The following is a 130832-nucleotide window of genomic DNA, read 5'->3' as shown; positions in this document are numbered from 1 at the left end:
AACACATACTATGGTAGACCAGCAGGACAGATGCTTTAGGTTGATGATAATGATTATGATGATAATAATAATAAACAACATTTATTTCACTAGCTGTTATGTTCCAGGCTCTGTTATATACAGTCAGATGTATTCTCATTTCATCTTCACAACTACCTTATGGATTTAGTATTGTTTACTTCTTTTTATGGAAAAGGAAACTGAGGCACACCAGATTAAATAACTTGATCAGTGTCACACAAAGCTCATAAGCAATGAGCTGAGACTTTAGTGCTTTCACCACCTGCTTCCCTCAAGATAGAGTAGATGGCAAGACTCCATGTTGGGGTCACAGACTGGTGTCAATCTATGGATTGTTTGCTTATAGTCAAATGATGAAGTAAATGAATTACATCACCAAGCTAACTGTTTAGTGCAGCTAATATATATATATATATATATATATATATATATATGTGTGTGTGTGTATTATATTTGTATCCAGACTTTCTCAGTGAAGAAAGCATTGCATAGATTTATACCCTGATACAAATTCCTTATCTTTGTTTTTAAAATATATTTTATTGATTTTTTACAGAAAGAAAGGGAGAGAGATAGAGAGTTAGAAATGTCCATGAGAGAGAAACATGGATCAGCTGCCTCCTGTACACTCCGACTGGGGATGTGCCCACAACCAAGGTACATGCCCTTGTCTGGAATCAAACCTGGGACCTTTCAGTCTGCAGGCTGACGCTTTATCCACTGAGCCAAACTGGTTAGAGCCAAGTTCCTTATCTTGTTGCAGGCAAGCATATTGTTTCAAGCAGGCACAGAAATGAAAATGTCATCTACTGTTCTCATAGAACTTGAACATTAATGAGTTGTATGCCCTTCTGTAATTCTTACTTGCTTCTTATAGAGGTTCCTTTCCAGACCTTGTGAGGTTTATTGCAGAGACAACATAAGACAGTTGTCCCTTTCCATGTGAGGAGACCAAGGCTCAGACAGCTCAGAAATTTGTCCTTGCCATTAAGAAAATAATTTGGGAATCTGAAATCAAGTCCATGTTTCCTAACCCATAGTCCATGTTCTTTCTGAGTTAGTGTAAGGGCCTAAAAATAGATTACCTGCACTGCATGGGTACTTTTCTATTAGATATGACAGGATTATTGAAATAAACAATATCACATTTCTTTGGTCAATGTACTTTTCATTCAAAAAGTTCATTTGAATCTCTGGGGTTGTGGAAAGAGTCTGAGGTTTGGAATCAGTCTCAGCTTCTATATTTATAACTTAAGTGATCTGAGGCATGTTTGTAAGCTCCTCTGACCCTCAGTTCCCTCACACATCAGATGGGAGCAATCATATCTACCTTCGGGGTTGTTACAATGGTACAGTGCCCGGAAGGATGTCACCTGCATGGTGGGAGCAAAGTCAGTGTGACTTCTCTCTCCTTCCTATCTAGCATGCACTTTTTGATTCTCTTCCAGATCTCTCAAACTGTCTTCTAACATAGTAACTAATAACAGTGGAAACTAATCTTTATCACTAATGCACAATCCATCTGGGAGAATGTCATTCCTTCCTAAATCAGGACTAATCAACAGGGCCTCAAGACCCAGCCCCGTCCTACCCTGAGCTCGTAGGAACAGATGGAGAATAGGCTGGGCAGATGGAAAAACTCCATTTTCCAACAGGAATTATTTATTTGTGAAGTTGGAGCCACTTGGAATGAGTATTTTGAATTAGGGGGATAAAATATTGTAAGATTCACAACAGGGCCATGAAATTAACTAATGTACTGTGCCTACCAGCGTCACTGTGAGGCACGGAGTAGGAATAATAATGGGGTTTTTAAAAAATGGTCCAAACACATAAATTATTTACTCGTGTGTGTGCATCAGTGTCAGTGACTCCCTTGAAGCTGTTCTGCTGCTGGCATTATTCCTCATGCACTTCCTAACAAAGGCTGTTCTCATTGCAAGGTCCTTTGTCTTTGTGATGAGGTTCTTATAGGACCCGGACGTTATAAAATACCTAGCTGCCACCCTAGGAGACCTGTTTAGTGTTACACATTGTATGTAGTGTTTCCTACACCTTATCTGCAGCCCTTTTGATGATCCTGCAAAGAAGGTACTTTAAAGTTTATTTTGCAGATGAAGACCCTGAAATTCAATGACATTAAATAACTTACCCAAGTCATACAATAGTAAGAGTTTTTCCTGCCTCTATTCTTGCATCTCAGAGTTTTCCCCAAGGGCTCCCCAGCAATCAAAACATTCATCCAATCATATTACAGCCTGTTGACCTCTACATGGAGTCTTAGCAGGGTATCAAGAACCTTCCAGATCTGAGCCTACCTTATCCAGTTTCCTTCACCCTCACATCATGCTTCAGATGTATGTAACCAGAGTTGCCAGTACTCAGAACAAAGACTGGATTCATGGCTTAGGGGCTTTGGTCATCTTGCTCGATCTACCCAAAACACTCAGCCCTGCCATTCTAGGACCCCACTTCTTACCCTATTTTGACCAGTTGCTTCTCCTGTGCCAGGTGCACCTCAGTTATAAATATTCTAGAAAGCCTTTCCTGACAACAGGGGTGTTACTGTCACTGGGCTGAGTCGTGTGCCCCTTTGCTGGGGCCAAATACTCCTGGCTCTCCCCTCACATAACACCTACACTCTGTTGTACTCAACACCTTCAGTGTCTGCCTTCACTAATTGATTATAAGCCCTACTTTACTCATCTCTGGATGCCTGGTACTCAGCATAGCTCCAAGCACAGTGGAGAGTTTGTGTTTGTTAAATCGATGAGTGAGTAACTGAATGATTGGATGGATAAGAATGACAAGTGTTATCTGCTAAAGCATCCATGTGGTATTTCTGTGGTATTCATGATGGCCTCGTAAACAAAGAAGTCATCCATTTAGGAATAAGTCATGAATGTCTCATCTGGATCCCAGAGAAAGGGCTGGGGGAAAACATGGTATTAACTGAGTGGCCTTCTCAGAGTGAGTAGGCCTGAGCTGGGACAGAGGTAGATGGGAATGGATATGTGTTTTCTGACCAGTTACAGGAAAGGAAGCTACCAACGATTCAATTCCAGAGAGGGACCAGTATGGGAAGAAAGCCTGAGTTAGTCAGTAGTATTTGGACAAGACTATTATCTAGGCAGTTTGGAAAAACCTTAGGAAGTCCATTTAAATTGTTTACTGAGGTGTGGCTGTAGTAGGTGCTCAATAATACTTTTTAAATAAAAAAGAGAGAAATATACAGGGCAGAGCTCTTCTCTTCCCTCCCTGGACACAAGAGACCCATGGTAATTAAAAGCTCCAGAAAGAAGCAATTCAGGCCTTTACTGGCTTTTACAGGCAATCCAGGGTAGGTTGGAGCTGAGAAGGGCTGTGTTCAAATCATAACTATAACTACCACTCTTTTGCTGAGCCTCTGAGTCTCAGTTCTTCATTCATAGTTCCCACCTTTGAAGCCTGTCATGAGTGATGTGTAAGGTCACAAAATCTGGCCCAGAGTGTGTATTTAAAGGAGAATTCTCTTCCCCTTCCCTTGGGCCCAGTGAACCTTGGCATAAGACAGCAGGAAACAAATCCAAGCCACACTGGTGTGTGGTAATGCAGTTCCTTGAACCCTGCCAGTCAGGCTCTCAGAATGGGGCAGACCTGCTACTGGCAGGTGGATAATATGCCAGGATGGAGTAGGACTGGCAGGTTTGGCAAGAGATGGCCACTAAGAACTGTGCTGAGGGAATGCAGCTCTTCACTGCAATCTCCAACTCCTGCTGGACCTTTAGCAAAGTCACATCTTCATCTGCAAAATGGTCACCATGTGCCACCCTACCCTTGGCCTGCTCTTGTGTGTTGTTCTGAGGGTATTGGGCATGCATGGAAACATGCCCTAGGCCAATGGTTGGCAAACTGTGGCTCATGAGCCACATGCGGCTCTTTGGCCCCTTGAGTGTGGCTCTTCCACAAAAATACCATGGCCTGAGCGAGTCTATTTTGAAGAAGTGGCATTAGAAGAAGTTTGAGTTTAAAAAATTTGGCTCTCAAAAGAAATTTAAATCATTTTTCTGTTGATATTTGGCTCTGTTGACTAATGCATTTGCCGATCACTGCTCTGGGCAATGCATCAGAGTGGACCTGGAGAGAAGAGAAATTCCCTCTGGAGGTGGGGGATTATGCTCCTTTTAGAGGCAAGATTTACATTGGATCTCAGGCTCTGGAAGCTCCCACTGTACACAGGCCTTTGTTCTAGATCTGCCTGAGAAATAGCAAGGGTCTTATTAGACTGAGTCTGTGGTCCTCAAGTCAACTGAAGAAATTGATGTGATTATAACTGTGAGTTTTTTTCCCTTCTCTTCCCTTTATTTCTCTTCATTCCTTCCTTTCTTTCCTTCTTCATGTCTCCTCTCCTCTCCTCTCCTCTCCTCTCCTCTCCTCTCCTCTCCTCTCCTCTCCTCTTCTCTCCCTCCTCTCTTCTCCCCTCCCCTCCCCTCCCCTCTCTCCTCCTCCTCCTCCTCCTCCTCTTCCTCCTCCTCCTTCTTCTCCTCCTCCTCCTCCTCCTCCTCCTCCTCCTCCTCCTCCTCCTCCTCCTCCTCCTCCTCCTCCTCCTCCTCCTCCTCCTCCTCCTCCTCCTCCTCTTCCTCCTCCTCCTCCTCCTCCTCCTCCTCCTCCTCCTCCTCCTCCTCCTCCTCCTCCTCCTCTTCTTCTTCTTCTTCTTCTTCTTCTTCTTCTTCTTCTTCTTCTTCTTCTTCTTCTTCTTCCTCTCTCTCTCTCTCTCTCTCTCTCTCTCTCTCTCTCTCTCTCTCTCTCTCTCTCTCAGGTCCAGGTTTATAGAATCATTATTGCAATCATTGGTCAAACTTTACATTCTCTTTGGCCACAAGGAAGGGTAGGGAGTGGATTAAAAGAGAGACCAATTTTAGCAAAACAAATTAGAGCTGGAGCTGCTTAGAGAGGAAAATGATGACAAGTAATGAGGTCCACATCTCTGAATGTGTTCAAACCTAGGAAGGCTGAAGGAAACTCTGCTTAGGGTTGTTTCCATGAGAATGTTGAGAAATAGCTAGGAACTGGCCTACTAATCAGTGTTTTGTAATTCCTGTAAGACAGAATCTGGGTAGCCACCCACTCCTGGAGCTGTTGAAGATTGTGTGAGAGAGTGTTTTGAGCAAGGGCTCGGTACAAGGTGCCAATTTCTTTCCATCTGATGAGTCTTTGTCAGAGTTCAATCTGCTTGTGAATTATTCTGGAATCCATTCCCAGCAGAGCCATATGTTCACAACTGTTCTAACATCTGACCATTTACCCTCTAACAACACCTGTCCCCTGGGCACTCCCACTGACAGAGTCAACCCATTGTTCAACCTGGATAAACTGAGTCTGGGGAGAGACTGGAAAGGAGACAGGGGAGGAGGGAAGCCTTTCAACGAATTGGTATTCAGGGCCAAGATGTGTCTGGGGAGGCCCAACCAAGCCTTCACACAGAACGTAGGGAGAGAGCACATGGCCCTGCCAGAGCCATATTGTGCCCCACACAGTCTGATGCTGCCACAAAAAATATTGATGCCTTTTGTTTGGAAACTCTTTGTGGAGGCTTCCCATTTCCCAACAAGCCACGCTTAATGCTTGTCCTCCCCCAAGCCGCTTTGCCTTTTGCACAGTCCCTCGGCCAACTGTGCAGGCAAATGAGGGGCCCTGAATGCTAATGAGGGGAACGGCTGGCATTCCTGAGGCACCCCAGCTCTGGGAACCCCGCCTTTGTTGCTAAGGAGCCTTGGAACTGTAGCTGAAAGGCTCTAACAAGAGGGGGGAATGAGGAGAGGGAGAGAAGAAAGGCAAGCATTTGTGTTCAGAGCTTCACAGTTCTCTGACCATCTCCAAAGCTGTCCAATTTCTGATCCCAATTAGAATATCAAACCCTGTTATTGTTTCTCTTAATAATCTTGGGGAATTCCTTTGAAGAGTCAGTGAGCACTTAGCAAACATTTTGGACAGTGTGCTCCGTACTGTTGTAGTTCTGCTTGTGTGAACAGACCACACTGAGCATCCTGAAAACACCCTTTATTCCAGTCCCCAGAAGGTGGTCATGAGGTTGGGAGAACTAGAATAGGGTGAAAGCTGTTGAGTTTTCAAAATATTTATGTGAGAGCTCCATTCAATAGATGTTTTCCAGGTGCTCACTTACTGGTGAATCTGGGTTCTGTGCTGGGAACAAAAGTGAGCAAGATCTTGGTCCTGGCTTGGAGTAAGCTTGAGACTTGCCAGGGAGACAGACCTCACATACTAAAGAAAAATCTGTGGGTTATTTGCTCTTACTGTGATCCAGAGAGCACTGTTGAACTTGAAGTGCTCACTGAATTCTAACCATTGCTTAGTCCTTCACAAGCTGTAAGTTCTTGGGCAAGTACATTTATCACCTTAAACCTCAGTTTCTCATCTGTACAATGGGCATAGTAATACCAACCTCATTGAGTTATAGTGAAGACAAGTGCAGGTGAGAGAATCAGGAACAGAAATGTGGAGGATAGAGTTTCTCAGGATCCCACTATCAGTGAGCCAACTATTGGCCTGGAAGGTCACACAGTACCTGAAAAAGAACTAATGATTTGGCTTATTGAATAGGATAAATAAAAATACTGTCTAATAGTAAAATACTAAGCTAGTTTCCCTTTATGGAGCATATCTATGTGCCAGGAATAATGATGGGCTATTTGGAAACATGATTCTCTTACCACAAGAGCAAGCAGTGAATTGCTCAGCATCACACATCTGGGAAAGAGTCTGTCCAGCTAGGGAGACCCAGTGCCTGTCTTTAGGGCTCTTTCTGTCTTCAGAAGCTGAGGCTTTTGAACAGTTGAGACCATGAGATTCCAGAGCATATAGAAAGTTAACCAGTCCACTGCACACAGACACTCACTTGGAAAGGTTTGGCTAGAGAAAGTTAGTCAAGACCACAGACACCCTCTACTGTGTTCATTAGAACTTCACAATGACAGAGTCATGAGGAGTATCCAAAACACCACTAATCTGAAAAGAAAGAGAGAGAGAGAAATAAAAGGTTTTTTTCATAAGCAAGCCATGGAAACTTCTAGCATAGAGGTCACAACAATATTCTGAAGTATGATAACCTCATAGCATTTTCCTATTTGTGTCCAAGGGTTTAGTTTGTTGATTGAACCTCTACATTGTCAACTTGATGTCTAAACTTTTCTCTATGTCTAAAGTGGAATTTTGGTTCTTCTAGTGTTTACTTAGAGAAAAACTCATGAATATGTACTTCTGCAAAGAGCAAGTTTTATATGTCTGTGCACAGTTACATATACACCCACATACACAGAAACACATGCGACAGATCTTGGGTAAAGGAGTGAAGATTATCAGATAGGAGTTGATACAAGAGCAATGACCACTTGGCTCTAGAAGGCAGATATATCTCAAAATTTGTTTTTGCTGTAGCAGAAAACATCACCTCTATATGCCATCTCACACAGACTGTTAAAGCTTCCTGATGCTCAGCAGCTAAGGGAAGGGACATCAGAAAGCTCCATCTCTACCATGCCCAAGGAATTGTTCGAACAACATAGCCTTCAGGGTTTATAACACTCCTCTGCAGAGATAGGATTACTCCCATGTTACAGATGGAAAAACTGAAGCTTAGAGAGAGCCAACAACTTGCCAAGACTACTACTTCCTAATTGTTAGAGCTGAACTTTGGCTATTTTTAAAGCCTATTCTGTATTGAGTGTGGTTGATGGTCAGGGACAGTGACTGTGGATATAGATCTGGCCATGGCTATCCCATTTATAGAAGTATTCACCCAATCAACACTATAGAAGTACAGGGTATGCACCATCTGTAGTCATCTAGCTCTGGGGTCACCTTTCATGCTATGCCAATGGAGTTCCCTGCAGTTGTTTGACTTGGTGGGTGCTGAGGTTCTCATCTATTGGGAGCTATACTTAGATGCTGGACATAAAGAATTGAATCTATTCACTGAGCTAAACTGGTTTGGCTCAGTGAATAGAGCATCGGCCTACGGACTGAAAGGTCCCAGGTTCGATTCCGGTCAAGGGCATGAACCTTGGTTGCGGGCACATCCCCAGTGGGGGGTATGGAGGCAGCTGGTAGATGTTTCTCTCCATAGATGTTTCTAGCTCTCTATCTCCCTTCCTCTCTTTAAAAAATCAATAAAATATATTTTAAAAAAAGAATTGAGCCAGGTATAATCATTGCCCTTCAGGACCTTATTACTTAGTCTGATAATTCCAGCTTCACATTCAGGGCCTTCCTTTACCTCAATTCCTTTTCCAATCCATTTTCCCACAGAGAGGTATCTTGTGACCAGTACTTTCCAAAATGCCCTATACATCTGGCCCAACCCAGAAGCTTTCTTGTCACTTCCCTGAGGCTCTGTTTCCTCATCTGTGAAATTGAGCTGTAAAAACTGCCTTATTGTGTTGTTAGAGTTGAATTAAACAGAGTATGTCAAGTTCCTAGTGCATAGTAGTTGCCCGTGCATTGTTTGAATCTAATAATTGAATTATTTGATCTAACATTTTAATTTTCCTCATTTGATACTTTTAGCAAGAGAAAGTCACATCTGTTGACTTACTTCAATAACCTAAAAGACAGCTAGCAGCTACAAGAGTTCTAGAATGTTAGAGAGTTCAGTCTGCCTCTAGAAGCATTTCTCTGGGCAACTCAAGGATTATAAAAATGAAAGCAGGTTAGACCAGAGGGCCCTTAGAAGTCATTTATGTTAGTGGATCCAAATTATTTTGTTCATTAGGTTTTGTTCAAAAGACATTATGAAAAGACAATGGATAAAAGAGGGTACTCAGAGAGCTGTCTTCTTGCTTTTTCCCTTATACCCAACTCTTCCTGCTGTCTCCCATACAGAAAACCAGGATCCAGGTCACTCGGCATTAATGGTGGTCCTGGGAACACATTTGTATCTGAAGTCCTGGACCAGTGCTCATTAATGAGATCTCACTACCTATGTGGTGTGTGAGTGTCGTATTGGTGTGGGAGGTGCAGAGTTGAGGGTGTGGGGGATGTTAATGATAGAAGAACTGAAAATTGCTGGAAAGTTTTGTTTGATTTTTCTGCCAAAAGAAGAGTAGAAAATGCTACCTATTTCTAGAATTCTTTGTCCCAGGAGTCCCTCCTCAAAACTTCTATCCAGCATTCTGGGAAAACATCCCTGGAGACAGTGTAACATTATCTAGTTTTGTACTAGAGAAAATATTGGGCTTGTTTTGAAAACCTCAGTTGGAATTCTACTTCTTAGTATTAAGATAATATATATATATATTTTTTATGGAATATTATCATCTACCTTTTCTTTTTTTTTTTTTAATAATTACAAATGTTCCTTTCCCCCCCCCCCCACCATTGCTCTCCTCCACCAGGTTCCCACCCCACCCTCTGCCCTTTCCCCACTCCCCATTGTCCTCATCCATAGGTGCACAGTTTATGTTCAGTCTCTTCCCACGCCCCCCTCTCCCCTTTTCCCCAAGAATCGTCAGTTCACTCCCCTTCCATACCTCTGATTCTATTATATTCAACAGTTACTATTGTTCATCAGATTTTTTTTTAAATTTCCTTGGTTTTTAGATTCACTTGTTGATAGTTATGTATTTGTTGTTCATAATTTTTATCTTTGTTTACTTTCTCTTCTGAAAGAACCCCCTTCAGCAATTCATATAATTCTGGTTTGGTGGTGATGAACTCCTTTAGCTTTTTTTTTATTAGTGAAGCTCTTTATCTGACCTTCGATTCTGAGTGATAGCTTTGCTGGATAGATTATCTTTGGCTGTAGGTTCTTACTATTCATCACCTTGAATATTTCTTGCCATTCCCTTCTGGCCTGCATGGTTTCTGTTGAGAAGTCAGCTGACAATCGTATAGGTGCTCCTTTATAGGTAACTACCTTCTTTGCTCTTGCTTCTTTTAATATTCTCTCTTTGTCTTTTGCTCTTGGAATTTTAATTATGATGTGTCTTGGTGTGGTCCTCTTTGGATTCCTTTTGTTTGGAGTTCTCTGCGCTTCCTGGACTTGTAAGTCTAATTCTTTCACCAGGTGGGGGAAGTTTTCTGTCACTATTTCTTTCAGTATGTTTTCCATATCTTGCTCTCTCTCATCTTCTGGGACCCCCATAATTCTGATGTTGGTTCGCTTGAAGTTGTCCCAGAGGTTTCTTACATTATCTTCAATTTTCTGGATTCTCTTGCCTTCTAGCTTTTGTGGAGGAGTGTCTTCTGGCTCTTTATGTTCCAAATCTTTGACTTGATTCTTGCGATCTTCCCTTCTGTTTTTAGGACTCTGTAAAATATTTTTTGTTTCAGACAATGTATTCTTTATTTCTTGTTGATCCCTTATCATTTCTTGATGACTCCTTATTAATTCTAGTTGATCTCTTTTCATATCCTCATAGGTCTTATCCATCTTTTCTAGGAAATTCTTGAAAAACCTTATAAGCGTAGATTTGAACTCTATATCCAGACGCTTTTTGTCCTCCATTTCTTTCGTTTGTGATCTATTTTGTTGTCGCATTTGCATTTCGCAGTTACAGATGGGATGGGGTTTCAGGGTGGAGCCTGCAGCTTCTGCTTCCGTCAGCCCCGCCCTATGCGGGTCCTTCAGTGCTCGCTGAAGGCGCCTCTGAGAGAAAGGTGCCCTCGATTTTCGCCTGCTGCCAAACAGTCTATGCTCTCCCACAATGAGCCTGGTATTGGGGTTCAGTTCAGTTGGAAGTGGAGTCGGAGGTGGCGTTCAGAGCAGTCTGGAGCCCCAGTCTCCTTCCCGTCAGGGCAATCCTGCGGCACAGCTGACCGTCCCTTCTCTGCGCGCAGTGTGCGCACCTCCGGGACCTCCTTTTGCAGCTCCCCGGGGTTCCGCCTTACAGCCCTGCTCCCTATGGCTGAGCCTGAGTGCCCGGGGTCTGGCCTAGAACTGGGGTTCAGAGCAGTCGGGGGCCCAGCACAGTCGGAGTTTTATCTCCTTTCCGCTAGGGAACGCCGGCCAGCCACTCCGCCTCCCCCTCCTCTCTGGCTCCGTCCTCTCTGAGCGCCGAGTCTCCGTACCTTGGGCTTTTCCAGCTCCTCCGCGCCTCCTTCTGGTTTTCTCCTTGCTTCTCACTGTAGAATTTCCAGTCAGTCAACCTTCCTGTAGTTATGGGCAATGTCCGTTTTATATTTTAGTTGTATTTTATTGAAATTGTTGTGTGCGGCTGCGGCTAGGTGTTCACCTGGGCGCAGCCATCTTGGATCCCCCCAAGATAATATATTGTTAATAGTTTTATTTTTCCTATAATATGGAAATCGTTTCCAGAACAGTGACTAGAAGAAGGGCTGACTTACTTATCCAACAACGATGTATTTAGGACTATTATGTGACAGGCATTCTGGGGAATTGACAACATCTAGCCTGTTTTTTATAATATGAAAATGCAGGGTTTGCAAAAACACAGCTTGATCAGCAATGTAGAAAAAATATGTAATATTCATAATAAGCTTTATTAGAATAGAAGGGGATTTTAAGAAATTGGGTTCTTGCCACCTCAAAAGAGAAAACCTGATTTTTCTCAGATCACTTTGAGCTGCTTATGAGTGAGCATCACAGCCAGAAACCAAGGCCAAGTCCAAAGCATCTACATGAGCTGCATCGGCCTCTACCCTGACAGCGCCTGCCTCCACCACTACATTTGGGCTGGGGATCACCATGTGTGCGGGTAAAAAGGGAGATAAAGCAAACATCTGTTCTCACAATATGGGCTTGTTATCATAGCTCCTTTAAGTACTGGAGTGCTGGTTCCAATAGCATATTTTCTCCCGAACGGAATCTCCTCAAGGCCTGGTCGATTTTCCGAGGGCTCAGGGACAGGTTGTAAATGAGGTTGTAGTTGTGAATGAGGCGCCTGGCTCGTTCCTTCTCCAGGACTCCTGTGATTAGACGAGGTTGGAGGGACATTTTTGAAAGAGGACAGAGAAAATAAAAAGAATACAAAATGTATTAGCTTGAATGACTTTGGAGTAATCATGAAATACTAATATTTTTGAAACTTTAAGCTTCTTAAAAAATCAAGTGACACCTTAAAAAGATATTTCTAGTCCAGGTATGCATCATAGATGCCAGGAGGACTTTTAGGGTGACTTTGGGGAGAGTAGATGGGGGGTGGGCAGTAAAATTTGTAAATAGATTCTAAAGCAATTTAAGCTTGTTTTTTGTGGCCATAAAACTTAAAAAGCCAAGTTTTGAAATAGATGGGTGTCTGCTAAAAATAATTTTTAATTTTTCTGGTTTATTTTTATCTGTGAAGTGTCCAAACATATTCCTAAACATGCAGGATTCAAAAAGCATTCTCATGTCTTTCTGGAAATGTATTTACTGTGACTCCTTCCACCTTTCTGTGTAATCACAGGTAAACCACATAACTTCTTGTGGCTCAGAGTCTGAATCTGTCTATTAGAGATGGCAATGTTTATCATTATTGGATTTGCCCTGGTATCCACATGTTATATATACCAGTGCCAACGTGCTTTCCATGGTAAGGTTAGGTAGATTTCAAAGGTTGCAAAGAGTTTAAGTGTTGAACATACTAGCAGCTAAGATCAACGACTCATTCATATGCCCCTAATTGTGAAGTTACATATGTCAGACACTGTAGTTGGGAATCTAGAGGGGTTATAAAGCTGATCTATTACCTCAAGGAACTTCCAACCAGTTGGAGCTAAAAGCTATGCAAAAAATTAACTAAAGTGCAACAACAGTAACAATAATGACTGATACTTACATATAAATTCACCATGTTTCACTCCTACAAGCATTTTACCAATAACAATTCATTTACTCCCCATGAGAACCCATTTTAGGAGTGAGAAACAAACTTGGAGATGGCAAATCACTTGTCCAAGATTGCTCAAGTCCATGCATTAAAGGACTTTTCTAGATTATAGAATTTTAGTCAGGCTCATATTGTTTTCTGGATATGTTCCTTGATTGTGAAGCTCTATGCTAGCAGTATCAATGAGGAGATTTTAAATATCGGGATGAACAATATATTCCTTAAATGTTCCTTTACTACTTTCCTGTACTTGTGCAGACTGTAGTAAATGATTGTAAAATTTGTTCTCAAAGACCTCAAAGGCGGTCCCCTGGTCATTTATCGAAAGCCACTGCCAGTCCATAAGAGAGAGGTCTAGTGGATGTCTGCCTTCTCTGTGTAAGTTACCAAATACTGTTTCTATTGGAATGTGTAAGGACTGTTAAGCAAGATGTGCCCCTCTGAGCTGCCATCCAATGGGTGTTCTTATCAGTGGGCTACAGACAGGTGGTCCTAATGTGATTTATGCCTTCCACTTCTATTCTTTCTTGTCCAGTCCTGCCCATCCTATCCCAGTTTGTTTGTTTCTATATCCTGCCCATCCTATCCCAGTTTGTTTGTTTCTATCCTATTCAGATTTGTTTATTGTCTCTCTTCTATTAGAATGCTGGTCCTTTCATCTGCAGAAACCTTTTTCTTTGATGTTGGCTAAGGACATTGCTGCAGATCTCTGGCTTGGGTTGGCTAAGGACATTGCTGCAGATCTCTGAATTGATCCCTCAGGACACTTTCTCAGACCCTGTCTTTGGAGTAAGTGTCTGCCTTGGAAAAGTACTTTAACCTTTTGAGCCTTGGTTTCTTCAACTTTAAAATAGAGATAATAAAATTGTATTAAAAAAATCAGTAAAATAGCAAGTGCTTAGCAAAAGGCCCAGAACTAGGAAGCACTCATTAATGCAGTTAATACCAGAGAATAATTATAGCAATTATAACATCAACATTGTTTAAAATATATAAGAATGCATTTTAATAAAAAGAAATAATTAAAAACATATATCCATATATACTTCAGTGTATATTTTAATTAAAAATTTTAAATAGTGTTAAAAACACATTTAGGAATCACCACTAGTGTGTGTGTGTGTGTGTGTGTGTGGGGGGGGGCATTTTCTACTACTTTCTAAGCTTTATCATTGGTAGGGGTTCCCTACTGTCAAACAAAAGTCCATTGCCACTGAAACCGGTTTGGCTCAGTGGATAGAGCGTCGGCCTGTGGACTGAAAGGTCCCAGGTTCGATTCCGGTCAAGGGTATGTACCTTGGGTGTGCAAGAGGCAGCTGATCAATGATTCTCTCTATCCATCTCTCTTCCTCTCTGTAAAAAAAATCAATAAAATATATTTTAAAAAAAGTTCATTGCCCTGGTTGGGTGGTTAGTTGGAATGTGGTCCCATACCTCCAAATGTTTCAAGTTTTATTCCAGGTCAGGACACATACTTAGTTTGCAGGTTCGTTTTCTGGTGGAGGCAACTGTTCTTGTTTCTCTCTCTCATCAATATTTCTCTCTCTGTCTCTTTCTCTCTCTTCCGCTGTTACCAAAATCCAATAATAATAATAATGATAATAATAATAATAATAATAACAACCATATCCTCAGGTAAGGATTAAAAAAAGAAGCCCATTGACTGGAATTTGTATCTGTCTGATTTATAGTCATTAGGGGCAGCCCAGGACAGCTGCCTAAAATAACCCTTAAAATGCATCTTAGTGATAGAAAGGTGGCCCTTCTCCCACCAGAATAAAAATGAAAGAAATAATCAGAAGAACCTCTTTAGCATCCACTTCATTCTATAGTTCACAAAGCACATTCAGATATCATGTGACCCTTTTTCAGATCTGGGAGGTACATTTTATTATTATCCTTCCTCTTTTATAGAGGAGGGAAAAGGTCACAGAATATAAGTGATTGGCTTTCAAGACTCAGAAATTGATAACATCTGAACTTGAATTTAGGTCTTTTGGTAAAAGTCAACAAAGCAACAAAAGTAACTCATGTTCTTTCCGGTATATCATGGGAGTTTGGTGTAGTGGGAAGTCCAATAGATCTGGATTTGAATTATGGTTCACCTTCCTACTTTGAGCTTGGCTTTCTCCTCCAAAGTAAGGACACTAATTCCTTCAACATGTGGTTAATGTGAGGTGTTAGTGAGGCAGTACATGTAAAGTCTAGACCCACCCAGAGAATGTCCTTGAAGGCTCTCATTGCATTCTGTCACCTTGAACTCTAAAATACTTTTTATCCAGCCTTTAGTTCACTGGGAAAATTCCAAATCTACCATTCATCCCAACATTTATCTCAACTTCCCTTCCTTCTTTGAAAACATGATCAGTTATTCAGTCATTTCTTATTCCTTCTCTTCAAGGATATTTTCTTTTTCTTTTTAAAAAAAATATATTTTATTGATTTTTAACAGAGAGAAAGGGAGAGATAGAGAGCTAGAAGCGTCAATGAGAGAGAAACATCAACCAGCTGCCTCTTGCACACCCCCTACTGGGGATGTGCCCGCAACCAAGGTACATGCCCTTGACCGGAATCGAACCTGGGACCTTTCAGTCCGCAGACCGACGCTCTATCACTGAGCCAAACTGGTTTTGGCCAAGGATATTTTCTTGACAACCCCCATTAGAAAATAAGCACCAAGTAGGTTCCCAGAAATGCCAATTTAATGACGGATGGTCTGCCATCACCCTGGATGGAGGACACCCTGGCCTACATGTTTCCTTACACATAATAAAGAACAGTGATTCATCAGTGGGCAAAATAGGTATCATCTGCTCAGTGTCTAGAATGGGGCAGTGGTGGTCTGCTAAATACTGGGGTTAATAAGCCAACAAAATGACTTCAGTTAATCCTCTTTCCTAATTAAAGATAGTTATAGATGTTTCCAGATCTGCTTGACACATTCCTTGGCTGTTGAAGAACTACTGAATTTCATAGAAATAGAGAAAACAGACATAAATAGTAAAGAGGCCATGAGAAAGGCATTTCAGATCTGCTGAACTCTGCCTCCAAAGTCAACAAAATGCCGTTTTTCCTTAGAACAGTTTAGAAGCATGAGAAAGGTCCTGGTCTTTGGGGAGTCTCTTAGCAACTAAGTTTATGATCCACCATCCATCATTATAAGTCAGCATTTGTTTCTTTGAAAATGTCTTTTATTTCTACTCAGTTTTCTGTTTTTGTTTCATTTTTGTTTGTAACTCATCACCACTCTCACAGTACTGGTCTGAATACCTAGAATCATGATTATTTCAATAACCTTTTAATCTCCTTTTTTCCCCAGTATCGTCCCTAAATGATCAATCTCAGCTTTTCTTGTGTTGTCCTCTGGGTGAACCTTTGCTGAATACTGGGTAGAGAATGAAGCCCCACCCTAACTTTCAGGATTCATATTAGTGCCTCAACTTCACTACTCAACCAACATGAGTCTCAAGTTCTGACCTGTTCACACCCTTCACCAAACTTCATTCCAACCTCCAAACTTTGTAGAAGATGGTTTCAAACTTGGAATGCACTACCCACTTATCCAAAGTCTACTGCTCCTCAGGCTAATCTCAAGCTCTCTTTTTCATGGAGCCCTCTCTGAGTATCCCAGCTCCTATTAGACAATGAGCTTCTTTTCCTCTCTCTCACTGTCCTTTGGACTCTTTAACTCCTATGTGTGTCTTTAATTGTAATACTTTACTGTATGCTGTTTTTTTTTTTTTTTTTTAAAGATTGGTATCAAACTATTGTTAATTCCTGTGTCTTACCTTCTTACCTAAAAGCCCTTTGAGGTCGGAGACCATGTTTCATTCTTTCTTGTTTCCCTCCCAGTCTAGTCTCTAGTACAGTGCTGGTCTCATAAGAGATGCTTAATAAATTATTTTTTGATTCAGCTAAATAAATTTTCATTGGAAAATTTCCTTTCTTTGTTATAATTATTACAAGTCCTTGAGTGACAGAGGGTAGTTATACTTCATGTGGTCTATATTTAATTTCCTTGGGAAATTAAAAAAAAATGAAACAAAAAGAAAAACAGAGAGAATGAAAAAACAGGCATTTATATTGTTGTATAATTACTTCTAGGGAGTACTGATGTGTATGCTAACTTTTAAAAAATTAATTACTTTCAGTTTTATTGAAATATAACAGCGTGTGAATTTAGGGTGTACAATGTGATGATTTGATGATACATATATATATATATATATATATATATATATATATATATATATATATATATTGAGAAATGTTTACCACAATAAGTTTATTTAAAATAACTTTTACTTCATATAATCACCATTTTGTTGTTGTCAATACTGTTACGGTAAGAACATAAAAGCTGTACTCTCATATCAATTTTTAAGTATACAAAGAATATTATTTAATCACCACCCTACACATTAGATCCTCTGAACTTACTGCTCTTATAACTGAAAGTTTGCACCCTTTGATCAATGTCTCCCCATTTTCTTTAGCAACCACAATTCTAATCTCCATTTCTTTGAGTTCAATGTTTTTAGATTCCACATATCATAAACTAACTCTTCATTAACCACAATATGTGATTAAATACAACAGTTTCAGTCCATGTGCTTTTTTATAAGCTCTCTCCTTTCCATTCTCCAAGTCTCTGGGTTCTGTAATTAATTCTCTCACTTGGACATTGCAATGGCCTCCATTCCTTTTTCTCTTTCATCTTTATTCAAGCACAAAATCAAGGATCTTTATGAAGTACAACTTTATCACATATTCCCCTGCTTAGAAACTACTCACTATCTTTTCATTAAGTTCAAATTCCTTGGTCCAGCATCTAAGAGCTTTCTAGATCTGGTCCCATCTCATATATCCATCTCTATCATTTAATATTCTTCTTTAAAATTTTTATTATTTTATTTTAAAGTTATTTATTTTTTGTTTTAATTTACAGCTGACATTCAATTACTATTCTTCTTAATAGCACCTATATACTACCCAAACCAAACCAAACTCCTTGCTTTGAGCTTTACACATAATACTTTGCTTGGCCAACTTGCACCTTTGCCAGGGAGGACCCTGTATTTCATTCCTTTGTATATAAACTGCCTTTTACCTTAATGATCCATTTCACATTACGATCCAGTCCTGATCACCTCACTAGGAAGGAATTCTCCTTTCTCTGAATGCCCACGTGGCACATCCTAATGGCATTTAGCACCTTCCATCTTGGATTTAGTTATTTGTATACATTCATGCATTTATTTGCTGCCTCAAAATTATGTTAAACAGAATTGTGTAAGGTGCTTGAGTAAAAAGGTAATTTAGTCTACTGGTGAGATAGTACTAAGCCCTTAGACTAAAAAAAATACGCTAATATCAAATATAATAATGGATGTTAAAGAACCCTGAGAGATCAGATAAAGATTTGGCTGGGTCTGTCTGGGGAAATCAGGAAAGTCTCAGAGGAATAGTGCTTCAGTTCCAACATATAATATTTATAGGTATTAGTAGCCAGGTGGAAAAGATGGGAGGTGTCAGGCGGTGGGGTAGGTAGAAAAGAGGCAAACAGCTCAAATGGAGGGTGTAGGGTTAGAAAAGGCAAACTCCAGGAGAAAGCAAGGCAAGTCTGAGGAAGGCAAGTTATTCATTATGTCTGGGTAAGATATGCTGAAAAAATAACAATTGAAGGAGAAGAGACTGGTCAGTCAGATGAATAGGGCCCAGGTTTTGACTTGCTAAGAAGTTTAGAGTTAGCCTGTTAGCAGGCATGCTGAAGTATTTTATTTAGGAGAATGAGATTGGATTATAGGTTAGACTCAGGTAGTAGAGTGGACAGAGGATCAGAGACACAAGGAAACTGTAAGTAGCCTGGTGGGGGATTCATTCATATCTTGATTCATCTTTATATTTATTGATTGTTCTTAGCACAGTGCCAAGCACTAGGTTTATATGAAAATTGTATTTTTTAAGAAGTGAAAAAAGATGTGTCCCACTTTCAGACTGGAACATGAAAAGAAAGGTATATCAGCCTCACACACTCACCTGTATTACTCAGATCACATAGGTAGAGGGCATTTTCTAGCTTCCTGAACCTGTCAATCCACATCTCACATTCTTCAGATTTGTTCTCCATCACTGGACTCCCAAATGGCTGTGAGACTGGTCTGATCTTCAAAGAGCTCAGGGTATCTTTGGGGTCTGAAATCTCAGCAGGAAGGGTTTCTGGCTGCAGCTCTTCTTTGGGAGATTTCTATACACAAAAAAAGGCACAAGCATCTCACTGGCAGCACATTCAGCAGCCAGAGTGCCTCCACTCTTTTGGCCGAAGACGAGGCCACACAACTAGTATGATTTATTGCAAGGTCTGGCTTTATAAAGGTAGGAGGATGAGTTTCAAATCCTCAGTGCCATTGGACCATATCTGCCAAGTCTTGTTAGATGTAAACTACTATCTGAGTGTGCATGTGTGTGTTTTTAAAGAGAAGGGTGAAATCATGACTTTTATTCAGTTTCATTTCTGATTTACACAAAGCAAAATTTTTGTAACTGCTGAGACTTTTCAAGATAGTCTAATCTTCATATTAATGGCACCAACAGAGCATGGGCTTCAGGAAATGCTTACAATATATTGGTGGGAAAACCTCTGGATCATGAATGTAAGTTTCTTGACAAAGAGTGGTTGAAACAACAGTGATATTACCTTAGGCTAGTGGGCTAATTATAACAGACCATAAAGCATCTCTAGTTCTGCCCATTCCATTCATTTAACAAAGGAAACTGAGGTGAGTGGAAGTGATTGCTAAGATCATACACTGAATGGTAGACAAAACTAGAGTGTAGAGGATATGTCCAGTTCATTTTGGTATCATAACCCCATCTTCAGTATATAATAGATATATTTTTTAAGAATAAATGGAGAAACAAGTCCCAGCTGGGCCATCCTGTCACCTACCATTTAGAGAGAGCAGGTTATATTTTGCTCTACCCAACTCCACTTTTCCAGGAATTGCTGCTCTCTACACAGTTGTAGAGAGAACCAATATATATCTAAGTACTTAGTATAGGGCTGGGCATCTAATACAAAGTGGGTCACAATAAACACATTGCCTAATGATTTTGGAAATATTTGTGAGAGGTAAAGACAGGGAGACGGACAAACGGAGATCTTTGGGTGAGAGGTAGGTACTCTAGCAGGTTTTCCACTGTGTAGCTGGTCATTTGAGATATATCAATAGATGATAGATAGATAGATAGATAGATAGATAGATAGATAGATAGACAAGTAGGTAGACAGATAAGAGAGATGTAGAGTTGACAGAAGAGAGGAGAGAAAAGAGAGAGGAAGTTATGATAATGTTTAAGAGCCTGATTTTAATTCATTGTTACATTTCTAACTTTAGGTAGCAAAATATGCTTCTCTATTAACCCAATAAATTATGCTGGTAGAGTTGAGTCTCATAATTGCAATTCCAAAGAATGTTAACTAATTTGCGATAGAATTATGCCTCTAACTTGTGTATAACATCTGTGCTTCTCCCCAACTTTCAAATACCTGAGTTTTTCTAATATTTATACCTTTGTTTCAAACTTCTCACTTATAAGCTATGAAAAAAATCCAATAGTTCTAAACAATAGTAATTGTAATAAGAAGCCAAGTTTTGAGTTTGTTAACAAACGTGGATTTAGCTGCTACTAGGGATGTGAAGAATTGTTTCATTTGAAATAACAGAATGATATATGAAATTGTACCATATGGAGGATCAGCAACCAGTACATTTTAAGAGATTAATATTTAAAAAAATCCACTTTAATAAAATCAATTTTGGGAAAAGCTTCAGGCTACATAAAGAAAATTGAGTGGTGAAGGAGTCTTATACTTGTTAGAGCTTTGGGTCACTTTAGAAATCTGAAAGAAACTTTAGATTATCTACCTATGTAAAAGCACATTTGCATAGTTTTGTGGATATTTAGAGGGTCCAAAGAGATCCTTGGAGGTGTGAAACTGATTTTAAATAACTTTATATTTCTTTAGATAGTTCAACTTTCTGTTTGACCACTAAAGACAGGGAAAGGGTAAATTTGTATGGACCTGAATTAAGCTAACTTACTCACTCACTCACGCACTCACTCACTCACTCACTCACTCACACATCTTATACTGTTTTGGTCCCATTGCATCTAAATGAAGTCCAAATGCTTTGCTCGGCAAATAAGAACATTCAAGTTCTTGCTCTTGCTATCTTCTTTCAGTCCTACTTATACATCTTTTTCTCCAGCCACATAGAACCAGAGAAAAATGAGGTTGTTTTATGCCTTATACATGCTGTTCCCTCTTGCCACTTATGCACTGATTGGTTGAGCTCCTCCTACTCATCCTTCAAGACGGGAGTCTTACTTCACTTCTTGTGGGAAGCTTTCCTTGTCAGCTGGGTGAGGGGCAGTTCTCTGCAGCTTTTTTGCAGCCCCTTTCTCTACCATATCACTTACTGTGGGCTGTTATAATAGTTATTAGAGTAACTCTCTCTTCCATCAGAGAAATGGAGACTGGGCCTGTGGCATAGCCACTTATATGTCTTCAAGGTTTGGTTAGTGGCTGGAACATAGTTCTTAAGACATGCTTCCTGGGTGAATCAGTGAATGAGTGAGTGATTTTATTTGGGGCAATAAGAAAGTTGCTTTACCAAACCTACACTTCAATTTCCCTTTCTGAATTCTGTTGATACAGGATTGAGAAGCATCAATTATTGCAGAAATGCAGCAAAACCCTCCAAAAGAGGCAAAATAAAAGAGCAAAAGTCTATTTTTCATAATCGTATTCACAACAGACTTAACACTCAAGGAGAAAGCGTTTGCTGCTGTTTCCTGCATTGCAAGCGGCTTGCCAAAATGGATACTATTTTTCTAAAATATTTCAAAGTGTGAAGTGCATGAAGAGGCCTCCCGTCATTTTAAGATGAATTATGTTCTAATCCGGGCATTTCAAAAACAACAACAACAGAAAAACTCAGGCTGGTTTTCAATTCTGTCTGCATCTCCTCCTGGCTAAGTGCTGGGAATATTAAAACAGATTTTTATTGCTTGCCAGATTTTTTTTTTTTAAGCAAAGAAAGAACCCATTATATTTTAAAATGTGATGTCTGGTGAAAAGGTCACCCTCAGTTTCGGGAAGCTGGGCTGAAGATGTTAAAATAGGTCTCCTGACCATCCTTTATTTTGATAGCAGCTGGTGGATGGGTCACAGGCTTTGTAGGGACACCTGTACACGTGCTACAGGTCCAGTTTCTTGGGGCAGATGGCATGCCTATCACCAAGTGATGATGAGGTCTCTGCATGCATGTTGGCTAGGACAGGGACCAGCCCACAATCTAGGAGTCCTACTTCCCTTCTCTGCTGAAGGAGAGTCTTAAAGTCAAAGATAGTCTGACATCAAGGCACTGGGTGGAAATAAAAAACCCAGAAGGGAGGGCCCCACTCAGCATCAGAGGCAGAAGGGGCAGGACTGCTGAAGCCCTCCTCGAGCTTCATACAGCCAGGTGCGTACCATATGTTCGGTTTTGTCTTGAGACATCTCAGGGCCTTCAGCCTGCACTGTGGTGGCAGAGGCTTCCTTTCCTTCCTTTCCTGAACAAGAAATAAAAAGTGGAAGGGTTTAGTTTGGTCTCTTCATTTTAATACATAAACATATGCCTCCAGGCAAAGAAGATGTTGAGGCTCTGCTGTATGGCTGGCACTATGTTGGGTGGTGGGGATACACTGGTGGGCATGAAAGGCCAATTTCTGGCCTGATAGAGCGCTCAAAAGGGAGGCAGAATTATCATTTCATTACCAACTATCATAAACACAACACAGGAGAATGTGAAAATATTTAAACTTATTTTGGGGTATGTGTGAGTGTTAGAGCATCAAAGAAGGCTTCTTGAAGGAAGTGACACTTAAACTGGGGACCTGAAGCATGAGTAGGAGTTTCTAGGCAAAGGTGATGGTGGAGTGCACTTGGTACAGAGATTTCCAGAGAAGCACAGACAATAGCCTGAACTGCCCTGAATCAGGAGTGCTTTTACAGTCTGGGGAGTAGTCCTGTCTCTTAATACAGAAGCAGGCACTTCTGCTTCCCCCTCCACAAAGGTGTGTGCCTGAAGTTCAAGTAAAACCTTAGTCTTCTCCCTTCCTTGCTCCTTTGAGTGGTCAGAGGTCCTGTGCAGGCATATATTTGAACAGCCTCCTTAACCTAGGGCTTCTACAGTCCCAGTTTGGAGAAGGTGCAGGCTGGGCTGAGGCACTTCAACCCCCATCTCCATGCACGAATTTCATGCACCAGGCCACTAGTCCTATATAATAGTAGGCTAATATGCAAATTGACCTAATGGTAGAACCACCAGTTGCCATGATGTGCACTGACCACTAAGGTGCAGATGCTCAATGCAGGAGCTGCCCCCTGGTGGTCAGTGCACCAGGAACCGGGCTCACAGCTGGCAAGCACAGCTTCAGTGGCAGGAGCCTCTGCAGTCTCTGCAGCAGCCCTAAGGATGTCTGACTGATGGCTTAGCTTAGGCCCTCTCCTCCTGAGGGCTCCCAGACTGCAAAGAGGGCGCAGACCAGGCTGAGGGACCCTCCCCCCCCCCCGCTCCCCCTTCCCCCTGTGTTCACAAATGTCATGCTCTGGGCCTCTAGTTTTTTAGTAAGTTCTGACTCCTTTCTCTACTGGTTGCATGACCTTGGGCAAGTTACTTGACCTCTTTGTGTCTCAATTGCCCCTTCTGTAAAATGTGGAGAACGCCACCTAGAGGCTATTGTGAAAATTAAATGTACTAGAAAAGATAAAGCAAATACCTTGAGCTCAGCAAGTGTTCACTAAATGTTAATTAATAGAATTACCTATCGAAGCATGTTTATATAAGTATTCATCTATCAGATTAAAAGCCTTTTGTTAGGCTTTTAACACTGCACCTGCAAGTCATTAAGAATCTTCTCCCTCAGTTTTTTGATGGAGAAAACAATGCAATATCATAATCTCCTCTGAAGCCCCAGCACCCAGTGTTAGAATAAGGACTCAATGCATGCTTGTTGACTAAGTGAATAATCTTGTGCCTTAATTTGGAGTTTGGTAAATAAAATCACTACATATATAATTCTGTTTCCCCAATTCCTTTCAGGCCCTAGAAGAGAAGGAGTTTTCTCTGTATTTCTGTATCCTCCCATACTTAACCCAGCCATGATACAGAGTAAAATTTAATAGATGCTTAATAAGGATCTTGATGACAACCAGTTAGGGCTGCCTCTTCCAGGCAGGTCTAATTTCATCTGCTGAAAACTTAAGTTGTCATGGGAACTTAGTAGCAATGGTCCCTGCTTATTTCACCCAGAATGTAAAAGAAGCTTTATGTTTCCTGTAAATGAAAAAAGGTTCACATTATTCTGAAACACAGAGTCAGAGAGTTAAAGGGATTCTAGATACAGTATATAACATAAGGGCAGAAAGGTGGATTTCGGTAACAGACCCAAATGCTATTATGCTTCTTTCCTTTTGGATTTTAATTTTGTCATTTATGAAAAGGGAATGATATCAGTAATCTCCAGTACCATGGGGATTTTTAAAAACTGTCTTAACATGGGGAAGATGCTCAAAACAGGATTTATTATTTGTTGTTGTTTTATCTATAATAATAAAAGCGTAATATGCTAATTAGACTGGACAGCAGAAGGCTGGAAGGAAATGTGAGGGCCAAGCCGCTTGCATGAATTTTGTGCATTGGGCCTCTAGTTATAATTATATGACCATAAGCATGTCTAGAAGAGGATTTAACATTAACTAGATGTGTCAGGCATTCTTCTGGGCACTGTTCATATGCATTATTCCTTTTAGTATAAGGTCTAGAATCTAGTCTTTGTCCTAGTTCAGTTTCTCTTTATTGTCTGTACTTCTGAAACTTCTTTTAGGAGAAAATACAGGGGTGCCTTTTAAGTTTATCTGTCTTCCTCCTAATACCTATAAGCCTATAAAAAGCTAATGATTTGCACATGTAAAAATCGGTGGACAAACCCCAAGGCAGAACAATTTTTTTTCTTTCTAACACAGCAGGAAGGATAAATAATAACCATCTGTCTAGTCAACTTGCCAGCTGAAGATTTGTACTGGAGGAAATCAGCCAAGCTGGCTTCTAGAGATTTCCAGGTGTTGGAAGGGTCAGGTTTTACAGGGCTTCCTGTGGATTCTGATAGTTACACAGCCAGTGCTCCCATTCCTCCCTCCCCCCCACTCTCCCTGTCCTCCCCCATCTGCTGACTCCCCCCAAATAACTTGAATCAGTGGTCTTCAGTGCTGGCTGTTAACATGCTCATACCTGGGGAGCTTTGAACATTACCAATTCCCAGGCATCACACCAGGCCAATGAAATCAGAATCTCTAGGGGTGAGAACCCAGCTCAGGACTTGTAAAGAATTCCCTAGATAATTTTCTAGTGAGGCCAGGGTAGCTAAAAACAAATTTAAATACTGGCTTCTGGTCTCAATGGACCTACAGAATGAAGTTTTGTGAGAAGGAAAACAATATATGTCAAATATCTATATAGTCCAGGCACTTCCCTCATGTTTTCTTATCTTTTTTTAAAAAAATATATATTTTATTGATTTTTTACAGAGAGGAAGGGAGAGAGATAGAGAGCTAGAAATGTCGATGAGAGAGAAACATCGACCAGTTGCCTCTTGCACATCCCCTACTGGGGATGTGCCCGCAACCAAGATACATGCCCTTGACCGGAATCGAACCCGGGACCTTTCAATCCACAGACCGACTCTCTACCACTGAGCCAAACCAGTTTCGGCTATGTTTTCTTATTTTGAGAATAACCCTGTGAGGTAGAGATTATCTCCATTTGACAGATGAGGAAACAGAGGCAATGAAAGTTTCAGTTACCTGTTTATGACAACAGTGGTAGGGATAGGTTTGGGATTCTAATTCATTCATTTATTCAACAAGCATTTGTTAAGTGCTTACTCTATACTAGGCTCCATTCTAGGCACTATCATACAACTATGAACAACACATAATCTTTTAATGGAGTGTGCATTCCAGTGGTGGGGCAAACAAATAGATATGTAAAATAACGTCAAGTAGTGATAAATGTTAAGAATACATCTAAAGCCAATTATGGGCATAGAACATAGTGGTGTTTGCTATTTTAGATTGGGAATTTGCCAAAAACCCCTCTGAAGTGACATATAAATAGATCCATGAGTGAGGAAACAAGAGAGAAAGGCATAAAAATGTCTGGGGAAAGAGCATTCCAGAAGAGAACTATGGCAAGAGCAAAGATTTCAGAGAGCCTGCTTAGTGTGTCCCAGCAATAGCTGGGAAGAGAGCCTCTCAGACCCAGAATGTAAAGGGAAGATAAGTGGGTCAAGTATTCACACAACTAAAGGGCCTCATGAGCCATGCATGTGCCTGGAGTTGATTTTTTATTATTTTGGCTTCCCAGCATTCATCCCTTCTCTGATATTCTTCCCTTCATTACTCTCTTATAGTGATGGCAACTGTCTTTTGTTTTCTGTGCCCACTCCTCCCCACCCCAGTGTGTGGTGTGGAAGGAATAATTCAACTCCAGGTTTGGTGTCAAAGAGTTGAAGACTAGGGTGGGTCTTATGTCCAATGAAGAGTGGTGCCTTCATAAGAGAAAAGAGAGAAGAATTAGAAAGAGGGACACAGAAGAAGGAAAGCCATGAGAAGACAGAGATGGGGTTTATAGTTATGCAGACACAGCCAAGGAATGCTTTGGGCCCCCAAACCTGGAGGAAGCAAGGAAGGATTCTTTTTTAGAGCCTGAAGAGGGATATGATTGATTTCAGATTTCTGGAAGTATAGAGAATAAATTCCTATTATTTTAAGCCACCCAGTTTGTGGCATTTTGTTACTGCAGCACTAAGGAAATGAACACACTCACCATCCTCTTTTTGCTCTCTCAGTCTCTCAATATTCCTATAACCAATATCCCAATTTCTTGTTGTGAGTTCTCTCTGTTTGACATACCTTGTAAGGTTTTTGTTTTCAGTTAGAACAGAAACTTACATATTTCCCCACCCCCAAAATACCTTGCATTTTGATCTTAAGGTAATTAGTAAATGGTTGATGGATATAGAGAAATTGCAATAGCAGATTAATGCATATTTTTTCACCTGTCATATTTAAAACTTGCCACTTGCTAAATACTTTGTCCAATTCATCCTTATAATTTTGCTTAATAATATGTCTTGGAAATCTTCCTGTATTAGGCCAGCCAGGTTATTACAGTTGCATAGTTTTATCAGTTGGATATTTGTCATCTAAGGAAATGGTTCCTAAAGAATCTTTATGTTGTTTTCATTTATTAAAACATTAAAAAGTTCTGCCATAAATATACACACACACAAATACACACACATGGGTGTGGAGTGGTATTTTATGAGCTATCAGTCAGATAGGTCTGTACCCTTGATCTAAAGAGCTGCATGATTAAAGTTTCAATAAATAATACCAACTTCCGCCGAAACCAGTTTGGCTCAGTGGATAGAGCATCTGCCTTCGGACTGAACTGTCCCAGGTTCGATTCAGTCAAGGGCATGCACCTTGGTTGCGGGCACATCCCTTGTAGGGGATGTGCAGGAGGCAGCTGGTCAATGTTTCTCTCTCACTGATGTTTCTAACTTTCTATCCCTCTCTCTTCCTCTCTGTAAAAAATCAATAAAATATATAAAAAATAATAATAATACCAACTTCCATAAGTGTGCTGGATTCACTATAAAGGGCTAACACTAGAGAATACTTCATGATATCATACAAATTGGAGAGTTATGCATTTTATGATCCAACTGTCCTAAAAGAATAGTCATTAAGGTAATTCTCACTCTTATTCTTTCTGCACTGGTGAGCCATTTACATTTCTGGGAGCAATGAAATCAAACCCAACAAGCAAACAGTTGGAGCTAAGCATTAGAGTCAACAATAGCTCTGGGAAATAGGAGGTCCTCAGAGAAACAATATTACTAAACTCACCTGTAGGCAAATCATAAGACAAATCAGAGGAAGCTCTGTTCAACAACTCAACAAAATTCTGCCATCTGTGCAAAAATGGAGACAAAATATTGGTGGTCAATATTATTGCTCTGGAAGAATGTGCAATAAAGTTCAAAGTTTATATTGATAGTTTTGAAGGAGCTTATTTTTTTCATCCTCCCTGGAGGATATGCTTAGAAATGGGGGAGGGGGGGTTTGAGAGAGAGAGAGAGAGAGAGAGAGAGAGAGAGAGAGAGAGAGAGAGAGATTGGTTGCCTTCCACAATTTCCCAACTGGGGATCAAACTGGAAACCCAAGTATGTGCCCTGACATCAACCAGCAACCTTTCTGTGCAGGGAGGGCACTCAACCAGCTGAGCCACTCTTGCCGGGCCTGAAGGAGCTTTCTGACACCTGAATCATTCAGGGTGAAATGTAGGAAACAGAAGCTCCTTTATGTATCCCCACTAGAAAGAACTTTAATATAAGGAATAGTTGCCCACAAATGACTGCAAGGCCAGTAGAATGGAAGTTGATGTCTGCTGCTAGGCTCAGGGACCAATCTCCATCAGCAGATATAGTCTAGAAACCAGGACATTGCAGGAAATTCTGGCTCATGTCTCAGTTGACCCTGACCATGAGGTTGATGACGTGGCTGTCATCAACTGCATTTTGACCACTGGAAAACTGATGCCTGCCAGGGTCTGGGGTTCCTACTACTGCAGGGAAAGTAAATACTTAAAATACCTTTGTCCTACTTCTTTCTGTCTTTTAAATCTCTGATGGAACTTAAATCAATTTCAGAACTTTGGTGTCAAGAGAGTTTTAAAAAATGTTCTTTTCAGCCTTCCCAAGTATGGGATATATTGCAACACAGGAAAGAGAATAGAAGGGAATAGGAATGAGTGCTGAGTGCAAATAGACACTATTTAGCAAAGTCCCAAAGCAGAAATTGCATTGAGCAATACATCTGCATGTGACAATCAGAGTCATGTAAGCTTACAAGTACTTTAGGAATGCTTTGGTATTGGAAAATCACTTATATTTGCTTGTCCAGCATCCATCCACTTTCCATTTATATACAAATATGTTCGTATCTGGGGCAATGGACCACAATCAAGGTCCCATACCCTTCCCTGGATAGTGCTGTGATACACCTTGTCTAAATAATCACTATCTATCACTTTCTCCACTCCCACTTCCTCTTTCTCTCTTTCAGACTCTGTCTCTCTATCTTTCCTAATTTTTGGTTTGGTACTTCCTGAAGTTCTCCCCCACCCCCCTAATTTTGTGTAATATTTCACATCCTTTCAAACATTTATTTTCCTTATGTTAGCCAAGGGCAGTTTCTGTTGCTAGCAACCAAATTATATCTGATTAGAATTTTTATCTCCTTATTATCCGTAAGAAGTTAAGCAAAAAGAAAGAGCAAGTTGTGAGATATATGTCCTAGGTTTTCACGTGATTGTATTCTCTTCAAATAAAAATAATTTGTTAGCTATATAACTAGTTTTGCTTACATTGCATAAAACTTTTTCTGTACATGATATTACAAATTAGCAAAGTTCTTAGATTAGTATAGACAAATATGGCCTCCAGAGCTTCATTTATTTTGGGGCACATAAATACATCAAGCATAGGTATATAGAACCGGAAGCCAGATAAGCTGATGACTACATCAGCTGCTGAAGACTAGGCAAGGCAGGAGAAGGAGGATCTGATATTAGCACAGATCTGGAAATGAACTGCAGTAGAAGTAGTTTCTGTCTTTTACACTTGCTGCAATTTATTTCTAGGCCTTCTCAGGAGGGCCAAGCTTATATCTAGAGCATCTTTTAATCTGTTGAAAAACAACAGCCTGACAAACAAAACCCAGATACATTCATACTTTCACACTGCATAACATTTATTTTTTCAGAACTGATTGGAGTTATCAAATATGAGATGAAGCCTCTGGACAAAATGGCACCAGAAATGCTCTTGTCCCTTTTTTTTTTTTTTTTTTTTTTTTTTTTTTTAGATATATTTTATTGATTTTTTTACAGAGAGGAAGAGAGAGGGATAGAGATTTAGAAACATCGATGAGAGAGAATTATCAATCAGTTGCCTCCTGCACCCCCCATAATGGGGATGTGCCTGCAACTAAGGTACATGCCCTTGACCAGAATCGAACCTGGGACCTTTCAGTCTGCAGGCCAATGCTCTATCCACTGATCCAAACCCGTTTCAGCTTTCTTGCCCCTTCTTGATCATGTGGTGCTAGTAGGGGAAGGAGACTGTGGGAAAATTTTCTAAGTATTGAGTTTGAAAATTACCTTATTTATATGGTGCATAGGACTAATATGACCAATACATTTCTTAAGATTATTTGAATAAAATGTTATCATCTATATTTTTAATTAAACTTATTGGGGTGATACTGGTTAATAAAATTATATAGGTTTCAAGTGTACCATTCTATGATACTTCATCTGAATATTGCATTTTGTGCCAATCACCCAAGGTAAAATCTTGCATATTCTTTATTTGACCTTACCACCTTTAAAAAGCTATATGTGAGAATGGGCTCTGGGTGTCATAACAAGACTATAATTCTAATCACAGAAGCAGATGCCAAACTCCTAATATCAAGTCAAAGAAATCAGGACACGTCTGTGAGGCTGATCCTAGATTCAGACAGATCTGAGTTCAAATTCTAACTTTGATTTAATTTATTATGTTAAAATGGCCTTCAGTTAACTTTCTGAGGACTTTATGTGCATTTCTCATTTTACTGAAAAAATCACTTTTTGAGACATGTAGATAACTTGCCCCAGGACATGGATCAATGAGGCAGCCAGGATGTAAACCCTGGCTGTCTGACTCAAATCCTGTGCCCTTGACCATTGTACTATGTGATCTTACATTTCCATTTCCCTCTCTGGAATTCCATGAGCACAGCTCCACTGTCTTCTGACATTTATTATTGCAGAAGTTTGAGATTCGTCTGATTTTTTGTTCATTTGTAATTATTTTTCCTTTTATTTGCTCTGGTTTAGTTTTATTTTGTTTTTGGCCTATAGCCTTAAATACTTTTCTTTGTCTTTTTAATATATACATTTTGTCAGGATTGATATGGGTACATTTGTTCTTTCTTTCTTTTTAAAATATATTTTATTGATTTTTTACAGAGAAGAAGGGAGAAGTATAGAGAGTTAGAAACATCGATGAGAGAGAAACATCAATCAACTGCCTCCTGCACAGCCCACACTGGGTATGTGCCCGCAACCAAGGTATATGCCCTTGACCAGAATTGAACCTGAGACCCTTCAGTCTGCAGGCCAACACTCTATCCACTGAACCAAACCAGTTGGGGCTACATTTTTTTCTTAATTTAGTTTAGAGCAATGTGAATCCTTTTCATCTGTACACAGAGAACTTTTTTCTCTTTTCCCATCTTTGCAAAGTTTCTTCAGCTGCAATTTTTGTTTTTATATCATGAACAATTTTTCTTTTTCTTATTTTACAACAAGCAAAATCATGTGGCCCCTGCCACCCACATGTGCCCTGCCCACCCACCTGCCACGCGTCTTGACACCCTAACCTCACCACCCAGAGCTCAAGCGAGCCTGGCCGCATCCCCAACCCCTTCAGCCTTCTCTGGCTGCTTCAAGCACCGCCCTCAGTCCTATGAGTCTTCTCAGGCTGGTTCCTTCTTCTCCAGGTGCCTCCCCACTTCTGCTCCATCTCTAGAGCAATGTGGTGTCTCTGCCCTGTCATGGCACCGGAGGAGAGTGTGGAAGCTTCCCACCTGCTACAGAGTTTTGAGCACCGCTTCCTGGCAGCGTGCATGCTGCACTACTTCCTCTGGCAGGTGGGTGGTGTGTGTGCTGAGTGTGAGCAATGGGTAGTAAAGGACTGGTGAGGGGGGCACTATAAGCTCTCACACATGCTCTCCCCACCACAGTATGGTCCTGCCTCCATACTGCACCTCCCCGCTTCCACCCCACCTCCAGAGCAACGGGGAGGCTACGCCCTGCTGTGCACATGCACACAGCCTCCTGCTGATTCGTCACTATGGCATGAGGGTGTCATGGCCATTAGCATATTAGCACTTTATTATATAGGAATTATATAGGATACCAAGGCTTTGGGGGTTTGATTTAGTCTTATTCTTCTACATCTACCATTGTATCTTATTTTGTTCTCTGTTCTTCAGATTTTGTGGGAACTTCTCAAAATTGACATTATGAGATTATTTTTAGTGTTAATTTTGCTTTTTTATTGAGTACTGGTTACTCTTTTATTTGATAAATAATATTTTATTGTAACACATCTATTAGTTATGTGTTGCTTTTTTTTACTGCTTTCAGGCTATGATCATATAATTGAGTAGTTGCAACAGACTGCAGATCCACAAAACCTAAAACATTTACTCTCTTGCCCTTTATAGAAAAGGTTTGCTGATGTAAACATCTACACTAATAAAAGAGAAAGATGCCAATTGACCATCCCTTCATGACACCCATCAGCCAATCAGGAGTGAGTATGCAAATCAATACAAAGATAGTGGGCTAATTTGCATATGCAGGTGCTGGGGCAGGAAGGGACACAGGCATTCCACACTACCCCAGCAGCTCCAGGCCTCTGGGCAGTTTAGGAAGGTAAAAAGGTGGCTCCAGGCTGGAGCCTTTGCAGAAAGGCAGCTAGGGCCAGAGTGAAGTTGGTGCCAGCAGCCAGGGGAAGGAAGGCCCATTCTTGCCTCTAGTTTAACATAAATGCCATCATACCCTCAAATATCTAGTAGTATTCACATTTCCTTAATTGTTTCATAATTTTTATTGAGATATAATTTACACAACATTGTGTTGGTTTCAGATGTAGAACAAAATAATTCAATATACGTACATACTATAAAATGACAAACACAGAAAGTCCAGCTAAAATCCACTACCACACATAGTTATAATCTGGTTACCTCTTAATTCTAACTCTTAACTGTTTGCTTGAAACTATCCAGAATTCTCCAAGGTTTTACTAATTTCTTCTATTCACCTTTTGTGCTTTTAAAATTCATTTTTATAGCCTTTTAATCTCATTATGCTTATTATTTTCCAATTCCTTTCAACAGAGGACATACCTTCTTATATCCTGTGTAGAGAACACAGGTGGTTTTTTAGTTTCTAGAGTAAATCATTTTTTAAAAGTTTATTGTTTTGGAGTTTGCAAAATCACGATTCCCTCTTTATGTTTGCAGAATTTTAAAAAATTGGGCCTTCCATGCTTGGTTTTCTCTTTATTCAGGGTCAAAGAGGAACTGTTCCCATTCAACACAATACAGCAGGTGAGTTGTGTAGATTTCTCTTGGCCTACGGGCTGCTCATTTAATCCTGTAGTTAAAGGGCAGGTGGCAACTTCCACCAATGCCTGGATGCCTGATGCCCCGCAGTTGAGTCCACCTCAGAGGTGGGGTCTTTTTACCCCACCTATTGAATATCAGATACTAAATCAGTTCATTATGTCCTAATCGATATACCCCTCAGCATATACAATTACCAACCTACACAACAGTATTTTCAAGAATTTTGCTTCACCAGATGTAAACACCATAGCCAGCTTTTCCCTTTCCTGCTTCCTTTCCCCAGTTTACTGCTCTGTCAATCCTGGGAGTTGTAATCTCTACATAGGTAAAGGAAGTATGCAGTGTAGATCCTGAGGAGAAATAAGCTGTCAAGGACTCCTTGTGGTTAATTTAATTAAATAACCAGAATCTTGCAGCCATTGCTGACAGAGCCCTTGCACATACACTGCACTTCAAGGATAAAGCCACAGACTGAGCTGCCAGCCTCTTGCACTGTGTTCCTGCAGGCTGACCGGTCCCTTATAAGGGAGTTCCTGTAATCTTCTTTCAACCAATGGGTTGAGACCTGCCCTATCCAATCAGTAATATACAGCTATACTTCATTTGTATCTTTACTGACCAATCAGAGCAGCTCCATAATAGCAATCAGAACGTGTGAATCAGACCATTCAGGATGGTGCTATTTGGGCCAATCAGAGTATGTAAATCTGGAGTTCTCATTTGCATAAAAATGGACCTATCAGGGATAAAAGAGGGTGGAAACTTTATATAAGCAGGCCTTCCCTTTACCAGGTGGGGATCACTCTTTTCCATTCTATAGGACTCTCTGGTTTGCAAATTGTTTACCTGAATAGAGTTTGTCCTGTTTATGAACCCCAGACTCAGAAATCCAGTGGCACTAGACTGGTGACAGTGACCTTTTGTTGACAGCAGGTAAGTGTATGTTTGTGTGTCCTTGAGTGAGGGTTGGAGGAGGTAGAAACAGAGCTCAGGCAGCTACAAAGAGCACCTGTGTTACTTTCTGGTTGGTTAAAACACGGAGCCTTCAAATCAAAGGGAAGGCACAAAATGTTTTCTTTCTTCTGCATGTGTTTTAGGTAGGTAGGGTAAAACTTGGGGAATCAACTCATTATTTTTTCCAGATTCTGTTTATTTATAGTTGGTAGAGATTCCTTTTAGATTGTGGCGCTATTAGTTTTTGTTACTGGTGCATTGTTTGTTTCTATTTGTCTACTGGATTTTGGTCGGGGGTTGTGAAGCAGATGACATTTTATACGGAACATTTTATGAAGAGAAACAAGACAAAAAAAGACAAAACAAGACAAAACAGAAGCCAAACACACAAAACGTGAGCTTTTTCATGAAACACCTGTAATGATGATGAAATTAAATACAGATGGCATGTTTCTCTGTGCTTCATATAGGCTTCAATCAAAGGTGTTCAGGTGCTTTCTTCCCAAGCTTATTACCTTTTCCCCCTGTGAAATGCACACTTCAGTCATAACAACAGTGTAGTTCTCCAAACTTGCTATGCTTTTGCTCACTTTTTTGCTCCTTGTCTTTGAAATACTCTTCCCCATCTCTCACCTAATTAGTTCCTAGAAGTTAAGCTGATATTCATAATACAATAGTACTGAAGAGAAGGTCTGTTCAATTGCTAGACTCAAAGGTCAGCTCCCCTGATTCGAAGAGTTTAATCATTCTAGCCATTCCTTTGGGAATGTAATCTACTCCAGCTGAGAAGGTACAAAGTATGTTAGAAGGAGGAGGCAGATGGGAAGGGGATTATGGAGGAGACTGTTAGTGTTTAAGGCAGGGATGGGGAATGTCCGGCCAGAGGGTCATGTAAGGCCTGAGAAATCATTTTGTCTGACCCTGCCAAGGCATTAGGGGTGAGTTAATTAAATGTTTGAGCAAATATAGCAATTTTTAAGTTAATAATTTTGTATGGCTCTTGAATGATTATAAATATTTAAATGTCCCTTAGCAGGAAAAAGTTCCCCATCCTTGTTTTAGGGGCTGTATAGTTTACTCAGGCTGCCATAACAAAATGCCACAGACTGGGTGGCTTAAACAACAGAAATGTATTTTCTCACAGTTCTGGAGGCTAGAAGTTCAAGATCTAGGTGTCATCAGGTTTGGCTTCTCTGAAGGCTGACATATGGCAGGCTTCTTGTTGTGTTGTGTCTTTTCTGTAGGGGTCCAGATTTTCTCATCTCATAAAGAGACCAGGCAGAGTGGATTAGGGCCTAACCTGATGAACACATTTTAACTTAATCACCCATTTGAAGGCCTTATCTGCAAATATAGTTATAATCTGAGGTCCTCGGGTTTCAATTTAAGAATCAGGGGTGGGGGTGAGGATATAATTCAGCCTATAACAGGAACAAAGACACACAACTTTTGGAACAATTTACTTAAGATCTCTGAATTTCAGTTTATTCATCTCTGAAGTGGGTATGAAAATATAACTCATGGACTGCTGGGAGTGTTACAAGAGATAACCCATGTAAAGCATCTAGCTTGTGCCTGGGACATGTTAGGTGCCTTGCATCAATCTCTTACACCCTTAGTTCAGGTGGGTATTTGATTCACCTGCTGGGTGCTCATTTATCTTTGTTTTCTATTCTCACCTGAGGGTATTTTTTCCATTGATCTTCAGAGAGTGGAACGGGGAGGGAGAAACATCAAAGTAGTGAGACATATTGATTGATTTTCTCTCTCTGTGCTCCTGCAAGGCTGGAGAACAAACCCACGACCCTTTGGTATGTAGACAGCTCTCTAATCATTTAGCAACACCTCTACAGTTGGGTGTTCATTTAACTGCATTGTCTTCCTTTGCTTTCAGCTTCTTGGTCATGTAGTTTGAGTCATATTCTTTTTTTTGTTGTTGTTGCATATTCACCCTGATAGCAAAGTCCTTCTCTGACACACAGGCAGTATACTCAAATTCAGACAAAAGGATTCTTTTTTCACTTGACAGATGGAAAATAAGAGAAAATATTTACTGTCCCAAGTTCCCAAAGCCAGTGCATTTCTGGGAGAGGATTTCCTTCTTGGCCTAGGTGATTCTGGAGCTCCTGCTGCCTTTCTGCATGGAAGGGGCTGGGATATGGGGAGTTTCAAACAGTGAGAAGAAGTTACCTTCAAACCCTGAGCTTCTTTGGGTCATATCTGCTCCAGGAACTAAAAAGCCTACCTGCTTTTGTATCTGTATCCCACACCTCTTCTGGGTTCTAGAGGAGAGGCCAGGAGACACTCAGTGACTGGTTCAGAACTGTGTTTAGTATCAAGCCAAAGGTGGAGCCTGCCATGGACCTCAGGCAGTTTGCCTATGACCCCTGTGCCTAGCCACCATCCTATAAACTCACAGAACTTGTAGAAGAGTCAGTATGGTGCATTAAGAGCCAAAACCCCTAAGCTAGATAGTCTGCATTTGATTTAGCCTATTGATGGATTCATTTATGAGCTGCATATTGATTTTAGCCCTCTCTGACCTCAGTGCCTCAGTTTCCTCACCTGATAAACAATAGTACTGATCTCATGTGGGCACTTGCAAAGATTAAGAGTCAACATTTATAAAGTATGTAGGAAACTACCTAGAATATAATAAGCACTATGTAAGTGCTGGTTATTCTATATCACATGTGTCAAACACAAGGCCCGCGGGCCAAATCCAGCCCGCCAGGCCTTGCAATGTGGCCCGCACCGCGCTGTCATCACTGCACTCCGCTGTCAGTTTATGACATTGTCAGTTTATGACTGTTCAGTAAACCATTCGGCCCGCGATTTAGGCTGGATTTTAGATTTTGGCCCCTTCTCTGATTGAGTTCGACACCCCTATTCTATATAATAAAGAGATAATATGCAAATTAACTCTCATGCCATCATAAAGATGGCTGCACCCACAGCAGAGGCGGGGTTCCCATGAGTGATCAGCAGGGACCTGAGGCTGCATGGAGCTGAGCCTGGAGACCTGAGGCTGTGCCCCCGCACCAGGTAGAGCTTGACAGGGGTAGGGCCGGCTGTGTCTGGGTCTCACATGATTTTGAGGTGCACGCAGGTGGGTGGGGACTTGACTCTGGGTCCCACAGTGTGCCCCACACTCTGACAGGAGCAAGATTTTCATATACATTTTACTAATTTTCTTTCATCTCTGACACTTCTATTATAGAGAAAGGGAAAATAGCAATATTAACATATTTCTTCTAATTAATTCCCTTTTAATGTGCATGATTTTTCATGAACCAGGCCACTAGTTAATAATAACAATAACTTTATTATTATTATTATTATTATTATTATTATTAGCATCTTCACCACATATGAATTGTGGGTTTCTGCAAGAGAAGACTAGAATTAATAAACTATTAAAAGCCAGGTCCAGTTTCCAAGACCAAATCAATGGATAGATCCAAGACATATCTGTAATAATCCACTGCTTAACAATTTTCCTATTCTCATTAAAAGTAATTGCTGAATCAGACTCCTCATGTATCCTTTATCTCCTAAAATACTCTGGTTGTTCTTGGGATTTTCAAACCAGTCCTTTTCAACCTAATTGCACCCTTAATAATGGGCCAGATGTGTATGATAAGTCCTTCTTGGGGCTGTGTCAATTGCTCCACTCTATTTATGAAGCTTCTATAGCAACTTCATTATTTATCCCCTACCCCAACACAATTTGGCTTATGTGCATGTATTTTAAACTGGGTTTGAAGTGTTTAATTTTGCCAATACAATTTCAGAATATTAGTTTGCCTCCTGTTCTTTCTCTGCTCTCCTTAATTACCATTTATTGCAAAGTCACACAGAAATATTAAATGCTAATTCTGACTTACATGTTCCCAGCCAAGAAGAGGGATAATAATTTCCATCAAACACAACCTGAACTCATTTTACCTCAGGGTGATTCAGAGTAGAGATTTGAATGGTAATCAAGTCTTTCTCAAAATCGCCTTACCCTGGCAGTCATTCAGTAATGTCTCTGCTAATTGGTAGGCAAATTGCAAAAAAATAAAATTTCAGTGTTACACACACACACACAGCAACAACTTTGCAACTGCATTTTCAAAATTGCTCCTCCCATCAGCTCTTGCAACATGACAGTTTAAGAAGATATCACAATTCATTTTATTTGGTTAAATGGGGCTAATCCAACATCACCATAATCCCTCCTGATGTTTTATTGATTCTAAAGGACATTTAATCAGGAAGCAGCTCAGCACTAGAATCCTGCTAATTAGCAAGCAGCCACAATCCAAATGGGTTCCCAATTGAACAGCAGATTAATGGACAATATGTACTAAAATAATGATTCCTGCATTCAGCTCCTGAAATGTGTTTCTGAATTGCATCTTTAATCTCTTAAGGATATAGGTTTGCATATAAAGCCCTTAACGAAATGGATTTAATTCACTAGAAGAAGCTTTAGCCAATAACTGTTTAAGGATGAAACAGGTTTATCACTTATACGTGCAATGCTTCAGTAGTTTCATTGTTTTGATGTTCTTGAACATTCAAAGGTCAAAGACGTGAATAAAAAAAATCAGCTCCCCTGATATGCACATTAAACACTGGGAAAGTGAAAGTATTGATATTAGTAGCCTAACCTCACTTGCTCTCCATTCACTCTTATTCTCATATCTCTGATTTTTACAATCTTGGTTCTGAACATCAATTTTTAATTGGGTATACTATTAATATATACCAGATATAACGTGAGCTTTGATACTTGCATTTCCTCTTTTTATATTGTTGCCTTTTGAGGCTTCCCAGTTTTAGCTTATTGGTTTTCTACTCTTAGTCCACTTCTCTGCTTTTGCTGCTTAACTACCTCCCTCCAAACTCACCCAAACACCCCTCCAAGGTTTTATTAATTTTTAGTTTTATTTTATTGTTTAATGTATTACAAATAGTAGTACATATATCTCCTTTTTACCCCATTAACCTTCTCCGGACCTTCCCTACCCTCCTCACATTCCCTCCCCTCCCCCAGTGCCCAGTGTCTTGTGTCTATTGGTTATGCTTATTTGCATGCATATAAGTCTTTCAGTTGATCTCTTACCTCTCACCCTGCACACCCCACCTCACCCTCCCCCCCCCCAGCCCTCTCCAGCTTTCCCACTGTTGTTTGACAGTCTGTTAGATGCTTCTCTACCTCTGTATCTATTTCCGTTCATCAGTTTATAATTTCCTTTATTATCCATAAATGAGTGAGATCATGTGGTATTTTTCTTTCACTGACTGGCTTATTTCACTTAGCATAATGCTCTCCAGTTCCATCTATGTTGCAAATGGTAAGAATTCCTTCTTTTTTTACAGCAACTTAGTATTCCATTCTGTTGATGGGCATTTAGGTTGTTTCCAAATCTTAGTTATGGTAAATTGTGCTGCTTTGAACATAGAGGTGCATATATCCTTTCTGATTGGTGTTTCTGTTTTCTTGGGATATATTCCTAGAAGTGGTATTACTGAGTCAAATGTCAGTTCCATTTTTAATTTTTTGAGGAAATTCCATACTGTTCTCCACAGTGGCTGCCCAGGTCTGCATTCCCACCAGCAGTGAAGGAGGGTTCCTTTTTCTCCATATCTTCTCCAGCACTTGTCATTTGTTGATTTGTTGATGATAGCTATTCTGAAAGGTGTGAGATGGTACCTCATTGTTGTTTTGATTTGCATCTCGGATAATTAGTGACTTTGAGCATGTTTTCATATGTCTCTTGGCTTTCTGAATGTTCTCTTTCGAAAAGTGTCTATTTAGACCAAGACTGGTTTGGCTCAGTGGACAGAGCGTCAGCCTGTGGACTGAAAGGTCCCAGGTTTGATTCTGATCAAGGGCATGTGCCTTGGTTGCGGGCACATCCTCAGTGGGGGATGTGCAAGAGGCAGATGATGATTCTCCCTCATCGATGTTTCTAACTCTATATCCCTCTTTCTTCCTCTCTGTAAAAAATCAATAAAATATATTTTTTTAAAAAAAAGAAAAGAAAAGTGTCTATTTAGGTCCTTTTCCCATTTTTGATTGGATTGTTTTTCTTCCTTTTGTTAAGCTGTATGTGTTCCCTGTAAATGTTGGAGATTAAAATTATTGGAGATAGTATTGGCAAATATGTTCTTCCATGCAGTGGGCTTTCTTGTTTTGTTGATGGTTTCTTTTGCTGTGCAGAAGCTTTTTATTTTGATCTAGTCCTACTGTTTATTTTCTCTTTAGTTTCCATTGCCCTAGGAGCTATATCAGTAAAGATATTGCTACAACAAATATCTGCTATTTTTGCTGCCTATGGCTTCTTCTAAGATTTATATGGTTTCACATCTTATGTTTAAGTCCTTTGTCTATTTTGAGTTTATTTTTGTGTATGGTGTAAGTTGGTGGTCTAGTTTCATTTTTTTTCATGTATCTGTCCAATTTTCCCAACACCATTTATTGAAGAGACTGTCTTGATTCCATTGTATGCTTTGCCTCCTTTGTCAAATATTAATTGAGCATAATGATTTGGGTCAATTTCTTGGTTCTCTGTTCTGTACCACTGGTCTATATGTCTGTTCTTATACCAGTACCTATCAGTTTTGAGAACAATGGCTTTTTAGTAAAGCATGATATCTGGTATTGTGATCCCTCCAACATAGTTCTTCTTTCTCAAGATTGCTGCAGCTATTCGGAGTCTTTTTTTATTCCACATGAATTTTGGAGAATTTGTTCTAGGTCATTGAAGTATGCCATTGGTATTTTAATGGGATTGCATTGAAATTATCGATTGCTTTGGGTAGTATGGACATTTTAATAATGTTGATTCTACCAATCCATGAATCTGGTATATATTTCCATTTGTTCATGTCTTCCTCTATCTCTTGTTTTAGCATTCTGAAATTTTCTGAGTACAGGTCCTTTGTCTCCTTGGTTAAGTTTATTCTTAGGTATCTTAATTTTTTGTTGCATTGATAAATGGTATTGCTTTTAAAATTTCTCTTCCTATGAGCTCATTATTGGTGTGTAGAAAAGCCATAGACTTCTGAGTGTTAATTTTGTATCCTGCTACACTGCCAAATTCATTTATTAAGTATAGTAGTTTTTTTTATGGTATTTTGGGGTTTTCTATGTACAATATCATGTCATCTTCATATAAGTACAGAGTTATTTCTTCTTTTTCAATTTGGATGCCTTTTATTTCTTCTTTTTGTCTGATTGCAGGGGCCAGTACTTCCAGTACTATGCTGAACAGGCGTGGTGAGAGTGGGCATCCCTGTCTTGTTGTTCTCGGGGGAAATGGTTTTAGATTTGCCCATTGAGTGCGATATTGGCTGTGGTTTGTAATATATGGTTTTTATTATATTGAGGTATGATCCTTCTATTCCCACCTTGCTGAGAGTTTTTATCAAGAAAGGGAATTGGATTTTGTCAAATGCTTTTTCTGCATCAATGTATATGATTATATGGTTCTTATTGCTCAATTTATTTATGTGGTGTATCACATATATTGATTTGCTGATATTGTGCCATCTTTGCACCCCTGGAATAAATCCCACTTGGTCATGATGTATGATCTTTATAATGTAATACTGGATTCAATATGCTAGAATTTTGGTGTCTATGTTCATGAAGGATATTTCTATTCTGATCTTTATTATTACCGTCCTTCTGCTCACATTGGGTTTTTCTTGTTGCTCTATTTTTAATTCTTTAAATTGTAGAGTTAGATGGTTTATTACCAGTTTTTTTTTTTTTTTTTTTTTTTTTTTTTTTTTTTTTTTTTGAGGTAGGCTTGTAATACAATGAACTTTCCTGTCAGGATTGCTTTCACTGTGTCCCAAAGATTTTGGATTGTGTTTTCATTTTTGTTTGTTTCCAGGATGTTATTTATTTCTTCTCTGATCTCTTTGGTAACCCATTTATTGTTTAATAGTATGCTATTCAGCCTCCAATGATTTCAATCCTCTTGAATTTGGAGAGACTTTGCCTGTGTCCCAATATGTGGTCTATCTTTGAAAATGTTCCATCTGCACTTCAGAAGAATGTATATTCAGTAGTTTTGGGGTGGAATGTTCTAAAGATGTCAAATAAGTCCATCTGAAATAGTGAGTTGTTTAGGATTGATGTTTCTTTGCTAATTTTTTTGTTGGCTAGAGGATTTATTCAATGATGTTAATGGGATATTAAAGCCTCCTACTATGATGGTGTTGCTGTCAATCTCTCTTCTGATAACTTCCAAAGGTTCAAAGGTTTTTTTTTTTTTTTTTTTTTTTTTTTTTTTTTTTTTTTTTAATGTATTTGGGTGTTCCTGCATTGGGTGCATAAATGTTTACCAGGGTTATATCCTCTTGTTGGATTTCTCCCTTTAGTATTATGATGTGGCCTTTCTTGTCTCTTGCCATGGTCTTCACTTTGAAGTCTATTTTGTCAGATATAAGTATTGTTACCCCAGCTTTTTTTTTTTTTTTCATTTCCATTTTCCTGGTAGATATTTTCTCATCTCTTCACTTTTTCTTTTTTCATCCCTTCACTTTCAATTTGTGTGGGTCCCTTGTCCTGCGGTGGGTCTCTTGTAGATAGCATATATATGGTTATGTGTTTTTATCCATTCATTCAATCAACTTCTTTTGATAGGAGAATTTAATCCATTTAAGTTTAATGTTATTATTGATAGATATTTGTTTGTAGCCATTTCTTTACTTTATGCCTGTGTTCCTTTCTCCCTTTCTATTTCTTTTTTTTACACCAGTCCCTTTAGCATTTCTTACATTGCTAGCTTGGTAGAGGTAAACTCCTGTAGCATATTTTTTTGTGTCTATGAAGCTCCTGATTTCCCCTTAAATTTTGATTGATAGTCTTACTGGATAGAGTATTCTTGGACTCAGTCCTTTGCTTTGCATCACTTTGTATACTTCCTTCCATTCCCTTGTAGCTTTATGTGTTTTTATTGAGAAATCATCTGATAATCTGATGGGGAATCCTTCGTAGGGAACTCTCTTTCTCTTTAAGATTCTCTGTTTGTCATTAACACTTGCCATTGTAATTATGACGTGTCTTGTTGTGGGGCTTTTGGGATTCATCTTGCTTGGGACTCTGTACTTGTGTAACTTTTATCTTCCCCATATCAGGGAAGTTATCTGTCATTATTTCTTCAAGTAGATTTTCTAATCTCTGCTGCTATTCTTGTCCTTCTGGCAGCCCTATTATATCTATGTTACTTCATTTTGTGTTGTCCCAAAGCTCCTTTAGGCTCTCCTGATTTTAATATTTTTCTCTAGTTGCTATTCAGATTGGGCTTGTTTCTCTACCTTATCTTCTAACTCACTAATTTAGTACTCTCCTTCTTCTATTCTACTGTTGAAACATTCTATGATGTTTTTGATTGTGGCTATATCATTTTTTAATTTCTTCTTGATTTTTGCATAGGTTGTTAATTTTCTCATCCATCTGGTGTATGAACTGTATGACCATTACTCTACATTCTTTTTCTGTCATGTTGAATGCCTCCATTTCACTTATTTCCTTTCTTGGTGATTCCTCTTTTTCTTTCCTCTGGGGATTTTTTTGTTGTCTCCCCATTCTAACTATCACCAAAAGGTTCAAATGCTGAGTTGTGGGGGCCTGGGCCATGTGCAGTGGGAGCTTCATGCCACTTGAGTGTCACTGAAGAGCTCTGACACCAAGATGTGTGGTTGTCATGGATTGGTAGGAGCCATGCTCGCACAGGAACAGAGTTACCAGCACTCAGTGCAGCCTTGTGCACACACCTAGAATCAGGGACCCCACCTGCGCTGAGCTAAAAAAGAGACCCTGCTGGCATGTGCTGAAAATCAGAGTTCCCCTGTGCCCAAACAGTAAATTAAGTATCAGAGTTTCTGTTGCTTGGTGCAGGCTTGTGCCAAGAATCAGGGTCCCTGGTCTGCTTGGGGAACCAGGTTTCACAGCTGCCCTGTGTTGGCAGGAGATCCATTCTTGTGCTGCAGAAAACAGACTTCCATGTGTACTTTCCAAGAATCAAAGTCAGGTGGCATTGCTGCCCTGTGTGGGTGTGGGGTTTGGTCGCATGAGTGCACACTGTAGGAAACAGCCTCCCAGTGTCCACACACCCAGGCTCAAATTCAGGTAGCACAGCCATCCTGTGAGGGCATGGGTTTGGTCACAGGAGTGCGCACTTCGGGAAACATATTCTCAGTGTCTGCCAGTCCAGGCTCAAATTCAAGCATCAGAGCTGCCCTGTATGGGCGTTGAGTCTCCTCACGTGATTGCACTCTATGGGAAACAGATTTCCAATGTCCATGCCCCCAGGCTCATATTCAGGCAGTGGAACAGCCTGGTGTGGGCAGGAGGCCTGCTTGCACGGGGTGGGTCCAACAATTTCTATGGCTCTGCAACAAGCCTGTGGGGAGGGGGGTGGTCTCTGTGACTCAGAGAAATCTGCTGCCAGGATGTCCGGATTCTTTGTATCTGTGGGTCTGCAGCTATGGTCACAGGTCTTTGTCCCTAGTGGCTGCAGGGTCCTGGCTTGCATCTGAGACCAGACTGGGTGATGCTGAGGCTAGGATACTAATCTCAAATAGTTGTTTTTCAAAATGGTGTGGTCTCTGTGCCCGCTATGGCCAACCCCAGAGTGTCCACGATGGCTGCAGGGTTTCACTGTCTAAGACTGCCCAGTTTGGCAGCCCCTTGGAAGATCTGCAGGATCTAACTGTCCCTAGCACTCTTCTCTCTCTCTCTCTCTCTCTCTCTCTCTCTCTCTCTCTCTCTCACACACACACACACACACACACACACACACACACACACACACACCACACATGTCCACACACTCCTCTATTGTTCCCTCACTCTCCCACACACTCTCCTTACTTTCTTGCCAGGCACCATCTTGCCAATCATCCCTCCAAGGTTTTAGAGAAGAGAAACTCCCTTGTCCAAAGTTGGTCTGGCAGAAATTCACTGACTAAGCTCAACCTTCTATCATAATTTATTAATTGATGTTTCCTTTAACCTTTAGTCTTCTTTGTTTTTCTGGATTGCTTTTATCACCATGTGATATGTCACATGTTCTAGCTTGTTCTTTCTCATTAGATTATAAGCTTCATGAAGGAAGGAGCTTTGCTTTATTCACATCTATATTTCCAACAATTAGAATAGTGACCGGTGTACAGCAGGCACTGAGTAAATGATTGTTAAATAAATATTACAAATAATGATAGGTGCTAGGAAATATATTAAAAGGGGGTCTGATTTTGATGAGGTGATTAGAGAATGCTTTCTTCAATTTGATCATGAGCCAGGGACTAGGCAGAATTTATGTATCTATATCCTTAAGAGTATTTTGAGACTATATAACTTTTCTAGTTAAGTTAAATTCCATATTTTTTGAATGCCTTCTACATGAACAGGCAATCACAAGCATGTCAAACTCAAATTGAATAATGAGTTTGACACGCTTGTGGGACCCTTTGGGATACATCAATGAATAAAACAAAGATCCTGCCTGTCCTATGACACTATAGTCTATAAAAAATCAACAGATAATAATAAACATCACACCAGCAAATTAACAAATACATTAGAAGTTGATAAATGTATAGAAGAGTGCAAAGGAAAGCAGGTTAAGGGTAAGAATGGAGGGGAATTACAACTTTAAATAGGGTAGGTAGTGTAAGCCTTATTGATAGGTGACATCTGAGCAAAACTTGGAAAGTGGAGTAGCATGAAGATATCTGGTGAAAGCATTTTAGGTAGCAGGAACATTTGGAAAATAGATGCTAAGGTAGACTTGTATCTGGTATGTTTGAGGAAGAAGAGGAGGACAGTGTAACTGAAATACAATGAAAAAAGAAACTTATAGATGGAGCCAGAGAAGTAATGGGGAAGCAGATCATGTAGAATACTTTCTAAAGACTTGGATTTTTTTCAAACATCTGAGTGAAGTAAGATGCTCTTTTAATGCCTGGTAATTTTTATATGAATGCCAGAAATTGTGAATTTTATATTTTTGATCTTCTTTTTATTCCTTTAGAAGTTTGTTCTTGGATATAGTTAAGTAAGTTGGAAACAGTTTGCTCATTTTAAGCATTATTAGGATTTATAAGATTTGTTAATTTGTCCAAAGAAATTTGGCCACACTATAGCACAACATCCTTATGATGACTCTACTCAATGCTACATGTGTTCCTTTCCAATTTGTGAAAATATGAACTATTCCCAGCCCTGTGGGATCTAAAACATTTTCCCACCTTTTTCTTTTGGTTTTTCTTTCTCTGAACTTGGGTACTTTCCTCAAATGCACACATTTCCCAACTCTTGGGAAAATTCCAGAAAGAACTCTCTGAGGATCTCTCCTCTCTGCTACCCTGTACTGGGCATTCTAGCCTCCTTGGCCTTCCTGAACTCCACAAGAAGTAGAATACAATATTACCTGAATTTTCTATATGAGGAAACCACGATTTAGAGAGATTTTCCTCTTTAGCTCAAGAAAATTCCTGGGCTAAGTTTAGGTTCCCCAGTGTTGTTCAATAAGATGAACTTACCTCATCTCCCCTCCCGCCGCCCCCCCCCCCCCCCCCCCCCCCCCCCCCCCCCCCCGGTCAGTAATCACTGCTCTGGGCTGCCTCTTGGCCAGAAATTCAGTGCTTTTGTTTTTCTCTGGCTAAGTAAAGCCTTTGGTCTTAATACATTGCGGCTGGGGTATAGTTCATATTTTCACAAATCGGAAAGTGTTTGGCCTTAACACTTTGCGAATCACAAGAATTCTTGTTTCATATTACACAGTGTTTTACAAAGTATCATACTTTCAAAAAATATTAGTTTGTAAGAACATGTAATAAATAACTTCAAAATGCAATGGTCCTTCAAAAACTACTGGTTGGCAATGTGTTTTAACATAAGCAATCATTTCTTAATTCTGTCTGTAGGTAATGAAATTGATAGTTTCACACATAAAACTTGTAATTTAGAGATGGATCTCTGTGTTTGGTATCCTTTCAGAGGACTGTGAATAAAAAAAAAATCAACTTACTTTATTTCATTTTGGTAAGCCAAATCTTGATGATTGAGCAATGTTTCCAGAAGGCTCAAAGTCAGATATAATCCATGTTTCCCACAGATAGCCCTGACCTGCGCATAAAAAGGACGTTGTCACTGTAATGAAATTAAAAATTAAAACCTATATGATTTTGACAAAGAATTAATATCCCAGAGAGCACTCTGTTGACCATTAGGATATCATTCAAGACAAGAATGTCCAACTAAATGCTCAGCAACAGCAAGATCTTATTTGGTTGATACAGAGTATAGTTCATTACCCAGAAGTCACTGAACTTTAAAATTCTGATCTTACATATTTGTTAGCCACAGAATTGGTGGTCAAGTACTAGAAATTATATACTTCTAGGAGCCCAGCACGCAAATTTGTGCGGCACTGCCCACCCACCTGCAGCCCTGCCTTGACACCTGGACCTGTTCACGCAGAGTTCCAGTGTGCCTGGCCCAGTCCCCAAACCCTCTGGCCTTCTCTGGATGTTTCAAGTCCCGCTCTCAGTCCCTAGGATAGCCTCCGGATGGTCCTGTCTTCTCCCCACTTCTGCCCCCTCTCCAGAGCAATGCAGTGGCTGCACCCCATCATGGAACCAGAGGAGAGCGTGGAAGCCTCCTGCCTGCTGCACTGTGCTCCTTCCCCTGGTAGGTGAGTGGTGGGTGGTGAAGGACTGGTCAGGGGGGTGCTATGGGCTCTCACCCCTGCCCTCCCAGGCACAAGATGGTCCCGCCTTCTCCGGGCGCCACCCCACTTCTGCCTCATCTCTGGAGCAACACCCCAGTTAATGTCATGGTCAACCATGAGCCCATTAGCTCTTTATTAATATAGATTATATAGGTAAATTGCAAAATGTTTTTTCACATCTACTTTGATTTACAAAACAAGCTTGTTGTGTTCACATGTTAATATTACCTGTATTTTATATATGAGGAAACCAAGATTTAGAAAGATTAAGTGACTTTTTCAATGTCACATAAATCATAGAACTTAGTCTAGAAACCAGACGCTCAATAAATTACTTGTTGGATGAATGGATGAAGTGTCACTGCACTTTCCTATGTACTTAGTATTCTGAGTCTAGTTGACAAACCATTTCAGTTCTCAACTTGGTGGGTGGGTGATACTTAGATTCAAACATATCAGACTTTTAGGGGTGTGATAGCATATGCTATATGGTTAGCATAATGTTTAAGCATATAGATTTTGGAATAAAACAGGACTTATTCTGAACACCCAATCTGCTGCCTGTTATCTGTGTGACCTTAGGAAGGTTAGGGGTGATCAGGCCAGGAGGGGAGGGCAGTTGGGGGTGATCAGGCAGGCTTAACCTTGCTATGCTCAGTTACTGCATCTACTAAATAAAACTGTTTTCTACTTCCCAGGATTCTGTAAAGATTACACAAGAAAATAAGCAGTTAGAATAGTGCCCAGCTTTCGGTAGACACTGAATTAACATCTGTTGAATAAAGAAAAGAAGGAAGGGAAGGAAGAAGAAGAAAAAGAGGAAGAGAGAAGAGGAAAGGAAAGAAGTAGCAAGAGAAAGAATAAGAAAGAGGGACAAAGGAAGGGAGAGAGAATGGAAAGAAGAAAGGAAGGGACAAAAAATAAAAAAATGTCTAATTTAGTGTTAAATAGTAGCTACTATTATTATTTTGAGAACAATCTCAGTATAACAAGTGCATCAAGCATGCCTTTCTCTTCTAATCTGTTTTTTTTTTTTTAATTTTTATTTTTTTATTAACATCATGGGGCTTTGCTGACTCTGGAGAGACTGCTCTTCTCAGGGCTAGCCGATTCCTAGACAAAGTAATGGACTGGCAGGAAAGTGTTCCCCTCATATGCAAACCAACCACCTCCTTCATTGGGCTCTCAGGCTTGAGCCACTGTTTCCCCGCCCTTGTCACTCCAGGGCCAAGTACCACATAAATCAGAAGAGAACCTATGTCACAGGGTCCAAATTATTCAACCTAGTCAACCCTAAACCTAGTTACCTTGTCTTGCTCATTCCACAATGAAGGCCTTTCCCACATGTCCCCTGATAGCCTCTGGTGCTTTCCCGTGTGACCTGGGTTGGGGGGTTGGGGGGTGGAGGGAGGGTGCCATGCACTTCCTGTTGGGAACTATGAGTACCACACTAGTTTTTCAATGGCAATCATCTCCTGATCTGTTGGTCTGACCATACCTGAATGATAATAAAACCCAGACTTAAACAGAAACAAGGAGATAATTTTCATTTGTCTATATGGAGAAAATTAACAACAAATCTAGATTTGAAACTTGCAAGCATTATTTACTAGGTATACAGAGAGGAATTGTGTCAGGGAAGCTTAACAGCAAAAACAAACAAACAAACAAATAAACACACACACACACACACACACACACACACACACACACACACACAATGGATTTGAAACATGAAAAAATAGCAAAGACTTGGCTAGGAGAATAAGGGGTTGGGGAGAATCCAGGAAGAAGAAAAGCATTGTAAATAATGGGTGAAATAGAGCATGGTGCTTTTTAGAGACTGAATGTATTTTGACATTATTCACTCTCTAGTTTTATATCCCTTTCCATGCTGAACTGTAATTATCTGTTCATTAGAGCTTCTCTACAAGACAGTGGTCTACTGAGGCCTGGAATTGTGTTTCATTCATTTCATCACCACTGCTTATCATACTGTTAAAAAATAAGAGAGCAATAATTATTGAATAAATGAATACATGGATGAATGAGGAAGTGAATGAATGAATTAAAGACACTGAACAGTGGGCCAAAACCGGTTTGGCTCAGTGGATAGAGTGCCAGCCTGCAGACTGAAAGGTTCCGGGCTTGATTCCGGTTAAGGGCATGTACCTTGGTTGCGGGCACATCTCCAGTAGGGGTTGTGCAAGAGGCAGCTGATTGATGATTTTCTCTCATCAATGTTTCTAACTCTCTATTCCTCTCTCTTCCTCTCTGTGAAAAATCAATAAAATATATTAAAAGAAAAAAGACACTGAACAGTGGAGTATGCTTAGGCAGAAGTTAGTAAAGAATAAATTTTGAGAGGAAATTAGTCACATTATTCCATTTCACTCCATAAATGAGAATTGATTCATAGTTATGATTACAGCATATTAATGTATTTTTATTTTACTTTTTGGAAGGAGGAAGAAAGGGAAGGAAGCATTGGTATGAGGGAGAAACATCATTGCCTCCTACACCCCAGCCTCTAACCCGGGTTGGAACCTATAACCTGGCATGTGCCCTAACCAGGAATCAAACTCATCACCTTCTGGTATATGAGATGATGCTCCAACCAACTGAGCTACACTGGCCAGGCTACACTGTTTAATTTTGAAACATCAATATTAAAATGTTATTCTAAAAACAATTTATTTACTGCTGGCAATATTGAATTATGCTCCAGGCTAAAATGAGCAGCAGATTGGAAATAGTACATCAGGGTTCCTAGAAGCAGATTGATTGATAGCTGCTAAGAACTGACTGCTGACAGCTGTAGAGGAATAATAGAAATATCTACCAGGACATCCTGGCAGTTTAGTGTTTTTCAGAATTATTATTAAAATCCTTTAGAGGTTAGATATTAAAAGGATGATCCTTGTTCAATAAGAAAGTGATTATGTGAAATTTCTCCTGTTTAATCAGGGATTTTAAAAAATCAAATGTAAATAAAGTATCTCTTATTTAGAAACTGACATGTGAAATAAATGTTCATTTCCCCTAAATCCTCATTGAAAGCGTGGTGCACAGATGCCCTCAACTTCCTCTCTTCCCAGTTACTTCATTTGCATTTTGCTCCATCACAATGGATGCTTAAACTGTGTTTACCAAGTCACTAGTCACCTCTCTAGTTTCAAATTTAATGAAGACTTCTCATTCCTAATTATCGATGACAGCATGCTATATGGTTTATCTCTTGGCTTCTTGACCACTCCCACATGTCTTTTGATTATTTTTTGTCTCCTTTATTGGCTTCTTTTTGTCTACCTATTCCTCATTAATGAGTGTCTTCCTCACCCTCACCCTTTTCCTTGTGTCCCTAGTAACTCTAACTGCTCATATGACTTCAGCTCCGTATTGAAGAATCTTAAATCATTTTTTTAGTTTTAATCTCTAAACCTAGGTCAACATGTTCAAAACTGAACTCATTATTCCTTCCTATACCCATCAACTTTTCTGTTTCCTATCTCAGAGAATGGCACCACCAGCCATCAAGTTACCAAAGCCAGGACCTCGGGAGCCATTTTTGATTCTTCATAATTCAAGACCACATTCAATGAGTCATCAAGAACTACTTTGTACTTCCTAATAGCTACATCTCTCCTGTTAACTTCCTTGGTTTAAACCCTCATGATTTCTTGCTTGAATTACTGGACCAGCCTTCTAGAGATCTACCTGCCTCTAATTCTCCATATTCTATTAGAATGCTCTTTTCAAATTCCAAATTTGATCATATCATTCACTTGTTTAATATCCTTTGATGATTCCTCTGTGCCTTCAGGATAAAATTTACACTCCTTAAGAATGTCATAAATTAGCTTCTACTCCCCATTCTGGCATCATTTGAGCAGCATCTCCCATCATCCCACCATTCACTGTGTGCTGCCTCCACACAGAATTAACCATGCTCTTTCTCATTCCAGGGCATTTCTCATTGCTCCTTTTACCTAGAAAACCTTTCTGAATCTTTCCTCTGTTCCTTCCCCCAGTTCTTTGCCAAATTAATCTATCCTCCAAGATTTATCATTTGTATCTTCTCCTGTGAAGAGTTTCTGGATTAGGTTAGGTTGGAGTTTCTTCTCTGTGCACAGTGTTATGGCCATCACTGAATTTGTTATATAGGACTGTGACATGTTTAAAAATGTCACCTTTCCACTGACTCCCGAAATTGTAATAGTCTGTTGCCCTCAGCCTTATCACAGTTCCCAGAACACATTGAGTGAATAACATGTTGAATGCAAGTATAGGATAAACATGCCACATGGATCAGAAAGATGGCTGCTGAACTGAAAGGAGGAAGGATTTGAAGTTAGTAAAAATAATTTTATAATTTTAGGGCAAAGTGTACTGATATAAAAACAAAAACAACAAACTACCAAAGAGGAGCTGACAAACTTCAGAAAACTCTCACTAGCTAAACTGGTGTCATAGTGTCTTGTCACCAGAACAAACTTAATTCACAAAGCCAGAGTTCCCTTAGTAATGAGACTCCCTGTTAATGGTAATAAGGAAGTTGCATGAAAATGAAGCAGAGTAATTAGAAGGACAGCCGCCTGTGTTCTAGATAACTCCTCCTGGGAGGGAAGTCTGGGAGTAGTTTGGGATGTAGAATGGAAAGAGAATGAGTTCATGAGATGAAAAATGAATATAGGTTATGTATAAAAAGGGTTAAACTGTTGAAACCGGTTTGGCTCAGTGGCCTGTGGACTGAAGGGTCCCAGGTTTGATTCCAGTCAAGGGCATATACCTTGGTTGCGGGCACATACCCAGAAGGATTTACTAACTTCAAATCCTTCCTCCTTTCAGTTCAGCAGCCATCTTTCTGATCCATGTGGCTGTGCAGGAGGCAGTTGATTGATGTTTCTCTCTCATTGATGTTTCTAACTATACTTCTCCCTTCTTCTCTGTAAAAAAATCAATAAAATATATTCAAAGAAAAAAAAAGGTTAAACTGAGCCTATGTGCTTGGGAGTGTTTTAGTTTATAAAGACCCATTGAACCTACTTGGATAATGATCAGGGTGTTCAATAAATGTATGTGGATTCATGATGCCTCAGCAGTCTTTCCAGGAGTGATCATTGTATTAACAACATGCTAGAGCAGTGGTTCTCAACCTTTTTAATGCCTTGTCCCTTTAATATAGTTCCTCATGTTGTGGTGACCCCCAACCATAAAATTATTTTCATTGCTACTTCATAACTGTAATTTTGCTACTGTTAATGAATCATAATCATAATGTAAATATCTGTTTTCTGATGGTCTTAGGCTCTATAGCAGGTTGAGAACCACTAGCAGGGTTGCCATCAGAAATACAGATATTTACATTACAATTCATAACAGTAGCAAAATTACAATTACGAAGTAGCAACAAAAATAATTTTATGGTTGGGAGTCACCATAACATGAGGAACTGTATTACGGGGTCATGGCATTACAAAGGTTGAGAACCACTGTCTAGATGAACAGGATGTATGAGTGCATAGGATGAAGATGATAGGTAGTTGATATGTTTTCATATTGTTCTCTGACAGTGATCAAAATTCCATTGATTTGAGTGACAAGACTCATATTACCCTTCAAGACTGCATTTATTTATCAGAGAGGCTATCAATCATTTGTGAACCCTCTGAAATGTTGGCTGTGAGGAGGTGCCTCAGCACCCCACCTCTGTCTAGCCCAGGGTGCAGAGATTTTACAAGAAACTTAAGGAGGCCCGTGATTCTCTGTACTGTGACTCTCTCACATCAAGGAGATTTAGTACTGGTCAAAAAGAAAACCCCTTCTAATTCAGATGGCTCTTCCCAGGCCACTCTGAAGTCCTGTGTCCTGAAATAAAGATGCTCAGCTGAAACTACTGCCTTCTGTATCCAATGTCCCTTGGGCTTCAATTTCTCTCACGTCCTGGGGAAACAGAATTGTGTCTTACATACCTCCCGGAACTGTACTATACTTTGAGTGAGTTCCAGATGTCTTAAAAGATGCCAGATGGCTCATGAGAGGCAGACCAGCTTTCAGGAAAATGTGTCCCATTTCCTTGGATATGAACCATGAATTTAAGCTTGCAGGGCCAGCTGTGGGGGGAGAAGTTCAAGGCCCACTCTGCCTGCCTGTGCTCAGGTATCACGCAGTGTGCTAAGTGTCTTCACATACTTATCTTGTTTAACAACAGACAGGAGGCAGACATCTGGAACCCAGTGTTTCCAGATGAAAAACCTGAGAATCAAAGAGGTTAAGCAAATTTACTTTGATTTTCAAGTCATTTATGTTCCACTCTAAGAGTATCGACTGAGAACGTTTGAGCATCACTGATGCTCTTATGTAGTTTCTAATAACAAAGAATTGATGCTTCTTAACTTATTCCTACTGATTTATTCCTGAGCATAAAAAAAGTGTGTGTAGGATGTGTGGAATCTCCTATAGTATCCTATCTTTCTAGTAAAACATGCATACAAGTATAACATACATAGACACACACACACACACACACACACACACACACACACACACGAGCTTTGCCTTTGCATGCTTCATTGACTTATAAATGAAAGCAGAGAGCAAGCTACTTCTGTGCCAGAATAAGATCCCACTTTTAGCATAATATGTCTTTGCTTCCTTAGCAAGCATTACTTGTTCTTTTAAATTCTCTGCTCTCAATTCTAACCCCTATTTACTTAGAATAGAGCCAAATATCAACAGTACAATGATTGAAATTTCTTTTGAGAGCCAAATTTTTTAAACTTAAACTATATTGGTAGATACATTGTTATTAACTTAATTACGGTACTCCTAAGATGGCCTTTGCTAAAAACTCAAGGGGCCAAAGAGCCGCATGTGGCTCCTGAGCCGCAGTTTGCTGACCACTGACTTAGATGAAAGGTATTTTTAAATCTTTCCAATGGGACTCACACCCCACCCCCTGCTGTAACTTTCAATTCCTTCTATTTCTCTACTCCTCTGGAATTCTAACTTTTGTGTCCTGAGCTCAATGGAACCTTCCAGATAGCTTCTGCCGATTCTAGCTCTTAATTTTCAGTTTGTCCTATACTTTGAATCCTGCCTCTGCCAGTTGCTAACTGAGGTCCTTGAGTGACTCCTGAGGCTCAGTTTTTAAAATTTATTAAACAGGTTCTAACAACTACTTAGATTTTGTATTTTCAGTGTTAGAGATTTAGCACTTGGTAAGAACACCGGCAAGCTTGGTGGTGATGCCTTGGTGTTAAAGGAATTGTAGCACTCATGGTAATTATTATTGTGCCTATATCCTAGGTAGCCTCATGACTCGAGTTTATGATTCTGGATTTTCTTCCATGAAACACATCTGCACTGTTAATTAATGCTCCCCAAAACAGCACACTCAGCTCTATCAGCAATAAGTCACACCAGTCCCTACAATGTGCTATCCCTAAGGAATGGATACCACATGCTAACCTCCTGGAAGCTGGTGAGGGTGTGAGGAATGGACATTTGGTCTTGACAAACACTTGTTTTCCACTGTGAAATATTATTTGGGTATTGCTATATTATTCCATATTGTTGGCACAAAATATAGCTTAATATAAGTAATTCCTGTATCAAGGCTGCACATTTCCCAATTTCTTTTCTCTTTTGTTTCTCTCCTCTCTGGCACAGAAGACAAAACACTGTGTGATGTAATCCACAGGCAGAACACAGATCATAACTGGGCCTTCTTACTATAGACCCAAAGCTCTGGGGTAGACTTTTAGGGCTGATCAGAGCTGAAATCTAATTTTGTTACCTTGGGTGGGGGCAGGAAGCCGGACAACGCGTGGTCTTCTTTTCGAAAACTCCGACTGAGGCTCTCTAGGTTGAGCTTGCCGTTGGCTGCGCTGAGTGCCAGCTTTAGGATCTCCAGCAGGCTGCTGGCCACTTCTGATGGCGAGTCGGCGTGTTGAGGGGCAGCACTGCTTGGAGGGACATGGGAAAGTCTGTGAAAAGGTGAACCCTTCAAGGAAGTCACCGTGTGTTGCATACTGTGTCTCTCACCTGTGTTGCACACCTTCTAAGCCCTGGGAACCTGGTCATGGGACTGCATGTGGCGACTTCACAGACTAACTCAAATCTGTTCCATTCTAGGGAGTTCAAGTCTCTTCTCCAGAAGGAACCCACCCATTCGACTAGAATATGGACCAAATTTGTAATCTTACCAGGTTGAGAGAAAAAAAAAATTAGAGGTGTCAACGGTAGTTTACTTTACACACTTCTTACTTTTTTTTTGAACCCAGATAAATTTCCTAACGGTACATGTCACAAGCAAAGCAAGGCAGATACTGGCAGATTCCTGTGACCAGGGAACCTATAGAGGAGGAAATTTTGATCCAAGCAAACTTCCTCCATTATCCTTGACTCTGCTCTTTGTAGCTGGAAAACCCAGAAAAGTTTGAGAGTAATTACGTATTTACCAGATGGAATGCAAATGTATGTAATTATTCAGGTGGTTCAGCAAAACTGGCTTTTGATACTTTCCATAACAGGTAAAAATTACCAGAGTGACAAAGTGTCAAGAGTCATTTATTTTATGAAACTTGTTTGAGGTGTTTACATACTAGTATTTCACTTTCAAAAGTGTGTATCCTTCCAGATCTGGCCAAACTATTTTCTCAGCAGTGAAGCATTTCCTATTTTCCATTGTCTCAGCTTCAGTGCCACAACCCCTACTCGTTTATTTACCTTGATGTGCTGGTAAAACTTTAACTATCAGTTTTTTAAGAGAAAGTCCTAATTTGGAGAATTGCTGATTTTCCTGGTGTGAATACTTCCACCACTGCTGGTTTCAAGCTACCAAGATAATGTCACTGAATGGGAATTGATGCACACAGTAGGCCCTCAGGATGCTCCAGCACCCCCTGCTAGATTAACTTTTTTTTTAAAAAAAATTAAATTTATTAGGCTGGAATTGGTTAATAGATTTGACCCACATCTTATGAAGCCATCTACTAGGGAAATCTTCTTGCTCCATAAGATGTGAGTAGAGTCTATTTTGTGCCTTACTATTTCTGGGAGATGTGGTACAGTACCTGCAATAAATTATTTTTAGATGTATTTAACTTTCCGAAAGGTCATATGGTATCTTCCTTTTGCTCTGGAACTCTTACTTGAGCCTTGACACCAAACTATACCTTTCTGGATTATTTAACAATAGCTAATATTTTCCAAAAGTTTGGTACAGAAAAGGAGGAAAAGTGGCTATTTATTTTGTGTTGGTCACCTAACTCTGCACCCACTTCCCCAGCCCAGGAGTCTGCATGCCAGCTATTTGCATTTCCAGCTTCTTTTTGCTGCTCAGGGCACATGAGTTGGGCCTTGTCAATCAGAAGTATCTGTCTCAGATTTTAATCAGAAGTTTTTCTTCCTTTCTTCTTTCCTTTCAATGCCAGTTTCTGGGGGTGGGAATTCATGGGGCTCTGGCCCCCGTCTCTGTACACCGAGTCCTGAACTGGCAGGTGTTGTATGGAACCCATTTACTGCAGCTGGTGGGGTTTCTTAGGAAACCTGCTGCTGAAGTGGATTTCATCTGGTCCCATTAGTGATGCTGGCTGCTTTTAAAACATCACAGAGCTGCCTCATGTAAAGCTCTACCTGCAGAACACAAGAGGGTGTTTTCCTGAGCAGCACATTAATAAACACAGAGCCTGGGTTCATTACAGGCCATTCATCCTTCGCCTCCACACACACACTACCTGGTTCATGTAAACAGCACCTTCTGGGATGAGTTCAAAATGATCTCTTCAGGCACCTTTTTTATGGGGTAGAAATCCAGATGCCCCTGCACATGAAGTGATGCAAGCTCTTTGGATAATGGGAAGTGCCAATTACATCCACCAAGTATTTATTGAGCATCTCCTATGTACTAGGAACTATGTTAGACCTGTGCTAGACACTGAGTGGGCCAGGACAGACGCTATTCCTAACCTCAAATGCCAAATAATATGAAGGGTGACATCTATGGCACCACACAGCAGAGACATAACTGTCTAGAGCTCAGGAGAGGCTTCCTGTCTAGGACTCATAAGACCCACCATATCTGTCAGTGGTTGGCCATGTTTTCCTGTGCACAGCATATTACCTCTCACGATCTGTATTGTATGAAGCGTAGTTGCTGAGTATTAAAAAATATATATATAGGGCTTTATGGATCTCCATAGGACAGTTACTCCCAGAGTGATATTTGTTTGGACTGTGAGCCCTTGAAGAAGTGACTGAGCCTTGCCCACCTCTGAGTTCATTGTGCCCAGAAAAGTGTGCCTGGCACACAGCTGGTATTCAATGGCTGTTGGATGAAGTATCAGAGTTAACAGAGAACACATAGAAGGGAATTAAATCTAACCCTTGGCCCAGGGACATTTGTATAGAAAACCATACCTTTTTCTTAAAGAGGTAAGTTCCTATCCCATGGCTCTTAATCGCTATGTCACATTATTTGTAACTGGAAAGAGTATCTTCTGGAAGGACAGTAAAAAAGTAGTAACAAACACTTCTATAGCACTTCCCATGTACCAGGACTGACTTTAAGAACTTTGCATGAATTAACTGGGTCACTGTTATACATTATTCCCATTTTACAGTTGGAGAGTGGGGGCACAGGGAGGATAAGTGACTAGCCCAAGGCTCCACCTAGTGACAGAGACAGGGATTGAGCCCAGGCTTCTGGCAATGGGGCTATGCTCCTAGCCAAGGCCCTCTGCCAGTTTTCTTAGAGAACTTGGAGACTGTCATGCTTTACTGTGTCTCATCTCTAATAATATTCCTCATTTCCTGTGTTTGCTTTCAATTATTTCTTTCCCTTGAGATTATGGGAAGGGATTATTGATTCTGTACCTCAAACTTTTCTGTGCTAGTACCTGCCATCAGAAGTTCACTGACTGAACATATTTCCAGAACCTACTCTAGATGAGTACTGCACCAGGACACAATACTTTCTTTCATTTAATTAATTAATTTATTTAAAGCCTCACCCGAGGATATGTTTTATTAATTTTTAGAGAGAGAAGAAGGGTTGAGCAAAGGAGGAGAGAGAAACATTGATTATTTGCCTCTGGTACCTATCTCGACAGGAATCAATCCTGCAACCTAGGTATGTGTTCTGACTGGGAATCAAACCCACAGCCTTTTGGTTTATGGGATGATGCACCAACCAATTAAGCCACCCGGCCAGAGCCACAATCATTATTTTATTTCAGAATGGTTTTTTTTCATCTTTACACCAAAACCTCATAAAAAAAAGACATACCCTGCTGTTAAGAAACATATACAATTGTTGCAAATAATTTCCTATGCCCACCTATTTACAGCACAGCGAGAGAAAACTGTAGGTGCAAGCTGAGTGTTGGTGAACAGCTATGTTTCTGCACTGCTCACCTAATAGGGAATTGCCTCCAACAGCCCAGCCAGTTCTGAAAGTCTAGGAATAACATGCCCACAGAAAGGGAGGAAGTACCTTTCGCTGTGATGGGTACCACCCTGAGCTTCCCTCAGGTTGCTGTCCACGGCTCTTCTGCTTTGCCGTGGATCATCTGAGGCTGCCACTATCAGAAAACAGAGTAGCTTCTCATAATCCACCTGAAAATTAAATATGAAGCAGAAAATCCTCATTTAATTTACATGTAGGGAAAAGAGGCCTGCTGAAATGAAATGTGTTTAAAATATTATACCATGAAGAATTTTTAAAGCAGCTTTAAAATATAATAATTATTAGTGTTTTTTAACCAAATATTACTATTATTCTCCCTCCTGGACAAATGGTAAAATTGCACTTCCTGGGTAGGACCATATGACCAGTTCTGGCCAATGAGTTATAAGCAGAAGGGACATGTGCTACTTCTGGATTGAGGATTAAACTGTTGACATGAGGCCTTCAGAGCTCTTTTTCCATCTGCCATGTGTCCCAAACATTCCAGAGTGTCTGCTTCATCAGCTTGGGTTTTGGAGCTAAGATAATGACAGTGCCAAGAAGAGCCTGTGGCAAACTAATTACAGAAATGTAATGTAAATGAAAAATAAGCTTTTGCACTTTTAAGCAACTGAGATTTGGGACTATTTGTTACTATGCTATAACATAGCCTTTAGTCTCTCTCTCTTTTATATATGTACTAGAGGCCCAATGCACGAAGATTTGTGAAAGAATAAGCCTTCCTTCCCCTGACTGCCAGCACTGCCTTCACTCCAGTTAAAGCCACCTTCCACCTCTCACCTTGTCTCGTCAATATGTATATTCCCTACTTATTGGCTGTGGGCACTGCCATCTTTGTTGTGGAGTTATGGTCAACTGCATATTCTGTCTTTATTTGATAGGATTATATACAATATGTACTTATATTTAGATATACTCAGCAGATATATTCAGATTATTTGGGAATAAGGTCTTAGTTACTAAGGTAAGTAAAAATATTATTCGTGTACTGGTGTGGTCCCTCAGCCTGGCCTACGAGGATCAGGTTGAAACCGGCTCTCTGACATCCCCCAAGGGGTCCCACATTGCAAGACCCCACCTGCAGGCCCAGCCTCAGGACCTGGACACTCACTGGCTCCCACCTCCCTCTTCTCTGGGTCTAGGGAACAGGTGATCAGATTCAGGGCTGATAGTACCTCAGAAGCAACCTAACCCATGGCCAATTTCACAATGAATTGGGCTTCCTCCTCTATTGGTTGGGGAATCTGCCCCCTGGTAGTCATTGTACATCATAGCTACTGGGCAAATGGTTGGACAGTCGCTGAGGCTTTTATATATATAGATTTTTATTTTAATTATTATTATTATTTTACATAGAAAAGGACTGGAGGAATGTTGTCCATTTTCATTGCTGGGCTGGATGGCATCCTAAGGATCATGGTAGACAGACAACTCTAGAACAGTGGAGGGGGTAGCATGGGAGAAGGAAGCTAGACAGGGTCCTGGATATAAACTAGATTTCAGACTAGACAATTTGATTGAATTAAAGATTCAAGGAGGTTATATTAATAAGTTGCCATTGAACTATAAATATTTCTCATACATATACAACTAATTTTATTTTTTCAGTTTAAAGATGGGCAGGAGAGAGAACTTACATTCATTTGCGTACCTACTAACTGCTAAGCATGAAATCAGGTTGGTTTTGGCCTGGTTTTCTATCATCACATGCTCACTAATGATTTTCCCATTGCTATTACTTCTTCCTCTTTTAGGGCACTTTCCTCTAACTCCCTGAATGGTTACACTTGGACCTTGTTTTGTATTCATTTTCAATGTGAACTTGGAAAGTACAAGTAGAGAAAGAACCCTGCCCGTGTGTTGGGGAACATTTATCTCTGCACTGGGTCTGCCATTAATTCTCTAGATGCCCTGTGCAAGTTCCTTAACCCTTCTGGGTCTCAGTTTCCTAATCAGCAAATTGTGGTGGTGAGTTATATTTAAAAAATTACCAACCCCACCCCCCGCACTCTCTAATGCAGGAGTCTTCAAACTACGGCCCGCGGGCCACATGCAGCCCCCAGGGGAGTCTGATCCTGCCCGCCAGGTTTTTTGGGCAGTGAGCACAGCCAAGGTGTTACAGTAGGAATTAGTAGTTCATATAGTCCAGCCCTCCAGCTATCTGAGGGACCATGATCTGGCCCCCACTTTAAAAAGTTTGAGGACCCCTGCTAATGCTTTAGGAACTATCACACTTTTTAAGTCAAGTTCTCCACTTTTACCAACTGCTCAGCTTGTAAATGGATTTAAGTGCACTTGTTATCTTGATTCTTTAACTATCCCACTAGTGTTAGGACTAGATAATGAAAGTTGGGAAGGAAAAGCTCATTAAAGAGAAATTAAGCAGGACTAAGAGACCTAACTTGTCTGGTTGGTGAGGCTCAGTGGTTGAGTGTCAACCTATGAACCAGAAGGACACAGTTCAATTCCTGGTCAGGGCACAGGCCCAGGCTGTGGGCTCTATCCCCAGTGTGAGATATACTGGAGGAAGCCAATCAATAATTCTATCTCATCATTGATGTTTATCTCTCTCTCCCTCTCCATATATATATATATGGAGAGGGAGAGAGAGAGAAAGGGACTTAAATCTATTTTCTATTCTGGTGTATTCTAGAGATTTATACATATAAGTATAAATAAGTATTGCACCTGCATCTTAGGAGTCAATAGTAAAGGTTATTTTTCAAAAAAGAAACTAGATTTTTAATTCTATTACTCTAGTGGGTTCAAGTAAAATAAAGGAAAGGAATGCACATTGGAAATTTCGAGATGGTCATACCATTTTAGGAGAGCCACTCCTGGCAAACCTCTGGCAGAGGATCTTGACTGTTGGTAACTGCAGAGGGACTTCATGCCTCAGGAAGAGGTGGCTCAGCTGAGACTGAAGAAGAAATCCAGAAGCGATGGGATCCAGGATTTTCAGCTCTTTTTGAAGCTTGTCTAATAAACCAGAACTCAAAGAGCGAGACTCGAGTTCTCTTCTGACTAGGGTGAGAAGAAAAGTATCTTCTTTTGTCATTCCACTTAGCCTCTGGCCAATATCCTGCTAAAACAACAACAATCACCACCAAAAATTAACAGGGCTCTGAAATAAGATGGCTGAAGGCTCATGTAAGGAGGTCGAAGCCTAGTAGGGCTGGTATCAGAGCATCTACTTTTAGGCCTAGCCTAGTATAGGACAAGTTAGTAATACCTGAGGGTAAGTGTTCAACCTGGGTATATTTATTAGTTTACAATGCCTCATAATCTTCTTCAGAATAAAAGAAGCAAATAACCTCAGAGTACATACATACTTAAGGTATATCATCTTTGTTTTACAAAATAACCTTTTAATTATGTGAGAATTTAGAATGACATCTTAGAAACCCATTGGATTTGGGAGATGGAAGGTGGGAGGAAGGTGAGAAGTTCAGTTGGGACATTTGAGGTCTTCCTGTGAACTCCCCAGGAAAGCTTCCTGAAAAGCCAATTAGATAATACCCCTTCATCCACAATAGAAAACAACTCACCAACTTTCAGTATACCCACCTCTGGCTGGTCAAAGTGTACCCTTTCCATCTGCTCTGAAGACCAGTCTCTAAGTTTTTTCCTGGGAAGGCCATGGATATAGGATAGGGACTGGTCTCCAGTTGGTACAGAGCTGCAGTGAACATTTGCCTGGTTGGGAGTTTTAAAAAAACAAAGACAAATAAATGGTATTTAGTTTCAGAAGGGGAGCGGGGAAGAGAAAGAGGAAAGAAGAGAGAATATGACTGAGCCAACCAATTCCTTCCAATATATTCCTAGTTTCAACTGACTTAAATCTTGGAGTCTTTGTGTCATTGAGTCCCCAAAGAAAAAAGTTTGCCTCAACATCAATTTCAGCATTATTTAATTAATAAGTGTTGGACAAATATATTAATTATTAGATACATTTCATTTGTGTAAGAAAGAAGGTGTCTGCACAAAGTAAAATTAGGTGGAACTTAAGGTATTTATAGGCAAATTAGGGTTCTTATTAGAGAAGGGGTATCCTTAGGCTCTTGTAATTAGAAGATTCAGAAAGGGTAGCAAAGGCAATTGTGAGCATTGTCAGGAATGGACTAGAAGAGATTAAAAGCCCAGACTATTACATCCCAAGAACAATGTTTTTAAAGTTTACAATAGAATAAATGATGGAACGAGGGCTAATGATAACATCGCATTCCCTCTTGCCATGGAGTATGTGTATTAATCATGCTTTCCTCCCTGTGTTTTATAAGAGTTTGATATTTTAGAGGGCCTGGCTGGAAGATACTGTCCCTTCCAGTCCTAAATAATTCCTAGAGATAGTGAACAGCTCCCTGCTACCACGCTATTCATATGAAAACCAGCCAGATCTTGGTTCATATCCCCATCCACCTCCTTTATCTAACCCTCACACACAGAGCCGATATTTCCCCTGCCTGGAATCAACCAAGGTCTAGATACCAGATAATTGGAGACCTATACCCAAAGTCCCCTGGGTTATTTAAATTATCCAGTTCTACTCTGTTAATCCTGCCTTGCCTTTCTCAAGGAAATCCCAATAAAGGCCATGGCCTGTGCTTTCTCTTCACTTCTCCTACCTCCTGACTGACCTTGTTTCTTTGTTGTTTCCCTGTGTGGCCTTGAGTGGTGTGGTATGCCCCTTTTCCTGGAAAACATAATAAACTCTTCTTTCAAAGGCAGTTGTCTTTATATCTGTCACTTTGCCATATCTGATGAAAATAAACTCCCAGGTACAAATCAGGGTGCATGATTATTGTTAATATCAGGCAATTGGAAGGAGACATTATCAGAAGCATTCACTGAAAACTGAATAGCCATACTCAGTTGGTTGTCATGTTGAATAATGACCTATTAGTATAGATAGCAACCTATGATTCTTGATGCTTTATCGTCGTAAAACATCCTATATAATAAAAGGCTAATATGGTAGAACTACCATTTCTATGATGCACACTGACCACCAGGGGGCAAATGGTCAACCCAGGAGCTTCCCCCTTGTGGTCAGTGCACTCCCATAGCGGGAGCATCCTTCAGTCAGAAGCCCTGAGCTGGGTTTATGCCTGGGGAGCGCAGCACGGCAGTGGGAGCCTCTCCCACCTCCACAGCAATGCTAAGGATGTCCAGCTTCTGGCTTAGTCCCACCCCTCCTCCCCCCAGGGGGACTGGGTCTAAGCCAGCAGTTGGACATCCCCCAAGGACTCCTAGACTGTGAGAGGGTGCAGACCAGGCTGAGGGACTCCCAAGTACACGAATCTTTTGCACAGAGCCTCTAGTTTTAAAGAGAAATTAAGAGGCTCTCTAGAGTGGGTGGAGTGAGCAGAAGTAGCAGAGAGTTCTAGAATAGTCATAAAAGTAAAACATTTATTGGCCACATACTCTGTACAGGCATCATATAGGTATTTTTCTTAATTCATTCAATTTAATCCCTACAACAATCCTATAAGGTAGATGCTATATATAGCACCCTTTTATACTTGGAAAGCTGAGGCTTGCAGAAATTAAGTAACTTTATTCCTTCATTAAAGAAATATTTATGGCTTGCCTAGTCTGGGCTAGGCACTCTGATAGGCTCTACAGTAAACAAAGTAGACCTGGTCCTTTTCTCGAAGAGCTGACAGAGTGTGAGAGACACAGAAAGCAAAACATGGCATGAGGGCCACTATCAAAACAGTCCATGAGCCACCTAACCTGGACCTGATGGTCCAAGTCTGAAAACAATGATATTTAAGTCCAGGCTTGGAAGCTGAGTTAAATATGGATTTGAGCAATCTGAACCATGAGGGAGGAGGAGAAGAGAAGGAAGAGTATGGGAAAAGGAAAAGAAACATTGAAAATCTTATTTGTTCACACAGAGAGATGGGTGCTTTCAGAGCATAGTTGAAATCAGAATTGTCCAAAGTTTCTTCTCTAGCAAATTGTGCAGATAAGATTTGAACCCTGATTTATAGACTAGAATGAGAAAGATTCCACATTCAGTACATAGAGTAGTTTCATTCTATAAGATATTTAGTTAGGTATTTTAGACATATTGTTCAAACAGTAGGTGTCTTTGAAAATTACTTGTAATATAAAATACTTCCATTTACAAGCACATATATTTTTTTCTGTCTCTGAGAATTTGATATACTTCTATATTACAGTGTTCCGAAGAAGTACTTATTAACACTTCATTATGCTAATGAGGTCAAGGTGTTCTTTAGCTTCTTTTGTCCTCATTTAAATACCAAACTTTATTGAGAATCTTTATTTTCACCACTATAGAGTCAGATGAACAAGGCAGGTATAATTTTTGCCCTCAAAGTTTTTTGACCTAGACATCACTGACTAAATTTTATGCCCTCCTCTATGAAAGGGGAAAATATGTTTTTCTTCCAGGAGTGGTATGAAGAATGTGTTATAATGCATTTAAAATATTTTGTAAATTCTAAAGCTACATTATGTTTTTATTTGTTATTTTCTATATCTCCCTCCAATAAACTGTAAACTCTGTGTGGGCCAAGACTATGTCTTGATGATTCCTAGCATTAAGAACAGCACCAAATTGGAAGAACAAACAGAGAAATAGTGCCAGAATGTTGATGACCTTATGCACACCAAGTGCACAAGGGGTTTCAGATTTGTTCCTTTACTAATGTAAATCATCCTGGTTATAGTTTTTTAAAAGCAAAGAATGTCCCCAAAGTGTCAATGAAAATAAAAGGGGAAATTTTCATCAAGAATCACCATGTTGCCCAGCTAGTGTGGCTCAGAGATTGAGTATTGACTTATGAACAAGGAGGTCATGGTTCAATTCCTGGTCAGGGCACATGCCAGGATGTGGCTTGAACCCCAATAGGTGAAGTGCAAGAGGTAGCTGATGATTGATTCTTTCATAATTGATGTTTCTTCTTCTTCTTCTTCTTCTTCTTCTTCTTCTTCTTCTTCTTCTTCTTCTTCTTCTTCTTCTCTCTCTCTCTCTCTCTCTCTCTCTCTCTCTCTCTCTCTCTCTCTCTCTCTCTCTCTCCTTTCCTCCCTCTCTGAAATCATTGAATATATATATATATATATATATATATATATATATATATATCACTATGTTTCTGACTTTAGGAATTGACAGACTGCCTATAAAATCTCTGATGCTATAAGATATTTAGTTAGGTATTTTAGACATATTTAGCTATAGGTTTCTCTAATTTGGTCCTATTTGAATCACAAAATACTGCATGGGGATGATGCCATGGCCAAAATAACTCCTGAGCAATGCTGGTTTTATGATGTTTCCATAAAAGAATTGATAGAAATGAAGCACAGAAATTTAACACAAAGTTATTGATAGTAACTTTTTTGGGGGTGTTGGAACTTGCAAGAGTTGGAAATGTAAACAACTTTTCTTAAAAGATTGGTTATAAATAAAACTATTTTAAAATAGTTATATTGTAGAAGTCATGTCAATTTGCAGAGACATCAAATGCATATTTTAGAAGTTCTATTGCTTTTACAATAATATTATTCCATGGTATACATATACAGTTTGTTTATCCATTCATTTGTTGGTGAATAGTTGGGTTTCTTTCCCCATTCTAGTTACTATGACTAATGCTACTATGGACATGGATGTACAAATACCTCCTTGAAACCTTTCATTCAATTCTTTTGACTCTATATACAGAAGTGGTATGATATAGTAGTTCTATTTTTAGTATATGAGAAACCACCATACTGTTCTCTACAATACCTATAACCATTTTGCATCCCTACCAACAGATTTTATTCATACCTTCACTAACTTTCCTTATTTCTAGTTTTTCTTTTTCTTTTTGAAGGCAACTATTTTAATAGGCGTAAGATGGTATCTCATTGTAATTTTAATTTACATTTTCCTAATGAATAATTATGTTCAATATCTTTTTATGAGCAATTGGCCATTTATTTAACTTCTTTGGAGAAATGTCTATTTAAGTCCTTTGCTCATTTTAAAACTCTGTTTTCTTGTTGAGCTTTAGGAGTTCTCCATATATTCTAGATATTAATCTCTTATTGAATATATGATTTCCTTCCATTCTGTGGTCTGACTTTTTATACTGTTGGTAGTGTGTTTTGATGTACATTTAAAAATTTTTATAAACTCCAATTTGTCAATTTTGTGTTTTGGTTCCTATGCCTTTGTAGTCATATCTAAGAAATCTTTGACAGACCCAATGTAAAGATTTTTTGCCTTGCTCAGCCAACATGGCTTAGTGGTTTAACAAGGAGGTCATGGTTTGATTCCTGGTCAGGGCACATTCCTGGATTATGGGCTCAATCCCCAGTGTGGGACATGCAGGAGGCAGCAGATCAATAATTCTCCTTCATCATTGATGTTTCTCTCTTTCTTCCTTCCTCTCTTCCTTCCTCTCTTCCTTCCTCTCTTTCTTTCTTCCTTCCTTCCTTTCTTTCTTTCTTTCTTTCTTTCTTTCTTTCTTTCTTTCTTTCTTTCTTTCTTTCTTTCTTTCTTTCTTTCTTTCTTTCTTTCTTTCTTTCTCTTTCTCTCTCCCTTCCTCTCTGAAATCAATAGAACAATAGAAATATATTTTTTTAAAAAGAGATTTTTCCTTATTTTTCTACAGAAAGTTTTATAGTTTAAAATCTTAGATTTAAGTCATGGATCCATTTTGAGTTGATTTTTGTTCATGGTGTTAGCTAAGAGTCTAACTACATATTTTTACATGTTGCTGTTCAGTTTTACCAGTACCATTTGCTGAAAAGACCATCTTTTCCTCTTTGAACCATCTTGGTATTCTAGTGAAAAATTATTTGGCCATTTATGTGAAGTTTTAATTTTGGACTCTCTATTCTGTTTCATTGGTCTATATATCTATCTTTATGCCAATGCCATACTGTTTTGGTTATTGTACTTTTATAGTTAGTTTTGAAATAATGAAGTGTAAGTTCTCCAGCTTTGTTGTTCTTTTTCAGGATTGTTTAGAATCTTCAGAGACGCCTGAGGTTCTATCTGAATTTTAGGGTGACTTTTGATATTTCTGCAAACAGGTTATTGGGATTTTTGATATAGATTAATGATGTTAACTTTTTCTGTATAAGATACATGCCTATCCATTGTTCAAATCTACTCTTGTGTCTTTTAAGAATGTTTTATTTTTTTCAAAAAAGTTTAGACATTTTTTGTTAATCTTATGTCTAGGCATTTGATTTATTTAGTTAATTTAATTGTTTAGTTATTTGTTATTGTAAATGGTGTCTTGAATTTTATCTTTTAACTTGTTTTTTTCTATATATATGAAGTCTATTGATTTGTATATATTGATGTGATAACTCTGTTTTGCAAATTCTCTTAATGTTTTAGTTGTTTCTTCACTAGTTGATTTGAGAGTTTATGTGTATAATCTTATAATCTAAAACCAGTTTTTCCTATTCTTTTCTAATTATGCTTTTAGTTGCTTTATATTGTTTAATTATATTGATGAATACCTCCAACATAATATTAAGAACCAGTGGGAAAAAAAATACATACATTTACTTCTTCCAGGCTCTGATGTGAAAGCCTCTAGCATTTCTTACATAGAGAGAGAATTTTGGAAATAACAATGAACAAGATAAAATCTTATTCTCAGGTGACTTATAGACTCATTGAAGAAGAGAGATAAAGAAACAACTTATTTTAATAGTATGATGACATCTGCTATAGGGTTATGCACTGATTGAGACCAATAAGAAAAACGCAGAGCAGACCTGAACCAAATTTTCAATCTGGAGCCAAGCCTGGGAATGTCCAAGTGAAATAAATTAATGCTGTGTTAGCTTATATCTGCTGATGTAAGCATAACTTACTATAAACCACTGAGTGAGTGTTGCAGTAATTTCTTACACAGAAGTATTATCATAGCTGACCAATACAGAGAGGGAAAAGGAAAGCCAATTTGATGATAATTAAAGTCTGAGGTACAATAGTGGTCTGACTATGATGATGTCAGAGGAAACATAAGGAAGAGGGCAATTTTTGAGAGACATAAAGGAGGTAGAATTTAAAGGGCACAGTGACTAGTTGGATATCAGAGTTATGGAGAGAGAATCGTAAAGCATGCCCAGGTTTCTTGCTTGTGCAACTTGGAGAACTGGGAGACCATTTTGTGAGACAGACCACAAGATGAAGAGCAGGACTGGAGATTTTGCTTTGAACATATTGAATCTGAGCCACCAATGCATAGCCAAGTGAAACTGTCCTTAATATCTGTCTATTCATTTCTTAAAGGAAATAACATTCTGTGCCTCTATCTCCCTCACAGGGCTATTGTTTTTGTTGTTGTTGTTGTTTTCTCACAGTGCTATTGAGCAAAATAAGCAATATAAAACACGCAAAAGGGGTTTAAAAGAAACACCACCAATCAGCCATGAAAATTATCAAAATGAAAGCACTAACACTTTCATTTTCATGCTGCCAGATATAAAAAGCACACTCTTAATTTTTTTTTTTGAAACTGTGCTATTGAGTTTGTTGCTAGTCACACATTCTTTTTTATTTTCTGAGAGAAGGCAGAACTGATTTTTCTGAGAAATAATGCAAACAACATATATATTTTCAAAAACACATAAGGAGAAGAATTTGGAGACAAAAAGATCCTAGGGTTGGTGGTTAGAAGGGGCAGGCTCTTCACTTGTGAGACTTTGAACTAAACATGAAGCTCTCTGGGCCTCTCCTTCTTCATTTGTGAAATGAAGGTTTGTACTGGTTGATTTCTAAGATATCTAACTGTTCTCACACACATGAAATAGTGGATTTACTTAACATTTTCTGCTTTACTTACTTCCTATTAATGATATGATACCCATCAAACTTTACTTTAGAAAAGTTTCTTACTTGCCCCATCCTCACCCATGTTAGCTTAAGTCTTTATCAGTAAATCCTCTTTTGAAGCAAATTCAGTCCAGATTGTCTGTTAGATACCACACAGGAAAGCTTATTTTCATTGATGTGTGAGGGATGAGGATCTAGAATGAGTTCTGATTGGTTTGTTTTTTTCACTGAGGCATGATTCCATTTACCACTTTTCAAGGTGGTAATGAGGGTCTCTGTACCAAGCAACTGTGGCAGCCATCTGGCAGGCCAGCTCCACACACTTGGCAGACAGAACCAATTAGGCCCACACCTCCCACGAGGCCTTGCTGTGTCTGGTGGTTGAGTGTTAGCCCTACTGAGCCTCCCACGAGAAACCTCATTGAGTTTTTTGTGTGGGGGAGAGACACGTCATCTCCCTCTGTCGTTCCAGTGCTAGCAAAGAGTCAGGTTATGGAGGCTCATGAACAGCTTACCCAGCGAACATGCTGCCCATTATAATGACTAACACAGAGTCTGTTCTAGGAATGGGCAGCTCAGTGTGCCAGCGGGCATATTAAGAAATAAGTTTCTATTTGTAAGAGAAAACCTAGAAATTATTTACATGCCAAAAATAAGGAATTAGTTAAATGAGCCATGATATATTCCTATAAACTTTATAGTATAAAGGAATAAATACAGTTTGATGATTAAGGACCTAGAACCTGGCTTCAACTGGGCTCTTCCTCTTCTCAGTCTTATAATCTGGACAAAGCTCTTCAACTCTTGTTTCTCAGTTCCTTCACCCGTGAAGGTAATAAGTGTTCCTACCTCATTGGGTGCTTGAGAGTAGTTAAGTTAATCTATGTAAAGAGCTTAGAATAGCTCCTGGCACAGAGTAAATGTTATTTAAGTGTCCTGAGTGTGACTCATAGAGCCATTAAAGAGGATGCTTAAGGTGAATTTTGTGAAGTTGGGACAGAATTCTTATTATGCAGTGAGTCAAGCAGGATAACAGAGTATATGCATCATGTTTCTTATTTTATATCTATGCATGGAGGACAGAAGAGAAAGCTATATATTACTGTTTTTTCTTTTCAATTGAGTTTTGTCTTCTTCTCAATTGTATTCTCCTTGCATTTTCTAAAATTATATACATGAGTATATAATATTTTATAATTAGGAAGATCAATATTAAGAAGGTAAAAGAAAATCTGGGTAAACATCTTATCTGGATGTTTATAACGTTAATATTTCTGCGTCTCAGTTTTATCATCTATATACCATAGTGGCAGAAATAACCTCACAGGTTAATTCCAAGGAGCAAATAATAAAATTTACCTGAAAGTGACCAGGCAATAATGAAGTGTTTTATAACTATAATATTCTTACCAAAGTCATCCTTGGGGAGCAACAAAAACAAATATATTAATGCCAGAGTCAAAATTAGGTGAAACATCAGAGGTCTTTAGACATTTATAATAGATTAGTTTACCTCTGCAGATGTATTATGTTCTGCTCCAACCAAGTCCTAAATTCAAGGACTCATTATGAGAAAGCCAAATGAACACATAAGCTGGGGAACAGGAAGCCAGGGTTCCAGCACAGGCTGTGCCACTGACATTTTGGGCAAGTCAATTTATTTCTGGACCCCACTGTTCAAGTAGATCTTTCAGAGTATGATCTGAGGTCCATTGTTGGGCTGTTAACTACTCCAAATTGCATTTTTTTCAGAGTTCTTATGAACAAAAGTCACAAATTCATAGGCTTTTATTTTCTCATATAACTGAAAATTGCTTGTATCTGAGAGATTTAGTAGGAGCTATTAAAATTAGAAACTAAAAATAGTTATATTAGAGTGTACTGCAGACTTTCAGTATTCTACTAAAATATCTGGCTATCACTTAATGCTTGGCAGTACTGCAAAACTCCTACTCTACGTATCTGTTTAATTGCTGTTTCAACAATTTTTGGAAATGGCACTTTTGTTATCAATGAATTGTTAGTTTTATCTTGATTTGGATCCAGTTTGCAATTGCTGCTATTCTTATTTTTTAATTACAAAATACTAATCATTTAGATTCCTCATTATCATGTTAGTTTGTTGTAGATGATTTGGCTGATTCTGAACAAGAGTGCAGTGATATAGATTTCTATCCAGATAATTTTGAGCTGATAATTTTTTTATGTCTAGATATGGTTGCACTGGATTTTGAAAGTAAGTGATCTTTCCCTGGAATGTAAAGAAGACAGACCACCCTACCTCCAACCTACCCCAGATTTACATATATAGTGATAATTATCATTATACTAAAGGCCTGTTGCATGAAAATTCATGTACTTGGGGGGTGGGAGGAGTGTCCCTTAGCCCAGCCTGCATCCTCTTACAGTCTGGGACACCTTGAGGGATGTCCACCTGCCAGCTTAGGCCTGCTCCCTGGGGATTGGGCCTAAGATAGCAGCCAGGCATCCCTCTGACAGCCCAGAGCCCTTGGGGGATGTCTGACTAATGGCTTAGGCCCACATCCCTTCAGAACCGTTAGTCGGACATTCTTAGCACTGCCACAGAGGCAGGAGAGGCTCCCACCACCACTGCTGTTCTGGCCAGCCATGAGCCGGCTTCTGGCTAAGCAGAGCTGCCCATGTGGAAGCTCACTGACCACCAGGGGGTAGCTCCTGTATTGAGAGTCTGCCCCCTGGTGGTGAGTGCATGCCATGGCAACCAGTCTTTCCTAGTGGTTCCAATAGGGTCAATTTGCATATTACCCTTTTATTATTCAAGGATGTCCATCATTGAATGAGTTATAGCCAGAGTAGGTTGACCAACTCAATTTGTGGTCAACAGAGATGCAATAATCTAAAATTCATTTTCAGATTTAAAAAATTCATTCTAAGTCTATCTTATGCAAAATACATCAATTACCATTTGTATGAATATATTCCTCTATTCTAACTGAATTTTCCTAGCCCATTACCATGAACAGCTCAGGTATTTGTCACTCACTTTGCCATCCAGAAGTCTGCGACCGAGTGCTCCCATTAGGAGTTTCTGATTGTCCTTGGGGGGCTTGTTCTCTTGCATTTCTTCTGGGCCATAACTGACTTGATGATCAGTGAGATTACTAGGAGCTGGGGGGTCTCTGTTCATCTGCCTTGCATTATCAGTCACAGATTTCTGGAACACTCTTTGAGTGTTTGCCTTCAAGTTCTCCTTCTCCTCGCTGTGAAGAAAGGTTTTGCACTTTGTTACTCACAGGGTGGATTTGCATGTGCTAGGCTGGCATGAGAAAACAGAAGGTGTTTGTTGGTGTGAACAGTAGTGACCCAGCTTTGGGGAACATGGAAGTAAATGTTGGTTATTTGTCTAGGGATCATTTACCATGGAGAGGCCATGTAACTATTTCCTTAGGCTTTGTTTCCCCTCCCCTCTTCCTCATACTCATAAAGATCATCTGTCCATGTGCTCCAAAGATCTTATTGTAAGTAATGACAGTGTCAAAATGAACCCTATAGATAATCACATATCTTGCTTACAAGCCTGAAAGGTATTTTTGCTGTTTGTAACTAGATAAAGAAGGAAGTCTAGGCAGTTCATCAGCTCCAGGTCTGCTCCGTGTCTTCCCTCAACTCTCATCTTGAAGCTTCTTTTCTTTTCATTAGTCCTCCATTTAAATTTAATGTTACTTAGGCAGGGATGGGGAACTTCTGGCCCGAGGGCTGTATAAGGCCCACAAAGATGTTTGGTCTGGCCTTGCCAGGACATTAGGGGTGAGTTAATTAAATGTTTGACCAAATATAACAGGCTAATATTTAAGTTAATAATTTCGTATGGTCTTCAAATGATGTTATAAATATCCAACTTGCCCTTGGCAGAAAAATGTTCTCCACCCCTGAATAGAGAAAAGCAAAGCAAAATAAAAACCCAATAGGAATGATTCATGAAAATGCAAATAATAAACAAAAATTTAAAAGTATTCAACCTTGTTTCATTATTAAAGACTTACAAGTCAAAACAATTGCAAGGTACCATTTTAAATATAGAAAACTTAAAAAAAAAAGTGAATGGCAACACCAAAAGATCTAAGTAATTGAGTGGGTAATCTGACAAAATGTATTAAAGAGCCAGAAAATTGAAACTCTTTAGCTTATTAAATAAAAATTTTATAATTGTGAATTATGAAAAAAAAAGTAGAGTAGAAAAATTAAAAACTCTAAATATTTAGTTATAAGTGGATATGTTGAATATTTAATTTTATGTCTATATGATAAAATGTATAGAGCTATTAAAATAATTAGGAATAATTTCAATGACACAAAAAAGTCCAGTTTACAAATAAGTAGAAAATATAATTATCTCAACTATGTACAAAGTATGTCTGTAATATATGTGTTTATGTGTGAGAACATAGTATATCTAGAAGGATAAAGGCCAAAGTAAACAGTAAGTATCTCTGGGTAGTAAAACTCAGAAGATTCCATTACACTCTACTACATTATAAAAATATTATATTACATTATATCTCATAAAAATATTCTTAATTTTCTACATGAGAAAATATTATTTTATAATTGGGAAAATAAATTTAAAAATAGGTATGTCTAGAAGGGATTCTATAAATTCAAGATGTTATTATTAACATAGTAGAAAGGATCTATTTTAAAGCATGTTATACTCTCTGATCACAAAACAGTCACCCCAGTATTTGTTTATTTAGTAAAACCAATCCATAGGCAATGATTTAGATGTTTTTTTTTTTTTGTTTGTTTTTTTTATAGTAATCTTCTTGGTTGTGGCAGCATGGGAAGGAAAGAAGGCCTAGGAAAGAACTCTGAGAAACTCTTACATTTATAGAGGGAAGAGGAGCCCTAAACAGCAATTTAGAATAAATTTTCAGTAAGGTAGAGGTGGACCAAAAGTGTGAGTTCTTAGCAGCAAAGTGAAGAAGATGTTTCCAGAGAGAGGGCATAGTGAACAGTGTTAGGTACTCCTGAGAAAGGTAAGCACTGAAAGGTGTCCATTGATATTATACCAGGAATCTTGGCAAAAGAACTTCAGTGAGATAATGGGGGTGGATACTAGACTGAAGTGGGCTGTGAAAAGAGCCAACTGAATTAGAGAAAAGGAGAGCATATCATTGATAAAATAAGATGATCCCTGACAAAGTGAAATGGGGTGTCACTGAGAGAACAGAGGTGAAAATGAAATCTCAAAGTTGGGTAATAGGGATCTAGGTGAGGGTGCAGGGAAATTTATTGTACATTTAGTGCCAGGATATTGATAAAATTGCTGACAGCTTGAATTTTCTTTTGATATACATGGTGTGGCTACCTGTTGGCTCTCAAGGGGGAAGTGCTAGGATAGGAAGTCTGATTAAGGGTAGATGGCTTGAAATAGCTGCTATGAAGAGTGGAAGACAGCAGATAAGTTGGCGGGGCAAAAGTTAGTGGCCATGAAGGCTGCAGATCATGACTTTGTGGCATCAGCCTGAGAGGGTGAATGCTCTCCTCCAGGATTGCCCCAGTAGTCCTTGTGGAGATGCAAAGAACACAGTGGGGCACATTCAGGGCTGGGGCCTTGACAGACAGGTACAGTCATATAACAACAGAACAAGATGGGAATATAGAAGAAAGATGTAATGAGAGAAGATATGTAGTATAAGGTCCCTGACCTTAAGGAACTTAATTTCACTTGGTTGTCTAAAAATAACAAAATAATCAAATTAACAGTTGGTATAACTTGATTCTATATGTTATATAGATAGTTCCTAGCTAGAGGTTACCTTTTGGAGAGATGTAGAGCCCAGAAGGGAATTTCAGGGGGGCTTCTAGGATATTGGTACTATTTTGTTTTTTGATCTGGATGGTTGTTGCATGGGTGTATCATGTTTGTGAGAATTCAGTGAGTATACTTATGATGTGCACATCTATGTCTATGCATATAGATATAAGTATTTAAAGAAATGGACATAAATTTCATATAAATAACATGAAACATATCTCATTAACTTATAGATGAATGTCAAGTGAATGTTTTAAAGAATTAGTGATATTTGAAATTCATAAGAGGAATAACTGAAAAAAATTAGACACATACCACATAGTTTCACTTATTTGTGGGATCTAAGAAAAACACGCAAGACAAAAACAAACTCATATATACAAAGAATTAACTGGTGGTTATGGGAGGGAAAGGGACTTTAGGGGAGGCTGAAAGGGAAAGGAAATGAGGGGACCAATTATATGGTGATGGATGGTAACTAGAAATACAGTGGTGAACACTGTAGTGTATACAGATATCAAATTATAATCTTGTACAATTGAAATGTATGTAATCTTGTACCCTAATTTTACCACAAAAAAAACTTAATGAATAATAGCTATGGTTTGCAATGGTTGCAAAAATAATGTTACAGAGCATTTAACCCATGACAGTCACACTAGCCACTTACATACACTAATTTATTTAGTCTTCAGATCAACCCTACGGATAGGTGCTCATATATGTCTTATTTTAGGATGAAGGTATTAAGTGTCAGAAAGTTTTTTTGGTTTGTTCAATTCTACATGGCTTTTCAGTAGTGAAGCCAGAATGTAAACCTCAGTCTACCTGGTGGCACCTAAATTCCTACTGCCCATAGAAAAGTCAGGAGAGACTGCATGGAAGTTTGGGATTATATGAGGGGCAGAAAGTAGAGGAGGAGGCAATGAAAGCAGGTAGTGCAGGATTTACAGGCGAGACTGGGCACAGTGGTAGAGAGTTATTTTTTCCAGATGAAATAAAGGGATCAATTATCTTTGCTTTAATCACCTTCAAAATGTTTTTATGGGTAGTCTCAGGACAGACTAGCCTGAGAAATGTGAAATATATCTGCCTGTCTGTTTAAACAACCACAGTAGATATAAAAACCAAAAATAACCTGTTAATCTGTTTGTTTGTTTTTAAAAATACAAATATATAGCAGTTTAAAATTATTATGAAAACGACTTCCCAGCTGAGAAATGGTGAGTGTCTATTGTTAGCACAAATATCTAGTCAACACGCATCGATTATTATGCTGTCCACAAACTCACAGTTCTTTCTTCTAAGTTTGTGTGCTATCTACCTGTGGTACTTAAACTAAAAATCTGCCATTTCAATAGAATAAAAAAAAAATGCCATCAGTACTCTCTTGGAAGCAAGACACAGCTTGCTTCTTCACATGTACTTCTGACTTCAGCTGCTGCTCGCTGGGACACAGTGAAGAGTTTTGTGTCCTCTGGGAACTACAGTAATTAGGGGAGATTATTATATTACTGAATGATAAATAAATGTGGAGAAAACTATCTAATTGTTCCCTCTCTCACACTGGGCTCTTCCTGCAAACCAGCCTTTTGGTGCCACCCTCTGCTACCGCTCAGAGTTAGAAAGGAACATTGCAAAGGTGGCTAGAAGCATCCTTTTCCTGAAGAACATCAAATCTCAAATGTAGAACTTGAGGGACTCAGCAAAAAGGTCACCAGATGCCATCTTAAAGGTCTGCCAGTCTTGGAAGGCACTCAATGCCACTGATTTCCAACTGTGTGCTATCTAACAGGCCCAAACCCTCTGGAGAAGGCGGCCCAGAGTATGCCAAGGCAGTGACTGGGGATCTAATTTCAGCAAATGAAAGCATGTTCTTATTTGGAAGTAATAACAGATAATCAACACAAGCAGACTTTTCCCTTTTAAAAAAGACAACAACAAAATAAAAAATAAAATGAGACTTGGGAGGGAGTGCAACTGAAAATCTCACCGAACTCCATGGGGAAGCTGTAATATGAAGCCTCTGCTAATGTAGCACATGTTATTGTGAGGGGGGTTTTCTTCTGCTGCTTCTTCTTTTGTAATTCCCTAAGCCATAGTGTGTATTATTATCATAGAAATTTATTCGGCAGCAAGAATTTTAAAAGACTTTAACTGCCAACCCTATGCCCGAATCATTTATTTCTTCCTTATTGTATAATTATACAAGCTAACATTTCAAAAAGCTTCTGTGTCAGCTATCACATATGAATTTGCATAATGCTTTTCATGCTGTACTAATAATCCTGAAAAGTAGGTATTATTATCACCATTGTACAGATGAGAAGACAGATGCTCAGAGAGATTAACTGCCCAAGGTCACCTTGCTCGTCAGCACAGGTCCAGGACTCAGGCTCAGACTCCAGACCAAATGCTCCTTCCTCTACATTACTGTCAAGTCTACACCTATAGTTTACAACTTCTGTTTTAAGCAACTAGATTTTGCTTCTCTTTAAAAATATCAGTTAAATACCATATATAAAGACATCTAGTTCATCTTCCCACCTAGTCCTAAAGTCCCTCTACAGAATGCTGAAGTGGCTGTCATTCAGCTTTGATTTTTAACCTTCCCGGGGACAAGGAATTCAATGCATTTTCAAAGTTATTCCCCAAATATCCATTTCTTTCTTTATAATATTGAGTCAAATTCTTACATCAATGAAAATAACCAAAATGTATTTTAAATGGCATTTGCACTACAGTATTTCACAGAATAAAAATAATTTCTCAAATTAAGGTCATATTGTAATATGATGACTTAGTAACCAAATCAATCAGCAGTTGTCCTTTGGTATGATCTACTTTCAATGATATCCCAACAGCCCTTTTCTTCTGCAATCTTCTTTCTTCACTTACACCATTAGCCATGTTTACACTATGGACATTTCTTCTATCTGACCGGTCTTTGAGCTACTCATTACTACCTACTCAGTCGAGGTAGTAGTGGGCATCTAATCCACTCATTGTCTTCAGACTATGTTGTCTTAAAATTTATAAAAGTAGGTGATAACTTAAAAAATGAAGTATATAAAAAGAGATATGGGACCATAGAGGAGTTTCCAACCCAATCTACTTAAATGGGATGAAAATGGAATTAAGCTATAAAATAGCAGTTGAAGGAGAAAATAAGATGTGGAAAAACATTCCAAATGGGGTGAAGGGCTTGTTCTTGAAGGAAATGACAGTGATTCATGACCATTGAACGTCAGGTACCTGAGATGGGCCATAATCATGCAGTATGCTGGATGATAAAACAGATATGTGGACCACTCTGATATTATTAAATTGGAATTAAATAAGACAAGAAAATCTTTCTTCTTGGAAAACATCCCATGATGATGTGATGTGCACTAAAGTTTGAGAAATAAAAGCATAGAGAATGAAAAAGGAAGTGTTTTTTCCCCATAATTGTGCACAGTTTACCCATAATTTCAGGCAGTGTAGTACTGATTTTGGATCCTAGCCTGATTCTGTGTGACTGATTTTGTGTGACTTCTGGCAAATTAGTTATCATTTCTGATTTTCAGTCTTTCATCTGTGTTATAAGAAAAATAATATTTATCAAGGTAAGATGTATAAAATATTTAGCATTGAGCCTGGTGCTCAGGCAGCCCTTGACATGGCAATTTTAGGTTAATTATCAGTTAAAGTGCTGTCTCCTTTATCCAAACCTTCACCTCACCCAGGTACAGAGAAGATGCTCTTTCCTTTGGATCCCCCAAACTTTCTTACTGATAGATAAAACTAGCATCCAAAAGATCAAAGTTCTATAGTACACAGGAACTGAGGAAAATCTATTTAACTAGATTAAAAAAAATAGAGATTTAATCTAATCTGTCTAATAACAATAATTACCAGTTCTAGGAATCACCCACTTTAAAAAAACAAAGCAGAGTAGTTAAGATTTAAAATCCTCAGAATCCTTCATTTTATAGAAAACAACAACAGAGCATCACCACAATGTACACAGGTGGATGATACCCAGGAGCTTTGCAGACTGTGCTGCTTTTAAATCTTTCAGCCAGCCTTTACCGGCTTGAAATTTAATGTCCTTTGCACTTGCACTCTCCCCTATTTTGCAATTCTAAGCAAAATAATTGTGCAACTGTTGGTCCTCTTCACCAATTATCTCAGTGCTTTAAGGTACAGTTTCTGAGCCAGGTCTTCTGTCCATATTATGAAAGGAGGCAGCACCAACAGCTTTTCTCGCTCCCTGCCACCTTCTGGATACATACACGTGGTCTATGGAATGGGGAACAATAATTTTTGTATGTTATTTTCTTGAATGAGTATGAAATAAATCAAGGGTATGAAAAGAGATCATGGGTTTAAAAAGAGGGATGAATAGATAGAATTTTTAGGACAGTGAGACTATTCTGCATGACACATAATGATGGACACCTGTCATTATACATTTGTCCAAACCCATAGAATGGACAACAAAAGAGCAAAGCATAACGTAAGGTAACTTATAGATTTTAGGTGATTAAGTTATATAAGTCTAGTTTCATCAATTTTAACAAATGTACCATTCTGGTGGGAGATGTTGTTAATGGGGGAGGTTATGCATATGTTAGGAGAGTCATATATGTGGTATCTCTATAGCTTACCCTTAAATTTAGTTGTAAATGTAAAGTTGCTCTAAAGAAATCATCCCTCCCTAGCAAGTTTGGCTCTGTGGATAGAGTGTCAGCCTGTGAACTGAAGGGTCCCAGATTTGATTCTGGTCAAGAGCATATGCCAGGGTTGTGGGCTCAATCCCCAGTAGGGGGCATGCAGGAGACAGCTGATCAATGATTCTCATCAATGATGTTTTTTCTCTCTCTCCCTTCCTCTCTGAAATCAACAACAAAAATTTTTTTAAAAAATAATTTGTGTCATCCACTGCTCTCAATTCTATAAAGAACATTCCATTCTCCATAGAACAAACGCAGCGTTCCTATGATGGCCCACATGACCTGCTACCTGATTTCATTTCCTACTCCTCTTCCCTTGTTCATTCTGCTCCACCAACATTGGCTTCCTTGCTCCTCCTCAAACACACCAAGAGGCTTTCTTTCGTCAGTTTCCTCAGGCCAGAATGCTCTTTTCTCAGATGTTTGCATGTTTACTCTCTGTGTAGACTTATGAGGCATGAGGATGGTGGTGGGCACAACCTGGACTTCACGGGCAGGAGAGCAGCAGCTACATCAGTGCCCTGATCTTTGGGCACTGTGCTCCCAGAAAGAGACATTGTACCACTTTTTATAGAGAAAGATGAGGCAGCTGTGTGAAAAAAATATCTGCTTGCATTCCAGGTGTTTGACTTGGATGCTGTTTGTAGTAGTTGCTAGGCACACCAGATGTCTAACATCTGAAGAACTTCGAGCCTATAGAAAGTTGCAGTCTTGAAAATAACGTGTGTTCTGTTAACTATTGCTTCACTTGTAGTGTTCTATATTTCAGTTAGTTCCAAACTGTTTTTTAGATATTTTTCTTACTGATATATGTTAGTTTACATATCAGTATTGAGAGAGTCATGTTAATATTTACATTTATGGCTATAAATTAAATTTATTTTGCCTTTAACTTATGTCAATTTATGTCTCATGCATTGTAATGTGATGCAATTGAGTTCATATTAATTAGTACTAAATCTTCCTTTTTTCCTATAAAATATTCTTTTGAAAATTTCTACTAATGGGTCTTACCTTAAAACCTGTCTGATGTTTGTATGGCTACGCCATATTTTATAGAACATTGGAATCTAGTGAGCCATGCCCAATGGGATAAAGTTGGGCCAGGCTTAGCCAGATCACTGGTAGCTAACCATGGATGATTTTCATTGGATAGTTCTAGCTCTTTTCTCCAGGCAGTCTCAGTTCAAATGTCACTTATGCAGAGAGGCCTTCTGGGAATACCTTTGAGATTTGAAATACCTTTATGATCCTCCTTTATGTTTGTTCATTGCACTATCCTCACATGAATGGTCATTGTCTATATGTTTCTTGTGTGTTTCTCATCACTAGAACTTTAGGTACATTGCTGTATCCTCAAAGCTTGGAACTCAGTAAGTGCTCAGTTACTGTCTATGGAAAGAATGTCTATGGTATTCCATATAAGCATTAATTTTTATAGCTGTTAATGTTAACATTTTAAAAAAGTACAAGAAAGTAAAAAATAATGTATTAATATGAAGGGTTTTGAGGGGCTAAAATGATAAGATATGGGCTCTAGGAGAGTCACATGGGAAAATATGAGGACTTTATATATTTCTTGGTTATAAATATTAAATACATTATTACAAATATTTGCTACTTTTTCCAATAAAATATTGCAGTCAGCTTCCCTTGTGCTTAACAATGCTGTACCAACAGCAATGTAACTATGGAATAAAGTGCTTTGGGTCATTGATTCTTGGCACTGGAAGTAACTATAGAGGCCAATTTTATTCACTGGAAATATCTCTACTCACAGGAGTTTCTTGAAATGAACCCAACTCCTCTTTTAGTTAACAACTCAATCCCCAGATTCTATAAATGTTCTCTTAAGCCACATTTCACACACTGGATCATCTATAATGCCACACCTTTAGTGTCCACTCCTTTAGTGTGCCAGAGAACCTCCTAGAAAGTGACATCCAGAATGAAGCACACTACCCCTCAGGTGACAAGTCCCATTCTGAATACGGTGAGCCTCCCACACTATCTATCTGGATCCATTCCGCTCATGATGAGCTCAAACACAGGTGTAAAGGGGAAACTCAATTTTATCCTCTACTTTCTATTGCTATAACACACCACAGGTCACCAAATACGTAAGATTTTCCCAACAGTGAACAATTCTCCCACACCAGCTAGGTGCTCTACAATTAAATTAAGTTTTGACACCATCTACATGGAGTTATTGCAAATCCCAGAGGTTAAGGGCTCAGTCCTGTAAGACTGCTCTGCCTCCTTTAGATGTCAATCCCAAGCCCAGGTTGTTACCTGTATTTCTGACAGATGGGCTATAAGTCAGGGTTCCCCTAGCCCCCTCTTCCAGTTTGATTAATTCCCCAGACTGGCTCCACCAGCTCAAGAAAACTATTTACCCTTTAGGTCATTGGTTTATTTTAGAAGAATATAACTCAGGAACAGTCAGGTGGGAGAGATGCACAAAGTGTGTGGGGAGGGGCATGGAACTCCCATTGCCTCTTCAGGCCTACTATCCTCCCAGCACATAGCATTCCGCATCCCAGAGGCTCTCTGAACCTTATTCTTTTGTTATTGTTTTTAAGTTAAGGCTTTATCTCATAGTTGTGATCAATCATTAACTCAGTCTCCAGCCCATCTCTTCTTCTGTGGATTGGATGGGGGAGTGCTGACAGTTCCAAGCTTTTAATCATGGTCTAGTCTTTCTGGTGACCAGCCTGAAGCTCTCTAGGAACCCATTGAGAGTATCCTCATTAAAGCAAAAGACATTCCATTACCCAGGAAAATTTCAAGGGATTTAGGAACTCTGCATAAGGAAACAGGGTTAAAGATCAAATATTAGAACAACAACAACAAAAAATGTTCCTAGTACTGATGTCTCTTAGAAAATTGCAAGGATTTTAGGAGTTTTATGCCAGGACCTGGGAGCAGAAATCAATATATGTTTTTCTAGTATTTCAAATCATGTAAAACCCAAGTATTTTATATATAATCATTTACACGTATCCTTAACTAAAGACAATATATCTTTGCATATATCTCTGTTGATTTCCTCTCGTTTTAGCTCACTTTCCTGCCAAGGTGTCCAAGCATTCCATTACCTATGTGTTTACTAACTGTGTATTAAAGAATGTTGAGAGATCTGGAAAAGAAAGATCCTTATTGGGCACCTTCAGAGGGAGCATGGAACTACCAATGCTTTGATTTCAGATTTTAGCCTCCAGAACTGTGAGACAATAAATTTCTGTTGGTCTAAGCCACTCAGTTTGTGGTACTATGATATAGCAGCCCTACCAAATTATACTGATTAACTAGTATATATTTAAGATAACTTTCAGATGTAACATACTATTTAATCTTCTCCACATATCCTATAGGAAATCTGAACTAAATGTGGTTAAACAGAAAGACTTCTGTTTTTCCATCCATTAATCATTTGTGATTTTTCTTTTAAATTCAGATTCTCCTTTTAGAGTCTTCTTTCTTTTTTTTTTTTTTACTTATGCTTCTTATGTAGGTTTTTTACTAATACTAGTAGGCTCAACTGATTAAATCCAAAGAAAACACCTTCTTGGACCCCCTACTAAAAGGTGTAGATGTAGTAGTATGACTAAATGCTTTGAGGACAGATTGTGGGACATGCATGAAATGATAGCAGTGAGTCTGACTTTACATCAACAATAAGAAGGCTTTTGAGATTTATTTATTTATTTATTTATTTATTTATTTATTTAAATGGAAAAATTCTTAAAATATGTTATTGATTTTTTTACAGAGAGGAAGAGAGAGGGATAGAGAGTTAGAAACATCAATGAGAGAGAATCATCGATCAGCTGCCTCCTGCACACCCCCTACTGAGGATGTGCCCGCAACCAAGGTACATACATGCCCTTGACCGGAATCGAACCTGGGACCTTTCAGTCCGTAGGCCGACGCTCTATCCACTGAGCCAAACCAGTTTTGGCGAGAATTATTTACTTTTGAACAAAACTGGAATACCTTAGCAAAGCCTTGTCTTAAGTCAATCAAGCAACAGTAATATCAAGCCCATAGAAAACAAAAATAACGGCCTTAATATAAAAAACAGTTGTCATAGAAAAAACTGAACCATGTCTTTTATTTTACAACTAGTAGCCCAGTGCACAAATCAACGTGCTAGTAGCTCTCTGCTGCCCTCCTGTAGCTCTCCACCTGCTACCCCACCAATCTGTAGCCCCTCCTACCCCCCCATAGCTTGCTGCCCTGCTCCCTCCTTGAGTTCTCCACCACCCGCCCACTTGTAGTTCCCTTGCCTGCACCTTGGGCTGGCCCTGGGCAGCTGGGCAGCTGACATCTGAGGCTGGCCTGTACCTTGGGCTGGCCCTGGGCAGCCGACATCTGAGGCGTGATCTGTGATCTGGTTGTTACTCGGTCAGTTGTTACGCCTCATGGTATAATGGCTAATTAGCATATTCCCCTCTCATTATATAGGATTAATATAGCTGATTTAATGTACTCCTTTATTTCCTGGATTCTGAGTTTAAAGAATAAACAAGAAAGCCCTGGACAGTAAGCTCAGTGGTTAGATCATTAGCCCAGGCACCACAGGGTCCTGAGTTTGATTCTGGTCAGGGTCATGTGCCTGGGTTGCAAGTTCATTCTCCACTCCAGGTCAGGCGAGTGCGGGAGACAACCAGTTCCTGTGTCTCTCTCACATTGGCTTCTCTCTCTCTCTCTCTCTCTCTCTCTCTCTCTCTCTCTCTCTCTCTTTTGTTCTCGCTTTTGCTCTCTCTTTCTCTACCCCTCCTCTCTCTCCCTCTCTCCCTTCCACTCTTTCTGAAAAGCAATGGAAAAAATATCCTCAGGTGAGGATTAATAAAAATAAAACAACAAACAGGAAAAATAAAAGGCACCTTCTTATAAGACAAAGGGAATTATTTAAAAAGATAAGTATCCTTCCCCTATCACCCATTTAGGAACATATTAGACTCCTGGAAAACAAGAAGGGGTTGGGATAAAAGAAACTAAACTAACAACTTAGAGAGGAGAGGAATTAGTAGAGCAGTAATGTTGCTTTCTGGGTAGCAGAACTCAGCAGAGAGTGCAAACTGATCCTATTTACTTTTCTTTACAATAACTGGCATTTGATAGGAGATCTTACAATAATCATAGTGTCTCAGGTTTCCTCACCTACAAACAAAGTTAGTGTGCCTCCTAGGCATAGAGTACAAAAAGGATGGAAACATTTCATAGAAAGAGATTTGTATCCATGGAAAAATTTGCTTCAATAATAATAGCAGAACAATTTATAAGCATATTGAATATACTGTTAGGTCATGGAAAGATGTTTTGCATATTTTTCACATTGGCTCCTCACAACAACCCTACTAGAAAGATGTGTTTTTCCTCCACAATCTGAAGCTGAGATATTAACTTTTTCAATGTCCAAAGGTCAGGAAGGCAAAGAGCCAAGATTCACTCTCATCTCTAAGCTCTGAAGGGATCCCAACTAATGTGCCGCAAAACCCTCTTCCAGTGCTATGGCAAACATTACTGATCATAGCACTTTCTTTGGAACCTCTTGGGGCTGACAATATGATGGAGGCAAGGTAAAACCAGTTTGCACTTCTGAAGCCTATACTCCATAGCAGTGGTCCTGATGGTCCCTTCTGAAGCCTATACTCCATAGCAGTGGTCTTGATGGTTCCTTCTAAAGCTTACTAAGGCCCGGTGCACAAAATTCATGCATGGGGCAGGGAGTGTGTGTCCCTCAGCCTAGCCTGTACTCTCTCCAATCTGGGACTGCTCGAGGGATGTCCAATTGCTTCTGCCTGCCATCTTGACACCCCCTAACGGTTAGGCTAACCACTCCCCTGCCAGCCTAATTGACCCTAACTGCCCGCCCCTGCTGGCCTGGTAACCACCCTCCCTTGCCAGTCTGGTCTCCCCTGACTGCCTTCCCCTGCCAGCCGGGTTGACCCAACTGCTCACTCTTGCTGGCCTGGTCCCTCCAACTGCCCTCCACTGTCAGCCATCTTGTGGTGGCCATCTTGTGTCAACATGGGTGTGGCCATCTTTGACCACATGGGGGCAGCCATCTTGTGTGTTGGAGTGATGGTCAATTTGCATATTACTCTCTTATTAGATAGGAGGATACCACATAACAGTGGTCCTGATGGTCGCTACTGAAGCCTATACTCTATAGCAGAGGATCTGAGACTTGCTTCTAAAACCTACACCCCATAACAGGAGTCCATCTTCAGAGACTCTGATTATTTAAATCTTGGATTGGACCCCAAATATTTATTTTAAGGGACACTCTTCTGATGATAGCCAGATTTTGTAGCCATTGCTTTCTGCACCAGATATTTTTTCTGTTTGTTTGTTTGGTCTGTTGGGTTCTGAAATAGAGAAAAGGACTGTGGAAATCATCTTAGGAAGGAAAGGCAAGGATTGACTAGATACTGTTTATGAAATGACTATAAGATGAAAGGCAGGTCTAATACCTTCTTCTGACCACAACTCTGGAAGGAAGAGCTGGTCACACTGTTCTGTGCCACACGTGTAGTTAATTTTAGAGATATAGGAGTGTGCTCCCTTAAACATGGCTGTGGTGACCTTGGAAGGAAAGAAAGACCTCTTAGTTATGCTCTGAGAAGCCCCTGCTTGGAGTATCAGATAAGAAGAAGAAGCGAAAATTTTACAATTTATAATTTATTTTTAATTCTACTCCTTTAATTCATAGCAAATTGACTAATGACTTTCTCTCTTACCACCCCCCCACCCCAAATTACTACATGTGGTAGATTATAAACTTGATGAAGAGAAGCAGCAATACTCCATTAATATTTATAAATGTCTCACTGCTTCTATTTCCCATCTATTTGGAAAATCAGCCCAAGTAATTAAGGAATATGGGGAATTATAAAGATGAAAAATATCAGGAAAACAGTGCTCATAGAAGTTTTCAATGCTATTTTACTTCTACTGTTACTGCTTAATGGCTTCATTTTCCATGAATGGCATTGTTAAAATGTAAATTTCTAGATTAAAAACACACCTAAATTTTATTATGATCTAGGCAAAACAGATATTTTTCAAACAATAAACTTACATCGTCGGCTTCTCCACAAGGTACCGAAAGTGTTTACTTCCGATGATTTTCACCACAGTCTCAGGCATTGCATCTGATGCACGGGGGGTCTTCCACACAGAAGACATGATTCTTCTCAAAACCCCTCAAACCCCTGGGGGTGGAAAATAAGTAAGTCTCTCCTCTTGACTTTCCAGTCGGCAACTACAACATCCTTGCCAATAATAACAATGAAAATGGTGGATTAAGTGCTTTAAATATATTGTCTCACTTAACACTCCCAAGGAAGACAGGTGTAAAATACTCTTAATTACTATTTTCATTGTCGTTTTGCAGTTAAGGGAACAGGCATAATATAGTTATTGTAACTAACTCAATATCACATAGATAGTCATTAACAGAGTTGGGACTGCCACCTAAAAGGTCTGCACAATTGGTCTGCTGAGCCATTTGGTGACTCTACCTTCCTTCCTGATACCACCAGATAGCATTCTTGTGAGGTTAGAGTGGTAACCAGGACCTTAGTGGGACATATGATCTCATAACCAGCTATGATGATGTTTCCCCTTTTATAAACTTGGATAATTCCAGTTATATTCTAGGAACTCTGGGTGAATCCAATGAGATAACTTACCTGAAGTAGCACCAATCATAGGAAAGAGGGTGCTTTTCTTTATTTGTTTGTTTCTATGGCTATTCTGCCTTTGCAATAAGCTAATGAATCTGAAATTGAGATCCTGCATTAGATAAGCACTGGGAGTTTCAAAGGGTCTGATGCCAAGGGGAACTTAGTTTTGTAAATTTGTCTGGAGGCTGACGACTCTCTTTTAGAACCTTTCAGAGACTGAAAAGCCTTTAGAAATTATTCTAATCCAAATACCTACATTACAGACTAGAAGATCTGAGGCCCAGAGAGGGTGTGTTATTTGACCAAGGTTTCACAGAGAATGAGAACCTATCTATTTCCAGTGTTCTTCCCAAGGCCCCAGCTTCCCTTGGTGTGTGGTCAGCATTAGGACCACTCTGTAGGGGGAGCCCCCTCCAGCGGGAACTGCAATCTTTTAAGGACCAACATTTATGATTGTGGGGCCTCCTCTCTTCCCAGCATCTGCGAGTCCTAAGCCCTTTACCAGGAGAGAACAGAGGGGACATCCTTACCTTTTAAGCTGTCTTTCCCCATACAGGCAGCTCAGGGGTGCTGGGTTGGCACACTCCCTGTAACCTTGTGGAGGTGGGGAAGCAGGGCGGGGCGGGACTGGGGATTGGAGCCCAGGAGTCTGGCCAATTACAGGGCCTGGCTCACGGTCTGCGGCTGCTGCTGCCCAGATCACTAAGGACTCTGAGGGCTGTTGCTGGGCGAGGACAGGTTTCTATCCACCTGGGGGAGGCAGGTGCCAGATTGTGTGGCTGCTGACAGGTTTACTAATCTGTGGTTTGGTGCTTCTTCAAGGATCTGTTAGCTCCTTCCTTGAAACCCATCTATGTCACCTGTTGTGGTCACATTTCTCCCTCTCTTTCCCTTAAGCTTCATTTCCTTAAAAAAAAAATGATTTTATTGTTTTAAGTATTACAAATAGTATTATATATGTCTCTCTTCTCTCCCCGCCCCCATTATGATATATGCACATAGTTGGAAATTTTACACTTGTCAGTTCAAATCCAGCTAATGAATCTGAAATTGAGATCCTGCATTAGATAAGCACTGGGAGTTTCAAAGGGTCTGATGCCAAGGGGAACTTAGTTTTGTAAATCTGGCCGGAGGCTGGTGACTCTCTTTTAGAACCTTTCAGAGACTGAAAAGCCTTTAGAAATTATTCTAATCCAAATACCTACATTACAGACTAGAAGATCCGAGGCCCAGTGTGTTATGGCTTTGAATAAATCCACATTTTACCCTGAGATTCAGTTTCCTCATTTCTAAATTGGAGAGAAGTAATAACATGGACCTAAAGTTAAGTTGGTGATGAAATTAAATAAGAATGCAAAAAAAAAAAGTTTTGAGTTGTATGGATATGCCAGATACTTCATTTGAACCTGATAACTATTACCTTATAAGTTCCATTGTCCAATAAAATAATTTTATTTATATTTTAAAGATTAAGAAAACAGGTCTTAGGGTGTTGAGAAATTTCCTGAGATCCCACAGAGGCCCACAGAGGCCATTGACAGAGCCAAGATTTGAATATGGACCTACATGACAAATATTCAGGTACATTTTACTATGCTAAAGACTTCAGCATATGTGGGTAAGGGCACTTTAAAGGGACTCCAAAATGATGTTATTTTTTCCATCATCAGCAGCAGCTTCCCAGCATCCATACCAGCTGCCTCCTGCCCTCTAGCTGTACTGTGTTTTGTGGTTTACTGTTTTATCTATTGGCACATGCAGCCAGAAATGTATGATACAACCAGGTCCCCTCCAGGGCTCACTCTCTAGTGGGCAAGACACACATGCACATTCTATGATATACAAAATGCCATGGCATAGAGGAGAGGGGCCAGCTCCCTTCTCACTCCTCCAGCCCAGCCTTCACATGGTCACTGTCACAAGGTTCAACTCTGATAGCCCCTTCCTCTAGTTCAGTGTCTCAAAGAGCTCCCATCAACCATGGAGGTTGCCCAGCCCATGATTTCAAAGTCTATATCCTGACTTCAACCTTGATCTCCCATGCTTGCTACACACATTCCTGTGAGTTATTTATTTTATAACTGGAAATTTGTATTTCTTAATCCCCTTCACCTTTTTGGCGCCTCTTCCCCCCCCTCCTTCCTCCCCCCCCCCCCCCCCCCCCGCTGTCCATTCATTAAATTTCATTTCAAATGGTCAAGAACATAGGCTCAAATTCTAGCTTTGCTAATTGGGAAAATCTATTAACTTTGTAGCTTAGTTTCCTTTTTTTTTTTTTATAAAATCTGGATAATTTTTTTGTGTGTGGAGATTGATTTATAAGTAAACAATCTCTAACACATAAGGAGCAATGTCAATGTTTGCTATCATTATTATTATAACTAGAGGCACAGTGCATGAAAATTTATGCACTGGAGGGGTGGAGGGGTCCCTAATCCTGGCCTGCCCCCTCTCACAATCCGGGAGCCCTCAGGTGCAGGAGGCGACCAGGTGATCAGGGGAAGGTGATGCCCCCATCACACCACTGCTGCTGCCAGCCCTGGTTACCTGAGCCTTGCGTGACCCTAGGTGGCTTGGAAGCTGCCATCTGAGGCTTGCCAGTGACTTGGGTTGGCCCTGGGTGGCTGGGGGGCTGAGCGGACTGGGAAACTGGAGGTAGGGATGCCTGCCTGGGGGCAGGCTCAGCCTTGCTATGCGCCTGTCACCCTGGCAGGGCTGAGGGGACTGGGTGCCACCATCTTGTGGCTGTGGTCACCTTCATCTTTGAGGACATGACAGTAAATTAGTATATTCCCACCTTATTGGCTGTGGGCACTGCCATCTTTGAAGATGAAGCAATCAATTAGCATATTCCATCCTATTGGCTGTGGGTGCTGCCATCTTTTGCAATGGCATGAGGGTCAATTAGCATATTCCCTATTTATTAGATAGGATTACCTATCAAGAAGCTGAGTCAGCCCTTTATCTGTGGTTACAGTATTGTCCTACACACCAGATAGTTGTGGGTTCAATTCTTGGTGAAGAGCATATACCTGGGTTGCAGATCCCATTTTTGCCCTAGTGTGGTCCCATGTGGAGGCAACCAATCAATGTATCTCTTTCACATTGATGTTTCTCTCTCTCTCTCTCTCTTTCTCTCTCTCTCTTTCTCCCATTTCCCTCCTCCCTTCCATTCTCTCTAAAATCAATGGAAAATATATCTTCTCACTCCCTGGATAAGGATGTGAGAAGATATATAAAACAAACAATAATTACCTTCAAAGAAGAAGAAGAAGCCAAAACCGGTTTGGCTCAGTGGTAGAGCGTTGGTCTGTGGACTGAGAGGTCCCGGGTTCGATTCCGGTCAAGGGCATGTACTTTGGTTGCGGGCACATCCCCGGTGGGGGGTGTGCAGGAGGCAGCTGGTCGATGTTTCTCTCTCATCGACGTTTCTAGCTCTATCTCTCTTCCCTTCCTCTCTGTAAAAAATCAATAAAATATATTAAAAAAAGAAGAAGAAGAAGAAGAAGAAGAAGAAGAAGAAGAAGAAGAAGCCGCCAAATCATATCCTAGGAGCCAAAAATGGTTTATCCATTTTTTGTATAATTTGTTTTTTCTCTTATAAAATACTAGAGACCTGGTGCACAAAATTTGTGTGTTTTGGGGTGATGGTGTCCCTTAGCCCAGCCTGCATCCTCTCCAATCTGGGGCCCCTTGGGGGATGTCTGACTGATGGTTTAGGCCTAAGATCAGGCCTAAACCATAGGTAGGACATCCTTCTCACAATCTGGGACTGCTGGCTCCTAACTGCTCACCTGCCTGCCTGTCTGCCTGATAACCCCCTAACCACTCCCTTGCTGGCTTGATTGATGCCTAACTGCTCCCCAGCCAGCCCGATTGCCCCCAACTGCCCTCCTTTTCCATCCTAGTTAACCCCTATGGAAGCCGCGCAGAGCAGCAACCAAGACCGGCCCCTCCAGTGGGGCTGATGGAACTCAGGCGGCAGGTGCATGGAGTGGCTGCCAGATCTCCCACTCCCAAGTGGGGCTGCAGAAACTGCAGTGGTGGGCGGAGCAACTGGCCCCACCCTCGCTGTGTGCACCACCATCTTGTGGCGGTGTTAAGGTGTGAGGGTTAATTTGCATATTGTCTCTTTATTATTTAGGATGTCTGTCTTTAACTGAAAGTATTGCTATTTGTTTGCATTGGTTTCCATATCTTCTTGGAGTTTGCATGTGGTAGGTTGAATAATGCTGTTCATCTCCCAGATGCCCACTTCTTAATCCCTGGAACCTTCTTAATATTACCTTCTGTAGCAAAAGGGATTTTGTAGATGTGATTAAGTTAACCATCTTGAGAAGAGGAGAGTATCCAAGTGGACCCTAAATTTAATCACAGATACTCTTAGAAAAGAGGGAGGCAGTGGGAGATTTGATCACAGAAGAGGAAGTAGGAGATATAACCATGGAAACAGAGGGTTAGAGTGATTTAAAGATGGGGTCCTGAGCCTAAGAATGCAGGTGGCCTCCAAAAGCTAAAAAAAGCAAGGAAGTGGATCTTCCTCTAGAGCAGTGGTTCTCAACCTTTTTAATGCCTCGACCCTTTAATACAGTTCCTCATGTTGTGGTGACCCCCAACCATAAAATTATTTCCGTTGCTACTTCATAACTGTAATTTTGATACTGTTATGAATAGTAATGTAAATATCTGTGCTTTCCGGTCTTAGGATCTGAACAGGTTAAGAACCTCTGCTGTAGAGCCTAAAACTACTGGAAAACACAGATTACGTGCAACTGTGAGCTACAAGTATGAAATGGAAAGAAAAGGGTAGAGTCTGCAGTCTGGCCTTCAGGAGTCTGATTACAAGGTGGCTAATATTCTATGATGTTACAAACAGCTCAGTCCATTCCTGGGTCCAGAGAATGGTCATTGTTCCTGAGAAAAACTCCTGGAGTGCATCAGGGTCCAGGTGCAGCCACCAATAAAAGGGTTTCCTGTCCTTGGTCTGTTCTCAAAAATGTATTTCTTTTCTGAGTAATGGACCCATCAAAGCATCTTATCTTTTTCCAGCCTTTTTTCATTCTGCAGTTTTCCAAGGTCTATAAGAAAACTTCTTATCTGTAGTTAGTGAATAATTATTAGACAACTGTGGCTCTATTCTCATTACATGACCTTCCCTGCTCTCAAAATCAGATATTCTACTACTAAAGACTATTTTTTTATTTTATCTTGACTTAAAGTTTTATAAATGGCAACAGGAAACCTGGAATTGGAGGGAGCTTTCCATTGCTCAGCTTTCCATCAGTTTGGAGGCATTCAGATGAAATTTGATATATTTTTTCAGACCTAAGGGACTTTGATTTGCCATTTCCTGCTAAGTGACTTTGGAAAAACAATTTAACTGTTTTATCTTTAAAGTGGAAATAAACAATACAGTGGTGCCTCACACAACGAACTTAATTCGTTCCAGGAGCAAGCTTGTTATACGAAAAGTTCCTTATGTGAAACGCGTTTTCCCATAACAATACATGTTAAAAAAAATAATTCGTTCTGTAGCATAAAATATGCTAAGATGACATAAAAAAAATATGCTAAGATGACATATTTTTATTTAGATACATCTAAAAACAATTTTTTAAAAAAAAAAAACACACATTTTTTTAATTTTAAGACAGACTAAGTAGAGTCTACCGAATCTTGCACATCTTTATCCATTTTCTGCTTTTTGGCCGATGGTTTCATGAAAAACCTGTCCAAAGTTCGCTGTGCGAGGCGTTCGTTATGCGAGGCACCACTGTAATTACCTTGAAGATTACTGTAAGGATTAGAGATAACATTCTTAAAGCCACTGATACCCAATAGATTTCCAATAAATTGTGTTATTGTTTCTAAAAAAAAAGCGACTAACTTTTAGTGAATATTATGTATAAGAGCTTTTCATTCAAAATCTCATTTAATGTTCCCAAGAATTTTATGAAATAAGGAAATTAATATTCCAATTTTAGAGATGAGGAACCTGAGGCTGAGAAAACATAAAAAATGGAGCATAGTTAGAAGAGTCAGAGCTGCTTTAAAAATTCAGGTGTGACTGACTCTAGAAGTAGCCTTTATAGCCACTACTCTATACCTCCTCCTGTGGATTTAGTTAACCATTATCATCATTATTATTACTGTTAATGTTGTTTGTGGCATTGTTTTTAGGATCTAGGTTCCTTAGAGGAGACAAAGTCTAAGTCAGGATTCCTAAGGAAGAATGGCTTTTTTTTTTTTTTTTTTTTAATCTCCACTCAAGAATATTTCCTATTGATTTTTAGAGAGTGGAAGCGAGGGGAAGAGACAGAGTGAGAGAAACATCAATGTTTTCACTGGTTGCCTCCCACACATGTCCCGACCAAGGCCAGGATCAAGCCTGCAACAGAGGTATCTGCCCTTCACTGGAATTGAACCCGTGAGCCTTCATCTATGGGCCAACATTCTAACCACTGAGCAAAACTGGCGAGGCTTGGAATGGCTTTTTCTTATCTGGATTTTCTTCCTCACACTTTGCTTTATGAAATGATATAACCAGGAAACATCTCTCTAGTGGTTTATATTAAACAAGGCAAAACAAAAAGCTGTGCAATAAATGTCTCCATAAGATTAAATACTGTGTTTAAAACTGCCTTCCTTGAATTCAACAGCTTTAGATTATGAGTCACCAGAGAAAGATTCCAGAGAAACATCTTTATCCAATAGAGTAAGCTCTCTCTTTCTTTCCTCCAAAGAAAGATGAATAGCTGTAATAACGAAACCAAAGAATGCCCTCTCCTAAAACTTCATGATTTTACATTTACCATGGAACAGAATAAGGAAGAGAAAAAAGGACTCCAATGTTTTGTTTTGTTTTTCCCATATAAGCCAAAGTAGAATGGGTTTATAAACAGGAATCTATAAAGCACTGTTCTTTTGAACAGTTTAATGATAGAACTATAAAAATGAGACACTTTGCAGTGAAGTCCCTGTCTGAAAAGAGAAGAGACAAATACTGACATAACACTGAGCTATACTGGAAAGAATGTGGGGCATCCATTCCCCACAAAACATACAAGACCCAGGCCCATGATCTATATGATTAATGATAAAAAGATGAGTAAGGGCAGGCTGATTTTAAAATAGAATGTAATTATGGCTATGTTTCTTTCCTCTTTAAAATTCTATCATGGCTCTGGAAATACAGGACTGTGTAGCATATTGATTAGGTAGGCCAATTTGGGGCCCTATATTTTCTTTACTAGGGTTGCTATAACAAAGTACTGCCAAGGAGGTGGATTAAAAAACAATAGACATTTTTTGTTTCACAGTTTGGAGGCCAGAGATCTGAGAAGGTGTCACTAGGGTTGATGAATCTGGAAATTGTGAGGGAGAATCTGTTCCATGCCTGTCCTTGCTTTTGGTCACTCACTGACCATTTATAGCATTCCTTGGCTTGTAAATATTTTTCTTCATGTTCATATAGCTTTCTCCCTGAGTGTGTGGGGGTCTATGTCCAAATTTCCCCTTTTTATAAGGACACAAGTCATATTGTATTAGGGACACACTCTACTCCAGCATGACCTCATCTTAACCAGTCACATCTGCAATCACCTTATTTCCATAAAAGTTCATGCTCTCAGATACTGAGGGTTAGAAAAACAAACTTATGTTGGATAACTTCCAAGAGTATAATAGTAACAAAGGATAGTATCTATTCTGTGGGATAGGGCCTTAACTGGCAGTTGAACATCCCCTGAGGGTTCCCAGATTGGAGAGGGTGCAGGCCAGGCTGATGGACACTCCCCCCCCCCCCACTTTCCCTATGCATGAATTTTATGCACTGGGCCACTAGTGATCCTATAGATATATTATTTTCTTTGTTCTACGGATGAGAAATCTGGCCTCAGAGTGTTGGACTCTTGGTGATAAATAGCATACACTCCACTAAAGCCAACTCTAACAAAAGGGGCATTTCTCATAGAACCAAAGTGAAGAAATGAACCCAGGCCTCTGGGGCAGGTAGGGATATGGAGAATTTTCTATTACTAACCTTATCTCTGATGCTCTTTGTGAATCAATATTCTTTTTTCTTTTTTCTGATACATATTGGTGTTTTCTAGAGTCTAGAGTCTAGACCATGAGAAAGAAAGTCACCCATCCCAGTTGGTATATCATTGCATAGTAAACCCAGACTTTGTTAGTCTCATTTGCTAGGAAAAAAAAATATGTTTGGCTTAGTTTGTGTTAAAAAAAAAAATCTGATCCGATGAATTGTTGCAATGGGGAAAGGAAGATAATAGCAGAGTCATGTACACATTTTATTTTTACAAACATTCTTAGCTACGGGGAAGGACAGAATCCAGAAAGTTATAAGGTGCAGAAACCTGGTAGAGGTTAATTTGATAGGAGGTTGAGTAATTTGCCTAAGGTCTTAAAGCAAATAAATGGCAGAGCAATGATTCATATTCACATCTGTCTGACTCTAAAGCATTGCATTTTCTCCTTGGCGCATATGATTTTAACCTCTAGAGTATAATAAAAGAGGCCTGGAAAAATGTGGTTATAATAAAAGATTCTAGAGAGCCACTTCAGAATAGAAGTTCTAAAGCAAAGAGAGACCGCCTGGTCACCTCTGCTCTGGATTCCTTGGTTGTTAGGAAACTTTCATGCTCTTAGGTGTTGACATCTATAAATCACAGAATTTCAAGGTTGAAAGGGACCTTATAAGTGATCTTGTCTAACCATTCCTTCATCTAGTCAGGTGGAGAATAAATTTTCTTTGCCACATTTTTGCTTAGTGATTCTGAGGGTTTCAAAGAGACTGTATGGTAGAAGAATTAAGAACATTGACTCTAAAGCCAGAAAGCTTGGGTACAAATCTCAGTTACACCACTTAATACTTGCATATCTTTGAGCCTTACTAAGCTGGAAAGAGGGGATAATAGCAATAATTATATCACTCTTCCCCCCCCCCCCCCCGCAGAGAAATATCCATTATGCACGTATTATGTGAGGGCCCTCTTTTAAATGTCTTATACTTACCAACACATTTATCATCATCATAATTCTATGAGATAAGAAGCATTATTCTCAATTAAGGAAACTAAGGCAGAGAGAAGTTAAATACCTTTTCCTAGATCACACAATTAATTAACCACATTTTCCAGACCTCTTTTATTATACTCTAGAGGACAAAGCAGTGATTTGAACACATGCAATGTGGTTATAGAGCTTATGCACTACCCATTAGGCTATATACAGTCTCCTTGCTGTTCTTGGGAAGAGAAAGTGATAAAACATACATAAAGCATTTAGCACAGGTACAGGCTCACCCTACATTGTCAATAAATTTCAATGTTGCTACTACTTTCCTCCCAGTTCCAAGCTTCTTACCCAGCTCCCAAGCCCAAGTGCCATAGCCCCTCAATTCCTGAGTGCTTCTGGGAAAAGAGGGAAACCTGCTCCATTTCCTAATGGTGCTTCATGGCCTAGAAGAGGGACCCAATATAGATATAGAACTTTTTAATGTCCTATATCCCCACCCACTAGTACCCAAGATAATGCTGCTTTTGGGGTTGGGAGACAGTAAGAAAGTAGATGAGGAAAGGAATGCTTCTTGATAGCATCCCCAAGGGTCTAAGTTGATTTTATGATAAAACTTACTATATTAATATCACTGATATATCTGTATCTATTAAATATTTATTGAGCATAATTTTAAGGCACTGGGTTGAGTTGTTGAGGATATAATAAGAGTCAGATTTAAATGTCCCTCTCAAGATTACCAATAGGAGAGATAAAAGATGGTCATAAATAACCATAATGCAAGATATAAAGTGAAAAGTATTAACAAGAACTAAACAAAAAATTTGAAGAAAAGAAAAATTACTTCAGAATGGTAGAACTAGGGAAGATTTCATGGAAGAGTTAGCATATAAAGGCCTTTTAAAGATAGATAGTAACTTGACATTTGAAAAGGAAGAGACTGCTATGCAGAGGAAATAATAATATAAGTAGAGGTAAAAATAACAACAAAACAGCACAAAATTTGAGATGTGGTCAAGAAATAGTGTCTAGTTTAATTTCCAGAATGGTGGAAGAGAAAATTGAGAAGATAGATTTGGACCAGATTGAAGAAGACCTGGGGTATTGGATTAAATGCATATGGTATATTATTTTTGAGAGAGGAGTGTATACTTTTTTTTTGAATAAAATTACCTCACCCACAGTATTAGTGAGAAGAATCCAAGTTATATTGTAGTAAGAGGCAACACCTAAATCTCAGTGTTGTTTTTTTAAAATATATATATTTTATTTATTTTTTTACAGAGAGAAAAGGAAAGGGATAGAAAGCTAGAAACATTAATGAGAGAGAAATATCGATCATCTGCCTCCTGTACAACTCCCACTGGGGATGTGCCCACAACCAATGTACATGCCCTTGACCAAAATTGAACCTGGGATCTTTCAGTCCACAGGCTGATGCTCTATCCACTGAGCCAAACCGGTTTCGGCCCTCAGTGATTTAAGAAAGCAAAAGTTTATTTATTTATTTATTATTTATTTAATTATATATTTTTATTGATTTCAGAGAGGAAGGGAGAGGGAGAGAGAGATAGAAACATCAACATCAATGATGAGATTGAATCATTGATCAGCTTCTTCCTGCACAACATCTACTGGGGATTGAGCCTGCAATCGGGCATGTGCTTTTGACCAGAATCGAACCTAGGACCCTTCAGTCCACAGCACACTCTATCCACTGAGCCAAACAGGCAAGGGCAAGAAAGTTTATTTAAATTCATGCGGACTCTGCTGTGGATTTGGGCAAGTCTTCTGGATGATGATCTTATGTGTGTTGCCTCAGTTATCTGGTCTCTGTGGATCCCATAGTGCCTCCATTTCAACACATGCCTCCATGATGGCTGTGGCAAGAGAAGAAAGTTCTGGAGGATTATTCATTTCAAACTTGGTACTTAGTTCTAGAAGTCATACATGTACTGTTTCTGCTAATAGCCTGCTGGCTAGATGGGTACCATGACTCTACCTAGTAAGAAAGGGGGCTGAGAAGTATGGTCTCTGTGAGCTGGGAAGAGAGGAAGAGTGGTTACTGATGAGCCTTGGGAATATCTGCCACACCCACATTTCCAGAAAAATCACTATGATTTAGAACAAGATTGTATTTACAAACAAAATAGAGATATGTAAGATTTCTAATACACTATTAACAGAAAATTTCCAATGTGCCACTTTCAGTTAAAAGAAATGATGATTTATCCACATAATGAAAGAAACATATCCACTTATTGGCTGCTGTTACCTCCAGAGTAGCTTACGTTGGTGAACATTATGTGTGATGTAGACTCTGCTGACACACAGCTGACACCTCGTTTGACTTCAGCTGCAAGCTGCAGTCTAACCATCACAGACTGCAGCTTTCAAAGGAATACCTCCTGGTCCCAGTGTGATGGCAGAGAAGTGTGGACTAAGAATGTAGAACACCTATATAATGTACATACACATAGTCACCTATATGTGATAATAATATTAGCTGGTCTCCAGGTCTCTTTCTTTTACAGAGAGTGGGATGTAGAGCTAGTGTGGTTTTAGAGTGCATGAGCTTTGAACTTAGAGATAAGTTCCTCACTCTATGAACTAATTGCTCTGTGACTTTTGAGACTCAGTTTCTTCACTTGACATGGATACTCAGCTATTGTTCTCAGTGGTTGAGTGTCGAGCTATTAACCAGGAGATCATAGTTCAATTCTGGTCAGGGCACATGCCCAGGTTGTGGGCTCAGTCCCCAGTGGGTGACAGGCAGGAAACAGATGATCACTGATTTCTCTTATCATTGATGTTTCCTTCTCTTTGTCCCTCTCCCTTCCTCTCTGAAATCAATTAAAATAAAAAAAATGACGTGGGTAACAACAGGATTGTCAAAATGTATTCATGTTGATAATAGCTAAAATTGTCAAATATTTTATATGTGATATTCTATTATATGTCTGTCAATCATATATCTTTAATCAACATATATAAAGACACTAATTCAGTTTATATGTAGTGGGAGTGGGTGTTAAAAATTGATTCTACCCTGAGATTTAAAAGTATCTGATGGACTGAACTGATGAGCCTCAGCAGTGGGATTGCATGAGGGTTTTTCCAGGAGTGGAGAGGAGTTACTGAAGGAAAATAATAAAATGATTTCATGTGGGTGTCTAGGACTGAGCCTGAAACAAAGTGGACAATATAATGTTTGTCTGAAATGTAGCTGTCCCTCCTATTACCCATGTTCATACACAACTAGAAGTAGGTGATAAAGATGGGGAGACTCTGAGACACAAGCGGCGCTTGTTAGGTGAGCAGGTGACAAAGTGTAGCTCACAAGAGAAACCAGGGGCTATTTCCCTCCGCTTGGTCTGATCTCCATGAGAATCAGAATGCAGTTCGGCAGTCTCTTGAGGATGTGATGCTCTGAGTGCTCTGGACCACAGTGTCCTTGACTGGCAGTCATCATCCTCCTGGGGGGTATCCTCATCTGGACTGAGCAAGACTGTGTTATCTTTAAGTTGTTTCCTGGCCAGTTACCATATTTTCAAGAGAAAGAAAGAAACCAACAATAGTACAGTGTTGGTCTGTTGGTGAGAATGCACAGAATGCCCACTGGGATCTTTTTAAATTAATGGGAGGCTGTATCTTTTCTTGTTGTTATTAATTTTTCCATTGATTTTTAGAGAGAATGGAAGGGATGAATGAAGGGGGATGAAAAAAGAGAGAGAAACATGTGAGACACATTGATTAGTTGCCTCCCACATGCACCCAAACTGGCTCCAGGGACTGAACCTGTAACCTAGGTATGTGCCCTTGACCTGACCAGGAATAAAATCTGCAACCCTTTTGGTGGGAGGACTAACTCTCTAACCACAGAGCCACACCAGCCATGGCAGGAGGCTGTGTGTTTATTATCAGATCCATAGACTCTATTCCAAAGTCTGACATGAAGAAGTTCAGAAAATCCTTATCAAGAATAAAAGGAAGAATGAAGTTAACCCAGTCCTTTAGTGAATGCTATGTTTCTCTGGGACAACATTGTTGGCATTCTGAATGGAACATTTTTCAGTATGGAGGATGTCCAGATGATGAGGACATTTAGCATCCCTAACTTTTGAGCATGCGATTCAAGGAGTGCACTCCATTTATTGTGGCCTGCAAAAGATACATTCGACCTCATTTCAAATACTCATTGTGGGGATGCTACTTCCTGAGATTGAAAATCATTGATCTAAAGGGATTCAAAATTATCATAGAGCTTTAAAAGCCCATATTTCTGTGAGAACCCATAGAGCTTCTGTAGAATGGGAACTCTTTTCATATATTCAGTACATTGTAACTGGGACTTTTTCTTGCTCCTTCACAAGAAAGGAGCTCCACTTGACACTCCAGTGTGCTTGTCCAGGGCCATGAGTCTGCCAGGGTTAGCCCAATATTCTCCTGAGGAACCAATCGTGACTCCTCAACATCAACTCTGGATCTCTGTTGTCAGAAGACTAGAAGTGTCTCTGTATTGCATTCCAACTGGTAGAGAGTTTGGAGAGAGGAATAAAATGGGGGTAAAAATATTGACATTGTTAATATGCTGATAGATATTAAAAATTAGGGCTTTTTAACAAAATCTGGGATCTATTCTACCTCACAGGGCATAAATTCATATTAGAGCTTTATAGATTCTGGATAGAATACTGTGTGTGTGTGTGTGTGTGTGTGTGTGTGTGTGTGTGTGCGTGTGTGTGTGTGTGTGTAGAGGGGGTTATTTGGATGGGGAATGGGAAGGGTGAGATAAGTTAAGTGAGGCAGGATAGAAAGATGCCTATCAGAATCATTATTTTGTGTCTTCCGCTTAAAAAAGTTTTCAGCCTCCTGAAAATCCAGCAGCAAAACTGCCAGTTCTAATATACATCACTAGGTGGCAGTAAAACAGAAATGTCTGCCAGGAAAGCAGAAATCCCTTCAGAATTATAATAAGTTTTATAGACCAAGACAACTGCAGTTGTAAAACATTATGATGTATCAATTGGCATATTTGCTGATCAAATCTTTATAAGGTTTGAATGGGCTCATAAATACTGGGTTCTCTGGTTTGGTCTATTCATGCTTCATGCTTCTGTTCAACACAATTTTGGAGGGGTAGAAATTCAGCAAATGGTTGAAATATCAAAGCAATATGCCACTGACAATTTGTTTTCCTGTGATTGAGGGAAAATATATATATGCCTCGATTAGAAGCACTACCCAAACAAGCAGAATCTGCTACATTCGAAGATGAGCTCATTTCTCATGCAAAGCGCAGTCCAGGCTGGAGAGAACCAGCAGCTGAATCATATTGCTACTTGATTTTTATAAGTGAGTTCCAATTCCTGTACCATTCCCTCAAGAGTCTTATTATACGAGGATATTTCCATTTAAAAAAAATAACTGATAAAATCAGGCTTTATGATAAATGCATAAAATCATAGAACAGGAGGTGACATCAAAACTCTCCTTTGATTAAAGTGTTAGTCTTATGTGGCATATTGAAAAGAAAAGTGAACTAGGTTATGACTGTCAACATTTAACAATGGGGAAACTGAGGCTCAAGGACATATGGCTAGTGAGTGATTTAGTTGGACTATGAAATCAGATTCCTCATAGGGCTTTGGATGGGCTGTGAAACTGTTTGCATTATTGAATGTTTACATTCAATAATGTTTAGCTAGCAAAGCAAGTTGAGCAGCTAAGTGGCTCTCTGCTTTGTTTTTGAAGATATGCACACTATTTTAGGAAAAAGAGCGAAATTCCCTGGAAAGATAGACCTTTTTCACATGGTTGCTGCTTATCTTATACTAGAGGCCTGGCGCATGAAATTCATGCACAGGTATGGTCCCTAGGCTTGGCCTGCAATCAGGACCATCTTCCCCTGACTGCAGCAGCTGGCCCTGCCCCCCTCCATCACCCTGCTGGCTAGAGACTGAGAGGTGGTCAGTGCACCTCATAGTGACTGGTTGAGCGGTCGTTCTGGTCATTCCATCATTAGAGTCAATTTGCATATTACCCTTTTATTATATAGGATTATTAAATAAGGATCTCATCTATGACCAAGCAGTTCCCACAAATTCTGCCTTAAGGAATGTCTTTTAGCAACTTCCTCAAAGCTAATGCATGCATGCCCATTGCTCTATCTAGAATGTTCTGCCTGTTTTCATCTGGCTACATTCTATTGAGGATGAGTGTGGTGGCCCTTTGATGTGTTCCTCAGGTACTCTCCCTATATATGTATCCCTGGTGGAGCAAGCCTTTGTCACTTTCTTTTTTTCTTTTCTTTTCTTTCTTTCTTTATTTTATTTCTTAACATCAGACAGCTAGTCAGTGGCAGAACCGAGTGGCAGAATCTGGGACTCTTTACCTTTACCTAGATGAGAACCCTCCTTTGCATTAGACTTTCTGTTCTTAGAATGAGAAGTAGATAAGGACTCATGTTCATGTAGCTGAAGTAACTTGGCAGATTTAAAGATTCCCTGAGGCCTAGACTTTCCTCTGGTTCTATTTACATTGAGAAATGCATTCATTTGGCAACTGCTGGGACCCACGTGAATAGCTGCTAACTTGTGGCCTTGGCTAGTTCACAGAGTCCTTGGTCTTCTGAACTTGGACTTCTGCAGAAATTCAGGATTGGAAAATACAGGTTCTGTAATCCATTTGTGTATAGTAGAAATGTTTTTCCAGCTCTTCTCCTTAGTGATTCTCTTTCTAAGCCATCTTACCATACATTTGTCAAGGAAATTTGCCATTTCTAATTTGGAGACAACAAGTCAGAGAAAGCTAAGCACCAGGATTCAGGACAAAATATATTACAAACAGTTTAAAAATAGGAATGGCTGTATTTGCTCTATAACAACCAGAGCATTAAAAAAATCAATAAGAACAACAACTAATGGTGATAATGTCTTCCCTGACTCATAGGGATATTTAAAAGTAAAATGATGTAATTGATGGGAAACACTTTGAAAAATAAAAGCACCATGCAGCACAAGGCATTACGATTATTATATGATTGGCCTTAAGCACAGCTAAAAGTGAGCCTTTTCTCCCTCAGGACCAGATGTCATCATTGATAAATCATTTGTATAATTCCCAGAGTGCAAAGGATGTCTGCAGGGCTCCAGGCTCTTGTACTTGTGATCTCCTCAGAGTGTTCAATGGATGTGGCCAAGGGCAAGTCACAACCTTTCTGGGCCTTTGTTCCATGTCTTTGAGCTGGGGATTAATGTTATCATTAATGGCTGCCATCTACAGAGCAATTCTGTGTTCAGGGTACAAAGCACCTTGGGTTTATTATTTTATTTACTGCCCTATCGAGTGCCTTATTTTATAGATGTGAAAAATGAAAAAGTGAAGTATCTGGGCTTAGATCATATAGCTAGAGGATTGTCTGGTGTCTGTAGAAATCCATAGATCTTATATACCCTATGTGTAGTATAGGCTTGACTCCAGCATGCTTCCCTCTGTCCCCTCTTCTTTGGAAAATTGCCCCATCTGCAGAACATTTTTCTTGGTAATCTGCTAGGGCTGCTTATTTCATGTACCCTTCCATGCTATTAGAGGGTAGAAGTGTGTAACACTGTTTTAGAGTCCTGCTGTCTTCAACTGCATGTGCAAACTCTGCACATACTGTAGGTGACTTGATTTAGTATTCATTTATTTATTAAATATATTTTTATTGATTTCTGAGAGGAAGGGAGAAGAAGAGATAGAAAAATTATTAATGAGAGAGAATCATTGACTGGCTGCCTGCTATACACCCCACACTGGGAAACAAGCCTGCAATCTGTGCATATGCCTGGACCAGGAATTGAACCGTGACCACCTGGTTCATAGGTCAAAGCTCAACCACTGAGCCACACTGGCCAGGCTAAGTGACCCAATTTTTGACAGCTTGTAGGAAATCAAGTTGGTGGTATGTCTTATCACTTTTCCTTTCTTGAGTAACATCTTTACTGTTCATCAAAGATGGAGGAAGATAAATGTTAGGAAGATAGTTTGGGAAGTGGGAGAACCTTAGGCCTTGTGATTTAGTTAGGCTTTTAAACATATCTGGATAGGTAACTACTGATTATTATGTTAGTGGTAGATAGTGGCAGTTAAGAATATGGCCTGGAAATGACAGGGATTCCAATTTTTGCTTCTTTCTTTTAGTTTTATGATATTTCACATTTATCTAACCTCTCTAAGCATCATTATACTCCACCTGTATTATGGGTATAAAATACCTGATGGGCATTAATTAAAGAAAAACTCAGAGCTTGGTACTTAGGAGTTAATTGAATGCTGTAGTTGTAAAGTTTTTTGTACAAGTTATGTCAGTGAGTCAGATATCTAGCAGGATAGAGGTTGCCCAAGGTTTAATATCCTTGGCTATTGAAGGCTCTCTCTCCCTCTCTCCTTTCCTTTCCACCAATCTTCATATAACTTACTACGTATTTCTTTCTTACTTTTTATTGGTCTTTATCAAACATCTCTGACTTTCCAGGACTAGGCTGCCAAGCCTCTGGGACTGCATTCCTGCCTTCTGAGCTGAATCTTATAAAGGAGTTCTTGGATTTGTATTTTAACTCATGGGCTGAGACTATTTTGGTCCAATTAGAGCTATGAAGTTATATCCTCATTTGCATCTTTATCCTCCAAGCACAGTAGCTTCATAATGACCAATTAGCATGTGTAATTCCAACCAATCAGGACAGTGCTATGTGGATCAATCAAACAGTGCAAATTTGGATTCTTCATTTGCATAGAAATGGACCAATCAGGGACAGGGTAGGGATTTTCTTTATGTAAGCAGGCCTTCCCTTATCTTGGGAGTGTACTTTTGGCTTCCTCTGGAGGCTGCTTTCTCTCAGTTTACAAATTGTTCATTAGAATACTGTCTTATTTTACTACACGCCATATTGGGGACTCCTGTTGGCATTGTAGTAATGGCAGTAATCTTTCGTTGATAAACCCACCTGTTGGGTACATAGTGGTATTTTTATTTCAATTGGCATTTCTATAATGCCTAATAATGTTGAGTAACTTTTCATATACCTGTTGGCCACTTGAATATCTTCTATTGTGAAATGCCTGTTCAATTTTTCTTTTTCTAAATTTGTAGGCCTCTTTTAAAAAAAATTCTGGATATGTACTTTTTGCTGTGTATACATATGGAAAACATAGGCTCCTGTGGTATGAGTTTTCACTTTCTACGTGCTGTCTTTTAGCATATAAAAGTTTTTAAATTTTATATAGTCAGATTGATAATTTTTTCTTTTATATTAGCAATTTTGTACTCTGTTTAATGAAATTTTTCTTACCCTAAGGTCATAAAGGTATTTTGTTTTGTTTTTAAATAGGAGCTTTAATGTTTCACTTTTAAAATTTTCATCTGCATTTCATTGGGGATTAGTTTATGTTTATTGTTAGGAAGGAATCAAGATTCATTTTTTTCCCCATAAGAATTTCCAGATGAGCTAGTACCATTTATACAAAGTCCATTATTTCCTACTGTACTGCTGAAAAATCTGTCAAAATCAAGTGACCATGTATGCATAGGTTTATTTTTAAGCCCTCTCTTGTCTTCTATTGATATATTTGTTTAATTCATGCATCATACTACAATATCTTAATCAATGTAGATTTAAATAAGTCTTTATATCCTTTAGGTAAATCTTTCACTATTGCCTTTTTCAAAATTGTCTTTGCTATTCTTGGCCTTTTATATTTCTACACAGATTTTAGAAACAGCTGGTCATTTTCCACAAAAACATATTAAATAATCCTACTGGAAATGTTGAATGGGATAATATTAAATTGACACTATCCCACTGAATCATTTTGGAGGGAATTGTCATTTTTACAGTATGAGTTTTCCAATACATAAGTATGGCATATGCCTTTATTTATTTTGGTGTTCTTTCATTTTTCTTAGTAATGTCTCATAGTTGTGTCTTGTACATATTTTGTTAATTTTATTTCTAAGTTTTTCATGTCTTTGATGCTATTGTGAATGTTATTATTTTTAAAATATTATTTTCTATATTAATGCTATATAAAATACAATTTTTATGGTAACCTTTCTAATTTCACTTATTAATTCTAATTTGTATATTCTTTTAGATTACTTATTGCATATAATCATGTTATCATTGAACAAAGGCATTTTAGTTTCTTCCATTTCAGTTATTATACTTTTAAATTTTTTCTTCCTTTGCTATACCAGCCAAATACTCAATATGATGTTGAATAGAAATGGTAATAGCAGAAATTATTGTCTCATTCCCAATTTCCGGGAGAAAGTATTCAACATTTCATTAAGTACTATCCTATATAATAAAGAGGTAATATGCAAATTGACCATCACACCCTCACACAAGATGGCCACCCCACATGGTCACAAGATGGCTACCACAAGATGGCGGACAGGGGAGGGTAGTTGGTGGTGACCAGGTTGGCAATGGAGCAGTTAGGCATTGATCAGGCTGGCAGGCAGAAGTGGTTAGGGGCAATAGGCAGGCAGTCAGGTAGGCAGGTGAGTGGTTGGGAGCCAGCAGTTCCAGATTGTTAGAGGGATGTCCAACTGCTGGTTTAGGTCTGATCCACAAAGATAGAGCTTAAACCAGCAGTTGGACATCCTCCAAGGGGTCCCCTATTGGAGAGGGTGCAGGCTAGGCTAAGGGACACCCTCCCCCCGCCCTTGTGCATGAATTTTGGCACTGGGCCTCTAGTACTTGAAAGATGATATCTATCCAATTAATAAATTTACTCTAATTCAAGTTTTCTAGGAATTTTTAGAGTAAGGGGTGTTGGATTTTATCAAATGCTTTCAAATATTGTGATTATTATATTATGTTGCTCTTTATTCCATTTGTGCTGAATTATATGGTTTGAATTTGAGAGCTAAACCAACGAGACATTTTATTTTTGAAATAAACCTTAATTGGCCTTGGCCACTATTATTTCTTACATAATACCAGATTAGATGTGTTAATATTATGTCTAGGATTTTTACAGGTTCTTGAGAAAAATTTCTCTAACATTTTTCTTTTTTGTAAAATCCTTGCCAGGTTGTTGAGTCAATGTTATGCTTGTCTCATAAAGTTAGCTCCACTTTCCTATTATTTGGAAAAATGTGTGCAAGATTGATGATATTTTCTCCTTAAATATATGGAAGAATTAACCAGTGAGGCTGTCTGAGCTTAAAGGAAATGTCTACATTTGTTGGATTGTTTTTTAATTGGAGACAACTTTTTGAATAGCTACCGATCCTTCAGGTTTTCTACTTATTCTTGTGTCAGTTTAGCCAAGTTTTATTCTTTGTTTTTAAATAAATTTGCAATTTCATTTACAATGTAAAATTTATGGTCATGAAGCTATTCATAATATCTAATTTTTCTTTGTTTTTAAAACAATATATAGAATATGTTGTGATATGCTTTTTTTTTTTTTTTTTTTAATAACAGAGTAGAGGCCCAGTGTATGAAATTCATGCACTGGTGGGGGTCCCTTAGCCTGGCCTGTGCCCTCTTGCAGTCTAGGAGCTGTTGAGGGATGTCCAACTGATGTCTTTGGCCTGCTCCCTAAGTGGAGCAGGCCTAAGCCGGCAGTTGGACATTCTTAGCGCTGCCATGGAAGTGGGAGAGGCTTGCTCCACTGCTACTGCACTTGCAGCCATGAGCCCAGCTTCTGTCAGAGAAGCACTCTCCCTGTGGGAGTGCACTGACCACCATGGGTCAGCTCCTGCATTGAGATTACTGTTGGTCAGTGTGTGTCATAGCAACCAGTCATTCAGCCATTTGGTTGGTTTGCATATTAGCCTTTTATTATAAAAGATGTATTCTCATTCTCCCTCTCTCCCTCCTACTTGCTACCCCCTTCTACTTTTCTCTCTCCCCTTCCTCCTCAGTCTTACTAAACTTTTATTTATTTTATTCAAATAATCACTTTTCCTTCATTACTGTTCTGTGTTGTATTTTTTCTTTCGTTCTTTCTTTTTTTTAAACAAAACAAAACAAAACAAAACAAAACAAAACATATTTTATTGATTTTTTACCAAGAGGAAGAGAGAGGGATAAAAAAGAAACATTGATGAGAGAGAAACATTGATCAGTTGCCTCCTGTGCACTCCCTACTGGGGATGTGCCTGCAACCAAGGTACATGCCCTTGACTGGAATCAAACCTTGGGTCCCTTCAGTCTGCAGGCCAACTTTGTATCCACTGAGCCAAACTGGTTAGGACTATATTGTAGTTTTTAATTTTCTGCTTTTTAATTTTATTATTTCCACTGTTAAAAATATGTATATTTTATTGATTTCAGAAAGGAAAGGAAGGGAGAGAGAGATGGAAACATTAATGATCAGAGAGACTCATTGTTTTGTTGCCTCCTGTGTACTTGCTAGTGAGGACCAAGTGTGCAACCCAGAATCAAAATGTAACTACTGGGTTCAAAATCTGATGCTCAATCATTTAGTCACACTGGCTGTGCTTTCTTTCTACTTTTTGAGTAGATGATTGAAAACATTGGATTTTGACCTTTAAAAATTATTTTCTAAAATATGCATTAAAGGCTGTACCTCATCTTCTAAGCCAATATGTCAGCGGCATTCTGATGGTTTTGATATATGCTTTTATTATAATTTAGTAAAAATATTTTCTAATTTCCATTGTGATTTATTCTTTCATTTAAAGGCCATTTGGAAATAATTTACAAAATATTTAGTTTTAGGATTTCTTATTTAGCTTTTTGTTTCTAATTTATAGCCGTAACACTGTGTTCATAGGGCATATTCTGTATGACTTTATTTATTTACAAGTTGTTGAGACTTGCTTTATGGTCCAGCATATGGTTAATTTTGATAAATGTTCTATGCATACTTGAAAGTAATGTATGCTCTGTTACAAGTTCTTTCACTGTATTGTTCTATATCTATCAGTTTTAAAGTATCATTTGTGTTTCTTAAATCTTTTTTCTTACTGATATCTTTGTTGTATATATATCAGTTATTAAGAAAGGTATGTTAATATTTCCAGCTATTAGTATAGAATTATCTTGCCTTTAACTTATGTCAATTTATATTTCATATATTGTGATGTTATCCAATTGAGTTCACATTAATTAATACTAAATCTTTTTTATCTTTTAAAATATATATTTTAAAAAATTTCTAATGGGTCTTGCCTTAAAGCCTACATTATCTGATATTTGTACGGCTATACTATTATCTATTTATTCAGGACTTTCATGGTATATGATCTTTCGTTTGTAGCAGAAGTTATTGATGACTTGCTCACATCTCCTCAGCATTCACTCTGCTAGGACATGCCAAAGCATCCTGTGAGTCCTTCTTAAGGCATCTTTACTCTCTGTCCCAGAGTTTTATTTTAATTTATTCGTAAGGGAGGTAGGAAGTAGGAGGAATGGGTAGTCACCAGGTTCAGTCTTCTACCAACAAAGAATGGGAGTTTATGGATAAATTTTTCAGCCTTCTTATCTCTCAATTGAGACAATTGTTTTATATCCTATACTAGAGGCCCAGTTCACAAATTCATGCACATGTGGGGTCCCTCTGCCTGGCCTGTGGGATCAGGCCAAAACTGGCTCTCTGACATCCCTCAAGGGGTCCTGGATTGCAAGAAGATACAGCGCCAGGCTGAGGGACCCCACTGGTGCATGATTGGGGCCAGGGAGATTTGTGGGTGCTAGGCCAACCAAAGAGGGACTGTGGGAGGGCTCCAGGGCATGTCCGGCCCTTTTTGCTCAGTCCTGATCAGCTGAACCCCAGCAGCAAGCTAACCTACCAATTGGAGCATCTGCCTCTGGTTATCAGTGCACACCACAGTGACTGGTTGATCAGTTGACTGTCTGCCCTTTAGTGGTCAGTGTACATCATAGTGAGCGATTGAGTTACCTTAGCATATTATTAGCATATTATGCTTTGTTCGGTTGAATGGAAGCCTGGACGACTGGACACAGCATATTAAGCTTAATATGTAGGATTTGCACTCAAATTCTTATATCAGGGTCTACATCTGTGGAAATCCAGCCTAAAAAGATAACCTTTGCTTATAGTTTGTCAATGTCTTTATACTTAAAGAATGTCTATTACAAGGAGCATATTGCTGTGTTTTGTTTTATTCAATCTGATAACCTTTGTCTTTTATAAAAATATTTAGTCCACGTACACTTAATATATTTACTGCTATATTTATGGGTTCTATTTTTTTCTACCATGTTTATCATTTTATTATTTTCCCTCTACTAGCTTGATAGTTATATATTATTTTACCATAATTTTAGTGGGTATCCTAGAAATTACAAGCATTCTTAACTAATTACACTATAAAATAAATTACATCTTTTACAACTTCCCAGACATTGCTAGGATTTAGAACATTTATACTCTCTTTATTCTCATCCTGGTTTTATATTGTTAATATCCATAAAAGCACTATATACATTGCAGTGTTCATAAGACATTGTTTGTGCAGATAAAATTCATTTAAGTTTCTCTATTTATGTACCTTTACTAACTGCCCTTAATTCTTCCCCCTATTTTGATTTTATTGTCTACAATATTTATCTTACTCTCTGAAGAACTACATTTAACATTTCTTTCAGTGTGGTTCTGTTGAAAATTGTCTTCTCAGGGCTTTTTGCTTGTTAGCTTTTATGAAAATACTAGAGGCCCAGTGCATGAAATTTGTGCACAGGGGTGGGGCGTGTCCTTCAGCCCAGCCTGAACCATCTCCAATCTGGGACCCTGTGAGGGATGTCAGACTGCACTGGGATTGGGACCTAAATGGGCAGTTGGACATCCCTCTCACAATCCAGGACTGCTGGCTCCCAACTGCTCACCTGTCTGTCTTTCTGATTGCCCCTAACCACTTCTGCCTGCCAGCCTGATCACCCCCTAACCACTCCCCTGCCAGCCTGATTGATGCCTAACTGCTCCCCTGCCAGCCTGTTTGTCTCTAATTGCTGTCCCTATAGGCCTGGTCACCCCTAACTGCCCTCCCCTGCAGGCCTGGTCCTCCCAACTACTCTCCACTGCAGGCCTGGTCACCTCCAACTTCCTTCCTTTGCCAGCCTGTTCCCTTCCAACTACCCTCCCCTGCTGGCCATCTTGTGGTGACCATCTTTTTAAAAAAATATATATTTTATTGATTTTTTACAGAGAGGAAGGGAGAGAGATAGAGAGCTAGAAACATTGATGAGAGAGAAACATTGACCAGCTGCCTCTTGCACACCCCCTACCGGGGATGTGCCCGCATTGTGGTGACCATTTTGTGTCCACATGGGGACAGGATCTTTGACCACATGGGGGCAGCAATCTTGGATGTTGGAGAGATGGTCAATCTGCATATTACTTTTTTATTAGATAGGATAGAGGCCTGGTACATGGGTGGGGGTCGGCTGGTTTGTCCTGAAGGATGTCCTAGATCTGGGTGGGGGTTTTCCTTGGGGCATAGGGTGGCCTGGGTGAGGGGCCTGTGGTGGTTTGCAGGCTGGCCATGCCTCCTGGCGATCCAAGTGGAGGCCCTGGTATCTGGGGTTATTTATATACTACAATTGAAACTTTGTAGCCTGGAGTGGAGCCACGCCTTCTGCTTGCTCGTGACAGCAGCCATTTCTGTTGGGGTTTATGTATCTTCTATAATTGAAACTTTGTAGCTTTAAGTGGAAGCCTGGGGCAGCCAGGGTGCGCAGAAAGCTTGGTTTCCTCCATTATCGGGGGCAATCCTAGCCTCCTGCTCTTTCCAGCTCTTGGCTGCTGCTATTTCTGTTTGGATTTGTTTACCTTCTATAATTGAAACTTTGTAACCTTTAGTGGAGGCCTAGGCCAGCAAGGGCAGGCGGAAAGTTTGTCTTCCTCCATTGCTGCTCTCTGGCTGTAGCCACCTTGGTTGGGTTTATTTGCATATTTGCTCCTGATTGGCTGGTGGGCATGGCTTGTGGGTGTAGCAGAGTGATAGTTAATTTGCATATTACTTTTTTATTAGATAGGATTTTTATTTAAACTTGGCTTTTTTCTTTTTATATAAGTAATATTGTTTTTATTGAGGAACACTCAATTGCACAGGTTTTAAGTGTGCAGCTTGATAAAATTTTCCATGTGCACAATTCAAATCAAAGTTTTGAATATATAGAGCACTCCAAAAAGTTCTCCCATCCTCCTTACACAATTTTATGTTCTCTATGTCTCTAACCATGATGTAGTCTTTTCTGCTTTTGAACTTCATATAAATAAAATACAGTATGTATTTTTGTATTTGGCTTCTTTCAGTCAATGTTCAGTCTATAGAATCACCCATCTTTTATATGCAATAATAATTCATTTTCTTTATTACTTATGTAGTATCCGTTATATGGATATACCACAATTCATCCATTCCATTACTTATAAACACTTGTGTTATTTTTATTATTGGCTATTTATAACGAAGCTGTGCTAAGCATGATTGCACATGTTTACTTTTTATAGGACATAAACACATTTCTTTTAGGTATATTTTCATTGTTTTAGTTTTGGTAATTGATAGTTATGTCCTTTAAACACTCTTAATAGCGTTTTTATAGTTTTATAGCTTCTAAAGTTTCTATTGAAAAGTCAGTCATTAAGTCTTGTTCCATTATTGTTCCTTTGAAGGTAAATGTTCCCTCTGGGTGCTTTTACAGTGATTTTTTTTTGTAGTTTTATTATAATATGGTGTGGTTTTCTTGGTATATAGACTGCTTTAATCTGTGACTTCATGTCTCCTGTCAATTTGTGATATTTTATCCATTGGCTTTCAAATACAAGTATCTCCCACTTTTAGAACTTTTGTTAAACCACTTCACTTTTATGAAAGACCTACATTAGTGTCTGTTTTCACTAACAAAAAGAAAGCTTAAGAAGATATTTGCTCTTATGAAAAAAAGGCAAAAAGTGAAATTAACATGCAAGCATTTGTTTGCAGTGAGCTATTATAGAGGCAGCACATCCCTGAACAGTGAGAATGGCCCCGCCCCAGCTTTTCCCTGAGGAGTTACAGTAACATCTCGGCATTAAGCCATCATAGCTTTGAACCGTCTGTGAACATCTGCACTTTATCTTAATTTATTTTGTGCATTCCTGCTTTAATATATGTTAGTGCTTTTTCAGGTTTTATTTGTTATTTGATAGGATTTTGTCAGTTTCTTTTGGGTCTGGAAATACTCAAAAAATGTCTATGTACATTAATGGTGATTTTTTTTTTTTCAATTTACACCATCATTTCAGCTTACAAAAGTTTCCATGGGCATGCTCTACTTTTGGATAGTGGGGGAAATCTGTACTGCCTTTGATTATTTCTCCGCATTCTCCCTTTGTGTTATTCCAATTACATGTTAGACTTTTTAATCATCTTTCATATGTCTCTTATGATATTTTCTAATATTCCCATTTACTTTCATTCTCCTTGTGTTATTTTAAATAGTTTCTATTGACCTGATTCCTAGTTCACTGTTATAACTATATTAAATTCTTAATTTGGAATATTATATTTTTTAGTTCTCCACTTTTCATTTAATTTTTATAAGTTTCAGTTTTCTGATTACGTTTTTCATCATGTCATCTATTTGTCTAAACATATTTATTATAGTTGCTTTAAAGTTCATGCCCGATGGCTGCCCAAACCAGATCACCACTATGTTTTTTTTTTTTCCTATTGTCTGTATTTTTATCTTAATCCTGCTTCTTTAATTGAATGCCAAACATTGTGTGTAGAAACTTAATGAAGGTCTCAGTGATGTCATTTTTCTCCAGAGTGAGTTTATGCTTAAGATGGTAAATAGAGGACAGATCATGTGAATACCAGCTGAGACTGAGATGACTTGAAGGTGGATGGCAATTTTGGCAAGGTTCAATCTTCATCTGGTCCATCCCCTACCTAGAGTGCCATCCTTCAGAGGTATGACTTATTTGATTCTTATTTTGTATTAGGCAGGATTCCTTTGGCTGCTGCAAGTAAAAAAAACAAAACAAAACAAACAAAAAAAAAGTAGCTGAACATAATATGCTTATCATCCTATATAATAAAAGCCTAATATGCAAATTGACTGAACAGTGGAACGATTGGTAGAACAGCTGGTCACTATTATGTGTACTGACCACCAGGGGGCAGATGCTCAATGCAGGAACAGCCCACAGGCCCCAAGCCAGCCAAAGCAGGACCTCCAGATCACCCTGCCGGTTGCCCTGCAGAGGGAGGCGACTGGTTGTGGGGAGCAGGGCCAGCCAGTGACCCCGCGGCATTGCCTCTCAATCATCCTGCTGGTGGCCTCCAAGGTGGGTGCCAGTGAGGGTCCCCCAGATTGCTCTGCTGGTCACCCCACAGATTGGCCCTGATCACCAGCCAGGCATAGGGACCCTACCCATGCACAAATTTCATGGACTAGCACTCCAGTCTTAAATAATGAGAAACTCCAGAGATAAAATGGTTCTTTGGCTGTTAATTCATCAACTCATTCCCTTATTGATCTCTCAAATTATTTCAGCTTTTTTCTCATGGTCATTATATTGCTGCTGCAGTTGCAGGTGTCACATGTAGCTAACACTGTCCTGAGGTAGGAAAGTGAAGTTTGTCTTGATGGGGTTGGATTCCATGTAAGAGTAAATAATTAATTTTCTAGAGGCTTTCTTTTCCTCATATATCTCTTTGGCCAGAATTTTGTCACATGCCTATGCCTAAACCAGATTATGTCAAGGGCATATTTGACTTAGACTGGTCAAGATAAACCACTTAGGACTGGGGAGGAGTCTTTTCTCTGAAGATATAACTGGCAGTTATATGAATGCCTAAGCAAAACTGGGACCTGATTGACAAGGACAAAGGGAACAATAGTTATCTGTCACATGGAGAGACAGCTGTCCATCACATCCAGCAAACCTGTGAGATGTGTATTATTGTTATTCATCCAGTTTTGATTAAGAGAATCCTGTGATCAGAGAGTTTAAATACATAGTACAATGTCAAATGTTTAGTGGCAGAGTTCCTAGCACAAGTTTGAGTATTTAGTGACAGAGTCTCTATTCAAACAATTATCTTTGATCCCATAGTCTGTGCCCTTTAAATGCCCTGAAATCTTCTGACTGAGTTGTAAGTTTTCTTTATTTTTTTGTAACTATTCCTAGAAGATGTTCATAAATCCAAATTAAGGTAGAACCATTTCCCCCTCCCCCCTTGCTTTTCCATACCTTAGTGGAAGCATCACAAATGGTCACTCAGGAGGAGAATGCTGTGTGAAGAGTGTTAATCACCTATGGAGCTATGATAGCCTAAAACTTTAATTCATATATTTATGTGGCCATTCCTCAATAAGTAATGGACATAAGTCTCCTAGGGCCTAAGCATTATAAGGTGTTGCTATTCGAGCTGTAAACCTCTAGGGACCAATTATACTTTTCACTTCCATTAGCAAATATGATTTGTGTCCACTCCCTGCTGCCATTCATAATTTTGAATTCCACTCTACTTAAAATGTTCTCTCTCAGCTTCAGCTGAATGATTTTCACGAGAATCTGTCTCTTTGAGAAGTACTCTTAGAGTGATGCATTAACAGCCCTGACAGTGTTGGCTAGGTTGGGAGCACATTAGCCATTTCCATTTCTTTCCTCCAGAGTGGAGGTGGGAGCCAAGAAGCTGTGCTGTCGGAAGAGTTGGGGAATAGACCGCGTCATGACAAAGCAGCTGGAACAACCACAATTGCAGCCCTTGAGAGCAGCTCACACCACGGGGTCAGGGGAGCAGCATTTTATGTTTCTTTGTAGAATAAACTGAATATTTTTATAAGAAACAAATCTTCCATCTATGATCCTGTTCCCATTAGAGGGTCAAGGCAAGAGCAAACCAGAGAGGCTTAATTTACTTAGGAGACATTCAGTATAAATACTCTATTCCCTTGTGTGATGTTCCTATTCTGTTAGCCTTAATACGTGCAAACTGAGATGACTTACTCCAAGTTGTGATACACCCAAAGACCATCCTTCTTATAACATGGTGTTTCTTTTCGGCTGGGTGTCAGAAGATCCAGAAAGTCTACATCAACACAGCATGTATTTTCCCTCCACAAAACTACTATGCAATCTGTAATAGCTAACCCCACAAGTTTGAAAGTTTACCTTAACATTTGTGGGAAGCAGATGGTTTCCATACACTGCCAACCTGTTGTTACTAAAGCATTTTCCAAGAATTGTTTCCCAACCACAGTCACTAGCACAATTAACCTTTCTGTGGATAGGATAAACAAGAAAACGATCACCAATCTGCATGCAAGCCAAACGAGTGTGCCATTCAAGATTTTGCCTCACAAGCTCTGGGACACATACAAACCCACACACAGTGTCACAAATGATTCTTTTATGGCATGTTTTCTGGTGCCCACTATTTCCCGCCCCCCACTTCCCTACCCTGTCTCCTTCTCCATTCCATAGTGCACCCTCTCTTTCTAGTCACCTATTTCTATCTGCAGCCATTGCTCTGGCAAGTTCTAAATATGGTTCTTAACAGAACACCAACCAGGAAAAACGTGTCCAGGCAGAAAGAGAAAACAGCCTCCCTTAGATTTGAGGCTTTAGGACCAACCAGCAGTCCTTTGCTTTTGTTTCTTCAATACCTGTGGATTTCTTGCCTCTCCCTCTCTTCTCTAACTCCCTGGTCTTTGCCTTGTTTTATTTATTTTTTTAAATTTTTTATTAGTGTCTTGCTTCTCTCTCTCTCTCTCTCTCTCTCTCTCTCTCTCTCTCTCTCTCTCTCTCTCATTTCTTCTGACTATTTTTTAAACTTTTTAGTTGGAAACAATTATAGATTCACAGGAATTTGCAAAAAAAAAATTAAGTAAATAAATAAAATAAAAAATAACAGAGAATTTGACTGTGTACTTTCCCCCAATGGTTACATCTTACATAAATTAGTACAATATTCAAACCAGGAAGTTGACATTTAAGTTATCCACAAAGCTCATTCAGGTTTCACCAGTTTTAGATGCCTTCATATGCCTATGAAGGTATTTTCTGGGTTTTAAGGAGGAAATGGCTTCACTATTCTGTCTGACTTCAAAATGGTTGAGAGTCAGATTTAATAAACATAAGGGTACATACAGGACAATTTTCATACAACTCACATGAGCCTGTTCAGTTCATCTTCACATCAACCCTTTCAAGAAGAGATAATACTTATGTTTCATTTTAACCATGAGAGTTCAGTGGTATTCACATAGTCATTTAAGGAGTCGCCTGATTATAAGTCAAGTGCTCACCATGCTATTTGCTTGTTCATTAAGCTTCTGTATAGACTATGGCTCTTTTTATGGACTCTCCAATTCACAGCCTGAAATGAACCTCATATTTGTAGGGGCCTCCTTCCATCTAGCCCAGTGGTGGGCAAACCATGGCTTGCGAGTCACATGCAGCTCTTTGGCCCCTTGAGTGTGGCTTGGCATTAGAACCATTTCTTCAAAATAGACTCGCCCAGGCCGAAAACCGACTTCTGTGCATGGGCCACGAAGTTTCAATTGCACTGTACGTGTGTGCCTGCACGTGATATTTTGTGGAAGAGCCACACTCAAGGGGCCAAAGAGCCGCATGTGGCTTGAGAGCCATGGTTTGCCGACCACTAATCTAGCCTACCTGGCTGCTGACCCACAGACTGGATTCACTCATAACTAATATGCCCTGTGCTTTTCTGATTCTGACAACTGATTGGGGGTCAGAATGCACAATGATGATCTTTGCAGTTGTACCTTAAATATTGGGTGCAGTTTATGAAGTTCTTCCAAACATAGATGTGTTGGTTTCCTCCCAGCACATTCAGGTGGGTAGGGCTGATATCACTATTCCAGAAATGGATCCCAGGTCTTTTGATTCCTGGTGAAAGTTCTCTACTCTGTTTCCTGTCAAAGTGTGGGAGGATGTTGTCCCCATAATGGTAAGTAGGATTGACTGAGTACCTACTATGTGTTGTGGATTATGCTACATGTCTTTTGTGCATTTTCTGGTTGTTTTTCTCTCTGCAGTCCATTTGGGTTAACTACTATTATTATCCCCATAGTATATACTATAAAAGGATCATATAATAGAACGTAAGTGACTTAACATCAGACACAGAGTTAACAAGTGGCAAAGCTGGGATTGGAACTTAAGGCTGGGTGACTTCTAACCTGAACTCTTAACCTAGATTTCTTGTTTTGAAGGAAATAATTATCTCAAGACAAGAAAATAAAACAGAAACATTCAAACTATGTGATATAGGGTAGAAACTGCAGAATGCATATTAAAATTTTGAATTCTTTACTATTAATTACAAATTGAGATATTTCTCATTAAAAACATGTCTAGATTTTCAGGATGGATCGATAGAGGTGGCAATGGATTTTTGGTCCAGCCTCAAATCTGTGCTTTCTGGTTTGCCAGAGTTCCCTGCCAGCCTCTTTTCTCATGCAGCTGACCAGCTCTGCAGGCTTGAGAACTGTGGGTAGCACCTTAGGCAGTAAATCAAGGGAGTAGGATTGGGAGTCAAAGCATGGGCTTCAATTGCTGTTTCACTATTTCCTGTGAGCCTTTAGCAGTTTTGAAGCATCACTACAGGTCCTTTGACATTTCCTTCCAACTTGAATTTGTGCTTTCTCCTCTTGAGTTTGGTGGGCTTTTATTTATTTATTTTATTTATTATTATTATTTTTTAATAATATATTTTATTGATTTTTTACATAGAGGAAGAGAGAGGGATAGAGAGCTAAAAACATTGACGAGAGAGAATCATCGACCAGCTGTCTCTTGCACACCCCCTACTGGGGATGTGCCTGCAACCAAGGTACATGCCCTTGACGGGAATCGAACCCAGGACCTTTCAGTCTGCAGGCCGACGCTCTATCCACTGAGCCAAACCGGTCTCGGCAAGTTTGGTGGGCTTTTAATTGCCTTGGCCAATAGACTCTTGAAAAAGTAACCATGTAAGTTTCAAAGTTAGGTTATAAATGTCATGTTGTTTCTGCCCAGTTCACTGGATCACTCCCTTTTGCAACTAACCTGAGACCATGGTCTGTAGGCATGGTCAAAAGTCCTCCTGATCTTGATAATCACTCTACAATGTGTATGTATATCAAATCTTCACATTGTACACTTTAAGGATATATAATTTTATTTTTTCAGTGATTCCTCAATAAAGTTAAATACCATTCCCAGCTGAGTTCAGCCTTTCATTATCCCTGCCAAGGCACCAGACACGAGAGAAGCTATCTTTGATTTTCCAAACCCGCCATCTTCCAGGTGAATACAACTGAGGGATCTCAGTGCTATGTGGGAAGAAAAACATCACAACCCTGCCCTGCTCAAACAGCTAACTGCAGACTTGTGAGATGCGATAAAATAGTTTTTGTTTTAAGCTTTGGTAGTGGATTTTTCTTCCCAGCAATAAATTAGACAAAGTACTTAAAGCTATGGGCCCTGGTTTGATAATGTATAAAATAGAATTCAGGGTAGTTTATCCTGTCCTCTTCATACAGATGAGAGTGGGAGGGGCAAATAAAAGAATGGATTTAATGATATATTGTAAACTACCAAGTACTATTTAAATAAGGTTTTTATGATGATCATAAAAGCCGGTGGCTTTATGAAAATCTTTAAACCTTCATTTAAAGGAGATACAAAGACTGCAACCCACAAAGGGAAAGTGAACAGGTGAAATTCTTTATAAATGCTTGTGAAGGGTTTTAATTAGTCACATGTCTTCGTAATATGCTCCTGTAGCACCATGGCCTTTTCAGTATGCAGTATCCCCACCAAATGGCCTTTTAATGTCGGCAGTAATGGAGGACACAGTGACAGGACTCGAAAGAAACTGCAACTTCCAGCTATGTGGAGACATTAAAATAACCAGAACGAGGGTCTTATGGAAAGTCAGCCAGGCAGATTTTACTGGACAATGAGCTAGTGTTGGGCAGAGAAATCAGGTCACTGTGTAAGACTGCAGAGCACACTGGGCAGAACACTTAACCAATTGGCTGATTGAAGGTTGAGACAATTCTGTTTTCTTTTAATTAAAGAAAAATTTAAAGTATCATTTTATTGATTTCAGAGAGGAAGGAAGAGGGAGTGAGAGATAGATAGATCAATGATGAGAGAGAATCATTGATTGGCTGCCTCCTGCAGGCCCCACAATGGGGATTGAGTCCACAACCCAGGTGTGTGCCCTGTCCAGGAATCAAACTGTGACCTCCTGGTCCATAGGTTGATGTTTAACCACTGAGCCACTCTAGAGGCTGTTTTTTCTTTCTTTTTATGTAACAAATTTCTAGAGAGCATTTCTGGCTGTGACAGGCAGCTGTAATATAGTGACAAAGTTTTACTCAGACATTTCCCTTTGCTTCATTCTACCAGTGTGGGTGGCTTTTCTGTAGGTTGTTATTTTGTTTAGGGCATTCCCTTAACTCTGCTGCCTGGTTAACACCATTTGATTTCAGCATAAACATTACCTGGCTTTACTTGGTCCCACAAATTAGTTGAAGTTCCTCTGTCATGGATTACATGGCTCTCCATGTGTTTATTTCACTATATTTATTAAAATTATGTTTGTATTTAAGAAGGGGGAAAATAACCTCACAACATGTTCAGATATAAAAGAAAATGTAGCTACTTCATTTTCTATAATGGATCTTATCCTCCCAGGTAGTGGCAGCCCTGGAGGTGTAGCAGTAATACTCAACTTTAATTGGCTGATCACAGTGTATAAGTTGCTACCAGTGTGAAGTATCCGGCCTTATATAGCCACTCCTACTTTAAATGCTCAGTTGTTCCAAATGCTTCCTCCGATCCACATTCAAGACGGTGTCCAAGTGGCTGGAGGAGCAAGTTAGAGTAACTTTGTGGCTTTGGGTAGAAGAAGGATCTCTGGCTAGGAGTTCAGTCTTGGCGGGTCTCTGTATATTGTACAGTATACACTGTATGTTCTGTAAATATTGTGTAGTGCACACTGTATGTTCTGTAAAGTACACTACACAAACAATTTGGTTAGCTTTCATATTTATAGAATATAAGAGTGGTCAAGAGCATTTGCTTTGGAATCAGATTTATTTTAATACCAACCTCTATTCTGCTCTTCGTTAATAGTATTCTTTGATCAGACATTCCATTACCCAAAGCCCAAGTTTATCTTTATAATAGAGATATCAATGGCTATCATAGGCTTTGATTAAGTACTTAGCACAGTGCCAAGCTCATAGTTTTCTTTCCTTTGCTTCTTTTCAGCTCTTTCTAGTTATAGTTTCTTCTGTGCAGGGCTTTCCATACTGAATATCCTTGGACTCATGTTCCTAATCCTATTTTCCTCCCCTCCCTCAACCAAAATGTAACAATCCTGGGTTTTAGTTACTCAAGGTCCTTCTAAAGGGATGCTGGGGGTTGGGGAGAATTTCATGCTCATGGTTTGAAAAGCAGCATATTGCAATGAAATGAGCATTAAGTCTTAAAATCAAGAATTTCGTACTTGCAGATTTTCATGCATGCCTCTCATATCAGGTACCTACAAATCAGGCCAGCATATTAGAACAGTCTTCATGAAAGGAGATGCAATGGAGTGGCGATGGCGATGAAACAGCTTGCTGTCTGTGACGCTAAATGAAAACCTGCCTAGCTTACAAGGAGGATATACCATTGAGCTATTCAATACATGATTCTTAGAATGTGATTCCAGATGTTCCAGATTTGCTGGTTGTGGAATGATTATTTGGTACTTTTCTCTAAGGTGCTGAGCAGTTCCCTTAGAGGAAATAATTTGTTTTATTTCCTCTGAAAATAGTTGATAAAAGTAACATTCAGTATTCATTACTAAATGAATGCCCAAGGGGCTCGTGATTTCTCTGCTTCTTACAACCTAAGAAGAGAGAGGCCTTTACATGATGTTAATGTTGTGATAAGCTTGCTGTGGAGCTTCTCTTTATAGGGGACAATCTCTTTTTCTAAGATCAGATTACTGAGGGTCTGGTCCTCTTGTAGTTACTTTCCTAGAGCCTGGGTGCGATTAAGGACATGAAGACCATACAGAGTGAACAGACCCTGTTGAGTGGGCCATGACGTTTCTGGACAGATTGCTATGCAGGAACAACACTTACTATGAGAGTCTCTGCAGTTGTTCTCAATGTGTGGGTTAAGAATTACATTATGAAGCATCATCTACAAAAAGCACTTGTTTAGTAAAGCCTATAAATGTAATGTATAGCTTTTCCCCCCCAATTTTAAATGCTTTTCCTTTCACATTTAAAACCACTTGAAGTTTGTTAACTCAGCACCAATTTATATATATATATATATATATATATATATATATATATGTATATATATATGTATATATATATGTACACACACACACACACACACACACACACACATATATATATATATATATATATATATATATATATATATATATATATATATTTCAGAAAGGGAGAGGGAGAGAGAAATAGAAACATCAATGGTGAGAGAGAATCATTGATCAGCTGCCTTCTGCACACCCCACAATGGGGATTGAGCTGGCAACGTGGGCTTATGTCCTGATGGAAATTGGACTGTGACCTCCTGATTCATAGATTGATGCTCAACCACTGAGACATGCTGACCTGGCTCATCACCCATCTTCTAAAGCCTACTTTTTGCTCCCCCACTGAAAAATCTTGCCAGAGCCATCTAAGTAAAATTAGTTACTCTACTTATTTCTTGTGGCTCTACCCTATATATTAATTATTTTGGTTGTAGGATGGCCATATAACATTTGTTCATTCATTGGTCCTTCCTACCACCCTGTGGCTCTTTCTAGATAAAGATCATGCTTGATTTGTCTATGATAGAGAAAGTATTTAATAAGTAATTTAATAAATAACAATTTTTAGTGGTTTGGGGGGGATTAGAGAAGACTTAAAAGACTTTGGATAAAAGAAGGCGTACTTAACCAATGTTTACTAAATTCCTAATATAGCTGTCACCTAGCATAGAATAATTCGAGTGTCCCTCACAGCACCCTTAAAAACAAGCATTATTGTGCTCATTTGAGAGAATAGGAACTGAAGCTCAGAAAGTGTAATAAATGTATCAGAATCACACAACCAAGAATGGGTGAATTCAGAATTTGATTCAAAATCTGTATGTTTCTGTAACCATAGTCTTTTATACTATTCTTTCATATTTTACAGTGATACAGGAATTCATAATTTTTCTATACTCTCAGAGACCATGCTTTCTGGAAGTCTGATATTTATTTATTTACTTTGTACTCTATTTTGCCAACAGAAAATTTTTAGCCACTTATCAAATGTCAGGTCTGTCTCTACTCAATGACTCTTTGGCTTCTTGTTCACTTCCAAGGTAAAATGTTGTCAGACTGATTGTGGAGAGCCCAAGATCTTAATTACACTTTGGTTATCAGTGGGTAAAGTCACTATGCTGAATTTACACAATTTTTAAAAACTTCATTGATATATAGCTAAATGTATGATAATGTGAAGTGTATGATTTGGTAAATATCCATGAAAATAGATTTGGTAAATATCCATGAAAATATTACATATCTATATCTCTATGTCTCTATATCTAAATATCTCTATATCTCTATATATCTATGTCTATGTCTATATCTATATATCTATCTCTATCTCTATATATATATGTCTATCTCTATCTATATCCACATATGATATATGGAAAAAATGACTACAATCAAGATAGTAAAACTCCCATAAGTATTCTTGTGCTTCTGGGTAGTACATCCAGTAAAAAGTTGAAGAGAAGTGGTCCAAAGTAGTTGGTCCCATGACTTGTTCCTCATCTTAAAGGAAAACACTGAATCTTTTACTATTAAGTATAATTTTAGCTTTAGTTTTTTTTTTTTATAGACGTGTTTTTTCAGATTGAGAAGTTTCCCTGCTCTGTCTTATGTACTGAAAAGGTTTTTGTCTCTTTTTCTACTTAGATTGGAGGTTATATATTGTCAAATGACTTTTCTGAATCTATTGAAATGTTTTTTTCCTCTTTTCTTGTTAATATGTTCATCTAATGATAAATTATACTCAAGATCCTTTACAACCTTTAGATTCTCTATTTCTTTGATTATAGCTTATTTAAATTCCTGCATTGCTTTGGACATCATAAACCTAAAGTCTAATAGGTTTATGTCTAATAACTAATAACTAATGATAGCATAAATATATATCTTAAGTAGTGTAGGAAATCCATGATTGTTAAATATGTAGCTGGAGTTTTCATCACACCATATTACATAGACTTTAACATTTATTTTTTATTTTATATAAAACTAATTCCTGACTGTACAAACCTGTGTGTTTTGATAAATACATAGTCATGTAAATACTCCTAAAATCATCATAAGGATTCATTTCTCTCCAACCAAACTCTTTCATGTCATTTCTTTCTAGGCAAGCTCAGCACCATCTTTCAACTTTGGTAATCATTGATTTGGTTTCTATCTTATAGTTTAACATTTTTCTCAATATAGTATGCACAGATTCACAGTCTTTGTGGAGGAGCTTTTTTTTATCTAGTAAAATGAATTTATGATTTGCTGATGTTTCCTATAGCAATAACTTGAGAGCACATTTTCCTACAAAGTTCTTAAAAGGAAAGAAAAAAAAAGCTATTGGGAATGTGGTATATTTATCAGAAGAAAATGGAACCAGATTCATAGGTGGTGAAGTGGAAAGGCTACTCTTTGCTTTGCAGTAGTACAAAAGAACCTTTCCCCCTGACTATGTAAACAACAAGATAAATTGAATTTTTTGGGCCAACAAGTAATGGTATCCTTCCATCACAGAATCAGGGCCAACCTTGTAGCAGCTGCAAGTCCTTGTCATGGTTGCTATTCATATTTTATAGTCCCTCTCTGCCCATTTTCCTTACCTAGTAGCAATTCATTAAATCCTCACTTGATGAACTGAGCTGGATTAGATAACAACGCTCTGTGTATAATTTGTATGGTATTGAGAGTGAAATGGTTAAATAGAGATGGCATAAAAGATGTCAGACTTAGTGATGGACTTCTATTTTTCTCCCCAATGAGAGACACATTTTCAGTCAGGACTCTGCTGGTGGGATACTTTGACAGAGCAGGTAGAATGGGACAAGAGCAGCATGAGCCCCCAAAGGAAAGTTTAAGCAGGGACAGAGAAAAAGAATAGATAGAGTAGATCTCATACACTTAGACCTTTCTTTCTAAAGGTTTTCTCTTTAACCCTTTAGGGAAGTTGAATAGGATATAAGTATCAGGTTCCCCTTGTGTTGTTTGTAGACAACAATGTAAATTATGCATTTGTTGACCATGTTACAAATTGTATAACATGATTAGTCCATAAAATAGATTCAGCTCAACTTATCCTTCAGCTGTTTTTATAAGGTCCTGAGTAACACGGACAAAACAAAATAAAGCAAAACATAAAACAAAGCAAAAGAAAACATAAAACAAAACAAACCAAAACAAAACAAAAAACATCTCTGAAGGCTGGCCAGTGCACCTCAGAAGCCCTCACAATCATAGTACATGTCATATGGACCCATAGCTGGGAAACCTTCAGGTCAGGGTAGTTAGTGTTGGTGGGGAGTGGGGAGCTATTGAGGTGGGTTGGAGATTAACACTGACACTTGTAGGGCATCTTGGAAAGTAAACTTTCCTCCCTCCAGACAGCAGGGAGCAAATTACTAGGCAAAAAGAAGCCCAAACTTACAACAAAAGCTGTCAGGCACTCATTCACAGCAAATGTCAGACTCCAGACACCAACTGCTAATGTGTTAGGAAATGCTGATTAGGGATTACTGAGGCTGCCTATAAACTTTCTATTACCATTATTTAAGAATGTCTGAATTGAGTTTATGCTAATTCCATCAGCATTTCACGTTTTTCTTATAGGTTTCAAATCTGTGAATGTCAGCATTTGCAGAGTTTAGATGAGAGCTATATTTAAATAAATGCATTATAAAAGAAGTAGCCAGGTATTTAATGAATATAAGCATCAATTCTAGATCATATGTACTGCATTATTTTTTCTATTTTATTTCTTTAAAACAATTTATCTTTATTATTTTTTAATTGATTAAGGTATTACAAATGTGTCTTTATATTATACCCTCATTGTCCCCTCATCCCCCCAGTCCTGCCCTCACCCTCACCCACTATTGTCTGCATCCATTGCTTATGCTTATATGCATGCATACAAGTCCTTTGGTTAATCTTTCCCCCTTATCCGCACCCTCCCCTACCTTCCCTCTGAGGTCTGAGCATCTGATCAATGTTTCTCTGTCTCTATCTTTATTCTTGAAAGTATTACAGATGTCTTCCTCCTCTCCCTTCCTGCCTTCCCCTTCCTAGGTCTTTTGCACACTATTGTCTGTCCATGGGCTATGCATATATGCATATAAGTTCATTGATTAATTTCTTCCTGCCCCTCCTTCCATACCTCTAAATGGAGTAAATTTTATAAGGGTATAATTTTTATTCTCTATTGTTAAGTGATATACACTAAGGTCCCAGAGCAGTTCCTATATATAAGAAATTCTCAATAAATGTTGTCGAATTAAAGTAGAAACTAGAGTGTGGCCAGCTTGGCTCAGTGGTTGAGCGTAGACCTATGAACCAGGAGGTCATGGTTCCATTTTACTGGTCAGGGCATATGCCCAGGTTTCAGGCTTGATCACCAATGTGGGGCATGCAGGAGCATTTGGGGCAATGATTCTTTCTCATCATTGATGCTTCTATCTCTCCTTCCTCTCCCTTTCTCTCTGAAATCAACAAAAATGTACAATAAATAAATAAACAGACTAGAAGATACAATAAAAATATAAATATGCAAACTAGAGAGTTTCTATAGATGTTATGGTTGGACAAGAAATTCAACTCTGAAGTTTCTAGAAGCTAGAGTGAAAATGAAATTTGTTTGGCTCTCCTATATAATAAAGAGGTAATATGCAAATTGACCATCGCTACAAACACAAGATGGCTGCCCCCATGTGGTCAAAAATGGCCACCCCCATATAGACATAAGATGGCCACCACAAGATGGCCAGTAGGGGAAAGAAGTTGTGGGCAATCAGGACAGCAGGGGAGGGCAGTTAGGTGCTACCAGGCTGGCAATGGAGGGCAGTTAGCAGTGACTGGGCCAGCAGTGGATAGCAGTTAAGGGCAACCAGGCCAGCAAGGGAGCAGTTAGGCATTGATCAGGCTGGTTAGGAGAGGTTAGGGGGTGATCAAGCTGGCAGGCAGGTGAGTGGTTGGGAGCCAACAATCCTGGATTGTAAGAGGGATGTCTGACTGCCCATTTAGGCCTGATCCAGGTAGTCAGACATCCCCAGATTGGAGAGAGTGCAGGCTGGGCTGAGGGACCAGCCTCCCTCCCCGCCACATGTGCACAAATTTTGTGCACTGGGCCTCTAGTATAGCTTATATTGTCAAAGAGAAGAAAGGATAATTAAGGAAAATTAAGCTTTCTTAGAGTTAAACTCTACAAGAATTTCTCAATCTAGAAATTCACAAGAAGCAGTAATGAGCTTTTAGGATGAGTTTTTACTTGTATAGGAATTGTCAGTAAAAGTTGAGAGCATATGCTAAATCATGTTAAATCATGAATGGGTTTAGAAAAGAGCCATTCTATAATAAGACTAGAGGCCCAGTGCACAAAATTTGTGCATGAGTAGGGTCCCAAGGCTTGGCTGGTGATTAGGGCCAATCATGGCCTTCTGGCTGCTGGCTGGGGCATCCCTTCCCAACTGCTGGCTGCTGGCTGGGCCCTCCTTCATCGGCACCCGCCCGTGGTGATCAGCACACAGCCACAATAACAAGTGATCAGTCTCCTGGTTGAACTCCCCTGGGGATAACTTGCATTATATTGTATATATATATATATGAGAAGGTAGAAAGGGCAGCAAGAAGTGATAGGTAAAATTGTACAGCTAGGTAAAACCCTACTCTGGCTAAAAGAATTTGCCTTTTCTTTTTTCTTTTTAGCCATTTATAATCACTTTGGTTTTAATCACTTACTCACTCAAAGTCATTTATTCATCACTTTTTATGCCTCAGTTGCTGTGATAAATGCTGAGGATACAAGATAAATTCAACCAAATCCTGTCCTTAGGGAGTTCTGAATCTGGCAAAGGAGAAAAACAAGCAAATGGCTATTATGAAGATTTCCTATAAGTAAGGACCCCATGGTATCTGAAGACACTGAAGAGAGGCATCTAAATTAATGTGGAGTCAAGGCAGGCTTCCCAGCAGAGGAGATCATGGGTTTGATTTTTATAAATATGTTTGAGTGACCTTTCAGAAAGTCATATAACCTTTCTGAGGTTCAGTGTCCTAACTATAAAATAAAGCTAGCAATGGTTGCCTTAAAATATAGATTTCAGCCCTAGCTGGCTTAGCTCATTGGATAGAGCATCAGCTTTTGGATTGTAGGGTTGCAGTTTCCATTCTTGTCAAGGGCACATGCCCAGGTTGTAGGCTTGATCCCCAGTAGAGGGTGTGCAGGAGGCAGCCAATCAGTGATTATCTCTCATTATCCATGTTTCTATCTCTCTCCTTCTCCCTCCATTTCTCTCTGAAATCAATAATAACATATTTAAAAATACATATTAATTTTATGTTGCAATAATGTGAAACAGCTCCAGCTTACAGTGGGTGCTTACTCTGTAATTTTTGGTTCTGAAACTCAAGCCCTCTGATTTCTATGGTGGAGCTGTTTTCCTGCAGCCTCATTTATAGTATGGCCCTCTCTATGGTCTTTCTTTTAGTCCATAGTCTCCCAGTGCCTTCTGGACTCAAGCTCGAGTCATATCTAAATGGATCTTCTGAATTGGGGCAACTTGGGTCTGTAGAGAGTTCCTGAAAAGTCTCAGTGAAGAATATCTTATGAGTTACTGGAATTAGAGCAAGTAGCAAAAACATGTGGTTCTCATTGAAACCTTTGGATAAGAACATTTCAAAGCTTACTGCCAGGATCTGCCAGTGCAACTGCGATTAAAGCCTGAAATCATCTGGAACCTAGACGCTACTCATTAACAATGAAAGTGCTATGAAAAAGTGCTATGGGGGTGGAAGAAGAGCCGCTGTGACTTAACTACAGACATGGTTGCAGAGGCATATTTTTGAAATCAATTTTTCTTAAAATAAACCCATGCACACTAAGTCATTATAAAGGTAACCAAGGATAACAGCCCTATCAATCAAATCTTTTGCCTTCACAGTTGAGTGAAGTCTTTTACTTCCCTATATAATAAAATCTGAGAGGGTAGTTTAATTTCCCAGTTAGAGGCAAAAGAGTCTTTTCTTGACCCCCTAGCTCTTCATATCCAATGGATAGCTC

The 130832-nt window shown here is 39.3% G+C and overlaps 1 protein-coding gene across 1 annotated transcript; it reads right to left on the bottom strand.

The window, feature by feature from the left end:
* Positions 1–11497: 11497 nt before the first annotated feature.
* LOC311615772 (uncharacterized protein C1orf87) lies at positions 11498–87910 on the bottom strand (the record flags this gene model as incomplete). Its single annotated transcript, XM_084871213.1, has 11 exons — positions 11498–11943; positions 18885–19092; positions 22384–22463; positions 27868–27932; positions 47205–47302; positions 55705–55870; positions 59404–59525; positions 62195–62461; positions 62944–63072; positions 73221–73437; positions 87804–87910. 11 exons carry the CDS (start codon positions 87908–87910, stop codon positions 11783–11785), a joined length of 1620 nt encoding a protein of 539 aa, XP_084727339.1. The 3' UTR covers positions 11498–11782.
* Positions 87911–130832: the final 42922 nt, after the last annotated feature.

This window comes from Pipistrellus hanaki (genome assembly GCF_964339955.1).
Source record: "Pipistrellus hanaki genome assembly, chromosome: 2".
Lineage (NCBI taxonomy): Eukaryota > Metazoa > Chordata > Mammalia > Chiroptera > Vespertilionidae > Pipistrellus > Pipistrellus hanaki.
Note: the sequence above shows the minus strand (reverse complement) of the source record. Positions and strands in the feature narration are given on the sequence as shown.